The sequence below is a fragment of the Centruroides vittatus genome, unplaced genomic scaffold, assembly GCF_030686945.1.
Source record: "Centruroides vittatus isolate TY-2023 unplaced genomic scaffold, ASM3068694v2 contig_926, whole genome shotgun sequence".
Classification (NCBI taxonomy): domain Eukaryota; kingdom Metazoa; phylum Arthropoda; class Arachnida; order Scorpiones; family Buthidae; genus Centruroides; species Centruroides vittatus.
In genome coordinates this window covers 843,387-987,565 of record NW_027122612.1, presented here as the reverse complement: position 1 = coordinate 987,565, position 144,179 = coordinate 843,387, and the positions used below count along the sequence as shown (strand labels likewise).

Below are 144,179 nucleotides of genomic sequence, written 5' to 3'. Positions count from 1 at the left end.
TTGTATTTAAAATATATCTCAAACATAAATTAAAACAATATTAAATCATCATAGCAAACAAAATAAAAAAAGACGAGCTCATATGTACGCGAATCTCAAAAATTAATAAGAACACAGAATCCGAATCAATATGAACTCTTTCCTAAACAAATTATTCTTTAGCAATGATAAATTTTCTAAATTTTAAAACTATTACAGAGCGTTAGTGAAAATACAAATAAACAGGAAAGCAAGGTAAACAATATATAGGCTATATATATTGTATAAGCCTAATATTATGTGTTTATGATTAATAAGTGAATGTTCTTAAAACGCCCTTCAGAAATATTCGTTGAAGCGAGGACTCCTGTCTTAACTCTAGGATGAAACTTACCCGAGACCTGTCATAGGCTACGAAAGTTTAGGATCCGAGGATCAATTCCTTGACTCCAGATTTCTAGTCGCGATGTAACCACTTCCCTTTTCATTCGTTTTTCAAGTTGGATGTTCTGACTAACCAAAAGTTCGGAACCCCACCACATGTTTCGTGTAGAATACTCTATAAAGGTGACAGAACCAGTTTATTTCTATAAATAAATTGTTTTATATTATTGTTTACATATGCTTAGGCTCTCTAACAAATAACTCAAAGCTATTCTTTGTCTAAGTTAGATTTAGATCCTTATCAATTAAAACATTCGCTTCTGGCAGATTCACGAATAAAGGACATGATTAGCCGTCTCTGAAAAACTTGCGACTAAGATAAACGGAGTTAAATTTAAATTATATTTAGTGTATGATGCCAACTTTTAAATTGAAAAATTGCAATCACAATTAAACCTTCAAACAGAATTTAATTATCAAATAATAAGAAATATAAATTCAATTTTAATTTAAACAATGTAATAAACCAAAGTATATGTTCTCATGTTAAATTTCAACTTGCAACATTACAAAATTGTAGTTTTATATATGAAAATGCTTAATATAGAAAATTTAAATTATAGATACATCAGAATTATAAACAGCTGGAAGTTACGTCTCATTAAAGTTGAAAATATAGATACTATTTTTAAAGTGTTAATACAGTTTTATTCCCACGACATTAATTTAAATAATATTCACCAATTTCAATGCTACATTCAATTATACGAAATGTAGAGAAAGACTAGAAAATGCTAACATTTATGAGTTATCATTACATCCTAAATTATGCAAAATACTATATAATTGAATTAAACCTGGCTTCCTAATTTTTTTATGAAGTATATCTTCTATGGTTTAATGCAAATCGTATCTTTGAAAGCCAAGACTATAAGTGGAAAATGAAAGATATAAGTAAAAATATCGAGTTATTTTACAATAATACAGAAATAATACAGGTTGATTTACTTGATATGTAGAAAATTCCCGTATAAAATGAAAAGATGAGCATGAAACACGATCGGGATGATTCTTTATTTGATGACAAAGCAGTCGATCAAGTTATGTTTTAGAGTACATTATATGGTTTTCAAATGTTACTGTGCAATCATGAGTTATTGAATTATCGGATAAGTGGAAATTTTCCGACTTCTCAATGATCTAAATTTTTATCATAAACGTACAATTAACTTACAACGTACATTTATAACTACAGAGCTAAGCCAGCGAAAAATTCTTGGAGGTTTATCTCGGATTGCCTCTTTATCTAGCGTACTTACTACTAATATAAATGTTATTAATATATACAAATACGATATGTCTCGACGTGGCCTGCGAACGAATCTTTAAAAAATTAAAACATATAAAGAATAAATTAAAAACAACACTAATTAAATCTCCGGAAGCATTCATGGCAATAAAATACGAGAAGATAATTTTAAGCAAGATTGAAAACAAAGAAATTACCACGAATCTTGCCAAATTGAATCCCTCAATTATCAAATAAATTATTTTTGATGAATGAACGTATAGATATTATTTTTTATATTCATTTTATACAGAAAAATCAGAAAACACTTGTTTACTCGTCTTTTAGCATCACTTTTGTGATATTCTGTTGAGTTCTTTTATGAAAAATAAATAGAGCAATTATAACTGAAGATTTAAACGTAGGTATCGAAAAGAGTTATTTAATAATTCAGCTTATTTAACAGGTAAAATTTCGAATATAAGAAATTTCAAGGTTAAGATTACAGAAGATTTAATTAACTGTGTTGTTATTAATGGTTTTACTTAGGTTAAAAAGAAATAAAATAGAAAAAAGTATATTAAAAATAACAATAGATAATTCTTTCAATGACAAAATAACAGTGTGTCGAAACACATGCAAGATATTCCAAAATTTATGAAATGTATTAACAAGAAAATAATATTTCATATACGTTAACCTGAATTTTCTCAACAATTGAAATCCCTCACTTCTTCAGATAACAATTAACAGAATTAAAAATCCAGTAACGAGTTGCTTAACTTTCCCGGCAACATTTAATGGCGCCATTTTTTTATGATATTTTGTTTTAAAAACTTTTTATATTTTTAACTATTATAAAATGACAAAAAGCTTACTTAAGGTAGGGATGGGTTTTATATTTAAAAAAAAATATTGTAAATACTAATAACGAGTAAAATCGCATTAAGTCTGATCATACTCGAGATATGACACACCACCCCTCTTTATCACCCCATCCCTCGACATTTAACCACCAAAATTTAATAGCATAAATCCCCCAATCTGTGAAAAATTGCAGAAATTTTCGGCAAAAAGCACAGGAGTTATTGAGCTTCAAACAGGGTGAACTAAATTACGCACACATACACATTCATACATACAGAAATTGCAGTTTGTATTTCTCGACGTTTTAAGGTTCCCTGAGTCTAAAAATGTAAAAATCTTGAGGGGGGTTAGTCTTTGACCGATCGCCATACTTTCTCTCTGTTATATGTAACAGCTTGAAAAGTAAAAATAGAGGAATATCGTATTTCTACTCGTGTTAAACGAATGTATTTTACGAGTCTTTATAATGAAATATCTCTCAAATATAAGAAAATATTATTAAATTTAGGATCAAAATTCTAAAATAATTCAAAGTTAGTGTTAAAACTTCAAAATTTATCATTTCCTAAAGAAAAAAACACTAAAAACACTATGAAATTTTTGAATTGAATTTATTTATTAACAGCATATAATTTGCCTTTGACAAATATTCTGGAATAATAATGTTATCCTGTAGTTAAATATATCTGAAAATTGGTTTAAAAATTTTTTTAAGTCTTTCTGTATTAGTTATCGTCAATTTCTACATTCCATTTCTAACTACACCGTTCAATTTCAATTTCAATTTCAAAAACCGTAAATTTTATTTCAGAAAAGGTGAGTTTGATTTTAGCAAAAGTAAATTTATTTTCAGATAAAGTTAAATGAATATCAATTGTAAAAAATATTGTAAGAAATTATAAGTTTTTGAATGGTAATTAGTTATAGTTAGGATTTCAATTGAATTAATGCTACATTTCTTCTTACAATTATCAGATAAAAAAATTAACACAACATTTTCTTATATTTAATTATAACAAAATTTAATTCTCGGGAATAACATTATTATAATTAAATATAATTAAAATTTTATGCAATGTTAATTTGTTTCTTTCATAACAATTTAACGTAGCATCAATTCAGTCGAAACCCGAATTATAAGCTAAATAATTACCGTTCAGAAATTTATTATTGCTTAAAATTGATGTTAATTTATCTGAAAGTAAATGTACTTTTTCTGAAAATTAATTTACATTTTCTGAAACTAAACTTTTATCTTCTTCGAAATTAAATTTATCTTTTCTAAAATGAAAGTTACCTTTTCTGAAAATCACTTTTTAAAATACAATTTACTTCTACTGAAATTGAAATTGGAAAAGTGTAGACTGTACTTTGAGAATGATTTTCAGTCTCTATATTCGAGCATAGAAACTATGCACTATTCGGTATTGTATGCTATTATTTTAAATACTTTCAAACAAGAGTATCAAAGTTAATATGCTTATTTTCAAATGCATAATCAATGAAAACGTTCTTAAGATGTTTCAACATATTATAGTAACAAGTACGAGGTGTTATACTAAAATGTCTTTAACGTTTCTTTTATATAAAACATGTCGGAATCCGGGTACTTATTTATTTTTACAAAGTGTAAATCATGAAAAGTTTGATTGCTTTGAATAAATCCAAGTCTAAATCAAAAGAGGGACAATTTTAGGAAGGAAGTCAAACCATAAAACGAAGTCAAATCAAGAAAAAGCAGCGACCCTGTGGAAAATTATATTAATAATAACAAAGAAGAAAGAGGAGAAGCAGGTGATGTCATTTATTATATATTGTTACTTCAAATAACCATTAGCAGATTAATTTTATAGGCCTACAGTAGTTTGACAGTCTTCGAGTGCAGAGACAAAAAAGGAAAAATTTCATCAAGATATCGCTCTTCATCTCAGAATGACACACCATCTACTGAACACTTCTTTAAATAATTTTCTAGAAACAAAGACACTAGAGTAATCAATATAAATGCTTCTAATTATAAAATAAGATACTTAATATAATTATTTTTATTATGAATTAGATACTATAAATTATTTTCTGGTAAATCGATGGTCATTTTGAAATTAATGTATAGTTGATTATATAATGGATGAATATCTATATCAATACTACGAGTAGTTTTAATATTAATTTCTGTGAGTATCTTTAACAAGAAAAATGATAAAAATAAAGCAGCTAATTATCGTTCACTAGCTGTCAGCTTTACCTTTATGAAAATTCTTAATACAATTAGAAATTATCTGGAAGCAAATTATGATTCCATTCATTCTAGATCACTGGGATGGAATCATAAGATTTCTTTGGATAAACATTACGAAATTAGGCATGTTTTAGTAGCTCATAAATATGATAATCTTTATAGAAAATAATTTTCGTAAATTCCTCTTAAAGATTTTTATTAGTAAATTCTTATCTTTTGCTAATTCTTTTGCTTTAGATAAGAAGATTACTGAGTCCCTTCTTCTTTGCACTTTTCCTTATTGATTTAAAGTAAATTTTTTAAAAAAATATTTAGTTAACTATTCCTCTTCATTCCTATGTAGATATTTTGATAATACTTTCAGATTTTTAAATAAGACTTTATTTTAAATAAAAAGACTTAATCACCTATAGCGAGAGAAACTGTCCACTCGTTGATAGTTTAAAATCCAAAAAAACATTTTCCACTGTAATGATAAATTTCAAAACCAGATAAACATTTTATTCACAGAGATAAATCAGAAATTGTTTCTAACACCAGACATTTGGAAATGGAAATTGGGACTTTATTATTTTCATTTTCAATTATTTTTTACTATGAAATTTTTAATTAAAAATATTTTTTATCTTAACATTGATTTGAAATCATTACACAAAGTTAATTATTCAGTTCGATCTAGCTGTTTCTTTGACAATAACACATGCCCTTTACTTACTCAGAAGATTTTTTGGTTCGATGAAACCGAAAATGTATCTTTGATTCGTTAAGTTTTCCTTTATGTGTTCGAAACATTTACATTCTTTATTCATGTCTTACGTATAAGTTATGTATAAAAGTCTTTAAAATACGAGTTATTATTAAAAATTATTACGAGAAGAAACATGGCACCGAAATCACCCCTTAATCTGATATACATCTGATTTACATTGAAAAATATTTCATTAAAATGTATATTAATTAATTAAACAATCAATTATTCCGGTTTAAGAAAAATTTTAGTGACTTTGAAAAAACAATTAAAATATCTCTAAAGTCATTTTTGATTCTATAATAATTATTAACAGGAAATATTAAATACAACTTTCATTAATTTTGATGATTTTTATTAATCAATAACGATGAAAAATGCGAATAAATTAATAAAATTTTATCACACTGTTTCAAAATTTATTTTAGACATGTAATTTTTTAAAAATTATGTTTAATTGATTAATTAATTGATAAATCAATCAATTAATTAACGTGAGACAGCAGTGCATTGGGGCTATATGCTGGCCATAATTACACTGATCAAGGAAAAGCTAGGTCAAAAAAAAAAAAAAAATGAGTGAGGGGTGAGAACAATGCCCTAAATCATACTATTCATGTTAAAAATAAATTATGGTACAGTTTAGACTATTCGAAGAAATATTCTTCAACATGGTAGGCAGATATCTGACTGACTAAAACTATACTTTAGAAAACAATATTTTTCTTCCATAATTCAAATCAAATAACATAAAGATTTACATATTTATCGTCTAAATTTATTACTATTACTTATACATTTCTTCTAATTATATTCTTATTATTATTCCTCTCTTCTTAATACACACATAAATCCAATTATTAAATGTAAATAATTTCTAATTAAATAAATTTCTTTAACTTTTTAATTTATAACTTGTTGGAGCTAGTCGAAAAATAGTGCAAACTAAATTTATTTACCGTTAATAAACAATTTTAGTTATTCTAAATAAATTAAAAGCAATACAAATAATTAGATAAATATTATAAAAAATGAAAAAATAAAGTTTTTGAAATTAAATCTTTTGCTGTAAAAATTTCTTATAAACAGAATTTGAATGCAGTTATTTAAATATACTTTAAAGAAAACGTATTAAAAGCATAATAATAAAATATAAAAAATAATTTTATGTAAATAAAATTTAACTGAAGTAAGGAGGAGAGAAAAACAAATAAAAGAAACGTGCAATTTTACTATTGAGAGAATATCAAATGTATACTGAAGTGTTCTAAAATTTATTCTTCACTTATTGGATTTATATCCTATACACTTTCAAAGCTAGTAAAAATGATATTTAAATTATATTTAATATAGAAATCCTTTTATATAACTTACATTTTAATACTCGAGATATAAACAATTGTAATAAAAGGAAAAATTTACTATAAATTTCAGGATTTTTAATGTAAAAATTTTCATATTTATTTTCTACACTTTCCTTCTGATTTGATGAAGTAAGTCCAACTGTTTCCTGCTACTTAAAAGTCTTTTTGTCAATTGAATTACTCAATATCGTATATCACGACGGAAAAATAAAAACTAAGTTACAAAAAAAAACGAGGAGAAAGAAAAAAAAAAATAAATTTCTTCAAACGAGAATAGCTTAAAATAGCATATTTAAAAGAATTAAATATGTTAAAGAAAGGTCGCATTTTCGTCGAATAAATGCATTTTCTAAAAGCACACTTAAATATTTGTACTTCTACTTTAATAATTTATTATAGGTTTTAAACAGAGAAAGAAAAATAGGAATACAAATTGGAAATTTCCATCAGATAAACTTCTTTCAACCAGTAAAATATGATCTCTTAAGTTTTCTTTCTTAAACATTTTGTCTCGGGTTGACGTCGGTCCTAGCATTGGCTTGACTTTTAGCAAGCAAAAGAGAAAGGATCCTCCCCAATGGCTGTATTTCCATTTGGATTGTCCTTCCTTTCCCTTTTTGCTCATTTCTCACGCTTCGGAGCAAGTTTCTATCTTTTTAGGATCGCCTTGTTTTCCTCTGGTTCAATTTATGGAACGTTTGGTAACTTCCAAGCTATCTCGTAAAAACTGGAACCTTTCAAAATATCCTTTCTTTCTTACTCCGACGTCAGATTTTCTTATCATATCTTCTTAACTTGAAGACGTAACTCTATTCATATGCTGAATATTTCTTCTTCTCTTAACAGACAAATTCTATCTTCTCGACATTTTATATATAAATTCATTAACTTGCATCTCGTTGATTTTCTACTATCATAAGGTTTATATAGCCAACAGAGTCATTTTTATTCATAAATTCACTTTTCATTAAATAAACCTATTACGTTGATTAAATTTTTAATGCTTAATAAAATCTGCGAATTTTTATGCTAAATTTTAATGCTCCTGTTTTATTTATAGACCTATTCTCAGGTAATTTTATAATGTAATTTTACACAGCATTAACATAACTCCTATTGAGTTGATCTTTATTTTTTACGTTTTTTAAAACTAAAGTAGATGTTTTAAATATTTAAAAATGTATTTGAAAGTATCATCGAATTAATTATTAAAATTATATTTTATTAAATCTCAAAAGGTAAGTTTATATTTGATTAAAACAATATAAACTTTTTTATTTAAAGATTATATATTTATTTCAAATGTTTTCTTATAAACGTATATAATATTTATATATTTATTTACAATATATTATTAAAATTATTGAAGTTATAATAATTTTTGTGGATTATTACTTAAAATAAGTTTTAAACTTTCGAACATTAAAAAGAAAATCTTATTTATGTTTACTTTTTTCATACGATTGAACTGCATAGAAATGGAAACATTAAAGTTAGTTGAATTTATTTTCTATAAATTCGTATTTGCTTGAAGTCAAACAGAAATTATTTTATTCCATATATTAAAGAGTAAAATCACATATATATTAGAAAAGTAAGAATGTTTTTGCATTTTGTAATAAACCAAAGAAGCGAAAATGCTTGAAGTAAAGCCAGAAGGTGAAATTTTTATGCTTTTTTTCTGAAAAAACTCTATAAAATTAGCTATTTTGCCAAAAGCTTTCAAACAAAAACTCTTTTCTTTCAGGTGTTGCTTTAGGGGTGATTTCGACAAGAAGCTTTTTCTTTTCTTACAGAACGTACTGCAAACAAATGAATGCACCTTGAAGCAAAAGTGAACATTAAAGGATATACAACTTTGACGGTTTTTGACACTCCCCTAACGAATTTATTACTTAAAAGAATTGCAAAGTTTATAAGAGGACCGCAAAAAACTGTGAAATTTTATTAACTCGGTTTTTTAAAATAAACTTTTTACATTTTTATCGTAAATAATATAATTAAAAATTCATTTATTTACATTATTCTTTGTCATTATCATTATCCAATTGTATTTACTCAAAAACTTTGTAGAGAATTGTTTTATACTTTTATTCGATTTTATTTTAGAAATTTTTTTATTTATATTTAAGTATTAAGATTGATCCATAGACTACGTATATTTACAGATGAATAGACGTTTAAAATTATTATAGCAAAGTTTCTTGATTAAATCTATAATATATGTGAGAAATATAAACATCAATTATGTTTCTTATATTTTTAATATTTTATAAACAAAACAGCTTCAAAATATCATCTATATATAATTACAATATTCAAAATGGCCTCCTTCTGCAGCCAACTAGAACACTCATCACGTTTGTATGCAATTCCTACTATCTATTGCATCTGTAATGTGAGTAATTCTAGCTTTGATGTTAGCCTTAAGTTCTTCAAGAGTGTTTGGGTTCGTCTTGTATAGTACTCCTTTGAGATGGACTAGAGAAAAAATCGGTGGATTAACTGACACTTAAAGGTGCTTGAGTTTTGGGTAACGTGACATTTTTGCACCAATCTCATTACTAAAGAATCCTATATTTTATCAAGGCTACAAAATTGTTTATAAACATAGCAATTTGCCAATATTATTAAGGTTTGATTAAATGTTTTAAAAGTTTATTTCGTGTTGTTTAAATGTTGAATTTCAATACAAAATTTTTATTTAACCAAATAAATAAATAAATAAAAAGATAATATATCATTGAATTTCATAACCATGTAATAGTTTTCTTGTGATTTCCATGTTAGTAACTATTATAGTTTAAGTTAGTATTTTAAAATTTAAGTGCATTACGAAGATGCTAATTGGCATGTCATATATATCCACATTACATGTATTAAGCAGAAGCGTTACCGGATCGGGGAGCAGGAACCGGGTCTCCCCTTACCTTTACAAATAAATAAATCAAGATTTTAATGTGACAAACGCGCTTATACACATGTATATATAATATTTAAGAGTTTACACTTTATCCACAGTGGTACAGAGGTTTGTACGTTCTAATTCGGACCATCTAATATCAGTTTTAGTTACGCTACTGTTATTGAACATACAAACTTTTTATACAATATAGTTTAGAAAGTAACTAAATAAGAATTAAATTAAATTTCAACACAATTTATAAATTAAAAAATTATGATTTTATATGGAATTTTACGTTGACAACAATTTAGTATTCATCTTCACGATGCCAGTACCGAATCGAATATCGCAAATTATCTAATACCGAATTCATCAGTATTGAATATTTATAAAATAAATTATTTGTGTGAATGATTTATATTAACTAAGTGAAAAGCGAAATAATGAACAGTTTTGTTAAAATGAACAAATCAATACAACACCAATTAATCCGCTACTAATGGCTACAGATTTAAATTCAAAGAACAATAGACTAAAGAAAACAATAGACTAAATACGATTAAGTTTATCAAATATACATTTTGTTTAAGTACAAAATTAATTTATTTCTATAATTTTGATTACTAAAAAAATTGTTTTTTTATTACTTAAAATATCTGCATTTTAAATTCGCTCCAAGATATTGATAACTTTTATTAAATCATTAATCTGTACAAAATTTCTGTCATTTCTAAGTAACTCATTATTATGAAAAATTAATATCACTGATAAATTGCTTAGTATCACAAAAAATCGATCGAAAGAGGTGCTTTTTTTGGACGTTTAAAAGATCGAAATTTGTACTTAACAAAAATAAACACGTAAGAATATTTTTTATAAAGCTATTTATAAAAATTAACAGCATTATATATGCGAAATTTTTCGATTTTTAGGAGCATATATGCCAGATTTTTTATAGTCGTTATTAATACAATGAAACCTGTATAAACCGGACGGTACCGAATATTTTTCCCTGTTTGACAGGTATTCCAGGTTTATTTTTTTAAACACAGAAAAACGTTAAGAATTTTTCTCGTGTACGCATATTTCCATTTTACAAAGGTTCCGTTTTGGACAAGTTTTTCTATATTTGCATCATTATTAATAATATTTATTAGGTATTAATGAATACACTAATATTTTTAAACGTTATTAATCAGATAATTACGATAAAAAATATTAGTATTATTATAATACGTGTTTTACAATTAACAAGAATTTAATGTAACGTAAACATAATTTTAATCTGAACGGTCGAACAATCGAATCTGACGATCAGTAAATCCCAAAAAATCCAGAAAACCTCAGAAATTTTTCGGGGGTGATCTGTCCCGAATATATCGGACCACTCTCTTCTTAATATTGACCTGATAGGACCCACAATAGGCACGAAAAAGGGTCCTATTAGTGCCTGTAGGGCAGAAAAAGTGAATAGAGAAAAATGTAATGTTTCGAAATGAATAAAATGTTCAGATGACCTTTGATTTTACTTTAAAAACTTTTGTTTGTTTTTCAAGATTTAAATTTACATTTTTTTGTGTGTGTTTGGTTCTCATGTGGATTCTACCTATGTGTTTCGAGAAAGAAAAGTTACTTCTTGCAGTTGGCTGCTTTATAAATTTTTGAATAAATAAATAACATTTAAACTTAATATCTCGTAAATTTGACATTCTATTTCTACGAATTTTATTTCTCAAAAAGAATTTTTATCAATATTTTGCATTAATAGTCATTATTTTCTGTTCTTAGCTTAATATTTCAGTTTTAAAATATTTTTTTTAAAAAGTGCAAACGTCAATACTGCTTGACATATCTGTTTTATTTACTGTTTTTCTACAGAAACAGTAAACGAAATTCAAAAATGGAGTTTATATATAAATTTTAAATACTGGACGATTTTGCTCATACTAATAAAGTGTTCACCATTAAAAATATCTGATACAATGTTGGTATATTATCGTAACTAGCAAACATTTTGTGACATCGTTATAATGCAGGGGCTGCGATTTTTAATTACATTTTTAATTATTTAATTTAAAATATATGCTCTCGATTTTAATACCTCTCCCCCTGTAAATCATACTTTTCCTGCTAGCAATGGAGTCATGCCGGTCATATATCTAACTTCTTTCAGGGGAAATGTTTGAATTGAAATCACGTGGCTTTCGGTCCACATTGGAATATCGTATATAGTTAATCGTGCTCCTAAGCTTTCCATATCTGGTCTTGTTGTTCATTTATCTAACTCTATTCTTGAGATTAAGGAAAGCCAGACAGAGAGACGAACAACAGTGGAAATTAATAGGATTGTAATTTGAAAATTGCAATCTAATTAAAAAAATGTAATTATTTTAAAGGAAAAACATACAATAAGCCTATCAATTAACAATAATATTGTCACTAAAATAGAGATCCTCGGAGCTATTTTTAATCGTTGATTATTAAATTTATTATTTAAAAATGTTAATAGAGTTTATTTTATAATAAAATAAGTTATTATTAATAATAATTCATTAGGAGTAAATTACATGTACTACACATGTAACGAATTATTTAAAATAGTTTAAGTTGTTGCTCTTTAAATATAAATGTTGTTATTGATGGCGTACACACAAAAATAGCTGACTAGTTTATTAATAAGTTTAATTTAGATGACAAAAGAAAGTGCAATGGTTTATAATTGAATAAAATTCCAATTATACCGTTAAATATCTTAGTGAGATTGGGACGAAAACATTTTATAAAAAATTCAACAACTTTTAATTTGTTAAGGCAAATTATTTAAGAGATTGATGTTCTTGACAGAAAATTTAATATTTAACGAGGGAAAATAAATATTTTTCTTCAATTAACAAGCTTTAATTAATAAATTAACAAGGGTTGAAAGATTTATTTATTTTACAATTTTTTTTGTCAGTTTTAATTACTTAAACTTGAACAGAAAAGGTAATAAGATATTTACGTTGTGTGTTTTTATTATAAGAGTAAATTTCAATATATAGAAAAAAATATTTAAATGAAAAGTTACGTTTAAAAAATTTATTATTAAATTTATATATGATTTATATTTATTTAACATTTTTAGAATTTAAATAAGTTAATTTTACTAAAATTATTATTCGCATTTCAAAAAATTCAAGAGTTCAAAATTGAAGATTTGATGTATTAATTTGGTCGAAGAGAACTAATTTGACTCTTTATAGATTATTTATTCTAATATTAAATTCATTAAAAATGGCGCCCGACTGGATAATACCACTGAATACTGGACATAGGTTCTTGCCTTATCAACGGGCTAGCCATGTGGAGCTTGTATGGTTTTCTTCACGTATCTATCACTTAAATATGGGTTATTTTTCCACAGAGAATCATCTCCTATGGCAGATCTCCTCGGTTGCCTAGCCGTATTCTGTCAAACTAAACGAAAAAAATGGTCCATATATCTGCTTTCTTTAATATAGTTTTAAATTATAAGTGTTTATAAAGTTTTATTGAAAATATCCTTGTAACGTATAAAAGTTATTTTAAATAAAGCGAAAGAAAATATTCTGAACGTAGTTTAATTAAGTTTTTAAGTTTTTATAAATACAAACTAATTTAACGAAAAAACTTTTAAAAGTTATCTGTAATTTCTATAGAATAGCAGAATTTAAGTGAATGTATTATATTACCATTATATATGATGTAAAGAATTATAATACGACTATCTAATAATATATTTAATATATTATATGTATATTTAGTTATAATAATTTTTATGATTTTAAGTATAACATTATAGAGTTCTATTATTATACGAAACAGAAGTGTAATATTTATGACAAAATAAAGATTTAAAGCCACTAAAACTTTTTCAGTGTTATACCCATTCTTTTTTTTTTTCATGCTTTGCTGCCTCAACGTAGGGAGTGACTCTTGTCCTGATAGGGTTATACATATGAAAGTTATCCCACTATACCCACTAAATGCTAACTAGGCATAGAGCTTAGTATTATTATGCCATTAAACTTTCATGGAAACTGGCCAATCCACGAGATATTCAACTTGTTCTTGATTTGGATAAATAGAAGAAGAGTCGTGTTTTAATTATGTATGTAATAATTGCTAATAAATCCTACAAATTTATTGCTTAATTATTCAAAAAAATCTTGGACAGTAAAAATATCTGAACATCAAGCAAAAAATAATGTCTTTTAGACGTGGAATACTACTGTGGATGATTCATAAAGTTTACACAAAGTGGAGTGTCGAGGAATCAAGCGGCACGTGAGTGATATTGATTATGGCGCCGCTTGACATCAAATTTACAGCGAAAAATGTCAGTGAGACGAAATATATACAAATATATTTGCATTTTTTCTTTACAAAATTCATGTATGTTGGCGGGCAACGTGTCTGAGAACTTTGATATAAGGTAAGAAGTGGAAAGAAGGACATCTCTGTTTTATCTAGAAAATTTATCATCAGTTAGCTACTTTTTTTTAAAGGACAGCAGTTAGGGAGGGTTAGATATATAAATTTTAAGTTTTGATAGTTTTGTACCCAAGAATAAATTTAAAATAAAAAATACAAATTATGTATTTCAATTAAAAGTATTGCAAGAATTATTTTATTTTTATTTTTTACATTACAATAAGAAATATAAATAGAAGTGGAAAACAATTATTTACATTTTACAGAGGCTTTCTTGACATCATTCATATTTATGGAAATTATGAATAGCGAATGGAATTAATTACGAATTTGCTAAGTTCTATAAAATTATAGGCTAAGCCATAAACAGTATTCTATGATAAAATTAAACAGACCATGTAGTTATCGTTCACATAAGGAAAATTTGTCATTTAAGCATTTATAATTTATACAGTGTTATATATATGCTTTTAAGGGCATTGTAATAACTTAATAAAATATTAAAAATTATTATTAAAGTTATTTGTTATTATCATTTACATATGTATATACACATACACATAATAAATACTTTATAAAAATTGTAAAGATAATTTTATTAATCCTATATTTTGAATAAAAAAACATTTATAAGTAAAATTGTTTATTAACATTAGATTAACAAATAATTATTTATTCATTCAAATAAAAATTTTTATTTAGATTTAAAAATAATAAATGAATAATATAATTATGGAGAAGTAAATATGAATTAAAATTAAATGTAAATAAATAAAAACATTTAAATTAATATTTATTTGAATAATAATATTATTGCTATTTAAATATTCGTATATAAATATATATATATATATATATATATATATATATATATATATATATATATATATATATATATATATATGTATATGTTGTAATTATAAAACATATTTAGTTATTATTAACACAAGATTAATTTCATTTTATAAAATTATAATAACAAACTTTATATAAAATTTTTATATTTCTCATTAAATCTATTGTATAAAATTTATTTAATATAAATTATTTAATAAACACCAACAGAATGATGAGATGAGGCGTGGGCCAGCACAAATGTGCAGCCTTCTTCCTCTTCAAACATATGTATACAGTGTTATATATACACATACATAAATACTTATAAATTATCTTAAATTATTAAAATATTTTAACGTGAGTGAGATGTCTAGACGGCTGAATGTCGAGACAGTAAAGGCACCAGTTTGTCGCTTTGAGGATCTAAATTCGAGTGCAGGTGTCAGCTCGGAATTTTCTTGGATGGTTTGATTTCAATGTCATGACTATCCTGCCCATTGTGGGTCTTGTCGAAATCGTGAGTACGAAAAAATCTTAATATCGGTTGAGAGATTAAATTTAAAAAAGAGATGGAAATGTTTCAACTGTTAGAAATACTTCTCTTAGTGCTGTAATTAGTTCAATTTTTACCCTTGAAATAACAAAATACTGTAAATTTAATAAATTAATTAATTAAAAATAAAATATTAAGCATTGTTCTACTAAATCTCATTTTTATGTATTTAACATTCAAAATACTATAAATAAAATTAGAATTTTTAACAATGATTTTATTAAAATAAAAATAAAAATTTTTGAATAAGATGTAATTAGTGTCCAATAATTGCATGTAGTGCTTCTGTGTTTGCAATAACTGGATAGAAGATAATTAAAATAATTTAATAAAAATAATTATACAACGTACAGAATAATAAAATTTTTATAATTATAAAAAAAATTATTCAAGATTTTTTCCCTATTTAAATTAAATATAAAACTTAAATATTTTATTCTATTCTGATGGACAGAAATTGTTTTATTTTATTAACATTTACGTGTACTTATTCAGTTTTATTTACACTTAAATTATTTTTCAATTAGTTTTTATGAGATATTAATATTAATTGGTGCCATTTATTTTTATTTTATACGCAAGAAAGAACGTAGTTTATTTTAAAGCGTACAATAAATATCAATTTTATTAACTGCAATAAGATTTATATGATAAAAATTAAAATTAATATCTAATTCGTATAAGCCGTTTCCTTATTATATTTGGAAATGTACAGTAATTATTTGTAAATGCTCTTTACTGGAAAGTGAAATGTTTAGTGAAAAATATTTTTAATTGTATAAAATACTTAAAAAGTAAAAGTTGCACCTTTTAATTATAGGAAAATTGTCCTATGATAAACAACAGTAAATAGTTTTATTAGAGATTTAAAAAAATACAATATAAATTTCTTAGAAATAACTAATTTTATTAAAACGAAGGGGGAAAAGTCAATATGAAAATCATTTTGTCTGTTACATACAACAGAATAATAATAATAAAAGGAATTTGTGGAATGTTATTTTTGAATCATACTCTTCACAACAATAAGCAAGTTGATTGCGCTAGAGGATGACGAAATGTATCCCGTGCACAATATTGTGTAATGACCGAGGTGGTGATGACTGTACACATGCCGGGGGTGATTTTCCAGACCGCTTTTGTTCCACATAATGACTGTTACCTGGATATGTGGTATCTGTGTAAAAGCCGAGAAAAGAGCAGCAGCAACTACTCCCACCAGAAATGCAATCACGTTACGATGAAAACCACCAGCCGTAAATGGAAGTGGCATTCTTTCTTTCTCCTTTGCCCTCTTCTTTTTTTTCGCCGCACGACTTTCCGAATGCTTTTCAAAGTTTTGCAAAAATAATTTCTTTACGCTTGATGAATCTGACTGTCGTACCATTATATGAAAGTAATGCTCAAAAATGATTTTGTTTTGCTTTCTCTCCTGCCATTGTCGGAACGGAAGTAATATTCCGCTTGTTTGATTTACAGCTGCTTATTATGAAATCATACTTGTAAATTGAATAAAAGCAAAAGTTTTTTCTTTATATCGGCTATTGTAAAAAAATGAAAACATATTTTATAGTCATACAAACGAAAATTAGAAAGTTTAGTGTGTTCACTTTTACTTATGTTGCGATTACCTGAAATTATAACTGCTCGGTTTTTCTTGGAGGCATTCAAAAAGAACATTTTAAGTAATTACTGCCGACAAAAGTATGGAAAGAATTTCGCATGAGCTGTAGACGAAGTAAAGTGCCAAAGGCCAAAGACATCTTGTCGACAATTTTAATCCTAATGCAAAAGAAGGTAAGTAGCTGTGTAATTAGTAGCTATTCTCAAAGTAATGAGTTTCTCGTTTTATTCTTTCTAGTTATTTCATATTTTTCTAAGACAATATTCTTTACATCTTTTATAATCTATTTCTCTTTTAATGTAGAAGTGAGTAGGTAACTTCTTTGTAGAGAAAAAGAATAATATGAGTTTATTCAACGAATGTATGCATAATTAATTACATTTTGCACAATCCTGACAAGTCGAGTTATTGATTTGAAATTAAACCTTGGGCAACAATTAGTATTTGCTGTAAGCTTCCTGAAAATACTTTTTCGTGTTCTTTCTGATAAACAAACATTCAAGATTATCAACAATTAATATTCTGATAACTGGAAATATTATAATAAAATCAAATTTATTTAGTATATTTCATGTTAAGCTATTATTTATAATAAGATAAATTTCAATTTTTTATAATAGCATTTTTATTATAAGGCAACCTTGAAAAGTTTTCAGGAATCTAAGCAGTGTTTCTTTCAAAATATAAATGTAAAACTAAGGGCAATATGACAAATAATTACAAGTAAAAGTGTTAGAAAAAAGAATTTAATTTTTCATATATTCTTCAATTTCATTGTTATTTTTTATAGATTTTAATTGTATGTTTTCTTGTAGTTATTCTGGAGGTGACTTCTTGTCCAATGGAGTGATTTGAGTAAAATTTCCATGCAAATAAAGTTTTCATTTGCTAATATTAAAATGAAATACCATCATTTACATAACGGACATGGACTAATAGAAATTTAAAATATCTAAACTTCTAATCCAAATTTCGTTTTATCGTTGAATCTTCTTCATATTTAATTATAAAAAAAGCTAAATTTCACAATTTATACCAAATTTCGATAATATACAGCATCATTTACCTAGTCAGATAACTTAATAAAGATAATTCAGATTCAATTTTTTTATTTTCCACCATTTTGGGACAGTTTAAGAGAATAAATTCAAGAATAGAAATCCATCTCTATTCCTTTAATCTACAATAATCTTACAGTTGTTTGTACTGAGAACATTGTCTTTGCTTATCAACTATAAGACCCCAAATGTCAAAGAAAACCTGAAGGATCAAACGGTCGAACGAACATCTTCGAATTCGATATATCCATCAGTTGATGTAATTCGAAAAGACAGATTGCCGCATTAATCTGAAAGTATTGATTCCACTTGCTAACTGTATTACTCTTCATCAATTGCTATAGATAGATCAGATTTTCATGAGTCAATAACTATAAAATTTCATTTATTTCTACAATAAAATGTATTAGTATTTTGATTTTAATCAATTATATAGTTGAAATTTTATGGAATCTTCATTGATTTAAAGATGTAATATGAAACATAATCTTTCGTTTTGATAGTGTACAAAGTCTTTTAAAAATTAATTCGGTTGTTTATTTTATTAAATATAAAGAGTTTTAAATTATATATTCAATAAAAATTATTACTTTAACAGTAAAAATAAGTGGATTTTTTTGCAATTAAATTGATTAACTGGGAACTTTAGTTTTTTTTAAATTAAATAATATTTTTTAAAATTCTTAAATATGTTAATTTTTATTCATTTTGATCAATTTTACTTTTATTTTTATATTATTTTAGGCTCTATTTCTAGTTTAAATACATTAATATAATTTTAAATTAGTAATATCATCAATAAAATTTTTTAAAATAATTTTTTTTTTAAATTTAAAAAGCCAGACACATTAATTTACATTTAGAAAACAAGAAACAGGAAATGTTTCTGGAAAACTTGACATATTAATGCATGAATGCAAAACACATTTTTTGGAATTCTCTTTTTACGATTGTTTCTTGTCGAAACTAAATATGAAAAGCAATAAGCCGTAAAAATAAATATACCTAAAAGAAGAAACAAAATAAGAGAGAAGTCAATCATCAAGCGGAGTTAGTCCGAATGATGATTACTAGCAAGATCGCTTTTACTACTACGGGATCACGTGATTACTATTTTTCTTCTACCCTGAAATGAAGTGGAGACCATTACAGAAGATTTGACTTTCAAAATATTATTCTCATATCCTAACGTCTAAAATTTGCGATATTAATCAAACTAATGTTCTTTTCCCCCCTTCTTTTTCCTCTCCTCCTTCTTTCTCCTCTTCTTTCTTTCTAACTGTAGACAAGAACTAGAATTCAACAAAAATCGCCATTACGAATATATCAAATTACCTGATCGAAGTGAAAAGGTAAAAAGAAAAGGACGAATGCGAATCACTAAAAAAGTACGCAATAAAATGTTTCAGGCGACAGTTATGTCGATGGAAAGAATAAGAAGAAAAAAAATAGAGGATAACTTAGTTTTCTAAACATATTACTAATGGAGGAACTTTCTAAATTCAATATGATAAACAAGTTTTTTTCGTCAAGAAGAATCTGTTGAAAGATGGATGAAATTTAAAATTGCCTGCTAACTTCGCTTTTATTTTATTAACGATAATATAGGTATTTTGAACTTTACTTTTATTATAATTACACAGAATAGTTATATATACAAAATTTTTTTCTGTAAAAATTTTTAATGCTTTTAAACGGAGGGAAGTATATTAATTCTTGCTTTTTTTTCTACAATTTTTTTCATATTGCGCTGGAAAGTATATACACGAAGTTAACTTTAATAGGTTTCGAATTTATATTAGACTAATAAGTGTTAAAGTGTGAACGAAGTGGGTATTAAATCAAAATTGATATTTACATACTTCTGTAGTAAATTAAATCGTTAACAAAATAAATAAATATTAGTTAAATATTTAGGAGACATTTTTTTTCTTTATTGTTATTATCTTATTTATTTATAAAAATAAATAAAATAATAACAATAAAGTATGAAAATATAATTAAAGGCAGAAAACAAACAATAATATAGTTAATTTTTTAATAAATACTTGATAGAATTTAGAAAAAAATAAATAGAATATACAGTAGATTTGAAAAAAAGTGAATTATTTTCATTAACTTTATCTTTAAAATTTAAAATATAAATGAAAATATAAAAAATATTTTATTCTATTAAAACTATTATCAAGGTAAATATAAAAACAAAAATATGGAACAGTAAAATTATTTTTCTTTTCTATTCACTCGCTGCCTTTTGAAGATAGAAAAGTAAATAAAAAAAAAGTGGAACAAAAAAATAATTTTTTGTTCAATTTTTTCTTTTTAAAAATAAGAACTTAAAAGAAACAAAAAGAAAATCATTTTTTATATCCACTTCAATTTTTTTATAATTCTCATTTTCAAAGAATTTAAACGAAAAAAAAATAATAAAAAGAGTAAATCCATTTTGTTCTATTCATTACCTTCTTAAAGTAGAAACTATAAATGAAAACCGTAACAAGTATATTATATTCTGTACATTTAATGTTAGGTATTTTAATACAGATATTTTGTTAACGATAAAGAGAATTTAGAAATTCGAAATTATACGAGGCATTGGACTGAACTATCTTTAAACAAGTTCTTAGTAAAATGGAGATAGTAAAGTAAAACGGGATGAATCCATCAAGTCTAACGACCAGCAGAGATGAGCATCTACATCATCCACATCAATAATCAAATAGATAAGTGAGTTTATTACTACCCATTAGAAGCACATATATTCTTTATCAAATTTAATAAATCTTATTTAGGATTAGTTTAAAACTTTCCACAATTTATTATTATTATTATTTTTTCAATTATCGAAGTGATTTATAATCTGCTTATTTACATACAGTAAGAAAATTCTGAAAAATTATACAATAAATTTTATTAAAATTATTATTATTTTTTAAAATCGAATTAAATTTATTACGTGATAAAAATTGAAATATATCATAATTTTATTCGAAATTTATTTATCATATAAAAAATTTATATATAAAATGATTTATGTTAAGTAATAATATCAAGAAGCAGTAAATATTCTAAAATTAAAATAACTAAATGTATGCTAAATAATATAATAATAATAATAATGTTAATATATCACTACTATTCAGATTTAAGTTTCCAATACTTTTACTGTATTTATTTATTTTTTTCAGAAATTAAAGTTTTCTTTACTTAATACAATTATTATTACTTCATTGCTTCAAATATAAGACCTTTAAAACTCACATTAAAAATAGATTTTCAGGAAAAAAATAAACATAATTAAAAGTAAATACAGTTTAAAATAATCTGTTAAAGAGTAAAAACGTTAATAATGTACTTGAAATAAAATTTAATGAAGAGAAAATACAAAATAAATAGGAAATACTATAACATTTTTACAAGGCTTTAGAATGATACAGAATGATATAAATTAAGAATCTTTCCAACTTTAAGTACAGTAACATAAAAAAGTGCAAAAATTATTGCTCAATGCCGGGCTGCAATTTTTAATTTTAATTTAAAATATATACTCTCGATTTTAGTAGTGTCTTGCACCTGTACATCATACTTTTCCTGATAACAGCAGAGTTTTGCCGGTCATCCATCTAACTCCTTTCTAGAGAAAATGTTTGAATTGAAATTACATGATTTCCTCTCCGGATTGGAGGTTTCTATATTCGGTAATTAATTGGGGTCTCTTTCTCCTAAGCATTCCATATCTGGTCTCGACTTTTATCTATCTAACTCCGTTCTCGTAATTTAGGAAAGACAGACAACGGACACCAGTGCGAATTTATAGGTGTTCAATTTCAAAATTTAAGCCCAAAAATCATAATTCCAAAATAATGCGATATATTTTTAGAATATTTATTTTTATTATATATTTAAAATAAAAAAATAATAATTAAAATCACACATTTTTACTTACTTTATCCACTTTTTAATATAATTATTATATTTAAAAAAATATAATTTAATGAAAAACATAATAATTTTGAAGACGAAATTATTATTCATTGCAAATGCTTCATCATACGAATCAATTTTTCTTTTCTTTTTTTCCTATTTTTTACACGAGACAATATTTATATCATTGATAAATTTTCAGATGGATGCTTCTGTCAGACATAATGACAATTTTTTAAATAATAATTAATCAGATACTCAAAGATAATGATGATTATCAGATAATTACTCATTAATTACAAGTAAATTCATCGTTTAGTCTCCTTTATTTTGAAAGATCATCATTAAATTCTTATTATTTATAGATTTCCAAACATTAATTTTGTATTATTTCGTAATAAATGTTTATTTTTTTCAAAAATAATTAAAATTTTCTTATCTTAAAACTTTTTAAATTCTTTATATTTTCTATTTAGTTCTGTACTTTTTATAAGAGAAAAAAAAGAGAGGTTGTTACGTTGAATCCCTGTTGTTATCATTATATATAAAAATTACAAAACAGAAAATTTACGATTCTCATTATTTATTATATTCCCAATTTTCTTATTATTTTAAAACCTCAATAATCATTAAGATCCTTTAAGACATAATTCCTGATAACGGGAGAATAGAAACAGAAAGATAACGAAAACTTATATTTCTCTTAACTATAAATTTGCTGTTATTTCTAAGCATTTATCCTTGTTATCTGCAATTTCATCCTCATATATCTTCTTTACCAACGAAAATTTCTATTATCAAAATTTTCTGTTATCTTTAAAATGTAAGTCTTCGATCTTCCCAATTGCAAATTTTATCATATATTCTTGCAAACTTTTATATAGTATCATTAAAAATATATGCATAAAAATTAAATCAAAATAAACAATTTGCGTGATATTAACTCAAGATGATTAAATAACAAGTGTCAGTTTTATAACAGGATTCAAAAATATTTGAAAACTTCTTATCTCTGACAAGAAAATACATCAATATGTCATGTCTAATGCAACTATCATACTGTAGCATATTTATAAATCGTCTTATAATCCATCAAGTAGGCACTCTTCAATATTCACATAATCACTAAAAGTAAAAGTAAATTCATTAACTGGATCTTTAAAAAAAGTTTTAATATATACGCGTATATATATATTTAAATTAATTTAAAATTTATTTTTATTATTTACGAAATTTTTAATTAAAGTTATTTATTTTTAATAATTTATGTCCTTAACTTTTAAATTAAAAAAAAATTAGCATTATGCAAGAGACTGGTGTCAAAAATATCTAAAACGAAATATCGATTAATATGAGAAGGAAATTTTAATCAAATGAAGAGCTAAAATTAGAAGAATTTATATCATTTTAAGAGCTGTAACTTGTTATATACGATGCTTGCTTTTTCGTATTATATTATTAAATTTAAAACTTACAAACAAATATATAACCTTAATTTAAGCTTATAATATTCATGTGAAATGTTTTAAACAGTAATTTTTTTATTTGTTTTTTATTTAGTTGTAACTTATAATACTATTTTGAAGATCCAGATAGAGAAGTTAGCAAATCATTTGGCTCAGTCTACATAAGGATTGTTTAAAATATATAATATATATATTGTATCTGTGGCCAAATGCACATAAAATATATAATTTTAATAGAAATTAAAATCTACGTCTACAAAAATAAAGCAGACATTGTACAGTTATACATTTATTGAACAGTAATTATTATAGAATTATTTAGAAAATTATTTCACGAGAGAAATGCCCAATATTTCAGCTATTGATGCAATATTTTAAGACAAAATGCTAATAGGCGTTTCACTATCACTGTGTTCTTCAGAATTTGGAACTGTATGCTGGGACATGGAGAATCTGTATGAAGCATGGTGTAAAGAGGGCATCTTTTTCCATTTGAAATACATAGAATGTTTCTTTATAAAAAGCAGTCTTAAAGATTTTATTTTCTATTACTAAAAATAACATTAATTTATATGGGTTAGCTACAACTACTATTTCCCTTATGTTAAAGGATGAATGATTAATTCTGAAAAATTTTCGATTAAAATACGTTTGGTCTCCTTGATAAAAAGTCTTCTTGATATTCTCTTATCAATATGTAATCCTTGTTTACTTATATTAAAATGCTAAGTATATTTCTAATCCATGTTTTTCAACAACAACAACAACAATAATAATAATAAAACGCACAGAGTAGAAGTTTTTTTTATCCTATAAAAATTTTCTATTTAGGTAAGAAATGAAAATATTCTCACATCCACTGAAATAAATAAATAAATATTTTATACGAGCTGAACAAACTGAAGTCATTTTTCCCAATGGGTATCACTTTCAGAGTTATCCTATCTCAAAGTAATACATTTATTCAAATATAGAAACGAAGATATTCATGTGCTGAAGATGCTAAAATCATACTTGGTAACTGAATTTTCATGCTAATATGATTTTATATTTAAATATTCAATTAATAATTCTTAAGTATAATTATAATTTAAAAGTTGTTTGGGCCGATTGGATGAAGTAACCGTAACAGAATTACGTATAAAGTATTAGCAAAGTTGAGCATTTTATCATTCTCGACAGCGAAAAAGTAAAAATTTAAAATTGCAGTAAAAAATCAACAAAACATTACTACCTTTAATTCTATTTAGTATATACGCTAGAGAGATAGTGAAAGATGGTGTTTCACTAACCAGTCATTCTTCAGATCAGCAGAACTTAGAAGCAAAGCATCAGTATCGATGGAGACCTGAGTCTCTATAAATCGTTGTCAGCAAAATTTAATTATCCATGAACGTGAAGGACAGGCTGCGCCACAAATTTAAAAGAGAAAAAGAAAAGAGAAGAAAGAAAGAAAAAAGAAAGAAAACTTACTCTAAAAGCTTTTTTTTTTTTCAAAGAACACATTTCTATCATTACCATGATTATCGGTTTGTTAAACACAATAATTTATAACAGTTGTTATTCTTTACCTGTTTTATCATTTTCTAATTGTTCATTGTCAAGGTAAATACCATATTTATGCGCTTATGGGGTATAATTTGCAGAAGAGTAATTGCTGGATGAAGCTTGTCTTATTTCTTGATTTGTCGGGGAAAAAAATTGTTTTATTTATCGAAAGGAATGTTATTAAAGTCGAGTATAGAGTAATTGCTAAATCGATTTTTTAAATTGGTATTTTGAGTGACGGATTCGAAAATTAATTCCAGTTAATACGCAGCGCTAGCAAACTGAAATTTGTTTCCCTGTTTTCTATTATTATTATTTTTATTTTTTTTATCCGAATTAAAAACATCAAATATTAAATATTTTTCATGATTGATAATATTTTACAGTTTAAAAAATTTATAAAATTCTATTCCTACTCGAATAAGATACAAAAACATAGTTTATAAAATTAGTTCCATCTTTAAATATTATCCGTTTTTCTTCGATTTCTGTCATTTACAACTGGAAATCGGCATTGAATTTTATAAGTTCGAAAACATGTTCAAAAATTTATCTTAAAAAATATCTAAAGTTGAATTATTTATAAATTATACAAGTCGATGTATTTCATTACTAAGTTCACTTTAGTTATATATGAGAAAAAAGTAAAAGTAAGCCCATTAGTTGATGTATGAAATTCAATTATACTTCCGAGTCAAAATAAAGGCAGATAAAAAAATATAGTTTTAAAATATTTTATATTATTAGATTTTGATTAAGAAATCTTTTGGGACTTTAAAAAAAATTATAAACAATTTATCTTAAGTATTGTCAAATTGTTACAAATGAGTCAATATTTTATACAACAATACAAAAGTGATTTAAACATTTATTCATTTGCAAATTATATTAAATTATTCTAAAGGTAATAGAATTTAAAAATTAATAATTGTAACTAGTTAGAAATTAATATAATTCTCCTAGAAATTAAGTATTTTAACCTTTAAAAATTTATTTTCACTTTACTAAGAATTCTCTTAAATTAGTCATGTAGTTAAATTTTTGAACTTTAGTATAATCTAATATTTTAAAAAGATAAGAGAAATGCACAATTATTAAAGGAGTAAATGAAGAAGTATCATTTCTACAAAACACGTTATTCTTTTCTTTATTTTCAAATATTTATTCAAATTGTAATCGTCGATGAGTTGCAGCTCTTTGTTGTATATCATCAGTTGTAAAGTAACTGGCGAAGTAAAAAAGTATATACATTACACTCGAAGATAGAAAGCAAAACGCTATCAAGTAAATTGTCCGATGTAAATGTATCTTTATCCAGAATCACATTTCCTGATAAACATCACGTCTTACGATTGTTAACCATTGCTCGAGTCAAAACTCTGATGTTTCTCTTTTAGAATGAAAAATCACTTTTGCTTGAAATAGCGAAACAAAAGATGATGAAAAGAATTTGTAAACCTCACAGGAAATGTCATTATCTAGATGACGGTCATCTAGGAGAACGACCTTTTGCTCCATCACTACTCACAAAGCAAATTTCTTTCGCTAGGTGGCGCTACCATCCAGACACTAGGTGGAGTAATGGACTGTGTCGCTGGTGCCGCTGATTGAACGAGCTCCATCTGTCGGAACTGATGATGAGATTCAATTCATGTTTACCTTTGTAAATGATCAATGCATACATATTATCTTTTTAAAAATAAGGTCCAAATCTAATCTGTGAATAAGATGTAAAAATCATTTCCTTTTTTATTAATAACATACATGCGTTTAAGTTAATTGTAAGCACGAAAGGAAATATCGAAATTTGAATCAGGTCATATACTACGTTTCATTAAAGTAACACCTGTATAAAAATAAACATTCGTGTATATTTATTAATTCTTAATTTAATTTAGTTCTGTTATAGTTTCATTTTAATGGGGGAAAAACATTTAAATGAACGAATTTTATAAGCGAATTTTCTTTTTATCGTATTATTATAATAATATGTTAAAAATTCTTGTCGAGTACGATTCAACATAGCGTCCATAAAACGACGGAAAATGTAGCGAAATTTTCACAATCTAAAGGTAGAAAAAGGGTCTGGTTGGAAGTTTTTCTGCGTTTCAAAAGTGCATCTTACCTTTTGGAACTTCGGCCTTTGGAATTAAATGGGCCTTGTTACGGCCTACCGAAATCAAAACGTCAAGTCACGATCCCGAAAGAGAAAATAAATAGAAGGAAAAAATTCTACATTCTTCACACATAGGATAAGGGGAATTGCTTATCTTCTGATATTCAAAGCGCGTCGTTTTGCTTCCTTTCCCTTATCTCGGTCTTATGTCAAAGAAGCAGGATTCCGAGGCGGAAGACAAGGTATAACAGCTTTAGACTAAGTTAACTTTTTATTTAGCATAACTCTCTGCAGCTGCCAAGTTAAAATCTTGGATAATTTCTTTTCTATAATATTCGATTCCACCGCAAGAATAAATCTTTTAATCGACATATAAAAAAGGTAATTTTTTGGTTTATTTCAAATTATTAAATTAAAATCGACAAGAAATTAATTTTTTAAAAATAATTATTCTGTTTTTACCAAGCTTTATTAGAGAAAAAAATACAATAAAATATTACTTATTTACTGACAAAACTAAACATTCTAACTCAATTATAATTATAATTTAACAGGGGGGAAAAACAAAATTTATATATTTTTTCCTAAATAAAATTTTAATTTTTATATAAAAAATTAATTCAACAATTTTAATTTTTAATTTATAAATTCAAATATTTATTTAAAGATTTTTAATAAGTAATCTAAATTTTATTTAATATTTCACGTCTTTTATCAATTTTAAATTATTTCTTCTTATTAATTAATATTTTAAAAGGTTTTCTACATATTTAACGATTTTTTTAACATTAATGAATTAATTAATCTTTACGATTTTCCTCAGCATAGAATCGAAAAGAATGGCCAAGTTACTTTTGATCTGAAACCAATTACAGCTATCTGAAGAAAGAACGATCCTTCAAATTGACTTCTAATCAGATCTTTATACTTCGACACTTACCTGATCCGAGAGAGTAATTAGTTGTCAAATCAATTTGTAAAATGGACGAACATTTGATTGTGTGCGGTTCAATCAAAATCGAGATAAGTTAAATTATGAAAACTCATTTGTATAGGAAATGTCACGTAAGGTAAAAATCAATATTAAAATATGTAAATGAATAATCGAAGTTTTACTTGCAAAATTCTCTTTGTTCATTTGTTTTCGATTAAATTAAAATTTATATATTTATTTACTTACTTTCTTTTTTAATATATAACAACGTATTTATAGTAATGCATTATTGGCTTGAGATTAACTCATGCTGTAAGGTGAGTTCATGCTTTCCTCTATAACAAATTCTGAAATTAAAAGAGAAAATATAAAAAAATAAATACTACACAAATATTATACATTAAAATATATTGATAGTTAAAATTGAAGAAGACGAGTACTTTTTTAAGTATTATTTATTAATAGGAGTGGGGTCATAGATTTTTAAGCCACATAAAAAATAAAATGTGATCTAAATAGAAAAAAGTGTATATATATATATAAAGGAAAGATCGTGAGCAGATCAGAAAATAGTAAAAAGCAAAGAAAAAAGTAAGATAAAGATCGTGAGTAGAACAGAAAACAATGAAAAAAACAAAGACAGAACTCGTGAACAAAACTGAAAATGACTAGAATAAAAATATAGCACAATAAATTTTATATATATAAATATAACTTTTAAAAGTAAATAAAATTAATTTTTGGTTAAAGACTTACTTCTAAATTTATAAATTAAAGTTTATTAAATCATTTGACCCTTTGAAGCAAAATTAATTTTAAAACTAAAATTTACATTTTAAAATTCATTAAAATATTCAACTGTCAGAGTAAAATATATTATAGCTCAATTCACTATTAGAATTAATTATGATTTTAAAATTCATTTGTTTAAAGTTTGAACTGTACAACGAAATTAATTTTAAAATAAATTAAAATGCTAAAGAGATTCAAAATTTTCAGTAGCAAAATTTTGTTTAGATGTCTACGAGTTAATTTAATAAAATTAAAACGAAAATAACTTTAGAATGTATTCTAAACAAAGTTTTTATTTTAATACGTATATAGTCTCTACTTTACTATTTTTAGAAAGGAAGGAAAGGAAAAAAAATAATTTAAAATTAATAGAAGTATGCACGAAGAGGCATGAAATGAATTTAATTTTAGTACGTCATTCTTAAAACGTTACTTATTAAATATTAAATATAATAACTTGAAATTCATGTAATAATTAGACGAATGTAATTAAAAATAAACTGTCTAAAAATCAAATAAAGTAACTCAGCCACTTAGTAAGTATAGACCGACGTAGGTCATTTATGAAAAAAGAAAATTGTTCTCCTCCCATTGTTTACCTTAGCAACGAAACATCAACAACCAATTGTTAAAATCAATGATATATAAGTTAAGTCTATTAACAAATACATTTATAAATCTTAATAAATTTTTCACATAACTTTAATTATCATTTTCCATGCAAAATCATTATATCTATATCAGTATTTACACAAGTTTGCACTATTCAGAAATAAAATATTAAATAATTTCTATACATACATCATAATAGAAAATTCACGTATACAGTACTTGCAAAAGTTATTTAACTTTATTAATTACTTATTCCTAAAAAAGTAATTAATTAAGCATATGTTTTAACTGAGAATATCTTACATAAAACTCATATTTTCACATATTAAACAGCTTAAAAATGATTAATTAAAACTCTATAATAAATTTTAGATGTTATTATGATCTAAAAATTTTTTATGTCTTTAATTACATTTAAAAATTAATAAACATAATTAATGTAATGGTTTAGATTTGATTAAAAAATTGTAAACAGTTGTAAAAATATAGAAAATTAAGATATTATATAACGATTTCTTAATTAAAAAATGCTTCAAAATTCGTTCGATTTGTGTACTAACATCATTAACAAAGCTAAAACTTTACTCGTTACCGATAACAAGCCATGATACATTTTACTCAGATCATTTAGAACATCATACAAATTAAACACGTAACACGTGTTTAAATTAGAAATGCCCTAATAAACTTCAAGATGGGAGAAAACTTAGATAAACACTTTTAGAATTAATATTAATTCTCCTTTACTGATCTGAAGTCAATTAAAAAATATAAAAGAAAGAGAAAAATTTGAAAAACGCGTTGGAAAGACGCTAAAAGTAAAGTCAAGTATAGAAGAAGGTGGGTAGAGGATGAAGGTGTTAAATCACAAACCAGCCAATAGGGGATGTGCAGCAATAGCATAGTGGAAACTTTCTTCTGTTCAACGTCCGATTTCTCGAATGGTACGGGGCAAGCGCAAATTCATTGATCGGTATCCGAGCTACTACTACAGCCCGTTCTCGAATCACTCCAGTGCTCCTACGGGCAGTAGAAGTGGTGGATCTGTCTTCAAAGTGGTCCCGTTAAAGTATGGGGACCAAAGCTACAGTAAATCACTGTGGATGTTATCGCGTCAAAGAGAATAAACTATGTGCCTGTGCGGGTCATATAAGATGTAGGAAACTTCCTTCGCAGGGTTGTTTGCTGGTGGATATTCTCATGTACTGGTTAGTGACTACAGTCTCGATCGCCTGCTATTTGAACTCCCTATCAGGCGATTTTGTCCATGATGACCTGGTTGCAGTGACTTCCAATCCCGATGTACTCGGGAAAACTACTCTATCCGAGTTATTTCTCAATGATTTTTGGGGGAAAGCAATGTCCGAACCTACGAGTCACAAATCATACCGGCCTCTAACAACGTTGACTTTCAGGTGAGTTGTTTAGAATAAAAGAAATTCGGCAATAGTATAAAATTACTTTCATTCTCTCACGCAAGTAAAGAGATTATAATGGAAATTCGATATATCGGAGAAATATCTAAATTCGCTTTATTTACTGCAAGTGGGATAAGTAGCAGCATCTTTTGATTATTATTGGAAGTGCATCGTTCAAATGTCGCATTCGCTATTCTGCCTCTCTGTTAAACTAAAGAAAAAGAATAACAAACTACACTTTCTTTATGTTCAAGTGCACAATTAATATATTCGATACGCTAAATATACATAAAATCGCTTTAAATACTGGCGATAAAGTGTCAACACAGTTTTCGTTTATTTTAATACTTATTTTCTACCAAAATATTAAGCGATTTACACAAATAGTTAATAAAATTTATAGTTTACATTAGAAACGTATACATTACTAAAACCGTGTTTAATAAGTAAATATATTAAATTGTTTTTCCAGTAGATAAAATTGATTCTGTAATCGTCACGTCCTTCATTGGTTGTATCTAATTCTGTTTTACTTACACAGCGTGAGATATTTTTATATTTCTTGCTTCAGAGAGGCGTAAGGAAGAGAAAATAAAGTTTGTTCTTTATTCTCGTGCAATTACTCGGGGTAAAGCGCACTTTTGTCGAATTTACAACCAAGGAATTCGACTGGAGTATTACGCTCGATTGAAGATTCAGAACGCGTTTTTAGTCGTTTTCTTCATTAAAGACGTTGATTAAACTGGGAGGAGAACAAATATTGAAGTTGACTTCGACTGTTTAGATAGAACATTATAAAATGGCTTTAATGAATTACTCTCGTTTTTATTAAGTAGTTTCGTTGAAATATAGCGTTAAAAAGTAAATTGTGACTTACACTTGATTCAAATTAAGAGTTCCTTTTCGTAAATTAAAGGGCTTTCAGCTTGTATAAGAAACAATCTCGGGAAATGTTTGTTTTCATGACAGAACAACATATGTTACTGTGCAGTTTTTTTCGTCGAACTACCAATTTTACACACGAGAACGATTTTCTTTTCAAGTATCTGACGTCATTTCTCACACAGCCAATTAACGTAAAGGATTGAAGTAGAAGTAAAGATTTTGGAAAAATGCCAAATCTAGCCGAGTTCATTAAGTAATGGACGTCAGGAATACATTTTACATAGTTCGAAAGATTGAAAATTGCGTTGAAAATTGTGAATTTAAAAGCGAGAAAAGCGTTGAACCGATTCTCTTTTCTGTTTCAAATGCTTCACGCAGTTATTTTTTTATGGACATTATTCTTTTTGTTTTTGTTTTTGTAATACTTTTCACCTTTTTGTAGTGACTTAGATACAACAATTTCTGTCAGGAAACAATTTAGGATATTGTTGTATGATATAGAGTAATACAACGCACCTTCTAGTATTTGAAGCGTGTCGAAGGGGGGATGTTCAAGGATGTGGATGTCTGTAGTTAATTTTTTTATTGTTTTTGACACAATGTTTTAATATAATTCCATTAATAGCATTCCATAAACTTTATTTTTTCCCACCTTTCTTAAACTCTTATACAATAAATAAGCATCCTTGCAACGTTAACAAACATTTATACATTTTTTGTATAAAAAATTCTCCTCTGATCAATAAATTTCTGTTGCTCTTACAATTCTATAAAAAAATATTTATTTTTTTTAATATTTGAAATAATTTTATTTCGAAATTTGATATAATCACGTTTAAGAAATAAAAATATTCTAGCATTTGTGCAGATTTCACTACACTTATAAATAATTCGATCTCACTCCACGTGCTTTCTTTCTTGTGATTTTTGCTTTCAAAGTTAATTATAGAAGAAAAAAATTTAATATTATTTTAACCTTAAAACTGTTTATTTATACATAAATAAAAAAAAATTTATCCATAAAAAACTAAAGAAAATTTCGAACTGTATAACTTATTCATAGAATGGTTTTTTTTTTGCTGTGAAGAAAAATATTTAAAATATTTGTTCGAATCGTTTCAAAGTATTTTTATATTTAGAAGCGAGTAAATAATTTCAATTATCTTATTTAAATATTACGTTACTCTCCTTTATCATATAATTCATATAATTACCATTTTCTTGGGCATTAAATCAGTTATTTTGCAGATAAATTTGGATATTTAAAGCTTTTTTTTATTAATTTATACTTGTAAAAAATATTATTATATATTTATAAATGTATAGAATTTGTAATAAATACACTGCTAAATAGATTACTTGAAGATGATTGTTTTGGTATGTAAATTATAAAGCATTAATTATGTATGATAATTTTAATACCTATAGGCATTTCTATTGTTTATCTACTTATATGAAGATGTCTACATCTACATTTATCAGCTTTTTTTCTTTGTGATTTATTCTACTTCTTACGACTGTTATCTAATTTATTTACGTCTGTATCTTATAATTTACATGCCTTTTCGTAAATTAAAATTATAATATTTATTATTTATAAATTTCTAAAAATTTCCAAGACATATTACAGTTTTTTTTATCTTTAACAATAAGATTTGGAAGATGAAAGATCTATCACATTTTTCTTTACCATATCTTATATAATCCATGTTTTTTTCTCTTCATCTGACACTATTATAATTATGAGTTATAACGTTTTTATTTTATTTGTAATAAATAAAATTATTTTTCTTTACGTAAAGAAATTTAATATAGTAATTTAACAGAATATAATAAAGTAATTATTGCTGATAAAGCAGTTGCCATGTAAAAATTTCTTTCTTAATATTGCTTACTTTTTAAAAAAAGGAATTAAGATTTTCAATTTTAGAATTTTTATTTGGAGCCGTTAGTCAAGAGACATCCATTCACGTTTGAAATACTTTAAAAATCAAGCGGGAATGCAGTAGATTAAGAAAGTTCAGAACGTCATACTTACATTTGTAAGTGATTACAAACGAATAAGCTTCACTCGAAAGATAGAAACAGAAATTTTTTCAAATACAGAACAGATAAAAATCTAATAATACATAAATACACGTAAAAAAACCACAAAATTAAATAATGGTAAAATGTATCTTTTTATAATCAAATTAAAAATGGAATACAAAAACGACAAAATAACAATTTTAAATTAGGAAATATTTTAAAAATTATTTAATATTAAAATAATTTTAATTAGGAGTTAATTATTACACTAAACAAATAATCCAAAATATAAATCTTAACGTATGAATAACACATGACGTAAAAGAAACCGTGTTATAATAGGAAAATTATGTGAGATTTAAAATGGAGTCCTAAACTATTTTCGAAAATATTTTAAATATAAATTGTCATGTTATCGAAGAAGGTAGGTTTGAATTTTATTGTGCACAAAACACATTTACTTCTTATCTAAATCAGCTGGTTAGGTTTATCAGGATGTAAATCCATAGTTGGATTTACATCCTGATGTATGGAAAAGAACCAACTAAAATTATCATTAAAACTCTTTCTTAATCTTTCTATTAATTTTGATTATTCCATTTTATTATATATGATTTATGAACATTATTATACTCATTCAAAAGCGTGGTTAATAGCTAGCTTCAGTTTAATTTATTGATAATTTTTATTATAATCGAGTGTAATTATCATTTCGATAAAGGTTTATTGTATTTTCGAATAATTCAAACTAAGTATTTAATATTAAGTGGAATTATACTTTTAGTATTTTATATTAATGTAATAATATAATTTATTTAGACCTATACAATTTATTTTGTAAAAATAGCATAATTAAATCATTTTAAACTGATTTTATATAATTTTTTTTTTAATTTTTCATAAGATTTTCTGATAAATTTATTAAAAAATAGTTTTAATATTACGCATTGTATTCTTAATAATAATATTAAGATTGTATAATGTCTTTTTATTATTATTATTATTATTATTACACATTATCTATCTGAATGTTTGTTTCGATTGAGAAAAAAATTTAATTCTCTAATTTGTTTTTATATTTTTACTATTTTCTTCTAATATTTTATTAATTTTTATTGATATATTAAATATTAAATTTTGTTTTATAAAAATAAGACATTTTAAATTGACATTTTAATTATTTTAAAAATATTTAATGTAATAAAATAAAATTTTTAATAAATTTTTCTTACAAAAATAAATTAAATTTTACATTTTTTCTGTAACATTTAAACTAATAAAGTATTGATTTAAAAGTTTTTAGAAAATTAAACAAAATTTATTTTTAATAATCCACACTTTTATGAATTTACAGGAGACAAATTTCGCAGTAAACTATTTTTATTTCGTAGAATTTTTCTATATACATATAAATAGAAATCGTGAAACAAATTTAACAAGATTAATACATATAGAAGAATGTATTTCATCATAGTAACTAGTATAATATATATTGGAGCAGTTTAGGAGGGAGGAAAAATATATTTCCTTACGTTACTGGATTGCGTTTTGAAATTTTTTAAACTTAACGCGTGAATTTATCTTTTATTACATCGATGCAATATAAGACAAGAACACAATAAAAGGATTTTTTTTATATCTAAGAGTAATAGAAACAAAAAAGTAAAACAAGTATGTTTGTTTTCTATCTTGGAAACGAATTCCAGTTCATTTTTATTGTTGAAGATGAAACTTTCCTTATCTATCAGATTTCTTCTTAAATCTTTTCTGTAAATCTTTCTTCTTAATTTCTTCTAAACCTTTATTAAATTATTTTAATCCATTATATTAAATGAATAAAGAAAACTGATGAATCGTTCACCAAATGTCTATATATTATGGATTCTTTTTTTGCTTTTTTGTGCCTCACATTTTTATTTAATAAAAATGAATTATTTATTATATGGATGTGTAATACTTTGGTAATAATATTTTAATCAGTTCTAGTAATAAATATTTATAAATATATATATATATATATATAAGAGAATTTTGTTTTTTTATTGAATGTATAGGCCTATATAAAAAAAGTTATAAATTTTATATTAATAATAAATAGTTAAATAAATTTTCTGCATCTAGCAATTACATGCAAATTCTTAAAAATAGTAACTGATTTACATTACTTTTTTATTATAAAATATTCAGGAAATTCGGTTTTTTATGCTAATTTAAAATTAGTTTTTTAATTTTTATTTATTTTTATTATACTTTATGTTATAAGATCGTTTTCATTAGTGTTTTTAAAAAATTTAATATGTATTTGTATACTTTAACATGAAAATTGGACACTTTTCTATTTTTTAAGACGAAAATAATTGGATAGTTTCGATCAGATAATAGTTTACTGATATATTTAAAGAATTGCCTAAAAGCATTTAAATACTTGCTAACAAAGTCGAATTTATGAAATTGTAAATGAAAAATGTATCTAAAGGGAATCGAAACCACAACCGATTAGTTATAATAATACAAAAATAGCATTTATTGTCATCAGTTTTTCATCGATTTATGAAGAAAATATAAATCTAGCTTAATTAAAAATTTAAAAATAATTCTAATAATAAATTTTCATGAATAAACTAAGCTCAATTATGAAGAAAAGAGGCTAAAAATTCTTCTTATTAAAATACAGACTTAAGAAGTAAGTCTGTATTTTAATTCCTGATAAAATAAATGCATTTTTGAAAGATATGAAATTTAGAATTTAATTATTTAGTTGAAAATCATTATTTTCGACTTACAAAACGATATTGATATCTATCCAAACAAAAGGGAATTACTCTTATTTCCATTATCCGAAATGTTTGTGGATATATCTCTACAGAGTCTCATTTAGAATATAAAAAAACAAAGATACTGCAACCATAACTAGCAAAATAATGATGCCAAAGCAGAATTTTTCCTCTTCTTCTAATACTTTTCTAAATTCCTTACAAATGTGTCATCTGGTTTGAGTTTACTTTCTGTTATTGCTGCGTTTTTCTCTTTAAGATGATTCCCCTAAGGACTTAGTTCAGTTCTAGAATTGCTAAGGCTTTTTTGCTGAAAAAGTATTTTCTATGGGAAAGTATAATTTTAGATAGTTGCCTTATCCAAGAGTATTGGACTTAGTAAAAATAGAAAATATGATATTCCACTGTGTTCTCGAAGAAGTTCGATTATCTAAACATATAAACAGATTCATACTTTTACTCTTTCGATTCAGCTTTAATAAATGATAATGTTATCATAAAGTTTTCATATAGAGCAGGTTTATGTTTTAAAGAATAGACGGAGATTTCAATAGTTGTGCATAGAAATAGCTAGAATGATAAAATATACATGTATATACCAGAAAAACTTTTTGAAATTCCAAAGAATTTGATCATATTTATGAAAATAAAATATGTTTTCTAGCAGTTTATTAGGGGAAGATGTTTTGTAATCTTGTTTCAGTTTGACAAATTCGAAGAAAAAAGATGGAAGTAAGAAAAGAACGTAAAGAAAACGAACAGTTAAATGAAGGGAAATGGCTACGAGATAATAAGAGTTCTAATAGGAAAAGAGATAAGGAGAATGTAACAGGAAAAAAAGAGGAGGTTACACTGAATATAGAAAAGAAAAAATAAATAGAAATGCAAGATGAGGAGAATAAGAAATGAAAAAATATATGGCAAATGATTCAGTAGAAAATAAGAATCTTAAAAAAAAACTAGAGAAAATAAAATTTTAAAATTAAATTTTTAAGAAATTAATATTTTATCATTTAAAAACTAAATTAATTATCATTTTATCTAAAAAGTAATACAATGTTACAATGTAAACAAGGAATAAACCATATCTCCTTTTTTAAAACATAAAATAAACATCATCATCATTAAGAAATAATGATGAAAAATATCGATATTTTAATCATTAAAACGTTGGATTTTAAATATTTCGATAATAGTTTTCATTAATAACAGGAATAATTATTATTTTGGTTTACTGTTTATTTCCGATAACAGATGCTACAAATTCGTATTTAATTGAATAATAGATCAAGTAATGACTCGTTTAATGATTTATTTGACTAATTTTTCCTTTCACGCTACTCGTTATATTATCTTCACCATTTATAAAAATCTTTTTATAACACTAACTATTTGAAAAATTTTAACATAACTCATTATTTACTTTATAAAACGTCGCTACCTCATTCTTGCTCCGCATCATTTAACGTAACTTATTCAAAACGTTCTTTAAATTCAGCAGTAAATTACCAAGATTTAAAATATTAATAAATATCTAATCTGCGGGAGATTTTTTTGAATTTTTTTTCTTCCTGAATATATAATGTAATATATCTATATTAAAAAGTTATAAGTGGAAAATAGAGTAGAGAACACAGATGTTCTCTTTCTTCAATTTCGATCAAGATTTCTTATGAAATTTTTGGAATATTTTTGTAATTTGTTAAAATACTGTTATCAAATTTTATAGAAGATATTCTATTCTATAATTTATCAAATATATTTTATAAAATTTCCTTTAAAATAAGCTTTTAAGTTATGCTTTTTTTGTAAGATATTTAAGGATCTTTAGATGAAAAATCGCTGCGATTTTATCTGTTTTATTTATCTATTTTACATTTCTGTCCATTGTTCTTTTTCATTTCTTCCATACTCATTCATTCTTTATTCTTTCTGCACTTTTCTTTATTTCTTCTATATATATAGATACAAGTCTACATTTGTATCTATATACACGAATACAGGAAAAATATAGAACAATGGACAAAAATGTAAAATAGATAAAACATTTACATAAATAAATGTATAATTTATCATTGAATAATTTAAAATTTTTATAAGTAATTCAGTAAATTACTCACTTTTTATATAATTTAAATATAGATAGATGTTCTATGAATCAGCTCATTAGAGTCATGTCAATGAACTTAAAATTTAAAGAAAATTTTATTAAAATATAGCTAATTTTTGTAAATTTCTGATGCTTTAGTTCCTTTAAAACGAATTATGTAGTTGATTTGCTAATTTTTAACAGTTTAATTGGTACAATGCGAAATAAAGCTAATGATAACGCTTGAATTTAATATTAAAGTTCTTTAACTTAGTTTTGAATGCATTTAAAGTAAATTTAATCAATCATTACTTTTTTGTACGCATCAGGGTTCATATTCAGAGCTCTGTCATAAGTCAAACGTCCGACAGAATTGTAACAGTTAAGTCGAATTTTTGATTTATGGTAAGTTGACTTAACTATGAATCTCAACTGAAATATTTTATTTACATCTTGTGAAGTAAAATTTTAGAATTTACTGAAGATGGGTTAGTTATATAAAAATTTTATTGAACTATTTTATTCTTTTTTCTCTGCATCTAATTGTTTTTTTTCTCGATTTAAATCAATCTAATTTTACAAACAAAAATATTCCTGAATGCAACCCTAAAAAATCAAATGGTTTGATCGCCATTAAAAATAACAAGAAAATAAAGAAATCCTCATTATTGTTATTGCATTTATTTAAGTAAAGTCATAGCGTACGACGTTTACAATTACACGAAGAAAATCTTTTTCGATTTTACTTTATTCCTTCTTTTTTTAAAATAAACTTTCATGACAAAGAGACGTGCATTTATCTAAAAAGATGAATATTTTTTAAATTTTAATTTAAATATCTTTATTTGTTAACTTGAGTTTGATCAGCTGGAGTCGTTAAGAAAGAATTTATAAATTATTTGTAAATAGTAAAGAAGTACAGGCTAAGAAAATATAATCATTATGGGTTAGTTTCTTGAAAGAACACCAAACTGCAACTAAACTGGAGAAGATGAGAGTCCTTCTCCAGTTTGGTTGCAGTTTCAATTCTGCTTTCTTAAACAAAGGCTGGCTTATAAGTACAAACATGTTATATTATCCTTAGAGCATGTAGTGGATAAAGGAAAGAATATTAAAGCATTTTGTATTGAATTAATAAATAAGAATACAGTGTTATAAATACGAATTCTATTATATATGATATTCGATTATCCGGGCAGAAATATTTCTATATTTTTTTATAAATTAATTAATATTTAAATAATTTACGTCTTAATATTATTTTAAATTATTTCGATTTAGTATTTATTATTAAATCGATTTAATTGGAATTAATGTCTCGAACCATTCATATTTTGTAATGTAACGATTAGATCTTCCTTTATTTATCTATATAAAAAATTATAATATATTTTACTATAATCGAAATAAAGTGACAAAATTTTAGAAACCCATCTGAAAATTTCAATCTACTGTATTTATCGATAAAAGTAATAATGTACAGAGTTCGAAAGGTTGATGAAAAATGTTCTTATTGTTGATTTAGAGAAAATGACTTTCAATGAACAACGTTTACTCTTGTGAAGCACTTACAAAATTACCATATACTGTACACATATTGATCGTCAAAGGATTTTGCTCGAATCATTATTGTAATCCTCAAACCTTCTCTTGCCAATCATCGCAACTGTTTATTTTACGATAAAATGAAATGAATTATGATTGGAGTCAAGGGGAAGTAATCTGTTCTAGAGATGATCAAATAAGCTCCTTATCTAATGTTATCTTTGAAAACAGGTAGATGTATGAGTTTTCATCGATTTGTCTTGCCCTTTTAAAGAAATATACTGAGTAAAAAGATCTAAAAATTCTTTAAACATCTTCTTTAAATTTTCCTGAAAATATTAGATTAAGCGTTAATTAAATAATGATTAATTAATTCTCTTGTTCGATATTTTTTCTGTTTCTTACTGGAGGAGAGCAACAGAATTACTGCTTTCCTTTCTCTTTTGGTCTATTTTAGAATTTATTCTGAATTTATCGATAACTTTTCTGTGTTCATCCTCTCAGAATGGTTTATAATAGCGTATAGATTTTGGATGAATCAATTTGAGAAGGTTCCTTAAAATAAAGGAAGAAGAATAACATTCTAAAACCTATATACCTGTTTGTTGGCTTAACATTTTTATAGATTTAAATGTTGTATTAATGATAAGACTCCATTTCGTTTGGATTAGAGATAAGATATCAATTTATCTCATTACACTATTTGCATACATACAAATTCCCGATTTAGCATTACCATTTGTTCATTTTGTATATTGATACTAGATCGAGCTAAATCGAATATGGCGTTGAACCCCAATCAGTGAGAATTATTTAAGACTATTCAAAAAGAATTTTACAACTTTAAAAGCATATAAACGTATAAGCATATTGAGGTGTTAATTTATAAGAAAATGCACCAAGTCATTGTTGTTTGTTGTGAGCGCCATTGGTGATACAGTAAACATCCCAGGGGATGTTTACTGTATCACCAATGGCGCTCAATTTCTTGCCAAACTCGAGCAGAGTATTTATTGTCACTTTTAAAATGGCGTCAGCGATTTGAGTTTTTATCTCAGCGAGGTTTGCAGGCAAGAGTGAAATAAACACTAGATCTGTAATGAAACTTCAGAGGAAAAAGTCGAGAGGTAACAAATCCGGGCAACGAGGTGACCATGTTTATCGGCGGTACTCGACCAATCCACCGATCTGAGACAACGCTTATTTAGGAAATCCCGGACATCGGTAGGTGGTGGAATGGTGTGCTGTCTTGCTGCACGAGTCCTTGAGTGTCATCGTCATTTAATTGTGAAATGAGAAACTTTTCAAGCATATCCAGATACACTATATCGTCAATGGTTCTCTCATGAAAAAGAAGGGGACGTACAGGACACTTTATCTTTATTAAGAACTCATTCTTAATAAAGTAAGTTAACAGAAGTAAATGAAAAAAATTCATTTACTTTTGAACTGTCACGAACATGTTTCACAGTTGCTTGCGAATTTATAAAGCCCAAATCTCGCAGTTGTTCAGTTTACCACTAAGAAGAAATGTCGACTCTCATCGCTGAAGATTATATTGTCCAGGAATGTCTCGTCTCCTGAATCCCGTTTAACATTTCTACACTACGTGAGACAAACATGGTGTATTCTCTTATAAGTTAACATCTCAATCGATTCTGTGTCTTCTTATTAGAATTCTATAAACTTTCAAAGTTGTAAATTTCTTTTTTGAATCATCCTGTATGTAGTAATGAGGCATACACAACCGTTTAAGTTTGAGAACTTAAAAATCATGTAATTTAATGATAGCAATTTACAGATGCTGAAAAATTCTCCATTTAATATTTATGAAAAGATCCGTTCATAAGTACTCATTTACGCTTTACGACAGTGGGCCTATTTAGAGGGCTATATTGAAATTTATATATAAACAGACTTGTATATTTTTCTATTTTATAAACAAAGTAATGCTATAAAATCGGTTTAAAATGGTATTAAATATGCAATATTTTAAAAAAAAAATTCATAATTTCTAAAAATAAATCACTCCCTTATTCTAAAATATTAATTATTAAAATTTAATATATGCTTTACTGTAAAAAATCTGCATATTATATATGCAGATTTTTTACAGTAAAGCATATATAAAAATATATTCTCCTGTTAATTCAAGTTCTTTTGAGAATTACAAAGTATACAATCATTGTACGAATAAAAGCACTAAATAAATATTTACTACGGTTTGCTTTAAAGAAAAAAAAATAAATGAAAATATCATAAATAAAAAATTAAATTAAATAAATATTTATTTTATCATATTTTTTTTTTTTAAATTAAGTTTTAAAACTTCTAAAATAAGAAAATATTTCATTAGCAATTTGTAAACAATAAAAATCTCCATTTTATCCGGATAATAAATGGTTTTATAATTAATGGTTTTTAATGTATAAAAAAATCTAAAGTTATCGTTTCAACAACCTTACTGTTAAAGGATAAGATAATAATTCTTTTATACTTAAGGAGATTTATTGAAGCATTATCGCATTGTAGTATTTAAGGTATTTTGCGACATTGGTTATTCTACAAAAAATAAAAAAGTAAATAAAAAAACCTTACTCATTTAATGTAGCATTATTATAAGAAAATATTTATTTTGGTAAACAGTTTCTTACATTTTTTTTCTTTCTATACATGATCGAAAATGGTTTCAAAATTTATCTGTTAAGCATTTCACCATTTATACCAAGAAATCCATTTATAAAATTGTATTAACTTTTCATGTTTTTCAACAAAAATATTTTGTACCTCACACAAGATGTAGGATTTTAGAGACTTTTTAAAATATATACTAAAATAATACTTTATTTTAATATAAATACTAACGTAAGATTACAATAACTAAGTATTTTTAATGATTAAAAAGTAATAATAATTGTTTATATTTAGAAAAATTTTTTTTTAAAAAATTGATCGCCGATAATGGAAAATTTGCAGCAATTTATATAAGAAGACATTTTAAAGAATTGCCATCAGAAAGGGATTTTTTGGAATATTTCCATCTTTTAGTCATTTTAAAGGATTTTTCTCTTATATCATTTTAGAGGATTATCATTTAGGAGCACTTTTAAAACTGCAAAAAAAAAACATTTTAAACTTTTTTAAAGCATTATCAATTTGGAATTTTGCCATTAATAGAATTCAGTAAAATTTTCATCAAATAGATTTTTTTAAGAATTTTTTTCCTTCGTTATTTTTACTTACAAATATTGCTATTTAGATTTTGGAACGTAATGCTGAATTTCAAAATTAAAAAATATATATTTTTAGAAAATTATAAAGAAATATTTTGTGTATCAATGCGGTTGATTTGGCTAAATATTCTACATTAAAATAAGAATATGCTTAAAAGAAATTCAGGATACTTGCAAAGTCTACAATAGAAAATTCAAATGATGGTAAGTGACTTTAAACTTCGGGATGTTGGCAGCGATCTTATTATCGGATCTAACTTAAAACTAGAAGAATTACAGAAAATTTCTAATGATTGAGTGCCAAAAGATCGTTCAGTTAATGATGATGAGAAGGAATTTAACTTATTTAAATATGTAAATAAGTTTTAAAACATTTATATCTGAATAATTTGAGTTGAAAATATGATACCATTAACGGTTTAAAAATAGATATAAAGTTTAAATTTAAATAAATTATACTTAATTATATACAAAGATGATTTGAAGCATGAAATTTCGTTAATTTTCTTTACAATTTATTACTTTTGTATTTTGAATCCATACTTTCTAAGGTGGAAAGAATGAAAGCATTTCTGCATTCAAATTAATATTAATAATGGATTCAAAAGTTTAAGTTACAAAATCTCTTTACAGCTTAAAAGTTTTGTAGAAGTTGTTGTTGTTATTATTTTTTTTAATCAGAAACCAACGGAAAAAACAACTTTTGTTTAACACATCGAAAACGATTTCACCGAAATCAAAGGAATGCGCAAAAAAAGAATCACAATTTGAATCGAGAGTAGTAAAGAAATACTAAACATAAGAAAAACAGCTTGGATACTGGTCGAATGATTCTCTACCTGATTCTTTATTCAGAATGTTTGGATAAAGAACTTTTGTGTTGCGTGATATAACGTACAACACATTGTTCTTAGTTGAACCATTCCAGTTTTTTCCATCTTCAAAAATTCTGTTAAAGAAAATATCTACTTTAATCTAAGTATTTGCCTTTCGTTTCGAAGCCTTCGTGTAGTTTATTTAAATAAAAAAAGAAAATCTGATTTATTTTCAAGTTTTCCTTCGAAGACTTTTTTTTTCTTGGCTGATTAAAATGGAATAGTAATAGAAAGTTTTTCATTTGATACATAAATAATGAGGAGAAATAATGAAATAAGGATGCTTCTAACACTAATGAATTTTTAATTTTATACAGTTTTATACAATTATACTTGTGTAAAATAAGAAATTACTATGGAATTTTGACTTCATTGAGCTATAATTTGAAAAAATTGTAGACCTATAAATTACACTATCGTCCGCCTGTCTGTCCTTACCCTGTCAGCTGCGCACTCGATAATCCGAAACAACACCGCTGTTGCGTACAGGTTTTGTGGTTTTTAAAGTGGTTTTTCAATTTGCGATATCTCGCTTAAAAATTGTAGTAGATATAATCTGTTTTCAGTTTTCTATCACGTACATATTACACTTTACGATTGTTAACTTCAAAATATTATGTACATTTAAAAAAATTAATAAAATTTAAGAATTTAAAATATTTAAAAAATCGTTTTATTTTATAAATTTTCCATTAATTTGTTACATACGTTACTTAGACATGTATATTTTCTGTCAAATAAAAGAAACTGCAGCTTTCTAAATCAACGTAGAGAAATAATACGGCCTATAGATTATAACGTCGATCGGCGTGGGGGGGTGGTGGCCTTTCTAAATCTAGGTCAATACACTTTTATTACTGATGATGTGTATTTGATTCTATTTATACGTTATTTAATTTATAGTACTAATAGTAGACTATAATAAGCGATTATTACTTTATTATATTAACGACTATACATGTATATCTTATATATTACGGAAGTACCACCATTACCGAAAGTACTTTGTTTTTTGAAAGATTTATGGCTGAATGGCTTAAAAAACAAGCTTATTTGCTAAATAGGATAAATATACATAAAAATTTATTAAATTCATGCTAAAAATAGATAAGAATAACGATTTATAATTGTTTGTTTATGTTTGTAGCTGACAATGTAGCTTGAAGTTGGTATAACTTTTTCGAAGAAAGTTCCCACCCCACAAACCCAAGTCAATGCTTATTGGTCAAAGGATAGTCATTTAGCAATAATACACCAATTAGAACTTAACAGTCATGCTAACTAGAATTTTATTGTCAAATGAACAAAAGAAAGGTCTCCCATAGACTTAACATGGAATGGAGGAGTTTTGTGCCTAAATTTAAAAATACGGGGTGGTAACAAATATCTTATTCGTTGAAACAGACTTAATCTATGTAGATAAAAGCCAATCAGTGCTTAAATCGCCACCAACTAGTTAATTACGAAAGAAAATTGACAGTTACTCCAACTGGAGTACTCCGCAACAGTTTAACGAAAACCGGTTACTCCAATAGCAGTACTCCGCAAACAACTGGTTACTTAATTTCAAGAATGGTATTAGATAGATGAAAGATGAGACTAGATATGGAAAGATTAGGAGCAATGGACCTTAATTAACTATATACGAACTTCGGGTCTAGAATTTAAGTCACAAGATTTTAATTGAAAATTTCCCCAGAACAGAATTACATAGATGACTAGAATGAGTTTGCTGCTATCAGGAAAAGTATGATGTATAAGGGCAAGACACTAGTAATTTGAGATCAAGAGCATATATTTTAAATTAAATAAATTTAAAATATGATTAAAATTTGCAGCCCGGTATTGTGACGATGTCAGAATAATTTTTGCTCGTTATATACTCTAATTTAAATTAATTATATATTAAAATACATTTTAAAAACTCTTGCTATATAACTTAAGAGAATTTATAGTGGTTATATTTGGCACACACTTCCTTCTGTTGTGGAATCATTGTAATCAGTTATGTGATAGCGTGGTATTTTCTGCAGCTTACCACCTGAAGAGACTAGAATCGATTCTCAGTTGGTTTCCTGGTCTTATTCATGGAAAATCTGACCAGCAGGTGAATGCTACTTCAAAACTCTTGAAATTTATTAGGGATATTATTAATATACTAAATTGTAAAATGATTAATTTAAAATAAGTATATTCATAATCTTTATAATGATAATTTAATCTGTTTGTTTAAACTCTTTATTCGCTATAATTGAGTTAAATTCGCTGTATTTGGCGATTTTAAGTTAATTTCACGGTATCCATAATTAAAATAGGTCGAGATAATTCCAAGACTAAAAAAATGCGTTATAAAGAAAAAATAATATTAACAAACAAGCGATCTTAAGCTTGCTTATTTATTTACAAAATATAAATAAAGAAGAGCAGGAAAATGTGAAAAAGCTTATATTTTATTCTAAATTAAAATCTAATTAAGTAGCATTAAAATTGTTTTCAATATTAATATTTTTTACATGGAATTGAGTATATAAAATCTATAATAAAGTAAATTTTATTACTTATTTCTACTTCAAGAAGGAAGAAAAAAAATCAATTTCAAATATTTATTTTCAAATATTATATGATTTTAAAAGAATTTCGAAGAGCTATTACCTAAAAGTTTTTTCGGATAAAACTATGAAATTTTTATACAGTTGACTTTTATGAAGAATTTACTTTAGAACAAATCATACCTGTAAACAGTTTAGTAATGTAGTAAGTCAAGTTTGGTCTAAATTCTTGTATTGAGAAAGGAGAAAGGCGTATCTTAGAGTTTTTCTTTCTTTGATCAACACGCAATCTCAACATCTATTTTCCAGTACTTTTATTGGAAATCTATAAATTGTAGAAAACAGAACAACCTATGATTGTTTAACATTTTATCTTTTTGATGAACAAACTGGATTATTTATTTATATTTCATCAATTTAATTCGTATTTGGAGTTATGGATTTCGATTTTTTTTTATTTTTAATATTTAATTCATTAAAACTGATAAGTTAAATTATATAATCAATACCGCGGTAAGGTTTAACGCGTTATTTTTTAAGTTATAAAATAAAAATAAATAAATAAATAGTTTAAAAAATTGTAGATAAATTTTGATAAAAATCTTGGAAAGTTGGCTTGATTTTTATCTAAAGAAGATCGAGTGTAGAAAGATGCCTTTTTGATTAATGCCCTATAACTTTGGTAAAGTTTAACGATAATGTAGAGATTTAAAATAGTAAAAACAATGTATATATATATATATATATATATATATATATATATGTATAAGGTTTTTATTTAAACATTTTGTTGGCATTATCAATATTTTTGAAACACGAAACAAAATAAAACTTTTATAAAATTGAAGATATATTTATCTAGGGCAAATCTATATTACAAATTTACTTTAGATAAATATATTTTCGATACTATAAAAGTTTTACAATTATAGAATTTTGTTTTTAAGTAAAGACATTTTTATAATTCAATATTTCATATAATCAGACTGTATTTCATATAATTCATAATATATTTTATTTTATAAATAAAATACCTTAGTGTTTTAGTTAGGCACAATGCCACAAACTCTGTGATGTATAAACAGTAATGCTTACTAAAGTCTTTTAAACATAAATGTCCGTATTGAAAATAGCAATGAAATCTCTTATGTAATAAAAAATACTATATCATTTTAAGAAAAATGATTTATATATATAAAAAAATTGTATATATTTTGTTTAAAGTAATGTAAACGTAAAGAACTTAACTGTATAGGGTGGTACAAAAGTCAATTAAGATATACTTTTAAAAATTATTTCAAAAATGTTTAGAACCTTTTTGGATTAGACACATGTCACTGTTCTGGTTTGGTCTGAATAAATATATCGCGGTTAAATGGCTTTTGGTTCATTTCATATTTTTAAAATTGTAAAATAGAAATTTTGAAATTAAATAATTTTTGTATTTTTTTTTAAATTAAATAATTAAAAATCATAATTTTTATTCGGAATTATAATACCTCAATCAAATAATTACATTATTTTTTAAAAGAAGTTAGAAAAAGCATAGAAAATTATTTAAACATAAGTGGTCCTCTGTGATATTTGTTAGAAGTCGTACGAAATAAATTTAAACGACGATGAAGAAAGTGAAATGTATCGATTTCTGCTATTTATATGAATTTCTTTCCTATTTTACTTTTATATTCGCCAATAATTTGAAAATGTCATATTTCCTTGCCATAATTCTGTCTATTTTACAATTATTTAAATTTATTATTAATTATGAATATTATAATTTTATGTAAAAATGCCATTAAATTGATAATATACAAATAGTAAAAAGATATATGAAACACAAGCCAAAGTAAGTCTAAATAAAAGATAGATTATTTCAATTTTAGTTTCCATGGGACCGAACCCACGTATTATTATATGTATATATGTTCGTAGTGGTAGTGGCTTCTGATATAAACCCACGTCTTTCTGTATATACATATAGCACCTACGTGTTTCCATCTCAGATAGAAAGACATGATTTCAGATCTGTCAACAGCATATTCTTACCTTTGTTCTTACCCAGAGAAACATACTTATTGTTTTCTTTATCTTGGTTTATTTATATGAAATAATATGTATTAATAGTTTATATATTAAGAATTATATTGTTAACACGTTATTTTGTTTACCAACTTAATCAGAAACTTGCTTATATATATAAAGTTAAATTGAATTTTTATGAGAATTTATGATTTATTATTAGATTATATATTTCTTCAATCGATAAAAGGACAGCGAATTTAAAATGATTAATTTCTTTATTAAAATATATTGAGATATTTTAAACTTCAGTTAAGAAATGATTTATAATGTCATTTTTTAAGATAGAAAACTTTTATTATTGCATTTTCGTTCGTAGCAAAATAAAATCATATAAAATGAAATGTATCATTTAGTTAAGTAATGTTTCACATTTTAAGCATTTTTAAAAATATTACATTAAATTAAATTTTTGTACTGTTTAATACAGTAGAATACTTGGTTTGTGAAGATTTATGATTGATTATTAGTTCAGGAAGTATTAATGAAAATTAAAGCTATTTTCGAGTAAAAACGTTGCATTAAACTTTAACTTGAAATGCGATAATTATGCTTTTAACATTAAAAGTATTTTAAACTGCTTGAAACATTTGTGAAAATCGATATAAAGTGAAGTCATGACTCATTGTTGAACAGTATTGAGTGGAAGAAGATAGCAACTATCTCTCGAGACTATTAGTTACTTAAGTTATCTTTAATATAGGAAAGGGTGAATTATTAATTTTAACCGTTTAACTAAGCTCGATTTTGCTCGATTGATCTAAGATGAGGCAATTGTCAAGTGGTAAGTAATTATTGATGTGTTTGCCAGTAGTTTGGTATGTGTAATTGCATTTGCTACAGTAATTGGCTAAATTGAGACATATCAGATCGATCTTATTACAAGTTCTATATATTGTTGAATTTTTAATAAAACTCCAATTATTATTTTAATCAGGAAAAGAAAAATATACATAATAAAAATGCAACTGGAAGAAGAAGGAGAAATTTTTAATTATTTTTATAATTAAATATATATTTTACTTCCGTTTTAATTTATAAAGTTAACATTTTTATTTATAATTATCCATAAATGTTACGTATAAATGATAAATCTTAAGGATAATAAAATAAATGAAATGTTTACGTAGTTGTTATTTAAGAAAATTTGAGAATCTTCATTTAATGTTGTTAAAATTAATTTAAGAAAGTTGTTAGTCAGCTGAAACCAGAAATTCTAAATAAGTATAGAATATGAGTTTATTTAAAAGTTGTTGGTCTTAAAAGTTTCATTGTTACGAAAACGAAAACATCTGCAAAAGAAAAAGTAAAAACGAAGTACATCATTAAAGATGCTTTCTTTAGAAGTAACAAGTACTGTGACGTTTACAAGTAGCATGCAGTTAGTAAAAAGGAAGAGAAAGAATGGCTTACCATGTCACCAGCTGTATTGGATTACCATTGTTCCAGTGACATTGATGGTGCTCCTTCACTATTGGATGGTACACATGGTGTCAAATGATGGTGAAGACGGCAATTCCATCCGTCTTTTCTTTTCTTTTAATTGATTGGATAATATCATTAACCAATCGGCTCTTTCTTCAAACTGATAGCTTCTCTTAAAGTACAACCATGCCACAGTTAATGGTAAAATGGAATCGAAGTTTTTAAAGATATTGCATTCGATATCGATTCTTAAAACTTTTCCTTTTTTTAAACTTCTTTGTTCACTGATGGGATATAAAATTATATCGATTATTAGTAGAAATTGTAACATTAAATTTAGAATTTTATCTACTAATTTTATGTTAATTTTTACTACAAATATTTACAATCCACTATAAATTAAGCGAAATATAAAATATAAATTATTTAAAATTTTTCATAATTTACCTGCTTTTCTTTAAGAAATAATTTTTTTTTCACTTTTAAACAAGTGAAAAACAAAATTTATTTCTTAAAGAAAAGCAGGTAAAATATATAAATTATTTAAAGTTTTTCATATTATATTTCGCTTAATTTATAGTGGATTGTAAATATTTGTAGTAAAAATGTATTTATGTAATGTATTATTTAAATTTTTAAACTGATAAAATTTATTTTAAAATAAAGTAAAATATTTTATATAAGAAAATTGGTAAAAATAAGTTATAAACAAGCGTGCTTTCAAGTTTTGTAACACATTTTATATATTTTTATGACAAATAGTAATGTTTTTATTTTAATGAATAATTCTATAAACGTGACAAGCGATTAAACTAATATAACAGAAGTGAAAGTTAGATAAAGTGTTTTATATATGTATAACATAATAAACTCACAGTAAAACGTACAACATAATAAATGTATAATACAATGAACGTGAAATAATAAATAAGGAAAAGCTAACGAAAATAACGATCTATAAATAAAATAAGATAAACAGAATTTAAAGTAAAGTGTAAACTTGTTCAATTACTTAATTGAAAAATATAGAAATGGCTTGTTTTTAAAGGAGATTTACAATCTCATTTGACATATTCATATCTCAAAATGCATTTAAAAGAATTTTATGTAGGTATATACATAAGTTGTGTAAACTTTACAAAACTGGGCATTCAATCTTTCTATAAAACTGAATAAGATTATATATTTACTTTAGGCATTCAGTTATATCTGAAGTATCTGCGTTACGTGGTTCCTTATATTGACGCATGGCATACTGAAGGGGGTTGATACTTCAGAACTGACAACAAACCAATCGATCAGAAAGGAGAAGAGGAAGAGAAAGAGAGCCAAGAAGGAAAAGAGAAAAAGAAGGTGCATTCTGTGACCCATTCGATGGCCATTCACTGGATGACAGGTTCTGCACAGAGCTGCCAGCATCAATGGTTGAAATGTTGCCAAAGAGGTCGACACCCAGTTACGTGGGTGTGAGACGTCGAAGGTGATTGTGCAATCGACAACTCGAAACACCGCCCAAGAAAATTACGATTATGATGCAAACCTCTTACTTCTCTAGTTACAATTTTTCGCAACTTTACCACAAATTATTATGAAAATACAAAAATTTTTCTCGAGTCTTTGACCTCCTTTTTCAAAGGACTTTTCTTTTCGCGTGATTTCGTGGATGTCACGCATTTGGTTTTTATTTCAGACTGGGAGTGAAACACGAAATTCACTTGAGAAAAATTTACTTTTGTTGACTCGAACAGACGTGGAAAATATGCAGCAGATGGCCGTAACAACTCTTTCAAGTCACACTTCTTTTTGTCGAATTCTTTGGCCTGAATAAATATAACTCGACGGGTCAAATAAAATATTTTGCATTAAATATAACTTATCCTATAATATATATAATTATAGCAAATTATATTTAAAAATTCCATTGCGTGAAATGATATTTAATTAATTTATTATCAACCTTTTATTCTTTATAATGCAATTGTACATTATTCAATTATTCAATTCTTTATCTATTGAATAAAACAGAAATTAACTGTAAATGTTTTTGAAATGTTCCATCTGAAAGAATTTTCTTTATGAAAAGAAACTGTTACAGATGTTTGAGAAAAATTATTTCACATGTGCATTGTTGCAGAAAGCAATTCTCTACTTTCTCACAAAAAATTTCATGGGTGTAGTTTCGTGAAAATTCTTTTTCTTTGATATTTCTAAAGTTATATAAATTATAAAAAAAAGGAACCGCGCTGGAGAATATCTTCAGAATTAATGAAAAATTTACGGTTTCTTATCTATAAAATAATAATGTTTTTATTTATTTAAAATATTTTATGATTTTTTTTATAAATCTAAATTAATATTTATTTTTAAATAAAATTCCAATTATAAATATAAAAGTTTATTTTTAATTATATAAAACGTCTTAATAAATAATTGTATTTCGCATTAATTAAGAGTGCTTATGTTAAATTAAAATAGTTTTATTTATTATTATTTTACAATATATTTTATAAAATATTTTAAAAATTCGACATTTATTCTTATATTTTCTTCTCAAAAATATATTTTCACGAAATATTTATACAATGATATTTAAAAATTATTCCATTGAGAGAAATCGAAAAATTAATTTTCTTGAAGAAAATATGTAGAAACATTTATTTTATATTAAATTCTACAGAAAAAAAATAAATTTTATAAATATCAAATTTAATTTATTTTTTATATAATTTATATTAACTTTTTATATAATTTTTATATAAAAAATTATGTATCGTTAATGTAGATCCCTGAAGAGGAACCAGAAAAGCCCCAAGTACTAAAGATATTGACAATATATTTTTATGATAATACTCCAATAAAACAGGATATAGTTAATTTAATTTTTCACGTGTAAGCCTATATAGAGTCATAAACAAGCGCAACTTTAATTAATTAATTAATTAAAAACAAATTTTTAAAAAAATTCCCGATAAATTCTTCTACTTTTAAGGAAAATATATAGACTTTACTTTCCTTAATTTAATAAATTATAGTTTCTTTTTGTTGTATAAATTTATTTTTATGTTTTTGAAAGTATTACTAAAGGTGAGGCCCATTTTCTTATTTATTTTTCAAATGGGATATAAGTTATCTGCATAGAAACGCTTTACACTTGAAATGTGAAATTTTATTTGCATTCAGAGAACATAATGTGCGATTTACATTTCAAATCGGATTTAAATTCTATCTTTACTTGTGTGTTTTATGGTTATGGACACTGATTATATCATGACAGATATTGTCAGCGGTGCTATATCATGACCATATTCATGCTTCATATCCATCCTCTCTTCTTCCTTATTTTTTCTATGTCCACTAGATATATGGGCGATTAAATATTTTGGACGTTCCATAAAAAAATTGGCCTGAATACATAAATATATGTCTTTATTGCTGATAAGAAAGAAGCAAAAGAACTGAATCAATCTGGATTATATAAAAAAAAATTTGAGTGTTATACTTTTAAAAAATTATTTACGATGTGATATTAAATTTTATATAAAATGTTAAAGAAAAATTATTTTTTATAAGTCTTGTTTCATGGTTGTATGAATAAAAATATAAGAAAACGTCGTGGAAAAAATTTCATATAAAATAATTTTAATTATATTAAATAATTTCTTATTTCTTGCTTTATTAAAAACTTATTCTTAATTAAAAATAACATTATGTAAAAAATAATTAAAAAAACCAATATTTTATAAAATTTTATTTTTAAAAAATAACTAAAATAATTATTAATTTATTTAAATATGAAGAGGGAAAAGATATAAAATAATTAAATATGTTTCCTAACTCAATATTTTTTAATGTATGTAAAGTTTAATTATGTTTCCTGTTTATAATTTATTCTTTTTATAATTTCTTACACAAACTTTTATTCTTTACTTTTTATTTTCATAAATATTTGGAAATTTAATTATACTTTCAAGTAAAAAAATGAATAAAAATTGATACATTTATATATTTTTTTTATACAATTTAAAAGTAATATATAATTTTAGTTATAATTTATGGAAAATATTAAATGTAAATAATCATATGAGACTAATAAAAAGTGAATATAAGCAAATATTTAGAAATATTCTTTACCAGACATAACGAACTGAAGGTGAAGTATCATTTACAGGCGCAGATTATTGTTAGCTATCTTAACTTCATTTTTAAAAGGCAGGAAGAAAAAATAATGTTGTTTAGCATTAGAGATAAGCTAACCTAACGAAAAGTTTTTAGTCTTATTGTAATTTTCATTATCTTTATACTGTCAAGAGATAATTATAACATTCTTCTCTAAAGATTTGTTGGTTAGATATAGTTATTGTTCAATTTATCGTCATAAAAATTATCGATTTTAATTTTTCTTTTCCATTTTCTTTACGTACTCTTTTAATACTTACTCAACACATTTAAAAACATTTGTTGTCGCTTGTCATACAATTTTTTTTTATTAGTTTAAGGTTTTATAACTCAATGTTTTAAATTTCTTCTGTATCATTTTGTATTGTTTTAATTTCATATAGAAAACAAATATTTTTGTACTTTTCCATATTTACTCTTGCATTATAAGAATATCTTTTTATTACTTTTTTTAATTTAAAAGTTTATTTTAAAGTAAATATTTAGTTTCTCTATTTTTGAGTATTTGGAAATACAGGTGTATATATGTAAATTTTTTATAAAAGTATTATAAAATGCAGCTATATTCGTTTTAAGATTTATAATTTTTTCCTTTAAAACTTAGATTTAACCATTATTTATTCAAAAGAAACTACTTCAAATTATGAATTGCAAAGCTTTTCTCAATTTATTTCTTCCTGTTTGTTTCATAATTTCAAATGTTTTCGTAGATAATTTATAACGTCTACAAGAAAAACAGTTTGTTTTCCTTTTATTTTAAAGTTATATATATACATTTTTTTATTGTAAATAAAATTACTTTTACTTTCTTATATACTCTATAAATTTTGCGTCATCCCTATGAAAGGAAATGAGTATAATTTAAGAAAAAAAATTAATTATAATAAATATAAAACTACGCTATAAATTAGAATAAAGCTGATAATTTTAATTAAAACTTTATCTTTTAAAAAGAATTAATTTATAAAAATTTAATGCTTAATTTTTGAAAGGATATAAATTCTTCCAACCGCGTATTATTATTAATTCAGCATAGACTGTCTCGTTTATTGTGCATAAATTATCCGCTTTGTTGAACACTAAAGAGGAAACCCTATATCTTTACTCCTTTTAGCATCTGATAATAAGGGAATATTAACCTTATGGATAAGTTTCATTTGACAGAACATATGCAAGGTCGGCCACCACACCATTTTCAACTCATTTCTACTAATGCACTATAAACACATGGTTCCTGTTTCTCATAAAGTAAAACGTTTTCGGTGGAAGTGGTGCGTGGCCTGAATACTTAACCTGCTCTTTTGCGGAGACCTCGGATTCACTTTATTTTCTACAGTTGTTGGGTCACGAATCATTGGGATCGTTAACTAACATAGCACGAAAACGAATCATTTCTTCTTGCCCATCTTTTTTTTTCTTTCGGAGGTTTTGTTGATTGTTTGCCTGAATTGAATTTCGTTTCTGGTCAGAAAAGAATTGAACATAGATATCAAGAAATGGAATTTGACGTATTTCTGTGTGTTATTTTCCCTCTTCTTCTTCTTTTGCTTAGATATATGTTAGATATTGCATAGGTTATGGATGATGATGGGAAGTTAGCTAAATTTATTCTTCTTTGATGATTTGTTGGGGTAATTTAATAAAACTATGTTTAGCCGAATGATTAGAAAGCACCATGCGAATACGACGTTACGCACGCTACATAATATATTATAAAATCAACTAAACACTCGTTAAAATTAAATGTTTAACAAATACTAAGAATCTTCATTAAATGTGTTTAATTTATGGATTCGTATAAACAGACAAATTTTAATTAATGTCGGTTAAACGATTCAAATCTCTATAGTACTAGAAATTAGTGTTTCTATGTGATATTCTATGTTAATTTTTGAGTAAAATGGTAAAATGCTTAAAAACCTGCTTAAATTTGTTTTTAAATGTTTTATTATTAAGAATAATATCTATTTTAGGTGATTTTAATACGAAATAATAGTATAAAATGCTTTTAATTTACTTAATATTATGTTAAATCTTGTAAGATTTTCGAAATAATTGATAAAATTGTAACAAACCCCCCAGAAAATAAAACAAATTTGACGTTGAACAACGTTTAAAAAAAATTTAAAAATTAATATTTTATTTTTCTTTTCGTTAATCTTTAAATGAATTATCGTTACAGAATTACGAAAAAATAATAACCGTTTATTCTATCGTTTTTTTTATTATTTTTTAAATTTTTTTTCCTCGTGGAGATGGCAAAGAATGTTATAACGAGTAACTGCTTCGGTTTAGTGATTAACTTGTCGCAAAAGATTTTGAAGGAACATGAATCAAATCTTGAATTCAAATGTAAGTTAGCATGATAATAATGGTGGATAAACTTAATTAATGATCAAGAATGGCCATAAATTTTAAAAGTATGGATAAACCGAAAATTAGCATGACCAAAATTATAAATTATTACGCCACTTCAAAATATTCTATCATTTTGTGAAACTTAATGAGTTAATTCTTTATCAGATTTTTCTTTTCATTATTATTCTTAGTTAATCGGTGAATATTTCTGCAAACTTGCATCTGCGGCTTTACCAGAAAAGTAAAGTTAGATGAGTGATGTAAGTTAAATCGATAGTGAACTAAGAACTTTTACTTGCAATGATTCATATATAAATGGCTGGCATTTGGTGGGACGTTTATAAAGTTTCTATCTATCTATTAAAATATTGAACGATATTGTAAGAGAGAAAAAAATGTTTTAAATGAGTTGCATGAAGGGATGAATGCAAAGAAATCGAGGACATTCGTGCAAGACGAATGTAACTTGTAGAAGATAAGAGCAGATGAATACGGTCTATTATAAAACGACTCTCTATATATCTGCTATGCCAGTTTATAGGCTTATACTGGTGCTATTTTTATCAAATGTACCAAGATTTTTTTTAAGATTATCGTTCTTAAAGTTACAATATTAAAATAGGAGAAGGATATAAAGAACAAAATCTTTAATAAATAATTTAAAGTAGGCCTACATACGTGATACGAAACTTTAGTAAGACAATGGAATAAAATTTCGATCATTCTGAAAATATATTTTTATATATTATTTTCGGTTTATTATTCGTTTTATATGATAATTAAACAACACTGATTTACTTCTCATTGATTTGAGATTGATGAAAGCATGTTTAATGTTGTTTCTGATATTTCTTTTCTGATTTTATTTATTTTATACGAGGAAAAAAATTAATTTTATTATATTTTTCATTTTATATGAAATTTTAAAATTATATTTTTAAATTTTAAGTTAAGTTTGTCTTCTTTTATTACTCTTCTACGTAATGAAGTATGTTTTACTTTATATGTTTATGCTTATTAAACTTTATTTTAAATATGTTATTAACGTTTTTTATTCTTTAATAAAACTTTTAAACTATATTTTCTTTTAATTTTTATTCACTATTTTTTAATAAAAATCTTTTCTTTTTAAAATCAAGATGCAAATTTAATTCGACACTTGAAAAAATACTAAAAAAGTTATTAAAATTGTTTAAATAAATATTATTCATTCAGGTAAAGTTGCATGAAAAATTATTTAGCCAATTCGCTGTATTCTTTTAAATTTAAACAGGTTCTAACGTATCTTTTTATTCATCTTTCAAATTTATCTTTTAAATTCTAGAATAAGTTTTATTAAATCAAACAAATCCAAGAAAAAGCTATATTTAACTTATTATTCACCATCTAAAAATCTTCTTTAGTGATAAAGATATCACAGGAAACGTATTTTGCAGATAACGGATTTTTTCCGTCAATATTGACGTCACTCGTCTTATTCACCGGAATTTTATTTTCAAAATTTTTTCTCTACATTTTAAAATTTATTATTCCACTTTAAATAAATATTTATTTATTTATTTTAAAAATTCTTAATTAATTTGTAAATTTATAATGTATAAGATTGATGCTCCTAAAATAAATAAAATTGTAATAAAAATTTCTTTAATGGGAAATTGTTAATATTATTTTAAATAAATAATGCTTTAAGCTAGTTGATTTCATTATTTTATTGTAATAAAGAGAAATCCTGTTATAGCAGCAATGGAAGAACTTGGAGCGATCTCGGGGGTACTGTTTTTAATTTGTGTAATAAAATAAACAACATTAATTATATTTTATAATTGTTGCAGGAGCTTCACCACTATCATGCTTCGTTTCTTTAAGCCATGCTCATTTTATAAGGAAAATTAATTCAAAAACTATAAACACACTTCATAATGAAAGATCGTGTTAGCAATAGAAAAATCCCAGGAAGAGTCGATCGCCTTTATCGCCACCCTCCGGATTTACTCTGTTTAGGAAACAGTAGAACAAATATCCAAAATATAAATGATGAAACAACATTAAAAACTTAATGAAATAATAAATGAAAACTCAATAATAATTCATTAAAGATTGCTTGGATGCTTGATATATTTTGAAAATTAATTACATTAAACTCAGATTTATTATTTAAAATTCTGTAGAGGTGACATTCCGATTTAATAGATGATATAATTAAAATTTACAACAATTTCTTGTATTCTGCAGAGCTGGCACAGAAATTGTAAAAGCGAAACATAGTTTCAAAACGAAATTTTCAAGCGGAATTTTGTATGTAGTCATACTTCAATACGGTATCTTTCTTAGTAGTGTCACCCTAGTAGAGTTCCAATGAACACTCGGAAACAGATCTACATAAATATTAAACAGAGAGCATTGCAGTTCTTGTGAATTACAAAATGCCCGATTTTCAATTGTTAACGACATTTTTATCGACAAATCACATGACTTTCAAACTCACGAATTCAAAACTGCATGCAAACATCATTACATCATTAATGCGTACAATTCTCGTCGTTTGAGATATTTCTTTTTAGCGCCGATTTCAGAAGTAAAAACTTAGTGCAGTTAAATCGAAGTTTGTAAATGCAATTTAATTGTGAAGTATACATTCCCTGTTAAAAAGCATTTTTAATTGGGTTTCAATTTTCAAATTTACAAACCTATAAATTCCCACTGGTGTTTGGCTGTCTGTTTGATCTTTCTTAATCTCGAGAACGATGAAATTCGAGACCAGATGTAGAAACCTTAAGGGCAAGAGATCCCGATTAACTATATACAAACTTCTAGTCTAAACTGGTAATCGCGTGATTTAAATTCAAAACATTTTTCCCCGAAAGGAGTTAGATAGATGACTGGCACTACTCTGTTATTATCAGGAAAAGTATGATATGCAGGGGTAAGACACGACTAATTTCAGATCGAGAGCATATATTTTAAATTAAGCAAATTAAAAATATGATTAAAAATTGCAGCCCGGTTACAATAAATGATTGCTCGTTTAATTATAAAGTAATTTATGGATTTATATTGCTTAAATGAAGATTACATAAAAAAATATATGAAGATTTTCGATATATTCATCTTGTTTTCACTTACGAAGTGAACTGTAAACAATGCTATTTCGCATTGTCCTTCCAAAATTTCGCATTGTTCTTTATATTCTGTGTGTAGTTATTTGGAGGAATGTTTTACATACACATTCTACAAACAATTTATCGAATGTTTCTCAACACCAGAGTTTAATGTTTTCTCTCAATTGTTTCTTTTCCCCTCTTGTTTTTTTTTCTTGTTGGCAGGAGTTTCTCATGAGTTTCTTAAAAGTCGAATCTTTTGTCGAAAGCAGAAGTTAAATAGTGGAAAGCATACTTTATAAAATGTCTTGGCATTAAATTAATGATGTGATTTTCTGACTCAAACACTTCGTTTAAAAGACATTATTCTGAAATTAAGCGAGAAAGTAGCTGACCGCGCAACAATGTTCGCCTTATTGAACTGAATAAATTCAATTCTCTTTCTGATACGACTTTCTTACAATATAAAAGTTTCTCTCTTTTTTTTTGGAAAATATTAAGATGAAAAATACATTATAGAAAATACCGAAATTCTTCTTGTTTATGAATTATTTACGATATAAAATTCCTATAGAAAAATGTATTCTTTCTATAAGCAATTTTTCTATATTTGGATTTTCTAATCTGAATTTAATTTTATTTATAAATATTTTTATTGACATTTTTAAAATTATTACGTAACTGGATGATATAAATTTATTTTTTTGATTTAATTTTTTTTAAATTTTAAAATATATTTAAATTAATTAAATATAAAATGTTTATAAAAGACTTCTATTTTTAAAGAAAAATATTAATTTATCTGAAGAAAAAGTAAAAATATATAAGAGAATATAATACCATTTTATAAAGTAAATGCTTTATTTTTAATTGGCTATTCTAACAAAATATTAAAATTAATTTATAAATTATGTATTATAGTCTCTATTAATGTTTCATTTTATTCAAATCTGGCATAAATTTGTGTCCTAACTAGTGTTGCAACTTTCTGACGTAAAAATCCCTAAACAGACCTGAAATTTTCCCTAAAATTAACAGAGTTCTCTCTAAAAACTGAATGCTCCTATTCGTCGCTCTTCACTGACCAATATATATAGACTTCACATTTTCCCCTAAATTATCCTCATCCTGCTGATTTTTCCCTTAAATTTAGGGGATAAACCCTAATTTGGCATCACTGGTCCTAACTTCATCAAATTTTTTTAGAGAATTAAATCACTAATAATATAATTCAAATTCTAGGTTTTACTTCTTAAAATTAAAAAAAAAATTGAATTATTTTGTAGACTATTAAATTAATCTAAAAAGTATTTTAATAAAATTTACAGTTAGATGTGTAATATATACTATAAAAATTAATGAAATAAAGCATTAATAGAATTTAATACATTTATAATTATGAATAAAAGTAATATTAAAATATTATTATCGATTAATTTTTCATAATAAGGTTTGAATAAAATTATAAAAGAATTCATTTTAATTACAGAAAACTAAATGCATTTACTATTTATACTTTATTTGAATTTCGTCCTTTATTTTATTTTTATTTCTTGTTTATATTTTATTTTATAAGATTAATTAAAAGTAGAGCAACATCGTTTTGCTATAAATGTAAATAAATAATAAAATATGAAATATTTTAATTAACTATTTTAATTAATAACATTAAACTAAAAAGAAAATTAAAAATTAAAGGTAATATCGAAGATAATTTTCATAGTTTCATAAATTTCGAATATAAAAGGATATTTAAAATTGAGATAACTGTTGATGCTATTAAAATTCATTTCTATAATATAATATAATATAATTAATATCTAAGCATATAAATATACGAAATGAAAAAAATTATATTTGTGAAATAAATTTATTTCTGTAAAAATTTCAATAATATTCTTATTAATGGATGTTTTTTCATTGTTAAAATGGGGAGGTGGATTATTTTGCTCATTGGGTATTTCATGTATCTTCTGTAAAATGAGTAAAGAAAGTTTATGAGCTGTGTAAAATATTTTTTTAAAACTATAATACTTCGTTGACTCGTTAAATAATTATTCGTGAGGATTTAACATTCAGAAAAACTTCCGAATAATACTAATTATCCGTTGCATATACATTATTTAAGGAAATATTCAGTATTTTGATAAAATTTACATAATATAAATCAAGTGTGATATTTACAACTCATTTAAAATCAATATTTTCGTGAGTGAGTTGGAGTAGTTGACGAAAATACTATTTTATATTTATATATATGCAATTATTTAGCTCAGTGATTAAGCAATTTAAAAATTCAATGACACAATAAATTCATTCTTCAGATATCCGTGGCTAATTTAAACATATTCAGGCATGTAGAAATGATGGCTATCTGGTCCAATTTTTCGATGAGATAAAGTAAAATAAAAATTTTAACGAGCAAAAGTTATTGTGATATCGTTACAATGCCGGGCTGCAATTTTTAATCATATTTTTAATTTACTTAACTTTAAAATATATGCTCTCCATCTCAAATTAGTAACGCTTTGCCCCTGTACATCATACTTGTCATGATTACAACAGTCATTCCGATCATCTAAGTAACTCTGTTCAGGGTAAATTTTTTTAATTGAAATTACGTGACTTCCAATCTAGACCGGAAGTTCGTATATAATTAATAAGGGGTCTTTACATATTTGGTCCCGACTTTAATCAATCTAACACAGTTCTCGAGATTAAGGAAAGTCAGACAGACAGTGGGATTTTATAGGTCTACAACTTTTCAAATTGCAGTCCAACTAAATGTGGATATCAGGAATCAAGTAGAATTTGTTTGTTGCAGATATATTATACAAGGAAACAAATATATTATCTTAAGACAATTGTGATACTAAGATTCTTTTTAATTACCATTCTGCACGACGCAAGAATGATTCTATATAACGAACACATTCGGCAAATCGATAACATTTAACACGATAACGGGTTTGCTAGAAAGGATATGACGAACGTTCAAATCGATAAGGCAAAAGCTATCCAATAACACGTTATGGCTTTCTGAGTATTAGGTTCACTGACTGTGTCTATGTATTACAAGAATACCCAAGACGACCCTGTAGAAAGGAAAAAGTAGATGTGAATTAATTTACTTCTTGTGTTTGTATGATTCGTTCCACTTGGTTGACGTATTCATTTGTAGACAGTGGAGAAAGTAACGGCGTTATTGAAATTTGTACAAGCTCGTGTTCCTTTGGGAGGAGTATGTTACCTGATCTATAACAGATAGTTTTCTTTTTCCTCGCAACTTTGTTGGTTTAACGAGTTATTCTGGTTAAGTTGCGACTGACCAGAACTTTTATGAATGTTTAAAGAAGTGAATATAGTTTTTCCTTAATTATTTAAACTAATGTGTTGGTTTGAATAATACATTATAGCTTTATTACTATCTCTATGAGCAGAATTTTTCGTTAAAACTTTAATATAAAATATATGACACACTAGAGAGAAAAAGTATAGCTGTCATAAATAGTAGCTTATGTAATTGTGGACTCTATATTATAAAGTAATTTATAAGAATCTATAAATATAACGTTTTAATATAACGTTTTAATATAACGTTTAACTGTCAGAATTTTGGGCTGCAATTTGAAAAAATTGTAGACCTGAATTCCCACTGTTATCCATCTGTCTGTCAGTCTTTCCTTAGTCTCGAGAATGGGGTTAGATAAATGAATGACGAGACAAGATTTGGAAACGATGGGGACAGGAGGCCATAATTAACTATATAAGAGCCTCTTATGCAAACCAGAAGTCACGTTATTTCAATTCAAAACTTCCCCTGAAAGGAGTTAGATGACCGGCACGACGCTATTGTTAAAGGACCCTGTACATTATACTTTTCATTTTATAAAGTATAGTATACAGAGGCAAACTACTGCTAATTTGAGGTGGAGAGCATATTTTAAATTAAATAAATTAAAAAATTATGATTAAAAACTGCAGCCCGACATCGTGACGGTGTCAGAATAATTTTTGCTCGTTCGTATATAACAATACGAAATTTATGCAGTTTAAGATAATCGATGAAAATTTCTCATGGAAAATATTCAGGAAAATAATGAAAGAAAAATAAATAAAAATTATTCGCTTTTTAATATTAAATTAAATGTTAGGCAGTGAATATAAATATATAGAAATTTTTGCAATTCACTCTTTCTAAAAATCTTTTTTATCCTCCTCATATTCGAATTAAATGTTAATTTCTAACAGCTAAATAGATTTTTAATCTAAAATATTCCTGTAATAGATTTTAAAATATTTAAATATTTGTAATAAAATATCAGAAATATTTAAATACTAACAAGAATCATAATATTAATGCAACATTTTATGTGTAGACTGCAGCTTAAAATTTTCATGATAATATTAGAGATAAAAACTGCATTATAATAGCATTAGATAAGAAAGAAGCCAAAAATTTTCCTTATCGTATTATGATCTAGACTTGATTATTATCTTATATTTGCATATTGTTAAGATCGTGTCCGATTAGTTCTATTTATATTTTATTCTGTGCATTTCCATAGTATTATTTCTTATAGAGTTTATATATATATATAAGCTTAAAAATGAAAAATTTATTACTTTCTCCAGTATTATTTTATATTTATATTTTAATTTTAACAATAACATTTCCACGAATATATATTTATATTTTTAATATAAGAAAACTTTTCTGGAAAAAGATTTTAAATTACCAATTTCATGTCAATGTAATGTACTATACAAATAACTTTTTTGCTTTCTACACACATGTAACTTTAAACTAAGCTGTTTCCTTAGAAACCGAATTCACATATAAAATTTAAGGTAAAAAATCTATATCGGTATATAGAAATACAAAGTTTAAATCTTATTTTCTGTTGAATAAACATGTTAGATATTTACTGTACATGTTCTGCATCAATTTCTTTTTGCCAAACAAGAATTTCCTTCATTTGTTCCTCATGAGTTTTACAACTCTCACGTATGTTGTAATATAGAAAGACACTACCATCACTAAGAACTCATAAAAGATAAATCTTTCCCCTCAGTTCAACTTTGCCAATCACCTAAGTAAGGAAGATTCTTTCCATTCCATTAGATTCCAGGATGTTTCGTATAGAATTCCCATTTATGACGATCCAAGCTTTGTGTGGTCTTACAGTTGGTTAAAATTTCTTCTATAGGAGAACAAAATCACGAGTTCTTCTAGACTCTGCCACTCCTTTCTTTATACGAAACAAAGATTTTTGTCTATTTAGGGATTTGCGAATAACATAAAAGCTTTCCTTTAATTTTTTTGGAGAACATAGGAAACATAACCCAAAATTACATAGTTTATCTTCTGTGCCAACTAAACTCTAGCTAATGTAGCGTTTTTATAGATAACATTATCACTAGATCTTACACATGTTATTATCCATGTCAATGCAATGACATTTCTCATTTTTTTCGGTTGCTAAAAATAAGTAGGGAGATTCGAATAATCCCTAAGCAACACCATTAAATTGATTACGAGTTAGTCATCTCTAATAATTACAAAAAAAATCCTATTAAATATATGAACGTCTAGTATATTGATCTAGAAACGGAGTAATCTCGTATCTGACGTAACAGACCCCGAAGAAACGAATACGTAGTTTAATACCAATAATTTTTACGATCGTGTCGTTCAGGTAGAGGTAATGCGATGACATTAGGTGGTACGAATCGTACAGGAGGGATGCAGTCATCCAACCTGATATTTTGCTGACATTGGCGCTTTGAAGAGAGCCGATAAATCGACCACATCGAATCTAACCTCGTTCTACAACATTCTTCCATTTTTTTAAACTCTATTTTATATTTGCAACTTGTAGACAGGTTTCTTAAAGTAAAAATATATATATAGTTTATTTCTATATACAATTATTTAATATTGTTATTTTTAGATTCAGATAATGTTTCGTAAGGAATATGAAGAAAAAAAAAGATAATGTTTTGCATCTTATTTTATGAATTGATGATGCAACAGGGCACTCACTCACAGAAAATATTTACATTGTAGAAGAAGGTTTCGGTATATTTTTATTATAAAAAATTGGGGGAAAATGACATCGTTTAATGATAAATCTCCTTGTCTTCGCGGAGTATCAAGAGGTAGAATATTCGGAATTTTTTAAATATATTTAAGTATATTATTCTCGGGTTTATTAGCTTGTAATAATTACAAATCTGACTTAAAATATTAAATTTTTTTAGTTAAAATGTTTTTGTGGTTAAATTATTAAGAAAGGGATACGTTAATATTTATTTAAACATACTGGGAAGAACAAATGATGCGGGGAATACATACAACAAAATCATTACATATACATTGCAAACTAATGTAATATTACAATTCAGAAATTATTACAGAGAAAAAAATAAAATATACATAAATGAAACAAACAAATTATACAAAGTGATACTAAGAAATATTTAAACAAAATATCCATATATAAAATAAAAAATTGTGGGGAGAACTATCCAAACAATAAAAAAATAATATTACATAAAGAAATTAATTACACCCACCTGTAAGACAAAAAAATATTAAGTTATCACGTCAAAACAACGGATAATCTCCCGAAGATTCTTAGCCACGAACACACTTTTAAAGGAAGAAAGCAAATGCCACCTTTGGGCAAAATCGAATACTCCAATATGCAAAACCAAAACAAAACAAAAAATGTACACCACTCTCCGTACAAAGAAACACCAAAACAAAATAAATTAACATAAGATTACCTAAATAATAATTTAACCTTTTGAACAAAATTAATTAAATAAAAATTGCGTGAATTACCGATAAGGTCCATAAAATTCTCAAACGAAATAATAGGGATACCAAAAGTACTTTCCCGAATTTTTTCTAAATTAGCACACCTAGCTGTCACGTGAAAATCATCCAATAGCTGATCACCTTGAACATATGAAAATTTCTCTGTGATGATTCTGCAAAAACTTGAGAGAGAGACATCTTATTTGCATTACTGTAGAGCTAATATTGAAAGAGAAATTGTTATTATAAAGCGAAAAGTCAAAAAAACATTCGTTTAAATGCTTATACCAAACATTATACGAACTTACATTAATACGTCGATTCAAATAAAGAATAAAATTATCAAAATAATTTAATTTCAATGTAAGACAACAGTAATAATTATTTAGTAATCCATCAAAATGAATATCATTATTAACACAAATTTTCCTTAAACTTTTAGACCACAGAAAGTCCCTCTTATTTAACACATAACATAAACACATTCTACTCCATCGCGTTACATCCAATTCAATTGTCCTAAAGATCCAATTCAAACACTCATTTAATATTGTAAAAGACAAAGGTAATAGCGAACACTCCATAAAAATCAGGTATCTTGGGGTACAGCTAGACAAACCAAATAACTTTTTAATAAAATTAGCCAATACCGGATCTAACACGTCAGATTGATATCCCCAAACCTCAGAAGTATATAACAGAAAATGTAACAATTGAATTAAAAATCCTTAAACAATCATTCGAATTACGTAATTTAGCCAATCTACACATCTGAATAACTCTATCATTTTTAGTAAAAGCATTCCTTTTAGCAGTCTGGATATGGGATTTATATTTTCCATTATACTTAAATATGACTCCCAGATATAGATACATTAATATATATTCTAATTATAATTAATACTAAAATTGTTATTGTAATTTAATAAAATTATATTAAGATATATGAAAACTTAAAAAAGTAATTATGTCATTATGTCAGTTTATTATGTCATTTTAAACTTTATTTTTTATATTTATGTAAAGTTGACTTTATAAATTAAAAATAAAATAATTAATAAATAATTTTAATAAATAAAATGCTTAATTAATACGAAAAGTTATTGCTTGGAGTAAAGACGATGGGATATAAATTATGTTGAACCTAGATTTTGAAAATCTTTCAACAATAATTCAATTAATTCTTTATTGTTATTGCAGTAAATATTTAACTATCATTAAATTAAATAATTTTAATGTTGAAAAATGAATACAAAAAGACATTTTAAACAAATAGAATACTGTTTGCTTAAGTTACGATTTTCTCTCTTTGTTACGTGTTCGTGCGCTCAGGGATTTGAAGGGGCACAAAATCGTTGCTATTTAGACAGACTCATGGGATTATCCTAATTTTAAAATGGCATTTAATTCTCAAATTATTAGGCTTGTGGGATGTTCTTGTTTAACATTAGCTTTCTCTTTGTTACCGGATACAAGAATTGTGACTTACAACTAGAATGGTGCATTGTGTTGGATGTAAACAGATAAATTATAAAGATAACATTGTCTTTGTAAAGATTTAATGCAAAACCGTGTTAGCTATTCTTGGGAGATTTTAAAATTTTTATTCTTCATTCCTACAAATAAAAATTATTATTGATATCATTTAAATATATATATATATTTTAATAACTGGAATCTACAAGTTAATTTTAAAGATATACAAGAAAAACACAGGAAGACGAAATCAGTTTATAATTCGAGTATCTTCTAAGTACTTTAGAGAAAAAAGCAGAGAAAATTTGAATAAAATGAAATAAACATACACTCAATAAGGATTTGAAGCATATTTTCCTTTAAATAAGACACAACTCAAAGCTAATGATGCAAAGCAAATTCTGCATCGTTCGTAATCTCCATCTAGCAGTCTCTGGTGTATATATCTTCTAACAAAAAAGCAAAGAAAAGAAAATGAGACTGATAGGACGCAATCAATAGAACCAGAGTCAGCCAGTGGGCGTCCTCGACATGGGAGGTGACTATGATGTATAAGTTTGCTGCGGGCTTCCCATTATTCAGTAGCATGTCAAACATCTATCACAGACTAAAACCCCCTTTTTCTTCCACCCTCTAATTCTTTAACACAAGTTTTAACGGAAAAGCAAAGAAAAACTTGGAGACTTTACCTTTTCTCCTTCTTCTTTTTCTTAAAAAAAATGTAAGAGCATCATTTTGACACTTTTGTAGCACGTAAAATACAAAGTTTGCACTGGTAGGCATGATCCTATGCCAAAATTGTATATACCTAATAGTTCCATGTCTCGAAAAATATCAAAAAAGTATGAAGTTCACTCGATACTTAGTGGATTCGAATAAAGCCACGCAATATCAGAGCTGAATAATGGCAAAGTAGGATGATATAGTGTTAAAAATAGGATAGAATAATGCGGAAGAATATATCAGAATATGAATCAAGGATGTAAGACGTGAAAAATAAAATAGAAAATGGAGAACAGGTTGACGATGGAAGGAAAAAGCATTAAATATAAATATACAGAATATTTCTGAATATAAAACATGAAAAAAATCTCCTTATTTTATATATTTTAATCTCAAATAAATAAATTTTAAATAAATATGTATATATATTCATTTATATTTAATATATTAAAGACTATACGCACTCATATTAAAAGTAAATTTATAATTTTCATTTTAATTTAGAGTTTATTAAATTTAAAAAAATGACATAAAATATCTAGGATAATAATAAATTATTCATTTTAATTTTAAAAAAGATGGAGGATCGGATTATGAAGATGCGAGAATGATGAATAAAATTTAAAAATATATATATATATAATTGAAACGTAAAGAGAAAAATATATTAAAATCTCTGAAATACATAGAAAATAACTATAAAACAAAGCAAAAAAATTATATTTTTATATATAATTTAATTATACAGATTTACTTTTATGCTAGTGAATTCAGTAAGTAATATTCAAATAATTTTGCTGTTTAATAAGAAGATGAAGCTCATAAATAATGTTTTGCTTATCATAGTTTATAGTCTATGGGAAATAAAATATTAACTCATCTATTCTAAATATATACAAGAAAACAGTTATTTGCCAAGCGTAATATTTTTTCTATTCAAAAAACCGAAATATATGTACGTAAAGTCACGTAATATGTAGTTTTTTGTATCTCTTCATCATGTTTACGTGGACACGAATTCAATCAAATAATGAAATTTGCGAAAGGAAATATTTAAATACTTTTGATATATTATATTTAATTAATAAATAAATGTGTTAAGCGAAGAGAATGATTAAAATGAAGGAGAAGAAACGAATTTCGAAGTCAAAAAAAGCGGAAAAAGAAACAAAAACTCTAGTTATTTATGTAATATTCATGGAATGTGTAAGTGCTATAGAGAAGAAATAATGATAAAAATTAAGCTGTATAAAAGTGACATGGAATTCTGCTAGAAAATTGAGATGTAAGGGAATGACGTTGAAACTTGACAAAAGTTGATCCATCCGAAAATAACGAGTAGTACTTTATGCTTTAAATAAATGATAAAGATTTAAGTTAGAAAAATAATCAGAAGAAACTGATAAAAATATAATGTAATAACTTAATAATATATGATTAAATTACTTTAAAAATGATAAGCAAAACCGTTAAATTAATATAACTAATGTAGAAAAATGGTGTAACATTAAGTTAAAATGCAAATCACAAAAATTATCTTCACATTATACACCGCAAAATATCAAAATATTCATTTTTGTAAAATAAAGTTTTAACCATAAATCGTCAAAGATGGTGGCAGAGAATGTCATGCCTTTCTGTTTGCCTCCGGCTTAATTAAGTGGCAAGGTTGTCCGTATTAATACTTCCTTCACTCTTACTCCATCGATTCTGCCCATCCGTTCACTACTGTTAAATTTTGACGTCTTGGCTACAGGCAGAGAAATTACTACACCGATTTTCAAATGGAAAAATAAAATTTAAAACGATTTACTTGTCGTAGTATCGTTATATTAAAATTCTCTTAAATTATTATTATTTTTAATACTTTGCACTGTTTATTTATTTTAATAAATTCATGTTTATAGAAGTTATCAACTCATTAATCTATAACGCTTCGTATTATCAATATTGTTTTTAGATACTTTCAATTAGGAGAAATAAAAGAAAAATGTTTTAAAAAAATAAAGTATTTATTAGAGATTTACTTGCAAATATTTATATTTTAATAACTAATGTATTATTCTATATTTTAAATACATTAATATACTTTTTAAAACTAATTTTACTCCTTAATTATCCTTTAAATTGTACTCAAAATTTCTTCATAAATGTATAAATACGTCTGAAATACGAATTGATACAAAAACTTAATTTTTAAAATTTAATATTTTACGATTTTAATTAATATATGTTTTACCATTGTAATGGTTTAAAACACAATTTTTTTAAAAATATTTCTACTTTCTTATTAATATTTATTCGAGAAATAAGAATAAAACAACAAAATGAAATAGTTATTTATTCATTTTATTTATTAAAAATTTACTAAAAATTCTGATTAAAAGTCAAAATTTTTATATTTTTCATAAAATTATTTTTAAATTAAAGCAATTAATACAAAATAAAAATAATTAAAATTAAAGATAAAACGGAGAAGGAAATTATATCTTAAAAAAACTATTTTTACTGTAAATTTTTTGAATTAAAACGTTCAAATTAATATATATATATAAAATATTAAAATTTAATATATGAAAAGAAATAAGTAAATTTTTTCCATATTTTAAAATCTCATTTATAAATTTTAAACTTCAAATTCATTTATTTATTTATTTTCCTTACATTATATATATATTGTCGTTAATCAGGAAACAGTGGAGAGACACACAGACGAATATTTATTATATTATATTTTATATTTATTACATTGTAGTAGTTAAAGTATCTTCGTTTAATCAAGGAATTAATGTACAAATAAGTTTTTACATAACTGTGGGGCGTACGTGTCGACAGATCGCAGTCAGAACAAAGAATAAGTTGAAGACAAAGGGTCATAAAATATTTTATGGTTATTGGGAAGGTCCCTCTAGTAGGTCAAATTGGTTTGCATCGGGAGTACTGCTATATACATAATAAAGATATATTTAAAAAAAAACAACATTCCTATCATTAATTATCAACATTAATATTCATTTAAAAAGTGGCTTTGTGTTAAAAATAATAGAAAGCAATTTAAAATTTAAAATAAATTGAAAATAAATAAATGAGAAAATTTTATTTAAATAAGATTAAATAATTTATGAAATTTATATTTAATTTTCTTTTTTCTTTTTGCGAGTAAATCTCTCATATATTTTATCATTTATTACAAACAAATTATAATTCTTTATTAATTTAATTCGTTTTTAATTTATTAAAATTTCATGTTAAATTTGTTTAACATTTTATTAATAATATTTTACAATTTAAATTATTTTATCGTCATTTTATATTATTTAATTAATTTTTCATACTTCTATTATAATTATTCTACTTCAATTTATTATAATCTTTTTTTAAATTTTTATACGTGAAACAAAATTTATAATAAATTTATATTAAAAAGTTAAAAGAATAAATATTTAACTTTTATATAAATTTATTTATTTACAAGTATAAACGTATGCATATATATATATATATATATATATATATATATAAACGATATGCATTTTTAATATATACAATTGTATACATGTATACAATAAAAATGTGTACGTATATTTTATTTTTTATGTAATTTTATTTTAAAATAGTTTTAAAAAATTTCAATTTATATTTTGTTTTACTTGGCATCAACTTAATGATTTTAAGCGTAATTTTTGCAATTATTTTTTAAAAATTTTAAAAAAAATTATTTTCTGAATTTTTATTTTATGTTTAAGTAAAATAATAAAAAAAAATAAACATTTCATGCAAAATATCTTTTTTGTTGACTTTTTTTCATTTTACACAATTTATACAATTTTTATTGCCCTCAATCATGATTTAATTATTAGTTTTGAGTTGTGATAATCCCAAAATTCTTTCCCATTTTGTCTACTTGACATGAGGAAAAGCAAATTTTTGGCAATAAAACTACGAAATATTCGAGAAATAACGTCGTCGTCCGCAAATATATTTGCCCTTTATGGAAGAAAAATTAATAAAATTCAAAACGGGTGAGAATATATTCACTCGGTAATTGTTACTTTGCTCGAGAAAATACGGTAATAAAATTTTCCAAAATATTATTTGAATGACGTGACTTCAATCATTGATTAGATAGCATTGTGTGCTTTTTCTTTTACTCGATTTCTCACTGCATACCAGTCGAATGCGCAATATTGTTTACTAAGGAATGACACCCTCCAAAAAAAAAGAAGGAAAGGATAATACATTTGATAGAAACGTGGATCGGATAGAAAACAAACAAAAGAAGATAAAACAAAGCTACTTAAATCGAAGGCAAGAGATAATTTGGAAGTTGGTAGTGCTCCTTCGACTCACTCTAATTTCCTGCCAGATGCTGTGACGAGAAGAAGGGAAGCAATTTATCAGTTCCTGACGTCATTTACCTGAACATGTTCATGGAAATGCCTTTTCAACGCCTCTGCTAGCATTTTTAATGCGCTTTTTTTTACATATATTATCTAATCGAAATTATTAAAAATTTATGATATATTCTTAAAATATTTTATAGTTTTGTTAAATTGTAGAATTATTATCTTTTCCTTTTTTTTAATAAAGTGGTTAGAGTGTTGAAAAGGTTAAAAAATTCAGTGATAAATTATTAAATTTTCTCTTACAATGTATAAAAATTTAAAAGAAAAATACTTTATAAAAATAAATTTTTAAAGATAAGAGGATAATCATTTATTTATAATATATAAAATATGTTTCTTGTAGAAATGTCCCGCTTAAATAATTGAAGATTATCAATATAAGCTTATATGATTAGCTGAAAGTAAAACAACAACAAAAAAATTGCTTAAATTTAAAAATTTAAATTCTAGTCTGTCGGAGTAAATTAGAAAATGCGTTAAAATTTCTTATAAAGTGAACACCCCGTTTCTCTTATAAACAGTGTTAAAGCTACGTAGGATCTGTCTATAGATTGAAAAAAGGAAGAAAAAAAGTTTAAGAAGCGAAAGAAAGGATCAAAAAACATCCAAATGTCAACCTGGGATTAAAAAATAGTTTCGGAGCTGTTTTATTTGACATTTGATGACAGAAACAGATGATGTGATTACGAGTTGTTTTGGTAAGAAAAACGAGATCAGTCACAAACAGATGATGGACGATGAATGACGACTTGGTGGATGTTTATCGTGCTCAGTTAGTGACCACTGTTACTAGGTACAGTAGCTTTTCCAAAATTATATATTCTCCACTCGATTCTCCTATCTCTGTCTGCTTCTACAGATTCCAGATCGTATTTCATCCTGCATCATGGAAAAATCGCAGCAAGAATACACAATTTCGTTTATAAAATGACATCAGATATACAGTATACACCGTTACAAATTAAAGAAAATTTTGTACTGTTTTAATTTTATTATGTAAAAAATTATTCTAATTAACTTATACATTTGACAGAAAATTAAAGAAGTATATATATATTAACATATTTCTTTATTTAAAACACTTTGAAAATTTATTTATTTTTAAAAAATTATATATATATATATATATAAATATGTGCATTGTAATGAGTAAGAAATATACCTTCTTTGAAAGTAAACAAATTCTTCATTTTATTAAATATAAAATCGAAAAAGTTTTATTGTTTTGCAAGTAAATAAAAATATAGATATAACTTTTATCATATTGTTTATGCAAAGTAGTAAAAATTTCTTGTTATAAATAAGGAAAAAATTATATTTATATTTAGAATTTTATGAAAATGTTTTAATCAAAATAAAATTTTCAGATTTGTTGAAATAAAAAATAGAAAAATCTTTATCTCTAGAAAAAATAATTTTCTTTATAAAGTAATAAAGCATATCTTTTTTTATAATATTAATATAAGTGTATATAAAGTATATATTTTTAAAGCAGAGATCCAATTTTCTGAATTTTATCTATCAATAAAAATATCTAGATATAAATATCCGTTAAAATTAACATAAGTTGCCAATTCTTATATCAATAATTTAATTTTAATAGGAGATAAAAGCATTTATTAATTTTTAAGTTATAAATAAAAACGTGACGTTACAAACACGAACATAAATCATTAAATAAGAACAAATTGTAAATGTGTTGGAATAAATCAGAAGGAAAAAAATGAAGTAAAATGCATGTTTCATTGTATACGATATCAAGAAGAATTTAAAAGATTTAACAAATATTAAATATATAATGAACTCGTTTAGTCCTGTAAATGTTATTCGTCTATTAGCAGAGAGGGTCATCATATTTAAATAAGAAAAAAGAATCCGCCATTGCAGCTGGAGAGCATCTTATCGCGTGGCCATCCGTTCTAGATTGATTGGTGATATGATCGTTTGAACAACGATCGTTGGAGAAATAAAAATAGGAAGAGGTACCTCTACGTCCGTCTATTTCTATTTCCTCGACCAATCTTTGTTAAGATTGATTGAAGATAATGATTGTCTTAACGACGATTGGTTAAAAATCAGAAATGGAAATGGGAATCTTTTTATCTATAAATTAATGTTATTATGAAAATTTTATGCTCAATAAAAAATATGATCATAAAGTCATTATACTTATTGCATTAATATTAATGAATTAGGTACTGTATATACGATTTATAACATTCAAATTTATTAACTAAGGGTAATCCCCTTACCTAGGAGGACATATAAAACATTTTAGTAATTACATATAATACAAGAAAAAACAAAGAAACATAATCAGATCAAATATTTCAAATTGATATATACGGTTTTCCAAGTCATAAAAAAATACAAATGATAAAAAGTTACTTAATACCATAAACTGCCAGTATATTTCTGAAAGTATACATCAAGTTATCCTGTCGAAAATCGCTTTAACAAAATTTATGTAGCTAAGTAGGTTTTTATAAGTCATTATCATTAGAGTCAATCCAAAGTATTTTTCCTTAAGCTCATGAATTTCTTCACATTTCAATAATAAGTGAAAAGGTGAACGAGTAATTATTTATTGTGTCATCGTCACAATGCTGGAATGCAATTTTTAATCATAATTTTTTAATTTATTTAATTTAAAATATATGCTCTCCACTTCAAATTAGCAGTTTTGCCCCTGTACATCATACTTTTCCTTTAACAATAGAGTCATGCCGATCATCTATTAACTGCTTTCAGGGGTAACGTTCTGAATTGAAATAACGTGACTTCTGGTTTGTATCGGAAACTGATATATAGTTCCATATCTAGTCTTGACTTTCACCGTTCCCGAGTTTAAGGAAAGACGGACGGACGGACGACAGTGTGAATTTATAGGTCTACAGTTTTTTTCAAATTGCAGCCCAATTATTTTTTTTACAGAGAAAACAAACATCAGGGTAAAGTAATATTAATTTACCTTTATAAAAAAAAACTCTGATTAATCTAATTAGTATGTAGGGTCGATATTATTTCATAATGAAGATTATAATGGAAAAAATAACTCGCATTTGGTAAGCTGAAAAAGTACCGCAAATGAAATTCAGAGATTAATTCTATCCAGATCAAGAGCCAAAAGACTTCTGGACCATCAGGAGGACATCATCGACCAGTGAATTTCAAAATATTCTTGTATCAGTAAACATTAGAGTTGGATTGCAGAAATGCGTTAGCCACTCGGCTTTCTTCTTACATTGGGTGTATTTTTTCGTCATTAATTGTAAAAAGATATTTTTCGCGCAAATTTGGAAAACTAAGTATATTGTTTACAAACTTTCTAAATGATTTTATTAACTTTTAGAGGAAATCTTTCAATTTTAATTTGGATGGCAGATTCCGGGACTGATCGATCTAATTTGAAGTAATATCTAACAAACTGTAATTGGATTGATTCTAAATTCGTCCAAGAAATATATCGCCATGTCGGTGCTGAGTAAAGACATTTTTCCAAGCAAAAAACACCAAAAAAATCGAAAAAATGTTTTTAAATTACTTAATTTTACTTTTGTAAACAAAAAAATAAGTTTTTGTTTACTTAGGTCGCTTTCGAAAACATGAGAGAGGAATGCCAGATGACAATCAAAGATTACTGTTATGTATTTTGTATTCATTTACAACATCGAATTGATAATTTCCAAGGAACCGCTTATCTTACTTGCGCAGTCTTCTACTCAGACAAAAACTATAATCTTAGATTTAGAAGGATTTATTCTGAAACTTTCCTCTTTACAATAGTTACAGAATAAATTTATCATTCTTTTAAGATATATTTGCATTTTAGCCATAACCATAATGTCGTCTGCATATATTTATGTTGCATATATGTAAGTGAGAAATTTCATAGGGAGGAGGTGTATATTATCTGATGATCTACTGGAGAAGGGAGCTTGAAGATGTCTCATGTATAAAATAAATAAATATGGGCTCAGTGGATCACTCTGTGGGAGATTTCCCAATCCATTCACCACATAGGTCCATTCACTTTAATAAAGAACAGCAACTATGAACTTATTAAGACAGCTCCCTGGATAATCCTAATGAATTTTGAAGATAGATTCATTCGATAAATAAGTATCAGTAATTAATTCTAGTATGGTTAATTCTATCATACTAGAAAAAAGAAAAATTAAATTAGAGGTGCCTCGTCCTTTAATACAGGCAAACTGTTAAAATCCAGAAAAAAACTATTTTCTTTCATTAGTTTGATCAATCTGTTCTCTAATAAGTAGCAGAAAACTTTTCTAAAATTTGTCAACAAGGCGATAGGTTTATAGTTCTGAAGGTCACTACGGTCACCTCTCTTTCATACCATAATATATAATACAGTATTTCAATTGTCAGGAATGAGTTCCGAAAAAAAATAGAATTCTACCATTCCAACTAAAGTTGTTTCGATTTAGTAGAAGAGTATTTCAAAAATTCGGAAGTTATTTTATCACGATCTATGAAAGAATTGTCACGAATCTGTTTCAAAGATATCTGAAGTACACTTAAAGTAAAAAAAAACTATCCAAATAGTCATTTCTCCCATTAGTATTTAAATCTGAAAAAGGAAAGAAATATTTCCGAAACCCAAAACATGGAAGAATTTGTGGAAGCCAAGTTGTTTATGAAGGATTGGTAGGATTTTTATACATTTTTGTTATATACCAAGTATTTCTTCAATAATAAAGGAACTTCAAGATACGCCACTAACCAAGGATAGAGCGGACAGTTAATTGCAGAGTTTTACATTCTTTATCAAACCAGAAATTGTTAAGACCATTACTTTGTCAATAGCAAACTCCAGAGTATTTAAATCCCTTTTTTCAAAGAAATTTAAATGTTCAAAGGGAAAAAATAGTGACAGTTCTAGTATATGGTAGAATTGATGAAAGGAAATTTGAAACTTGAAAATTGTTCATTATTTATTTGATTAAGTTCAAATTCAAGAATACCTCTATCTTTAGCATAACAATTCGCCGTCTTCTCCAGCTTGTCAATACGTTTAGTAAGCTGTGACAGTTCGTCTCGAAACTGTCGATTATCTTCTTCAATGATTTTGCGACCTCCCGAATTGATTTGAGTTGATCATTTAAAAACAAAAAACAAAAACTTTTTGTATGTGAAATTATGAAGCAACTTTACAGAACAATCGGAAGATGAAATTTATTCTATCTCCATTTCACTTACTGGTCAAAATAGTTCAAAAGATTTGTTGCAGGTTTTGATTTTTCCGGAGAAGATATATGGTTAAAAGATTCGTCTTCTTTATTATCTATCTTCTCAGAATTAAAAACATCATATATTAAAGAATCCGAAAATACTATCTCGTCGAGGTCTTCTACACTCCATCTTAAATAGCTAATACATTGCATTTTGCTTTACAATGGAAAACGTTCTAAGACACCTGAGTTTGGCCCAATTCCGGAACGAAAAAGTAAATTGTTTATTAATTTTAAATTAGTATGTAGATAAAAAATATGAATATTGGCCAAAATTTCATTATCAGAGTTCATGCCTCAAAAAGAATTCATCAAGAGCGATGAAATCTGGTGCCCTACACTATAAAATTATTCAAAGCTTAAAAATATTCATCAACAATGAAGAGGTCTAGTAGCCCTTCGATATTATCTTAAAATAATTGACAGTATAAAATTATAGTGTAAGATAAATGCTTTAATTATGTAAATTTTGACATAGTTGCGGTGATAAGAATGGAATCCCAAACGGAATGTTTTTTCATTGTATCAACATGTAATACAAAGAAATCTATCACACGTGTCATCATTCTTACCCTCCAGTTATTTATATATATAAAACCTTAGCCATTCTTGTTACCAAAATTGTTTTGTGTAGAAAAATACGTAAAACATTAAATAAAATGTAAAATATTATTTAAAAATTTCTTACAGTTGAAAATAGTATTTTAAAAAATTACAATTTAATGATAAAAAGGTGATTATTTGTCGAGTGCTATATACATATATTACATGATCAATCATCATCATTCACGAGTTTCATAGTAAACAGAATTCAACAATAGAGGACAGACAAACAAATTCAATTATTATGTTACAAAATCAATTTATTTCCGTACAGGAAAATATAAATTAAAGTACAACTTAACGTAATATTTGTATAAAATTATTATTATAGTAATTCTTTTCATTAACACAAAACAAATTTGAACTATAATTGTAAGAATAACTGTAACAGTTATTCTTACAATTATAGTTCAAATTTGTTTTGTTGCTTATAATGAAATTACACTTTTGAAGTATATTTAATTATAAATTACTTTTAATTTAATTGTAAAATATATAAATTTAATTCTTTATCAGGTTAAACATGTCTGCTGGAGGTCAATCTGTGTTAGGGTATCATCTACTCAACGTAGTTCTACATGCTACTGCAGTAACGTTGTTCATGCAGTTATGTAAAGAAGTTTTAGCTTGGAGAAGGGAAGCAACTATCACTGCTGCACTCTTTTTCGCATCTCATCCCATCCATACAGAAGCTGTAAGTATAATCATATTTATCGTGTAATTTTTTCTTTAAAAAAGACTCGATTTTTTTTGAATTCATTTAAGACGACTGCAAGTTCTATTTCCACATTTTGCAACATGTAAATACTTAGAAAGAAGCGCTTTAGAATTTTTTTAAGAGGAAAAAAGCGTTTTCTACATTCGTTTGTTATCGTTTTTTTAAACGAAACTCTGAGAATATGTTTTCACTTACGAAATATTAAAAAAACTTAGCAATTTTATGATTTAATAAATGTTGGAAAGAATTTTTTGTATGGAAGGAAAGCTTATGTATAAATATATATATAAGCAAATATAATAATGCATTTTTGAATGTTTACTTTCATTGTTTGTAATTGCTTAGAGACAAAAGTACTTTCCTTTAATGGAAAAGAATTAGTCGAAAAAAATTTTGTTTCATGCAGTCGAAGGTAAAAAAAAAAGTATTATATATTTATTTTGTATTATATTAATGGCTACTTTCTAAAGAATATTTTAGAAATATCGATAAAAAAGAAGAGATTTTTCAATCGATATTTTCATTCGTAATAAATATAATTTGCATTCATACCATAATTTGGCTGGATGACATAACAGTAAAGGCTTTATCTACAGCTGATAGTAATTTTAGAAATTTTTACCTGATTTAATTTACCTTCATTATGGGCATGGTAGAAAACATAAACAATGCCATGTGCGAGGAAAGGTTTTTAAAAAAAATCCTGCGATAATCATTAACTAAATCAATAAAACAAGATTATAAAGAACAAAAATTACATTATAAATTATTAAATCAGTTACTTCATATATGTGTTTTTTAAAGCGAAAATACATTAAAATATTCCTTAGAAGTTATCTTATTTATAAGAATATAAAAAATGTAACTTAATTTTGGATTTATTTACTTATATCTGATGTTTTTTACGTACGAAGTTAGATAATTATAATAAGCTTCACTCAAAAAATTAACTTTTATTAATTGGATAAAAACAACATTTTTTTATAAGTTTTATTTTTTTCCATTTTTAATTTTGAAAACGGAAAAACTGCCCGAAGCAAATCGGTCGACAAAGATTAAATATTTACTATTTTAATTCTTTGTTTCGATTGTAGAAAACTCGATTGTAATTTAAGCACAAACAAATCTTCTTTATTATATTTATTTATTTTTTTATTATTTTATTTTAAATTCTCTTTCGAGTGAAATAAGAAAATAAAACTCTTCTATGTGTTTATTTTAAATTTCTTATTTTTTTTTATCTACATCGAAAAGATAATAAGAATTTAATAATCAATTTTTCAAACTATTTATTAAATTTAGATAACTGATGAATTTATTTTGGATTTCCTGTTTTACTTTTATTATTATTATTAGTATTATTTTATAATGGAAGAGATCGTTTGTTGTTGCCATGCTCAGTTTTTCTGCCTTTAGCATGAAAGTGTTAAGAAGAAAAGGAAGATAGCCTGCATGGTTTCGAATACCAGTTAAAAGAAACACGCAATAATCCGATTATAGAAAATCGATTGATTTCAAGCAAAGTGTCTTTGTCGATGAGGCAGGTCATTGCGAAAAGGGTCTACAAATAATGATCCAGATAGTTTAGCTTTCCTTTTGTAGAGAATATAACACAGCGATATCGTTTAAGTTTCGAAGTTTTTACTTCACTTTTTACGGTCTATAAAATCCATAACTCCTACAAAAAGTAATAGAAAATATCCGTTTTTTTATATTCTTATTTTTAAAAAAAGAAAATGTAGATTTCAGCATTTTTTCCAAAGATTTATTTGTAGTTTTACATTCTTTCTGAATAACCGACAGCAGCCAACTCGTTTAATTAATATTGGAAGTATATCACTGAGCATTGTGTTGCATAGAATGATAGACACACAGAACTGCACTTTGCTCAATTAGCAGAGTAAGCACATTCTGCACTACAATGTGTTGGTTAATTATTGAGTTAGATGTAACATGTAATGTTATACTGGATAAACTACAAGCAAATGAAATAATCATGAACGATAATAGAAGAAAAGATAAAATGAAATAAAAAAAATCTCTTCTGTAGATTTCTATAATATAACTTATTTAAAACATTAAATCTTGAAGGTTCTTTAAAAATGTTATTATCTTTAAAATAATTACTTTAAAGCTAATTAAACTTTACTTATTTTATCTTCTTCAGTTCGTTGTGGGTAAAATAATTGTATTTATTGCAAATTTAATTTAAAATATTCTTGATTAATGTCTTAGTTATATCAAAAATGAAAACTTTTATTTATTTTAAAAAAAATTTAATTTAATTTCTATAAATATAACCTACGAGGAATAGATTTTCTCAATTGTTTATTCTACATAAAGCAATTTAGTTAACAACCCCCACTGCATTTTTATCAAATAAACGTTTTAAAATTATATAAATTTAACTTTTATCTTATATGATAAATCGTATAATTAATTAATTATATAATCAAACATATAATTAATATATATTAAGCTATGAGATGATAATTATGGTATATTATCTTTATGATAAGCCATAATTATGATGCTGTTTGATGTATAGACTCGTGTTTCATTTGTCAAGTGAAAATGAATGTTATAAAGAATTTTTAAAGTGTAAAAAAATACTTCAATTTTTAGTTAATTCTATTTTAAAGTTCTGTTTGAAAATGTCTCACGAATCGTCTTATAAAATACAGTTAAAAACGTCAAAGCTTAATGAACTTAATAATTAAATTAGACAAGTGTAAGAAAGAAACCTTTAAAAGGAAAGATTATAAGTATCGTATTTTAGAAAAAAAATAACTGATCGGCTTAAAAGATTATCTATCTAAAAATTGGATAAATTACATTAAAGTCGGTTACGATCAAAGAGAAATTTTAACAATTTACAACTTATTAATCAGTCTTAAATATAATTTTCTTCAACGTGTTTAAAAGCATGATAACGAACTATACATTTTAAAAATCTTTTCTATCTAATCAAAAACAGTAGAGTAGATAGATCAGTAAAAGAAGAGGGGGAGGAGAAAAAATGTCAAAAACCATTCAAGTCTCCCACCTTTTGAGGAGGAGGGAGGAAGATAATTTAATTCCCTCCACCGGTGGTTACCTGGCAACGGAACCAGAGGGATTTTCCGGAAGAATGGGATGCTACAGAATAGTTCTCGTTTGTTGTATCGACAGAAACGAAGATGTTGTCTTGTTCGTGACGTCATTGATGAGTATAAAAAAAAGGAAAGTAAACGATTATGGAGAATTAATTGGATGATAAATTATGCAAATGATCTCCAACTTATTACATGTAATTTAAAACTGATTTGCAGATTTTTACATAAGTTAAAATCAATTTAAAAGAATAATAACTTAGTTAATGCAATATTTAGGTGATTTTTTTTATAAAACTAAAATTTTATTAAACTTGCGCAAAATAGTAAAAGTTTTCATTTTATTAAATATCATTTTATGTAAATTTTTAATTATTTTTCCATCTTATTCAAACTAATTATCATAAAACACAACTTTATGGTCTTCTAAATATAGTAAATGTAAAGGTTTTTTTAAAAAAATAATATTCTTACATTCATTAAAAAGCAGAAAAATAAAATAAAATTGAATAATAATAAAAAAATGAAAACAGCTTTTACCGTTGGGAGATAAGTAATAATTTTTCAAAATTATATTTTAATATGTAAATCTTATTTTTGCCTTAAACTAAATCGATGGCAATTAAATCTAAGTGGCACATAAGTTTTATATTCACTCGTTAAAAAAGATATTTGCTCCACCCACTTCTAACCAAATATCATTTATAATATTTATGTTTGAGATAGTTATAAAGATAAGTTGTAATAGATGACATCTTTAAGTTAAATTACAATATTTATTCATTTGTACAGGTTTCAAGTATTGTTGGAAGAGCTGACGTATTATGCTGTGTTCTTTATTTGACGTCTCTAATAGCTTACGTTCGGTAAGATCAAATACTTTTTATTAATCATTAAAAAAAATTAAAATTTTAAGTGAATAACATTTAATTAAATGTCTTCTTGTTTAAACAAATTTAAAAAATTTTCTTTTCAATTAAATAAATTTTTCTTTTTAAATTAAAAGCTTTTACAATATTTCTAATTACTCGAAATAAATCTTTTTCTGATTTATTTTTATTAAATTTAAATTAAAAGTTTGATTTTTTTTACAGAAATATTATAATAAAGTTAATTATAATTGTGAAATATCCAATATATGTTTCCTCTTTAAACAAAAGGCTCTTAAACTGTAGTGTATTGTACAATGTGTATTTGGGTGACATTTCTATGAACCCCTTTTCAATTATATTATATTATATTATCATAAACAATATATACAATGATATATATTACATATCGTTTGTGATGGATACAAGTGAAGAGTATGTCGTCCAAGTTCAATATCGTTCGATACATAATATATTACAAAAATGCTATTCTAGTAATAAAGAAACTGTCGAACTTAAATTGTTTAAAAATAGAAATTTAAATCGATTATTTTAAAAAATTTTGAATTTATAATGGCAAAAAAGGCAAGCGATAACTTCCATAATAAAATGCTTGAGGAATGTATAATCTTATAAGGAAAAAAACAGCCAAATGTTATAGTAATTTTACAGTTTACATATACAAAATAATATTTTATATTATAATTATGTATATAAAATGAATACAATCTAAAATTTGTTAATTTATTTATAAGTTAGAGGCAGATTTAAAAGAGAAATAGTAACAATAATTATTATTTTTCTCAACTCAGACTAACCTTTCATAAGATTCGAAAGAGTAAACGTTGATTTTAATTTAAAAACATATTCTATATTTAATATTCTATATATCTATGCTATATTTCATAATTTATAATGGAAAGTGATTATGGCAACTAATTCCATTGAATCTGTCCTGCAACCATTAAAATAGTATAAAGTATTAACATCGTCAATGAATTATTGCTTTTAGCTTAGTATATACACATTTATATCTTGTTTTTTGAATAAAATTTAACCATAAAATTTTAATTTAAAAATTTTTTAACGTACTACACATCTGTACTTTTAATACTTCTCATTAAAATATTTATAAACTACATTAAGATTGAATATAAAAATTAAAAATTATGATGTATAACTATTAAAATTTCCTCCATTTTTAACGAAACATTAACCTATCAAATTAGAAACGAAAAAATAAAATTTGATTCATTTATAGTAACGATTCGACATTGATGATCATCTTTAATTTTTTTTAAAACTTATTTAAATTTATTTTCACCGCATGTCAAATATCTTCAAACGAATTTACATCTGATGAATTTCTAAAAAGGTACTAGGAGTAAATATGTTGTGTGCACGACAAGTTTTGAATCTGTAGAATAATAAAAAAAGGGAATAAAAGATAATGTTTAATAATGAGTGAAGAAAATAAATTTCCGCTTACCGTTTTGATGTGTGGCACGATGCCAAACACTGTTGAAAATACTGAAAAATAGCCGAAAGACTTTAATATATATACATATATTCACAAGTCAGTTTATTTATTTTTTATTATTATTTTTTTAAATTTGCATTACTAAAATATACTCTTTCAACTTTACTATTATTACTTTTAAAAAAATCCAAAAATTCCAAGAATATTTCAAGTAGTAATCATCCATTTTCTTCGTCTCTTCCAAGATTTTAATGAATATATTTTACATCTTTTCATGTAATTGATTTTTCTTCGATAAATTTTAATAATGAGTAATGACTTCGTTTCGACTATTTTGTTTTAAAAACGAAAAAATTTCAAATATTTTTGATGATAATATATCGTTTCATTTTTTCCCATAAAATATTAACAAATATTTAAAAATATATATATTAAACTTTAATTTTTAAACAAAACTATGTTTCCAATTTGTTTCTAAGTAAATGTTGAAAAAAAGTCAGAATACTTTTCATTTATTCACTAATTATTTACAATTTTTATAAATTTTGTTCAGCTGACAGAAGTACATTTACTGTATTTATATTTCTGAAGAATTTCTGTGGCTTAAGCTTACTTATTCTCTACGAAAAGTTATAAATCTAGTTTACGTATATATTTTTCTTTTTAAATGCTTAGAAAGGAATGAGTATGTATTATTGTTTTCATTGAAATGTATAAAAAATTCCAGTAAAATAGTTAATAGCATTGTTTTATATGCGCCAAAGCTTGTTTCTAATTAACTCTTGGATATTAAATCAAATTACATGAATTTAGTCTAAAATTTCCTTTTTAAATTTTTTTCTAATTAAAAATTTGTAAAAAATAATTTGAAATTCTATGCATTTATATATATATATTAATTATTTGTTTATTTAAAGATTTTTAATGTAATCTAAACAACAAAATGTCAGCTAAATATAAAAAATCTCAACTTATATATATATATACATGAATAATTGTTAAATTACTGTCTTTTAGGTCTAAGTTTGAATACAATGCAGACTTCTACTTTAGTATAGACATCGTTTCCATCCCTCACTTGACCCCATTGAGGGTCAAGCTCTCCTGTAATAAGTATAATTATGATCAGTACAAATTCTATTCTGAAAGGTTGGTGCTTCGCATTAACTGAAAAATTCAACTTATAAAAAAATACAAAGTTAAAAAATTGCCTTAAAATGTAATTATTAGTCTACTTATAAAATACAATATATGTATTCCGCATATTCGTAATAAACATTACTGTATCGATAATTAATTTAAGCTAAAATAGAACTTACTTATTTACATTTTTTTTGTAATTTACATCAATTTTTATAGTTGTATTTATTTTAATTAATTACAATTATATTATTATTAACTCAGTATTCACGGCTTTGGCTAGTTATAAATTTAATTATATCCGTGTTTAATACGGCCGTGCATATGGAGTTGTGAGGGTTCAACTCCCACCACTTAGAAAAACTTAAATAAATAAAAAATTTGTACTCGTTCAGTTTCTTTTTAGTCTGCTGTATTGTGTTATTCTATATATATATATATATATTTTAAAATTAATAAAATAGGTTATTAAATTAATGTGTTTTTTTAAAATTCCATCCTTCTGAAAATCCTGCTCATGGGCTTCCAGCATCTAATTTCTTAAAACTTTTATATTGCATCTCATTATTCATGCAAACTTAATTTATTTTTTTAAATAAAGTTTATATATTTCTGAATATATAATTAGAAAAAATAATAAATGTGCAGCTTAAAATCGCACATGAAAATGGAAACTAACATTAAAACTGCAATTACATTTAAATAATTTACTTAGTTTTAAAAATAAATTTTGTACAACATTAAATTATACCTGATTAATTCAGTAAAGAAAAATTAATTCAATTGTTTTTAGTGTTACATTTATGCGGTTTAGTATGAATGATAGAGTTCAGAAAAGATGCTAATATATTTCATGTAGAGATTATGCAAACGAGATCATTTCTAGTACAGAGGAATTACGATGAAACATCCAAATGTTCCCACTGCAGAAAGTGAAGTATTAAAACTCTTGACATCCATCATTTCTACCAAATGTGTGCGGGACATTTTACTACCACCTTAATGTCTGGATAGAAAAACTAGGTGGAGTGAGATAGTTAACTTTACTGTCACTTTACGATTATCCAGCAATAGATGGAGAGAGTCCCCCTGGACCAGGGAGGATGAATGGGCGATAGATTTATAGAGGAAGAAGGTGACCGGCACAATTTGAAATTTATATTATACACGTATAAATCTCGGCTCCTGTCATATATGATTCAGTCATCGATCTTCAATAAAACTTTCTTCTCAATAGTTTGCAATTATCGTTTTTACTTTCGTTGAAAAATCCTTAGGTGAATAAAAATTGCATTAGAAGAAAAGATATAAGTATATTGATTCGATAATAAAAATATCAATGTAAATCATTGATAAAATTTTCTTAGAATTTGACGAGAAGCGTTGATCTATATCGAAGGAAGCTAACGTTGAATTACAAATAAAATCTAAAGTGTAGGCTCAATATAATAGTGAAATATGCTAATAAATGGAATATAAAAACAAAACTTTTTCTTTTTGAATTACTTCTTTTAATCTCAATTATTCTTCCTGTTTATTATTTTTTTGTATATCATCAGATTTTTTATTTCTTTTGTATAGGGTATAGTAAGAAAAGACAATAATCTTAGCAGATGGCAGAGGAGAAAAACGATAAAAAGTTTCTTCTGTAGAACGTCCTCTGAAAAATAAATAAGATAAAATATGTAAAAGAATTTAATTCGCATTACTTCGGGTTATGTTTGTCTTAACGACAATTGGTTAGTGAAATAGAATATAAAATGGTGTATTTTATTTCTAATTCTATTATTTCCCAAAATTAATGTATACATTTTATAATTCATAAAAAATAACTAATTTTGTATTACTTTTTCCTCTTTTTTATGTATCAAACATACAATATAAAGTCGACTGTTAATTAATTAAAAATTAAAATTTGTAGTAGAATTAAAATGGTGCATCTTTATATAACCGTAGGCTATAATAATTGAAAAATAATTCACATTATGAATAGATTTTACTTAATTATCGTAAATGAAATCGATGATTACAGTATATCAGTCATTCAGTGTACCGATAAGATAAGCTGAAGATTAAATTGTAAAAGCTGCATTTGCTTCTCGAGGGAATCCATACAAGTCCTGGGTTCAGGAAGTGTCTCTGCTGGCCAGTAAGGCACAAAAGTTTCACGTTTGACACCAGTGATGAATTGGTAGATGGTGCTTAATTACAGAAGGTGCTGTAAATAACAAGACTACACGGTTTAGCTCTTTGCCTATTTAACGGATATCCTTAAACTAAGAACAGAAGGAAGAAAAAAAATTACGACAGTTCATTTTGGTTATTTAACTTTATAACACTTAAAATGGAACAATCTGTAAAAATTAAAGAAATGAGGAAAGGTAATTTATCTTTTCTTCATAGATGTGTTTTAGATTAGCCATTAAAAGAGAATATATAAGAAAAAATTAATACAAATTGATTTTTTCATTTACAAATTGTTAATTTATTTTTTTAATTAGTTACATAAATCATCATTTAACTCATATCTTTCGATATAACCTATTGTTTATATTTTAATAATTATTATTCTTATGTATTTATCTTATTGTTGTTTTAAGTAAACGAATTGCTACGACATTAAGTGATATATATATATATAATTCAAACATATCTATTTATTTATTTATTCAGTTTAAAAATACTTGTGTGCATACAAGTATTTGGAAAAATTTAGTTTATTGAAAAATTCTGCTAGAAATTTTGAAATAAGTTTAAAGTTTTATACGCATAATATAAGGTAGTATAATTTTAATATAAATACGAATAAATTCACACATTAAACTAGTGGGCCAATAACTATTAATTTGTAATCAATATGTAAAGATCGAGTAACAGATTTGTGATGGAATATTCAATTTAGCATGATATACATGTCCTAAATATGGAATGGACATCTAATGTATAGTAAATGTTTAATATTGAATACTGTAATTCAAATTAGATGGAATTTTCATCTAGAATAAGTTTTCTAATTTCTAATCTATATTATTTTAAAGTTGTTCTTACATTTTTATGTAATTTATCCATGTAGACATTACCAGTATATAAAATTCAGTCCTATACACTTGAAATTATACATATTGGTAGCTTTTAGGGCAAAATTTTTTGAAAATTTCCGATATCTCCAAAAATTCAAGCGTTTTTCTATATGCAATAGGGGAGGGGGGGTATTGTTCTCATATACACCTTGTAATAATACATCCGCCATTCTTAAACCACGTGGACTGTTTACAGAATACAGCGCCGTCTGTTGTCGATTTAAAATAATAAAATATATTAATATATTACGACTTTATCGTTGTTTATTTATTTAAATCTCAAACTAAATTTCTCACAAATTTCAAACTGGAAAGCTGCGCATATGATCGTGCACACAGTTCGTTATTTTCCATCATGGCGGAGTATTGGGAAGCACGTGGTAAAGAACGTAGGACTAAAACTAAAAAAAGAGGACCAACATAGAGATCGATTTTTGAAACTGAAGCGATGCGAAAACGAATTCCAAGATCGCAGGCTTACTTCTTAACATCAATTTTCCTGTAGTATTTTTGTATAAATATATTATTGTAAGTTTATTTTTTAAAATATTCCTGAGAAGAACGAATACACTCGCTAGTATACTCGTGTGTAATATAAAGCATGAATATGTTGTACTTTGTAGACAACCATTACATATATGGAAGTACGATAACTTATATTAGATTAAATCAGTTATTAACTTCGATTATTCAAATTTTAAAATATTTAAACGATAAACAACTTCGTATAACTAAGGTTAAATACGATGACTTTTATCTTTCAAATTGTTTATGACTTGTACTGTACGTACATCTTATTGCCTTGACTCCTCTCTAATTGCTAACGTTTAAACTGTTTAGTCTCACTTTTTAATTTTATGGAGTAATTTGATAGTCAATGCAACTAAATCAAATGATCTCGAGTTTATTTGAAATCTTAAATATATAGGGGAGAGTCGTTCACTATCGACCATTACTAGTTCTTCGCATTCTACAGGCATGCACAGAAGAATATCATTGTCATAGGTATTTTGGGGATTATTTTGTTTGTTTAGGGTTGTGGGAACCATCAGCCAGAAAAAATTGTTGTATTTAGTGCGTCAAAAGTTATTTTCGGCTTTAATCCGGGGATGATTAGTTAATTTCATTTTAAGATGTATTTTTTGTCTGTAGTAAAATTAGGTTAGGACAAATCGTATGAGTTTCACAATATAAAATTATATTCAACGGACAATTTCCAAAATTTTATCCACGTGACAGCATCCAGTACCGACCATCGTGCAGTACTGATCAAAAAATAATAATTATTAAGGAAAAGGTCTCGGTTTTCTTTTTTCAATTTAGTGAGAAATGACAGAAAGTGAGAAAGAAAAGTAAAATGAATCAAAGCTGGCATGAAAATCGTAATAGATGAAGTTCTTGTGAACAATATGACTCAACAACAGGCAGGTTCGACATTTTCTGTTCCAAAAACAACATTAATAGATCGAATGAGAGCAATCCAAGTTGGCAAAAATATGAGTATAGTATGAGATTGCATAGGATTTTCGATAAAGGAATTGGAAAAACAACAAGGTTAAGATTAAAAATTCATTCATGAAGATTTGGTGCAGTGTATTGCATGTAAGGATTGGGCATATATCAAAAGTGCCGATCAAGAAAATATTTTGTAATTTATTTGTGACAAGTGTAAGCAGTGAAGTTCATTGTAAACTTTCGAAGATTTGTTCCTGTTTTCCAAGTACAGTATTCACTTTTTTGAATATATCATGTTGTTATTGGTTATAGTACAATAGTACACTATTCTACTATTATCAAAGAATTTTGTACTTTTATTTGCTTGAATAAAAATCACTAAAACAATTTATATTTTAATTAAGATCTTAATATTCTTTAGAATAGTAATTGGTCGGTCGGTACTGAACAACAATATTTGCACTGCCGGAATTTATGACCTATTATAGAAATAATTAGTACTTTAGGCAAAATTTTAGAGAAATCTCACCATGTACTTTATGAAGCATTCTTTGAGGTGTATTACTGTTGAAAAATCAGTTTTTCCCTAGTCATATATTAGTTACGGCCAAAAATATTAAGGTGGTCAGTACCGCACGACTCTCTCCTATTAATTGTTATATTTGTGTGAAATAGTACAATTTAAAAACTTAAAAATATATACACATTCTCAAGATTTACAGACCTAATTACTGTATCAAAATATCTAAACCCAATAAGCTATATGAAAGTTTGTCTGATATTTATTTTTATTTAGTTTATTCTCAAGTTTAATATTTAATTTCTCTATATTTTATTATAAAAAAATTTTAATTCAATTAACCAAACATATTTTTTGTATATACCACATTTTCTTCAATAATTATCACTTATTCTAGAATTAGAATAAATATAAATTTCATTTATAAAATTTTAAAATGTTAATAAATTATAAAATATTCAAAATTCAAATTTATAAAATTCTAAATTTTCTAATCAAACGAATTTAATACAGGCTTTATTATAAATTTACATTATAATATCAAAATTTTATTAATATTTTGAAACTTTACTTACATAATTTGAGCTTAAAATTAAAAATTCGTTTTATTTTATTAAACTTTAATTTAAAAAAGCTTCATTTCCAGAAAACTTTCCCGTTATCATCATTAAGAATACAAATTTCTTCACTGTTTTAATCAAATAAATAATAATAATAGTGTTTAATTCTTTTCTAGGTTCAGAAGTTTATATTTTTAAAAATAAAGCTATAAATAAAACTGATAAATTAGAGAAAGGAGTATGTTGTAATCGATTTTCTTTTATCCTCATAGGTGTTCCAAAGACACGAACGGTATCACAAGAAAATCAATCACGTGGTTTACTATAAGTCTTATATCTGCATCCCTGTCACTTCTGGCCAAAGAACACGGAGTCACCGTTGTAGCTGTTTCACTTTCTTACCAAGTTCTGCTATCGTGGGAACAAACCATCAAGTAAGTAGTACACGCGAAGAATGCATCACACACGAAGGAAATTCTGGCCACTAAATCAGAAACGTAAAGATGAAAAATAGCAAACCATTCTTGCCTTTATGACCTATACTGGACATGAAGTAGGCAGGACGAGGTGATGGCCCACTGTTTTTCGTGTGCAGCAAGTAGTTTGCAGAATGAAATAGTGAAGAATCGATTCTAAACTTTCCTTTAATGACCCGGATGAATTTACGAAATAGCAGATTGAAACAAGATAGAATGTTCTCGATTACCGGATAAGATTTCTTTTATTGTTTTCTTTCCCATTTGGCTCTAATAAATTTATATGACATTTTCTCATTCTTGAATATCATAAATATTTTAATACTAGAATCTCCACTTATCATAACGTTCTTTTGTTTAAACGTAGAAATTTACCAAATACTAAGTTTTTCCATCCACTTTATTTGGTATAAATATATCATGATATTTCCATAAAAGTGCATTTGAGTGTTTTATAAGATACCTTATTTTAAACTCTGAAATCTACACATAATTTTATATTGTTACTTATAGATAATGTATTTTAAAAGGAATAAGAATTAATATACGAGATTTTCCTTCCTTGATTTCTGTTTCTCTCACTTTCTACCTCACACGAATGGTTATTCTTCCTAGCCACATTAATTCAATGGCGCGTTATATCTTCATGAAACCCAAGCAAATTTAAATTAGGGGGCCCATGTACAGTGTTGACTTTACAGTTTAGGGATTTGTTTATTTATATCAGAGACTGTAAAGTCTCAGATATAAATAAACAAATCCCATTTAGTAAATTAGAATTCATGAGTAATTCTTATCAATGACACAGAAGCAATGATTAAAATAATCTTGACTAATTTCATGTATTGCATGTATTAGCAAAGAATATAGATATTATTTTATATGAAATTCATATAAATTTTAAAAATATTCAATGCTCTTTATATAGTTGATTAATGTAATAAATTTATCTAAAAGTTGTAAGAAGATTAACAATTTCCAACTATCTGGATCAGATCTTATCAATCAATGTAGACATTAATATAAGCTTAACATCTTACAAGGAGAGATTAAGACAAGCATATTGTTGGACTGACAGATACGTAAACAACAATCTCTAATCCATTCACAAATAGTGAATACTTGTCTATCGATAACTTCGTTTTTCTCGTTCGTTTGGTACTCTCTTCGGGATGAGATTTCTCTCTTTGATTGGTTAATCGCTCAATTTAAAAAGGGTAAAACGAAGGAAATATGAGAGAGGAATGCAACACTACGTGAAAATGACAAACCCAATAGGAAATAAGAGAAATTCCGAAACTTGATAAAGGTAAAAGGAAAATAGCTTTTTCCTTCCCATGGAAAGGCAGTGTGCTGATAAAAAGTGATATCCTGGTTCAAGTTCGCTCTAATCAACGGAAAGATCACCGTTTTCTCCTTGATTAGAGCTCTCATTTTACAATCATTTTCAGATTTCCACTCCCTTTCTTGGCTGTCCTATAAAGGACAGCCAAGAAAGGGAGTGGAAACGTATTACCATAAAGGAAACGGTTTTTTCCGAAATTCTAACGTTTACCCTGAATATATTTTGTGATATATATCTGTATATCATGTAAAATAAATTTGTATTTAACTCAATATTCTTCCAAGTACGTGTTTGCGTGTGACAATTTTCTTGAAGTTCGCAGTTCACGAAGTGACGAATTCACTTCATAAACATTATTTTATGTAGGAAAATTATTTTTTTAATACCGTTCTTGACGATTTAATATGCTTTCCTTTTTAATAATATTTGAAATATGTTCAAAATCGTTTAAAAATAACTAAAGATGTTCTTTGTAGAAAGGTTTGAAGGCATTCTTTCTATTGATTGAACGAGCAAAGTTATTTCTTCCATAGTAGAAGTAAAGCTAGCAGAATATGATATGTAGTTTTAGCCGACGTCATCAAATCCTATCCCATCTACGAGTAGACAATTTGCTTGAATGACTTTACAACGTAATCCAGGAAAAAGTTTTTCACGTTCTTAGTGATAAAACAAAAATCAGGACTACCTCCTTTGAAAATGCCGTGTTACTCCTCGATCGTGCAGCCCCAACGACCTTTATTGTTTTATAGTTTAGCTACGTCTAGAAGATGATAATTTACCTTCTTTTAAATTTTTTGATTGGCTTTAATTTTATTTAAATGCAATTTTAGAAAATTACATTCATTGCACAGGAAAATTATTATTGGTCTATGAATGGTTATATTCTAATATTTCTTAAAGAGTAGCATAAGCAGTAGAGAATTAGCCCATAATATAAGTAAACACTTACTTAATTTCTGTAGCTTAAAAGAGATAATTGTTAATTAAATATTAAATGCAATATTTAAAATACCAGGAAATTAAAAATTTCAGGTATTTTAAGTATTAACTGGGTATATAAATATTGTGAATAATAATTTTTATCATATTTTTGTTATGGTAAATGATGAAGCTGTTCTGTGTATCATCTGAAGTCTGTATCACGAAATCTGAGGAAATGAATTGCAAGTATAATTATGAAAGTCTTGGTAATATAAGTTTTAAGATATAATAATTAACATATAATTTAAAAAATTAGCCTTTTTAATACATATTCTTTAAATAAAACTTAATATTTAAGAGTTATTCTACAAAGTTATGAAGAATTGTTTTAATTTTTGAAATTAATTATGAACATACCAGCTTCTAAATTACAAATTTATTTTTGTAAATATTTATTATATCATTCGCCTTTCACTATATAATTTAACTGGAATTAATTTAAATTGAAATATTTTAATTTTTCTATATCTAAAGTTATAAACAATGCCATTAAAAATAGAAAAAAACCCATCTCTTGTATAAATGGAAAAAATATATATATTAAAAATTTTTAATGTAATACTGAAATATTTTAAAATATAAAGAAAATTTAATATATAATAAATACTATGTAAATATTCTTAAAATATTATATATTAGAACAGGGTGGTCCAATGGGGCCTCTGTTCTCCATTCTCCATCATTGGTCTGAGACATGGATTTTATAGGAAGGGGATAAAAAATGCAATTGTTCTCTTTAACATTTACTTTAAAATAATTTATTATTCTTATTTTTTATCTTTTTATATATCTCTCTTCCAGAGACAAAAAATAAAATAAACAATAAGCAATAAACATATCTGAAATGTCCGCTACTACAAAGTCTAAAGCTCTAATCATATGAAAATAAAGAAATTTTAATATTTGCAGTTAATTATATTATTAGAGTTAATTTCTTATTTAAACAGTTTCAAATTATCAGTTTAAAAAACTATTGTAATTTTAACACAATGTGGGATTATGTGTTAAAAAATCCTCCTGACTTTAATGTTGTGTATAAGCTGAGACAATATTTCACAAGATGCCAAAGTGTATCACCAAAATCGTTTTGTCTAAGGACAGTAGAAAACGGAATTGGGTCAAACATTTGTCTCTTGTGAGGGTTGACCATACGTCTCGGTTTGTTCGGGACAGTCCCGGATTTCTCGTCCTTTTAACCTATAAAAATACAATAAAATTTTAAATAGAACGCTTTTATATGCATTCCAATGCAATAAAACCAATTTATAGGCCAATACATAAATAATATTTTTAAAAATCTAAGTTTATCCTTTTTTAGATCCATTTTTCATTGTCCTGTTTGCGATAAACAGTGTGGTAACTGTTTTTTCACGTCGACAGGATGTTCCAAACTTACAATTATTTAATTATTAAATAATAACAACGGTAGGGGGGAACAACAATATAATTTTTTATAAAAGTGCAGGCGAATTCACCCGCATTTCTATCCAAAAATTTTCCTGTTATCAAGATTTCCGTTAAGAAGTAGTTAAGAATTAGTCTAAAATGGCGTCAAACAGAAAAAGTAAATATCATTAGATTTTAATTACCGTATTATTATCTTATTTTTATTATATATAACCATAATTTTGATTTCATTTGAATGTTATTAACGTTTTTGTAAATGTGTATGTGTTAATAATTTTATAATTAATAATGAATAACGGATAAAATGCTTCGCTTTTAACTTTGTATTTTTTTACTATTTTAATTACTATAATTATTTTTAATTGTTAATTAATTTAAATAATTTAATTATTATTTTCAGTCCTCTTTTCACTAATGGGCGTATAATAGCACAACTTAAAGTAGCTTGTGGTCTGTAGTTATATTTTTTCTTTATTTTAAATATCTTGTTTAACAATTACTTCTTGTAACAAGGGAAATATGGTGGATTCTGAGAATAGGTTAATCATTTTTCCATCGTTTGTTAAATATTTTTTATAGAATTTCAAGAAAGCCTCAATGTCTAAGCCCTGTGATTTGAAGACGTGATTCAAATCATAAAGAAATATACAATACCATAAATGGAGAAGCCCCATAAACCACTTGTAAATCTAAAGTCAAAACTGAGGAAACAAAACTATATTCTTCAAAACTTCAAGTAAGCTTGTAAGTCTCGTATGAAGCGTGTTTATTTTTGGCAAAAAAGACTATTTATCCTTTAGAAATTCTGAAGTTATTATACAGTGTGTCATATATACGGCAGAAGTATTGCAGAGAGAGCACTAAAACCATGTCTTTAGTGTACATCAAGTAGTATCAAGAAGAATTGTAACATGAATAATCAACTAGAATTTCAGTTGAAAAATAAAATGGAAAAATCTAAAGTACAGATGTATCTGATACATGATATTGATGACGATTTCTCAATTACAAGAGAATTGCTTAATTTAATGTCACTTCACAATGCTACTGGTGTGGTATATTCCAAGCTCTCACCTCACTTGTAAACAATTCTGGAGGATTTACTAAGTGTTCTTGTTTAGTGACTGATGGTGGTAAGCGTGTGACAGGAAAAAAATACTGGCTTATTTGTATTACTTAAAAACGATATCAATATTCAAATGCTACATTGTATATTTCAAGAGGTGAAAATTTTCTGAAGCTTAATAAAGTTATGAAAGACACTGTTAAAATTATAAATCTTATTAATCGAGTGCTTCGAAAGCTAATTATATTCTAAGATGTTGAAGCTGAATATTGTGATATTTCTCTGTATTCTGAAGTACGTAAGATTAGCGCTGGAAATACTCTTAATCACTTCTTTAATTTTAAGGCCGAAATACACCAATTCTAGAAGAAACTATAAAAAACTACACTGCAGAATTTGTAAAGAATTTACAAAGTATTGAATGAATGAGTACGTTAGCTTTCCTGGCTGATCTTACAGAAAATCTAAACGTTGTCACTTAAAAACTGCAAGATAAAATATCAAACTAATGAGTCGTAATCTCATCCAAAAGAAAACTTGCAAATTTTCAAAACTAATACAAAATCATTATATTATTTCTTAATTAAACTTTAGTATGAAAATGCATATTTTGCTCAATTAGCCATTTATCTCAAAGACATTAAACAAGTATTTACTTTTAGATTTTGATAGTATGCAGCATCCTCTCAAATCAACTATTACAAGTCAGAATCGTGATTTACGAATAGAACTTCGTGTCTTACACTGACAATTTTCTTATTTCCAAAATAAAACCTTCAATCCTATGAATTTTGGAAGCTTTTTCTGAAAGGACAGTATTCAAATCTGAGAAATTTTGCGCTGGGAATATGTTTAACGTTCAGTAGTATATATATATATATATATATATATATGAATGCACGTTTTCAATTAAGAATTCAATAAAATATGTTAAGAAATATTTACCTTTTAAAAGTAACTTTTAGTAAATATAATCTTTTTATTTTATTTATTTATTCCAGTTTACTCTAGTAAATGTCTGAATAAGAAAGACCTTTTACTTGCGCTTTCATATTTAAAAATAATAAATAGCAGAAAATTTAGCATATATTTATATTGCTAATAAATAAAGCGAATTTACAAGTTCAGGTTATTCGCGTGTAAAATTCTAAGTAAGCAATTAAGATTATATCTTACTTTATATATATTAACCAATATTAGCATAATTCCTATACAGTAAATAGAGATAGTAATTTTTACTTTAATTTTAATAATTTTTCGTTAAATAATCTTCATTAAGAATGCCTGATACGTTATTAAATCTCTTAATCAATAAATTCCTAGACTTAATTGATTCAATTACCATATATTTGATTAAAGTAATTAAAGTTACATAACCTCTCTGTGAATATTAAAGATTTAATAAATTTTCCACAATATTTAGACGATATGCTGTTGTCGATAGAAAATATGCATAACTAATTAAAATTATTAATATATTATATGTTATGTTATTCGCAAATGAACTCGTTTCTTAGATCTGTTTAAGGAATGAATTTCTCACAGAATAAAACTATAAACAATGACTAATTGTTATTATATTACTGTATACGGATTTAAAATTTTAGCCACTCAACTACTTACTGCAGATAAACTATTTTAACTTTATAGTTTGGTATCGATTTGGCGCTTATTTAAGATACTCATTGTAAAAATGGTGATTTTTATGTTTTGTCCTTTTATATAATGTTAATATCCTACCATATAAAGCACTTTTAGTTAGGTATCATGCAACATAAAATAGTCTGCAACCTGCAACAATTTTTAATTAGATAGCGCGATTTCAAAGAACTTCTAAACTCATTAAATACCAGGCCTACACATCAACGTAACCATTATAAGTCTGTTAACATTTTCCAATTACAATGAAGCTCGTGGTTTAAGTATAAAACTGATTATTATTTACTAATTCTTCGCAAGTGGTGCGTTTATTTTACAATAAAATAATTTTTAAATACAAAATTGTATGTCGTTAGCAATCTAAATTTAAAGCAGCGACATTAAAATGCATCTACAGCATACACTGAATAATACTTACTCCTGTTAACTAACTATATTGTATATACTATTTTAAATAATTAAATAGCAGAAGTTATACATAAACGATAACAAATTTATTTCCTTGAATCAATAACATTAATACACAGGAAAGAAGTATACTAATCTATATTTGTAATACAACTCTCACCTACATAAGCTGTCTTTCGTGTAAAAGCTTTTGCTATATTTCTCAATACATGGATGCAGTTAATGTGACATTATGCTAGCTACAACCTCACTTGGTGTTCTTCGTGGATGAAATTAGCAACGTTACAATTAGCAAGGCTAGAAATTAGTTTTCGATGTTACATTCCCATTTTACTCGACATTCCTTTCAATACTGTTGACTATTGTACGTGTTATCTTTTTATAGCGTTGAATTAGGGCTGTATATCTTTTTTCAAGTATCTCAGTGTTCTTATATCCCAGTGTAACGAGCTGCATTGTAATTTAAAAGCAACTGTTGGCTAGAATTTTTAATATTTAGTCCATCTTTATCAATTAACTTGATCAAAAGACGTCGTTTCGCATTACTTATTTTATTGTACGTCATTTCCTACAGAGAATTATCCTATTCTTCGTCTTTCTAGTGCTAGCGAGATATGCAAATGAAATCTGTTGACACATGATTTACTTATCGCATTTACTCATAAAATATTTTATTACTTGTATGAAATATGTTGTTCTTTTTAAACCGATGGAATCCACAGCAAAATTATTAATACGACATTGCAAATTATTTATATCTAGATTTTAAAGACGAAGTATGTAAATCAGTTTTGTGTTTTCTCGTAGAAAATAAGCTGAAGGTGTTTAAATTCCATTGTTAAATCACGAAAATTCTTTGTTTGCTATCGTACAGAATGCTATATAAAGGCTTTCTTGTTGAACATGCTCCTACATCCTCGCTAATATTGGATACAAGATCAAACCCAAGTATCGACGAGCGTTTATTTGTGCATTATCTACGACATTAAAGTGGAAGACCTTATATTTCCTGTGCCTGTAGTCATTGCCTTCCTATGTAGTTATTGTCTATAAGTCTCTATAACAATATGATAATAATAAAGACCTATAATATCAGGGCCAGGTTTTTCAAAAGACTGATTAAACTGAACCGTCCGTCTCTGTATATTACGTATTATATTCTAATACAGAATAATATATTTCATAACTAAGTTATACTGCGATAATATTTAAAGTTTTTATTATACTTTCCTCAAAATTTAATCTACACTTTTCCCTTTTTAAATTACTATAAATAAATATTTAAAAAATCACATTAAAATGGCTAGTTTTCACTTAAGAATGATCTAAATTGAATTTTAAATTTAAAAAATAATACTAAACATAGATTTTTTTTTTAAATATACTTTAAAAAACGTAGTTTAAAAATGAAAATTCTTGAAGAGAATTCATTATAGCTAAATTTCTTCAATATTGTATAAGACTCGGTTGATAAATTTATTCTAGAAAAAGAAATGAAAATTTAATTTCTTCGTTTTTATTACTTTTCTAATTTAGTATGAAATTAATATTAATGAATAGTTACGAAATTTCCAACGAAGTTAAGTAGTAAATTGAATGATGTAAAGACAAAAATTAATGTGCTTGTACAACTTTATTACAAGGATCTTAGACTTTTATAGTTCTTCAGACCAAAATAAAAGTAAGGTGATAAAAATCGTGATTGCTTAAGTTTTTAGATCTTGGTTTTTTTTTCCAGATTCATACTTTTAATTTTATTCCTCTATATTATTAATGGACTATAAATAAAATTTGGATCTATAGAATAACGAAATAGAATGCAGTCTTCGAATTATTACGTAGTATTCACTGCTTATCATCTAAAATCTGTATTAAATCACAGATGTTACTAACAGCAAATATTTTATTTTTTTAGTTTAGAAAATTTTAGTTAATTAAATAATAAATTTGATATAAAATCTTAATTCAGTTGCATGCAATATTTTAAAAAAAAATCTCGAAGAGGAGTTAGTAAAAAATTCATTTTTAATATTGGTTACATACAGCCAGAATATTTTTCTCGAAATTTCATCCAATTTTAAAGGAAAAAGTACGTTTCATACGATATAGATAAAGAAAATTTATGTTTAATATCACTAGAAAATGGTCCGTATCCACAGAAAATGAATTAAAAATAGTTCAAAACTCTGATTTAGATCAAAGAAATGATTCATGACTCAAACCAGTTTCAACTATTTCTTTTCCAGAAAACTTTGAGATTAATCGAAGTATTTTTTCAAAAGTATTGATCATCGGTGATGCTTAATACAGCATTACTTTTAATAGACTAAATCGAATGATTAAACATTTTTTACTTATGTTTCCAAAGACGGATCTTTAGAAACTTGAAGATTATTTATAAAATAAAAGAGAAACCAAATAATTTTTATGTTATTTTAATTACTTAAATCAAAATTTACCCACGTTTCATTTACATTATATTATTATAACTCTGATACTACAGCATATTGCATATCAGGTGCGCTGTACTCTAATTACATAAACGTCAATTTAAGATTCAAGTTTTGCCTCAGTTGAGTTACAATCCACTTATCATACGTGTTACTTACCATCAGTTATATACTATTATTATTATTAAAGCATACGTAATTATTTATACACAAATTGCAAGGTTTCATCAACTGGCATCCATGTTATACAGCTTAATTACAATAGTTTATCTTCATTTCCTCGGTAATTTTATATAATATTTTTTGGTAAATTTACTCGGTTATGAGTCTTAATTATTAATATATATATATTTTTAAAATGCTGTTTATCATTTCTTATCGTGGAAGTGTAACACTCGTACTTGTAACGATATTCTAATTACCGATTATTGCAGCGTAATTGTAACTTTAGCTATTTCTGCTTAAATGCCAATGAAATGTAATAATCCACTTTTAATCAGTTTTTAATGAGAAAGCGGTCGTTAGAAAGATAGCTTTAATGTATTCCAAAAGGGAAGTATTCTAATTAAAAAAATCGATTAAACACGAAGGAGATTCTTATATTTAAAAGTAAAGAAGAAGGGGGAAAGAAATCATGAGAGTACTTTCTTAAATTTTTCGATTAAAGTAAAGAATTGGACAGAAACTCGATCTGTTTAGAAACAATTTTGAGACAATTTCTAATCCTGGTTTTTGGAATCTTCTCTCTTTTTTTTCTTCTTCTTCTTCTTCTTTCCCCTATTTTTTTACAAACGAGAATTGAATAATATGGTTCTTCTGATATTGCAAACTGTGTTTTCCTTTACGAAATAAGATAAAATATTTATTAGAATGAAAAACAATGTTGTTGTTTTTTTATTACGATTTTTCTTATTTAATAATAATTTAAATCAAATAAACATAACATTCTTAAGAGTTTTATAAAAGAGTAAGCTTCTGTTTCGGAAATGTAAAATTTCAATAATAGATGAAAACCTCGGATAATTTCGGATTACCGAAAGCAATGTTTTAAATTTTATAAAATAAAAGAGAGGAAAAAAGTTTAGTGTATTAATTAAAATTTTACTAAATAAATTGTTTTCAGTATAATTGAATTTTATTTTTCGTTCATTTATTTAATGTTATTTTCAGTTTATAAAAAAAAAAAAATCTGAAAAATTTCTATCATTCTGTTTCTTAATTTAAAAATTCAAATATCTTTGCAAATACCTTATATATTTTTAATTATAATATAAAACAATTAAGGAAAGTTATTAATTTTTTATTCTATAATTTATAATTATATATATATCCAGAGATTATATGTAGCTACTTTAACACTTACATTACGAAATAAATAATTTATAGATAAATTTTGCATATTTTTTCCTGTATACAGGCATACATACTTGCATATTTTTCCTGTACAGGAACTGTAACTGTAACTGTATACAGTAACTGTATACTTGTACTGTAACAGTAACTGTATACAGTTAGTCAATAACTGAGGTGTATTTTGTTTTAATTATGTTGTTAATGATAACAATTAAAACCAGTTTGCTTTTTCTTATTCGTAATTCACTTGCTTCGAATCACAGAATTTTAAATAAATGACACGTGGACCAACTTTTATTAATGTATACAACCGAATAACCGAGTTTTGGGTCACGTTATGTATTTGTAATTGCAATTAAATATGTATTAGCCAAATCTTCCTTTCGTTGTTAATGTTTCATTTCAAACGAAATTATTTAAATTTTGATTTTAAAAATTAAAATTTCAAAAAAAGACAGACAGTTTTAAAGCAAAATGTATGACTTATTTATGATTAGTAAACTAAATCATAAATAATTAATGATAATATGAAGTGAAATGTCTATAAAAGTAAAAAAAAAAATAAATAAAATATATTTATATATTTAAACAAAATATACGTATAATTCGTATAAAATTAGACATTTAATTATTTATAAAATTAAAAATGTTTATAAATAGTTAGAGTTTAAACATTAGAGTATGTAAAATTTATATATTGTAATGAATTTTTTATAAGTTAAAGAAAACTTATTGAAAAGATTTAACAAGGGGAGTAAGATCTTAGGTTTTTTGAATTAAGCATTCAGATAACGATGGTAAAAATACGTTGTAAATCCTAACTCACAGTATTGAAAGATATCTGATGCATTTCCAATTGATAGTAAAGGCTTGGTAAACTACCTTATTATTATTTTACTGCTCAATTTTCCAAACCAATCTCCGTTTCTTGTAATTTTCTTTGATATTCTTTCAATATATTAGTTGAATCTTACATAAATACTTTTATTGTATCGGAATTTCTCAAGAAACGGCGCATTTTACGACGTTCCTTCTTCCATTTTCCTTTAAACTATTCATAATTTCTCGCAATGTGCATATTTTATCAACAAAAATTAAATAAATGATAAGAAATTAATTACGTTATAACGTTTTATGATAATTATAGGATATTTTTTCGATAAAATTTGTGATAAAGAATTTAATTTTTTCTGTGGTTAGGTAATAAAACGAAAAAAATAAATTGATAATAAAATATAACGAGAATAAATGGGAAACACGTTGAAGTAAATAATAAATGATGATAAGATATTAAATAAAATATATCAAAATAGCTTAATGCTTTTTATTTATAGAGACGATATAGTTTTTATATTATTTAAAATATATGAAATATAAACATATTTTCTGGAGATATTTGAAATATGAAATTTCAGATGATGTCTTCGAGATCATATAATTGAATAACATTAATTTATAATATCATCTGTAAATATTTATATGATATATATCATATTGAAAATTGAATATTTAAATGTATATATTCAAGATTATTCCAATTTTGTTTTTTTCTTTTTTGTTTAGAATTTGGAATTTTCTGAATTCAAATAAATTTTTTTTTAGCAAATTTAAATATTTATAAAACATTTCCGAAAAATAATAAGTATGCAATTTTTACTTTGGAAATTTTATTATTGCACGCTTCAAAAATACCATCCAAATTTTGCATTATAAATGTATAAGCGAACAGATTTGGAAATTGGTCCAAAAAAAAAATTCTTATACATAAAAGAAAACTGCCTTGAAAAATTTGTTCGAGTATGAAATTATATAGAAAGAAATTTTCTCATTTAGAATTTAATAAATATAATCTAAAATACAAATTTTAATAGTGCTGCTTGGCATAAATTACATACATTTAATAAGTTAAAAAATTTGGTATTTTAATAATTTTAAAACCGAACAATAGGAGAATCACACGTGTTTAAGAATATCGCTATTTATTATATTTCCTTACAATCTTGTGGAAATTTTTCCTCGCGAACAGATATTACACGAAACATTACTCTTTGGCATAATATGCACATTTTTATCCTGTATTTCTTTATGTATCGATTTAACACATTGCTTTTTTTGTAGGAAGACGAAGAAAGCTCCTCAAGGATTAAGAACATCACCTTCGACGATTCGTTATTTGTTCATACAGAACTGTACCGATTCCAGATGTCTCATCGTTCTTGTTACGGTATGATAATCATTTTCTTTATTTGTGATATTCATATTAACATTAATTTTCGTAAATGGTACTCCTGTTACTTAACCCGACTTTGAAATATAAGGATTATGGACCCCAACGACTTATCTGTCAAATTAACTCTCCGTGGATCTCTCCAAGTGTTACTTGCTTCAGGCTTCTTAAAATGTCTAACGTTGAATTAACGTATGCATAAGCAACTTACTGAATTAATATTTGAAATTTTCTAGAATATATTTAATTTGCCGACTTAAAAATTAATTAAACCTATTATAATTTCAATGTTCTTTGCGTTAATAAATAATAATGTTTACTCGGATGTATTGTATTGAAAATAATTATATAGACTTTATAAATAATGTAATAACGTATTATGTAATTATTTTTATGGAATAATTAATCTTGAAGGCATTATATGGATGATAATAGAAGGATAAAAACAACGTTTCTTTTCGTGCTATTATTATTTATATATAGGAAATGTTATAAATAAAATTTCTTATATTAAATTATATAACTTTTATTTATATAATAGCTTCATTAAATTATTTCTCCTAAGTTAAGCTATTAGAATTAAAACGATTAAAAACAATAGTTTTCAGTGGAGTAGCAGTAAAACATAAGTCTAGACTTATGTTTTACTGCTGAGACTAAATTATAACTATTTTTTAAACTTACAGAAAGTGAAACAACTAGAAAATCACATCACTTACGTCCTAATACTTCGAATTATTATAAATCCTCTCGGTGTTAAACTATTGATTAATTCTGAAGATAATTTTTCTTTTCCATTTAGCTTAAAAATGTTAATTAAAACATTATATAAATACGTAGATATATGAAAAATTTAGAAAACAATTAGAATGTACACATAAACGTAATAAATTCAGTTTTAAAATATATAAAATAATTATAAGCAAAATCTCTGTTCTAATTAATATTTTTGAATTAATTTATTAATACCATCAATTAAATTTTCAACATTTATATTTCATACGTATAACACGAATATTAATGTTATATCATTAAAGAACGAATAGATACATTAATTTAATCCTACTATTCTGCGGGGCAATTCCTTTGAGGAAGATCTCATAGATACAGAAGTAAAAACAGGCGATCAATAGCATCTATATATTTAACTGATGTAGATCGACTACTGGTTACATATTAACATGATAATTCTATGTATCATTATTACAGTTTATAATATAGTTTATTAAAAACTTTATAAGAGAATTTATAAACTTCCCAGATTATTAAAAAAAAAATTGTTATTTCTGCAGCTGTTAATCCTACTTGGATTTAGAGGTTGGATGTTACACGGCACCCTGCCTCAGTTTTCCAATCAAGACAATCCTGCAGCATTTTCTTCTTCCCTTCTCACCAGGTAAGTCAAAAGATATTAATATTTTAGAAAATTTACCATATTCTTTCAATATATTGTATTTTATGCAAAATATATTTCCCTGGATAAATTTCAAAATATTTCTTAAAATAAACACTATCGTATCTTTAAAAAAATATATGATTGACAATCGATTCTCTTATGAGATCATCTTATCAACAAATGTTTCCTTTGAAAATTGGGCACGATTTAAATATTTTCTTTAAAAAATTACTCTCACAAAGAGAAATTTATTATATTTTTAATAAATGCTACATTCATAAGGTGGAAAATATAGCTAATTTTTTTTTCTTTCTTGTTTTTTGTTTCCAATGGTCCAAGAATGAAGGGTTGTGGTTGATAGAATAGCGCATGTTACTGTCAGGAACGTCAATCTTGCTTGAGTAGTCTGCTCTGCTAGAAAAATATTTGTCGGTCCTCTATGACTGCCTAGAAAAATACTTCTTCACTATATCTTTCACCCTTCTCCGTCTGTTCTAGAAAGGCAATATACAAAAAAGAAAAATAAATAAAATTAAAAATACATTTAAAATATTTAGTTATAAAATTATTCATTTGTACTTCAACTAATTACAATAATTAATTCTTATAAATAAAATTTAATTAAAATGTCAAGAATTATTAGCTAAATTAGAATACTCTGTATTGATTTTGAAATATTCTTTAAATTACATTTGTTATTAATAATTTCATACATTATAAAGCGAATTTCTCCGTATGAGAAAATATTTGTCGTCGTAAATGGATGCGAAAAACTAATGAAGTTAAAATTTGATATGCTTATTAAGAAAACAAAGCTATTATATAAAAAATTTCAATGAAAATGAATAATTAAAATAAAGATTAATTTTTAAAATAAATTTAAAATATTTAAATGTGTATTAAATTAGATTATGTTTACTTATAAATGATTGGTATTTAATATATTCAGCTTTATGTTTAACATGCTTTCCATTATAACTTTATAATGTAATACTTTAAATAGAAAGTATTAATAATTGTTTAATGAAAAGATTTTCCATGATAATTTCTATATACTAATTAATTAATTTTTTAAATTTTACGAAAATTTCAAACTAAATTATTATTTATTATTTAATTAATTCTGTTTTATTTATTTGTATAATAATTTTTTCCAATATTCTCGAATTGTTTTTTTTATATTGGGTTATAAAAGCATAAAATTTTTTACTCTCGTTTATCAAAGTATCTATTTAATCGATGTATATTAATATAATAGGTATAGACTTTATATTAGTTTTAAAAATATTACTAACAAGCTTAAATATTTATGATAATAAGCAAAACAATAATGTCAAACTAATAGCTGTATTCTCCTTTTATTTTATTAAATCCCTGCTATTTTAAGCTAATGAGGATCGTAATTACTAATAGTTTGAGAATTTTAAGTAGTAATCATATGCTAATATTACATTATGATACAAATATTTATTCTACTCTTAAACATAAAATTAAGATCAGGCGTCCATGATAGAAGCAGTAAGAATAAGATATTCTCTTGTGAGGAGAGTTGCATTCATTGCGGATTCTATCCTCCTTCTCTGAGAAGTCCTTTTTAGTTGATGAGAAAAAGGTTATAATATCAAAAAATTAAGTATGTATTTACATATCTTGAGATTGAAACTTAATTTCAATTATAATTTGTTCTTTCCTGCTCCACAGAATGATAATTTTAGCACTAAATTTAACAGTTGGCTGTGACATTAAAAGTGTCAACCCTAAAAATTTGAGAAATCCCAGTTCGTATTCGGGTCAAATCCTCAAAATTTTCATGACTAACTTGATTCGGATATATTGGGGACACTCCTTCACCACTAGACTCATTGTGAGCTCGATCGAACCTATAATGATTATGAAAAAAGACACTTAATGCCTTTCAGGATAGTTATTGAAAAAAATCCTTAATTTAAAGAGTTATAAAAAATCCTTAAAATAGTTATTTATAATATTGAATATATATAATTTTTTGTCATTCCTATCCTTATTACAATAGTCTACGCTTATTTACTGAATCGAAAGATGTAACATTTTAGTCGATTAATAAATAACTGAAAATTCAACTTTCCAATCGTCGTAAGTTGGTTTTATAGTGAAATAAATTTTCAGTTCCAAAGAAAATTTGTACTTTAAAATTGAATCAATTTTTGCATAGACTTATAAACTATAAAATTTTGATATTGAAAGCCTAATCTTATCTCATAATAATAAATGAAAAGAAATCTTGTAAATTATCTAGAAAATAAAACAACGCTTATTCCATTGTCCTATTCAATGCTCTTCTCGCTTTATTTATTAAATTTTATCTTCGAAGCAAAATAAATATTTTTTTCTTATACTGAATTCACCTTCCAGAACAATCACTACAATAACCTTTTACTTTGCCCTTTTGTTTTCTCAAATCAGCTCCCGTTTTGAAGAATCGTGTTCGATAATTTTTTTCCTCTATAAAAATTGATACATTTACATTATTCAATACTCTCTTTATACATATATATATATAAATTTTCTTATCATTTTTAAAATATTTAATAAAAATGTTTAATTATTAATTAAAAATTAATTGTATATATTATGTATTACAGTATACAGTAAATAATTATAATATTCTTCACATGAAAAGTGAAAAAATATTTTTCAGTTTTGATGAAGATAAGTCGTCCTCTGCGATCGAAGTAAGATAGTAATTAAAACTGATTTTAAACGACAATTGGTTAAAACTGTAGATACTCAATGCTAATTGGTTGTTTCGATTTTGCTAAAATATCCATGCATCTAAGTGGAAAGCAGTTAAGTAAACGGACCAATAACATAGTTCGTTTCATATTGGATTGGATTTTTTGGTTTTATTGGCTTCTTGGACTATACGGAGCGAAGCAAGCAGCAGAATACGAACCGTTCATAAGAAACGGACTGTTATTAGTCAGCTGCTTGTCATCTAGACATAACCTATCCGAACACAGGGCAATTATAAAGTTGTTATACAAGCTTAGACTTTAATAGTTTTGGAAAGAAATGTATTATATAAAAAGATAATTCTTAAAGTTTATTGCATCCCACAGCTATCACGGACTTCAATTCTATAAGCTACACCATACAGTTAATCTTTTCTCTCATTGTCGCCATTTTCAATCGGATAAAGGATTTGTTTAAGTTGTTTGAAAAGTTTAAAATTGCACGAAGACTTTATAATCACCCTACATATATATATATATATATATATATATATATATATATATATGAACACAGAGTGGTTATAAATATATATACAGTTTTCAAGCAATTATTATAAGAAGTATAATGCTGTCATCATTAAAACATATTTCGACTAAATCTTATTTAGATTAAGAAATTATTCATTCAATTATTCATTCAAATTATCAAATGAATTAAATATTTTAATAAAATATTTCTTAATTCATTTGATATTTTAATATTTTCCTTGAAACACACGTAAATTCATTAATTATTTATTTACATTTTTCCAAAAATATTCTTCAAATAATGTTATTGAACAATACACATCAAAATAAACAAGATGAAATTTTAAAATTCTTTAATTATTTATAAAAGTTATCTTTCTCGTCACATTTAATATAAATTATAAACGATTAATGACATGGATTGGAAGCTTAATTTTATACTGGTACCTGTAATTTCACACTGGTAAATACGAAAAGATTAAAAATAATTTAATCGAATTTCTTTAATTATAATTATTTTACTTCAGGTTTCTATTTCAAAATTTTAATTACAAACTTTGAACATTATACAAATCGAATTTATGACAGTTTGCTTAATTGCCACGTCTTCTCTTTAATTATTCTCTGTTCGAAACTTGTTCAGAAGTTAAGCAGAAAATAAAAATTTCTTGACAATACAAAGTTTTCTTTCAATGATACTAAGTAACAAGAGATTTTCTTTAAATTAATCAAGAAATTCTTATTATAATTCTTTAATGACTCGAAAATTTTTATCAGATTTTAAAGATTGATCGGTGAAATTAAACAATCTTTTTCGATCGAATATTCTGAAAATAGAATTTTTCATTCGTGTCGAAAGTATATTTAATATATTTTCTTTCTTTAATTTATGAAAGAAACAAATAATATCAGCGTTTGTGCTAGGTAAAGTTCTAAACTAAACAAATGTTAATGTAATATTACGTAGCAAACAATGGAAATGACAAAGTTAATTTATTTTTCCTTTAAGTATTCATATTCGTATGAAAGGAGTTAATACTCCGGGGAATAGATCAATATAGTTATTTAGTCTTTACTTAAAAATTGCTAAAAGATATTTGAGATTATATTCAAATTTAAATTTGAGTAGTTTATCTCCTTGTTTTCCAATGCTTATATTATAATATTTATTATTATGGCTCTTAGAAATTTTAAGAATTGACAATAATGAAGCCAGAAACTTGACTAAGAATGTCGTAGTTGTTAAGAATTAATGACGACTTATTATAATTCAGAGGGTGTATTTGAAATATACTTACAGATAATTCTGTATTCAAGAAAGTTTGAAATTTCAAATAATGAAATAACTCTTATGACGTTTCCTTAGAGTATATTAAACACAGGTTCATTGCCTACGAAGTTAATAATAGGTACTAATTTTGTAGAGACATTTAAAATTTTGTAATTGTTTTAAATTCTTCTGCAGAATTATTGATTGTGTTTATAATGTTTTCTATAAAATTATTAAAATAAAACGGAAATATTATCTTTCTGTATAAAAAAAGAAAGCAAATGTTTGAATAAAAAGTAAATATTTAAGTTTTTAACAGAAACTGAATCAATTTCTTTAAGCAAATATGTGAATAATACACTACTATATACTGTGTTGTATACAGTATAATACGCTTCTGTACTATACTATACTTTATTACGGACTGTACTGCATTGCATTGTATTATACTGCAGGTGTGAATCCCGTTTACTGTATGTGAATCTATATATGGTAAGCCACAAATGCTATCTAGCTTCGTTTGAGAGAACGTCTGAGGATGCAAACATGGTTCAAATATCAAATTAAAGCTCTTACCCTGTATAATGATGCCGCTGAAGAGAGATTTGAAAAAAGCGCAATAGTTCAGGCATAGCGGAGTGACAAGTATACAAGGTTAAGTCTACGGAGACAAACATGACGAGCACTCATGCTTTGTCTCGCAATTTATTATTAGAATCTGTAATAAAAAATATATATATTAGTATAATAAACTCATAAGCTCATTGATTGTATTTAATTCCATGAATAAAACCGTCGATTTCGATGGGTTTCTGCTCATAATAATTATTCACAATACAGTAGATGAATTGATAAATGTTGAAGCTCCACATATAAAAAAAAAATAATTCATCCTCAAATGCATATACAGTACATGTACACATTTGAGAAAGAGTTAGATTTATGTATAAGTAACCCATTTCCATTGCAAAATTAAATTAATATTGTATTATTTCGAATTTAAGACGAATCTTCACTCTGAAAAGAACCTCTTAAGAACGTACTAAAATATTAAATTATAATTAGAATTATAATGAAAGGAATTTATTGAAGAGAAAAATAGTTTTAACGTGTTTAAAATAAATTATAATTAATAGAGGGCATTAAGTAATCAGGTAATAATATAAAATTTTCATTACATACAGGCTTTTGAAAAGTGACAAAGAATATCTCGAAGAAGCACCTTAAATTTAAGCTCGGAAATGTGGAAAAATCACGTCTTATATTCAAAGTAATATGATATAAATGAAGCTGAGTGCTTTTACTTATGTCTAAATACGTCCTTCTAAACCTCTGAGTAGGCTCTTCTCTATTTAAAGATGACTAAAATTAAGTTCCTCGACTTGTTTAAGCTGTTTAGAGATGAATAAAGTTGAAATGAATAATTTCTTGCCTTTATTATTATAAGTTTTTTTGGTCTTAAAAGACTTTAAGTTTGAATAAAGTTTATTAGTTAAATCTTTAGTTTGGAAATTGGGGCTTAATGTGTAGTGCAATGATATAAACATTTTTATTGCGAACAAATTGCCTTTAAAATTGTCAGTTTTTATTAAATATTGAGCAAATAACGTCATTATTTCATTATTATTAAAAAGTAACAAAAATTATTGTGGCATTGTCAAAATGCCGGACTACATTTATTAATTATATTTTTAATTTAAAATATATTCTCTCGATCTCAAATTAGTAGTGTCGTGCCCCTGTACATCATTCTTTTCCTGATAACAACAGAGTCATGCCGGTCATCTATGTAACTCTGTTTTGGGAGAAATTTTAGAATTTAAATCACGTGACTTCTTGTCTAGCCAGGAAGTTCGTATGTAGTTAGTAGGGGCCTCCTGCCACTAAGCTTTCCATGTATTGTCTCCACCGTTCTCGAGAACGGTGTTAGATAAATAAACGTGCAAACGGAATAATTTCTAATGAAATAATATTATTATTTCATGTAAAATCTTTCTTTCTAAATTATTATTATTATTAAATTCTACTTATAATTTTTAAATTACGTATTTTTGAAAGCTGAGAATATTAGAAACGAGAAAAGAAATAAAACTTTTTAAAAATAATTTTAGAAAAATAATGACATAATGTTTAAAGATTCAATTATAGAATGAAGAAGCTCGATTAACATTAGCAAATATTTAATGATATTTAACGAGACACATTCGTTGCGATGAAACATAAGCATTAAAAAAATATTATATAGAAATTTTTGGTTATTTTAAAAATTATTGTTCGACTTAATCAAACTCTTTTGCATTAAAATACGATTTAGCGAGAGAGATTTTCATTATCTCATTACATTTCAAATTGTGGAGAATTTGTAATTAGAACCAGAGAATTACAAACCATTTCATACGAATCAACGACATTGGTCACGCGATTGACCCTCGTTTCGGAAGGAATTACTATATCGAAGCTTATAAACGTGACCAAAGCAGCGTAGATAGATTTCGGTTCGAAACTAAACAATGGTACCAATCGAGAGTTCGGGTGCAACTTATTAAATAATCTCGGCGATTCTCTCTCTCTCTCTCTCTCTCTAGATTAAACGGTGATGGGAATATAGTGTTTGGTAGAGCGTGACGGATCGTGACACGTGATCGTTCGTGCGTGACAACCAATCGCCGTTCCGTTAATTTGGTGGAGGGAGTTGAAAGTCTTTTAACTATACGTTTTCGGCTATTTCTGCACCAATGGATTCGATGTGTCTATCGCACCATATAAAGTGTATATAACTGGATAGATTTTGGGAGAATAGGGTCTTGATGTGCAATCGCTGTTGCGGAAAGAACAGTTCGCTCCTCTTCTCATTGATTCATTTCTGTTTCGTCTAATTCCTATAAGGATTTAATGGAACGTCATAACAACTGTCACACTTTCCCAATTATGTGATTTTATTTAATTTAAAAGAAAAAAATGAAAGGTATCATTCCGATCGTCCATACTTTACTGGTGAATACTGTAAGCTTTCTTGTTATCATTTATTTAGATTTAAAAAGGGTTTTCCTCCATTCGAAGTTATCGTGAAAATACAGAAGATTACCAATGTAATGTGCATTTGAAAGACTTTATATCATTTTTATCTGAATGAAAGTTCTACATGTTTCCACTATTCTGCTTTTATCCTGCGTATTTATAAAATATTGATTATATATCAAAGGTAGCGTTATTTTATTTATGGAAAAAATGGTAAAACTCTGTATTATAATACATGTACAAACTGAGAAAGCAGGTGCTTGATAAGATGGAATTCATATTTAAAAATTGTGGATGACACGCGAGATGTTATCACATAAATCGGCATCATGCTCTTCCAATCGCTTTTTCTCTTCTCTAAATTCGAACACGTATCTTATATATAAATCATAATACGAATATTTTATAAAATTAGAATTATTAAAGATAAAAATGCAACCCAAATAAATTCAGCAAATCATTTTAATGCATTGATTTTTTGAGTTAAAATATAAGAACTTTTTTTTTCCTTAAATATGATAAGAAGAAAATTATTATGGAGTAACCATATATTTGAAACTTTATCCTTAAAAAACCTTAGATTTAATATATATATTTTTAAAATAATTGGAAAATATAATATGCAAAGTTTATTGTTTACTATAAAAAATATATATTTTGTAAACAAATCACTGTTTGCAAAACAAATTCAAAAAAATAAATTCGAATTTATTCAATTAGTAAATGTATATGCTATTATATTTGATTAGCTTTATATATATATATAGAAAATGCAGGATATTCGTAAAGGGAAAAAATTGAATCGACGGTGAGAAGATTGATGAAGCTACTTTAGCCACAAGTCGTAGCACACTAGATTACATCTGTAATTAATAACAACGGGGTCACGTTCTCTAGTTAACGTCACGATTTCTGACGTGACACTAGCATCACGTTTTGATCCTAATTACAAGCTAGAATTTCGGAGAGAGAAGAACTGCTGAAAACACTTATCTACGATTAGAATATTCGCTCGACTAAAAGAACATCACTCTTACACTTTGTGGCAGATTAACCAATGAAACATAAAATATCGTAAGCAGAAGCAAGAAAATTGCTTGTTCGATAAGTTGTTATCGCTTGCTGATTATTGATAACTTATCAGAAATGAGAAAATTTCAAAGATTATTTTTTACTTTCGAACTTTTTAACATTAGACAATTGCATTTTTACAATATATATATATATATATACAGTATGTTAAGAATATAACTTATAGTTTAATTTTCAAAATGTGGTTTAACTCAAGTTCTTTTTTTGTAGATTCCTGACGTATTCTTACCTCTCCGCCTTCAATGCCTGGCTTCTTCTAGCACCAATCACTCTTTCCTATGACTGGCAGATGGGTAGCATACCTTTAGTGGAATCGTTGTGGGATTGTCGTAACATAGCTACTATAAGTCTGGCTGTTATCATGGCTACCATCACCTGGCACATGGTTTATGGTTCCCAGGTAAGAAGAGGTAGGTCATTCTCCATCTAAATTCAAAAAAAGAAGCATCCAGAAAAAAAAGACACTTAATACGAAGAAGGAAAAATCTGTGTGTTAATATTTGAATTTTTGAATATTTGAATCTTTTCTGAAAACAGAATTTCAGAAAAGTAAAAAAAAAAAAAAAAAATTAATATCTTTTCAACTAAAAGTTTAAAAAAATAAAAATAATTTTGATTATTGAGAAGGTCTCATATTCTTGTTTTATTTATTTTTTTAATGCCCGAGCTTACTCCAATGATAGAAAAGCAACCTTAAGACATTTAGAACTACCGATAATCCTCAATTTCTTTCCTGTCATCAGGGCACAGAAAGGAGGAGGGTGTTTCTGTCATTGTCTTTACTTGTTTTTCCATTTCTTCCTGCTTCCAACTTATTTGTGACCGTGGGATTTGTTGTCGCCGAAAGAGTTCTCTATATACCGAGGTAGGAGATTATGTGGATTTTGATCACATTTTTTTGACCTGAATTATTCTCGATTAAAAAATAAATATTTCCTTTGTGCCTAACATGTGTACAGTACTTCGGAATTTATACTTTATATTATCGGAAGTAAAAATGACGAGCTAAAAAATAAAATATATATAAAATAAATAAAGAATATAAAAATAAAAAAACCTTTTCATAGTTTTCGATGTTTTTTAAATATATTTAGCTAAATAAATTAAATATAGACGTAAATAATTATTATTTTATGCATTTGTTATCTATAAATATAAGGTGGGAGTCCTTTTTGTGATGTAATATAAATATGCACATTAACCTTAAATAATAACAATATTACTGTTTTTATTAACTTAATTTTAAGTTTTTAAAACGAAAAAAAAATGTATTAAGATGGTTTATATAATTTTTAATCGTTATCTTTCTCTTCGTTTCGACAAGATATTAACTAATAAATGTACATTTCTACACGGATAATTGAGAGTAAATTCGAAATTCTACAAAATTTAAACACGAATAATATAAATTTTTTATTTTAGAATGGAAAAATATACATAAACGCCTTTACCAAACAATGAATTGTATGTCCATATTCACGTACAGAATGTATATACATTTTCAAATAACCTCTCTGATATCGTTTTCCGATAGTGAAATATACAATGCGATAAATTCGCACAATAACAAATAAATTCATTCTTATAATTCTCTTGCAAACAGAGTAAACATGGACTACGTTCGCGTTAAAAGTATTTCCTTCTGATGCATATTTTCAACGAGATTTAGTAGTAAATAGTTAGCATTACAAATGCGGTGGCAATTGTATGTAATGATTGCAGTGTATGTATCTCATACTCGATTTACTCCGAAACAAATAAATAATTAAATAAATTCTACGAAATAGGATTAAATTAAGATTTTTAATTAATAAAAAAATGATTAAATATTTATGAATTTTCGATTAAATTAAATTTGTATATAATTACAGTATAGGTTTTTGTATCTTGGTAACACATGGTCTTCATAGATTAATGGAAAGAGGTCCTTTGATTGCTTGGATCTGCCGTTTATGTACGTGTCTCTTATTATCGCTTTTTGTCATGAAAACGGTTACAAGAAATTCCGTTTGGCTTTCTAGAGAAGCGCTATTTAAGTAAGAATTTCTTATTTTTATAAACTAAAATTCATAATTAATTTTTACAAAATATATCGCATTTTAATGAGAAAAATGTACATTATTCAGTAAATAAATATGTTAAAATTTAATTATTCATAACGTCAATATATATATATATATTTAATTAATTAATTACAAATTTGATTTGTGACATTTTTCTAATTAAAATGCGAAATTTCTATCCTCCACTCATTATTAAATAAAGTTTAATTTAAAATTTAGAATTGTTTTAATATGTTTAGAAATGAATTAAAATATTAATTTTTTAATAAATATATATATATATATATTTTTTTTCGTCACGAATTAATGTTTCTCTAACTGAAATAATCCCTTAACAAACTTCAAACATGCATCTTAAAGTTATTAAATATAATAATTTTGTAACGAAATAAAATACCACAAAGTTTTGATCAGATTTACATTAACTAGATTATAAAAAATTCATTTAGAGAAATTAAATATAGGAAAGAAAGGGAAAAAACATTAAAATAGTCTGCTTATCTTTTCTATATGAAGAAATTGCCAGAGTTAATTTTTTTTCGATTTAAATAAAGTAATCACTTAAGACAATAAAAAAAGTTAATTATTTCCTTGTAAGATTTCCAATTTACTAGAAAACTAAGTAAATGACTGATTGAAAAACATTCTCATCATCGAATTTAATTTAATTTTACATGTTTTGTATCAATTGTTATCAAAAGACAGAATCCCCGAAAATGTAACAGAGCATTACTTTCGGAAAATTAGCGAGAAAATTTCTCTCCAATATTAAGATAAAGTGTTATCATTTATTGTCCAAAGAGATTGTATGAAATGATAAAGATATGATGACCATTACTGTCTGCCTGATTGATAATACTGTGTTCGATGTACAGAGACATTCTGACTGTAGGAATGAAAAAAAGAATTGATCTAAACAAGCATAAAAGTATTATTTTGCTAGATAAGACTAAAATTATTAAGACGAACTGCCTATTAATGTATAGATATCAATATATATATCTAGTTGCAGTATTTTTAGAAATGTTCTATAAATAAATATCTGAGAGCTTTAACTGTATTTCATAATGATGTAGAATGTAGCTCAGCTTTTATAGAATGTCGTACATTTTATAATGCGTTATTTATTATTTATTTTCTATATTTACAACATAAAAATAATTAAATAATAGCATTTCTAATGTTTTCTTTGTAAATCAGATGGTTTTGGAAAGGGGGGAAAATGTTTTTATTATTAATTGCTTCAGTAATAGAAACTTGAGTAATGCTTCAAAATATACTAAAAAAAGAATTTGGCCTTTTAATGCTGTAAAATTAGTTAATTAAACAGTATAAATTAATGTAAACTAGATGCAATGTTATGTATAGAGAGAGCTGCTCAAAACTGTTCATGAATTTAAAAATTTGGAAGTAAATAACTTCAGAAATGGTTTGGTTTGATAGGATAAGGAAAAACAACATATGGGCAATCTACCAACGGGGGGTGCCTTCCGGGAGGACTTTCTATGGGAAATTGACTCTTATTTAGGTGTTAGACACGTCAAGAAAACCCGGAAAATTCCACTTGGCCAGGCTGTTGGTGAGGCGTGAACCCGCGACCAACTCCCGTCTTCAGTGGTTTCATCCACTTAGCCACTGGTGAGCAGGTAATAGATAGGAAATTACGACAAAATTTAAATTGTGAGATATTTTGACATAATTCCGCACATTTGCATACAAAAAAAACAAAGAATTAGACAAATTGTTATATCTAAATTCTGAAAATGGACTGAAATCAATGATGATGACTGTCGTGAATTTAAAAAAGTATCATAGTAAAGTAAATTATTTAAAAATGAGAAAATAAGGACAGAAAATGTTTCTAATAAGTGTTTTTTTCATTCAAAATTTTAATATATAATACAGTATACTGTCGCAATTAAAAAAATAATAATAATTTTGAGGTTTCATTCGGTGAGATACGGCAAAACATGGGTGATCTGTTAAGGGGAAATTCCTCCCGGGAGGATTGGCTCCTATTTAGGTGCTAGACACGTGAAGAGAGCCAGAAAAACTCTAAGTGGCCAGCCTGTTGGTAAGATGCGAACCCACGACCAACCCCAATGGTCGGTGGTTTTATCCACTCGGACACTGATGGGCATTAATTTTCAGACAATGTGATTTTATAGTTAATTCTTTATACAATTAAATATAAAATTTTCATTTAATTTGAAAAATATTTTATTAATTTATATCTACAGAAATTTTAGACTTGTTTAATTTTAACTAATCTTGTCAAATTTTCTAGATATCGATGCGTAATCAAACATAATATTTAAGAAATATGATCTTTTCATAACGCTTTAATAACTGTCTATCATATTTAATAACTCATTAAGAACATTTACATTAATTTTAACCTTATCAAAGAGTTCAGACAAAATTATAATCTTCAAGAACATATCAGACATATAGTTTAATGCTGTTTATTTATGTATAATTAAGGTAATGAAGGAACTAAACAATTTAGCTTCTCATTAGACATTCTTACACTTTTAAAAATTCTAAAATTTATAATATATTTGTTTAATAAAGCTGTGTTTATATATTTATATATATATATATAACTAAAATGTCATTCAAATCTTTTCTTATTCTGATTATAAGTTTATAGTATCGTTAAATGCAATTTACATATAAAAGTCGTATTTTTATGGATTTGTTCTTCCATTAGAGTTGCATTATCCCAAAAACAGAAAATATCTGTTCGCTCGAGTAGAAATGTCCCGATTATACAAGACATTCTGCTTGAACAGAATTCGATGCTATTTCCGACAGAGCGTAATTCACAAAACGTTCTGTAGGCATTTTTTTGATAAAAAAAACGTGTCTCTGTCAATCTCTTTGCAAATTTAAAATATTTTTAGGATGACATTTTTTCTTTTTTTTCTTGCTTTTTTCCCCCCTTTTTCATTCTAGATCCGGATTGGAAAGTGTACCCAACAATGCCAAAGTTCACTACAATTATGCTAATCTTAGGAAAGATAATGGCGATGTCGAAACTGCAATTATCCACTACAGAACGGCATTAAGGTAATAGTTTTAGCCTTATACATATTGAAAATTTAAATGAAAGACTCTATTTAATCACTAACTAGAGACAGGGCGACCTTTTCAGACCTTTATTTGATTCACAAAATCGAAACATATCTTATATATTTATTTATTTTAACTTGCATATTTAATTTTTATTCTAAGTGATAATAATTCTCGGAATTATATTAAAGTAATTTGTTAATAATAGAATAATTTTTCTATGAAATAAACTATGCAGAAAATTTTTAAAATTTAAAGAATTTTTGAATATATATAAGGAGGTAACTACGTTATACGGTTCTTTGTAAATGTTAAGAAGGAATTTATGTAAAATTAATGCAGATTTTAGTATAAACGTACCATTTAAAGTGTGATAATGGTTTAGTTTGCGAAAATAAAATGCAAAAGCGTGAAAACTTAATTAAAATTTCGTTTCCCTTCCTTTAGGAGGATCATAGAAAATTCGATTTTATATAATTATATAAACATAAACCTGTTCTATCGTTTATAAATGGCCAATCAAATTTAACACGAAAATTCTTAACGATAAATATTTTAATAATAATGTAAAATAAATAATCTAATGGATCGTAAGAGGAATAAGAAAATGTTTCATTTTCGATCCAGATTATGGCCCGATCATGCAAGTGCTCATAACAATTTGGGAACTCTGCTCAATGATACTGACAAAGCAGAACAACACTTCAAAATCGCTCTACAAATCGATCCCTGGCATCCCAGAGCCCATTTTAATCTAGCAAACCTGTATAGGTAAGTAAAATTTTAACTTTATTTTATAATTATATTATGGCATTAATATATAAACTAATTAGTTTTTATTTAAACGAGATTATGTAGATATGGGATAAATTTAATTTACGTTTTTAAAAATTTAAATGAGTTAAAAATAAGATTTAAACTTATTTAATCTCAAGTAGATTAAACGTATACTTCTCGTTTATACCATTATTTTGGAAAGACTAATCTCCTTCCTCATTTTAATGTTATCTAATGGCACATTATACGGAAGGTGTGTCTAGCAATCACTACGGCACGCTAAGTCTAAAGTATGAGCTATACAACTTTGTGAGATCGATGTGCACGAACCGGCATCGAGACAAAGCTAACTGGAACTGCATACAATACCCACGAGGCCTTATTTTTATACAGAAAAGTCATCTTTCACAAAAGGTCATCTAATTCTTTCAAGGGCAAGAGTTTTTCCTTCATTAAAATCTCTGGAAAACTTTCCAATGAAGTTGATTTTCTAATAGAAAAATAATTAGATTTGGTATTAATTACTTTATTTTATAGATTTGAAATTAAATTATTTGATGAATGAAAATATATAATTATAATTATTATTATTCACTTTCTTATTTTCTCTATAATAAATGGCGTATGAGAGAATAACATTTTTATAGAAAATCAATATCGATTGAAACACGTTTCGTGTAGGATACGGTTTAGCTAGTTTCTACATACCTGTGTGCTTTAGTTATACGTGTTTGTCTAAATATACGCTATATATTTGTGTATATTTACAGTAATTAAATGTAGCCAACTTTAAAACCGTTCACATGCACATATAACATGAAATATATGGAAGAACATTCATGAATCGAAAGCTAAAGATTCAATTGAAGATTGTAGGTTTTAGAATTCGACCTAAGACAAGTATTGCATACATAGTGTATACATATCCTGAATTGTAACACATTTTTTTCATAAACTCGTACATTCTTACAGTATATTAATTATCATACATATTTCCACAATATATAATGGATATTTCTGACATAAACAAACTAGACAATTGTTCAGAGCATCAATTTTTAAGACCTTGCTGTTAAACAAAACGATCTTAGCAATAGACAAAAGTTATTTTTAGATTTTTTAATACAAAATTTTTATTTTTCTGGTTTAGTTCGCTAAAAACACTCATGAAGACGATGTTTGGGCTGCAGTTTTCAAATTGCAAACCTATACATTTACACAGTCGTCCGTCTGTTGCCTGTCTGTCCTTCGTTAATCTCGAAAACGAAGTTAGATAGATGAAAATCGAGACCGAATATGGAAACCTAGACTGGAAGTCACATGATTTCAATTCAAAATTTTCTCCAGAACGGATTTAAGATAACTGGCATGACTCGATTGTTATCAGGAGAAGTATAATGTACAGGGGTAAGACCACTAAAATCCAGACAACGTATGGAAGGCTTATGGGCCGAATACCCCGATTACCTATATAAGATCTTCCTTTTTAAAATTAAAATATTATTAAAAATTGCAGCCCAGCATTGTGACGATGTCACAATAAATAATTGTTCGTATCAAATGAATTATTTTTATTTATGTTAATTATTATGTTTTTTTGTTTTGTAAAATTATATTGTTATTATCATAAAATTTTTTGGCCTTAAATTTGTTATTTTTATATTCAAAATTAATTTTTTTTAATCCTGATTAAACGACAGTTTATTATAATTTGACAACACTAAAAATATTCTTAAGCAAAATTGATTATCGATATTTTCAAAAGATTGAGTTTCTAAAAATATCATTAAATTTTCTATTTTATAGCTTGTTTCATTATTATAATCTTGAATGTCCATTGTTAAATACTTATCGCGAATAATATAATCATTATACCGTTATACCGTACATTAATAGGTATATGAGAAAGTCGATTTTGCAATTTCTCTAATTAGCCAAGTATTAAAAAAGAATTTGTGAAAATAATCAGTTTTATTCATTTATTTTTCTACATTTGTTTAGTTCGAATAGACTAAGCAGAACTATGTTTAGACTTGATAACCCTTAAATTACAATATAATTAAAAACATGGGGCATTAAACTACGAAGCTTTAAGTCGTAGTTTAATTTATATGTTACCTGAACGTAGGCAAAACATTAAAAGTTCTCTCTAAATTTATAGCCTCACGTATGTAAAAACCATTACTATTGATAACATTTATCGTCTCCCTATTGGTAGGAAGCGTTTTATTGTTCTATTCTTTGTTTACAAAAACTGCGAGAAGAAAGATTAAACTTATGAAATTTAGGAGCTTTTGTAAATGCCAATAATATGAAATTCTGGAGCTTTTAGCACTTTTTAAACGATTCAAAATTTTAAAAAAGACGTTATACAATTTAAAATTTATGTATATATTCAAAGCTGTGCTATACACGCTGTACATGAACTGTTCACATTACGGCATAATGGGGAAAGTCATAAGAAATATCCTTAAATATCAATAGAAATATTTACATGATGGCCAATTTATATACAAGATATTGAATCGTATACAATTAAACTGATCGAATTTATTGAAAATTTGAAGTTACAACTGAATTTTAGTGTATTTGCTTTTTTTATTAATACAATATGCTAAAAAGTAAGAATGGAAGAATAATGCAGATGAACGATGTCAAAATTTTAAAATAAACCAATTAAAGTTGAAATTTTGGGATCTATAACTGAAAATTACTTAAACCTTTCTAAACGAGAAGAGGAAACTAAATCATTGATCCATCATATCCTGTAAGTAAATTAATTTCGTCATATCTTTCTGTATTAAATCCACACTGAAACAAAAGTCTATGTTAAGATTTAAAATAGTGTGAATGTCGTTATAATCATGGATTTAGCAACTGAAATTAAACCAATCATTGCAAGATAAATCAGAGATTTAAAATTTGAACTCGAATTTATATTGATAAAGTAGCATTTTCAATAGTTGATGATACAGAAGTTGTAAAATTAAGTAGAAAGTCGTGATAAGAAAATGAATAAAAATAATTACAACGGTCTTGATATATTACGTTGCGGTAATTATAAAGAAGTGAAAATCATGCAGATGAATCATTTCGCTAAAATGTTAAATGTAGTGTATAAATGATGCAGCAAGAGAATAGTAGAAAATATCTATATTGACGTGACTAAGGGACGTTAGGGTGTAATACAAAGTACGGAAACATCCGAGCAGGACAGAAACAGTGAGTGCTGAAGTAGAAAACTTCTCCCCTCCCACAAAGAGATTCACTGTCCTGTGGCAATGTTCCCGAGACACAAATGGAATTTTGATTGCGGTGACATCCGTGTGGGTGGAGATGACATTTGGACGTAGCCAGAGGGAAATGTGTTGGCTTCTACAAAAAAAAAGAAAAGAATTTTCGCCTTTCCTACTCGAAAGAGGGTTTGAATTTAGTGTCTTGACGTGACACCATTCTCTTTCTTTTTTTATACATCGTATATATGTTTATATATAAAATAGATCAAATATTTATTGATGATAATATAATATATTTGTATTCTATAGAATATTTACTGGTTCTTTCTTGTTTGTAATTATAAAATTCGCATAAAAGTAATATTTGTGTCAACTTAAAGTAACTCTGTTAATTTTGATCTAGTTTATTTTGCTGTCTAGACACTCTTCTCTGGCGCTTACAAATAAAAGACTTAATTAAATCGGGTGATTGATTAGGTTTTAAACTTTTTAAAGCTTTCTAATAAAATGTTTCAAACTCTAAGCTGATGATTAATCACGTAAGAACTAAATTATACATATTTATAACTTATTAGATGCCAGATTCTTACTTACCTTCACTTATCTTTCAATTATTGCTTTATTTTCCCAAAAAAATAAAATAATTTTTCTAATAATTAACGATAAGAAAATAAATATTTAAAAGATTATTTTTGAAAATATCAACTTTTATTTTTTTATAAGAGATTATTTAAAATTTTAAGCATAAAATTTCCTATATATATATATCTAGATATAATGTGTTCTAATTACGAAATTATCAGAGAAAAAATATAGAATAAAGAAGCCCTAATAAAAAATTGAACGGGCTTTAGTAGGAATGTATATAATATATTATGTAAAAGGTAATTCTTTATGAGAATGCGCACTAAAATATTATGTCTTTCGATTGAACTTATTAGTGAAAGGCAGTATTTATAATTAAATTTCAGCAAAAGAGGTCAACAGGATATTGCGGTGAAACTTCTGTGTCGAGCAATCGAATTAGATTCCAATTTTGTTGGTGCTTATTCAGCTTTGGCATCTCTTTATGCTGAACAAGGAAAGAAAGACGAAGCTGAAAAACTTCATCTCTTGGCATTAAGTCTTGATCCCGAAAACGCTGATTGTTTCAATAATTATGGAGCTTTCCTCCAAAAAACAGGTAAGATTTCATTATCCATTTCCCTCTGTCAGTTAATGCTAATTGAATACAATTCTATCTTTAATCATGGCATAATAAGTAGCAAATCCTCGATTATTAGATTAAGAAACAGACTTAAGAATTTGAAACAGAGTAACGGAAATAATCAATAAAAATATCTTTTACCGAGGAAATTCTATAAATATACATTTAGAAGAGTTTACAAAATATATTTTTCTCCTATATTAAATTATTTTCGACGTTAATAAAAACTAAGGTTGATCCTTTCGATTGAATCTATTGAATTATATTATCTAACTTTATTAGATCATTCTACATTTATTTAAAATATGATGTGTATGTATTTTTAGAATATATCATTCTGCGGATAAATTAAATTTTGGTGAAGTACCAAACCTAGGTTAAAAAGAATATTCATCAGTTTAATATTTTATAAAGTTCTGTTAACGTACGTCCTCTTTTTCCCGGACATGTCCTCTTTTTCGACATAAAATTCTTACTCCTGCAGATTTTTATAAATACATTTAAAAAGATTAATTAAAAAAGCAAGATACAAAATGTATATATTTTTCTACTTTAATAAAATGATTATGATTATAAAATAAAATTTGTAAAGATTGATAAAAAGTTATATAAAATAAATATTCAAACTTTTTAAAATGTCCTCTCTTTTTTACGATTTGTTTACTGTAATTTTACATTCATTAATGGTCTAGAATCAATTGAGTTTATTCTATATTAATATTTATTTAAAAAGTTATATAACATAAATAAATGAATCTCCATGGAAATTGAAAAATTTTTGAATTATTAACGAAAATACGAAAAAAAAAAAATAGATGAAATGTTTAGCCGTCAGATGGCGTTTTGTTGATTATCCAATGAAAGACAATGAATGTTTAGACGTCATTTTAGAGAACGTAATTTAAATCTGGCTGATGAATACTGAATATAAATTTTTCTCTGTTGGAATTAAAATTAAAGTTTGTCCTACAGTAGCATTGGCGCAAAGGATTATAGGGGCTAAACAGTCCTGGTGTAACTTAACAAAATATTACATTAATGATTTGTATTTTTTAATATAAGTAATGAACTAATATTGAAACGAAATTTAAAAATTCTCTCATAAAAAACATGCTTTGTAAGTGAGGCTCTACAACAAAACTGAAGAAATGAAAAAAAAACTGCTGAATCAGTTAATTAGTTTTTGAAGTTCCATAAAAAAAAATCAATAGTCTTATCATGATATCATCTTCGACACGCAACGCTACAATAAACGTAAATACCATAAATACGATTTTATTTATTACTGTACATGTGTCACAATATAAAGTAACGATAATATATGGCCGAATACTTTTCGATCGCGTCATAACAACGACAATCGTTAGCTCGTCGTTCACTAATAGTTCATCCCGATGTCACTTCCGGGACGTCAGGATGTGCAGAACATTCATCTTATTTCCTAAATAAACCTACAAATCGAAAATATTACTAGGTTTCTAGTTTATTTTCCTTGTATTTTTGTTTCCTATTCCGCGATATTATATAATTTTTCAGCATGCCTTAGATTTACTTTCGGTTCGATTTGACCGGTACGTACAGTACGAACGGATATTTGTTAAATGAATTGAGAACACCAAACGAGTGCCGCACTCTATTATGTTAACATATCAAACATTTGAACGAAGCGTAATATATCCAATAGACGCCAAGAACAGTGGTTGCTGCTATATAATTTTAGAATAGTGAGGGTCGAAAAATAATATTAAAATCGTTAATAATTTATGTAATGGTATAGCATTTATCTACACATAATCTTTATTTCCAACATAGTTTATAAATTTTTTTTTTTTTACATTTTAATGCTTATAAATTTGAAAAATATTTCTTTACATACTACTCATAGAGGGCAATTTTTAAAGGTGCCTCTTAGAGGTTTAGATAAGCTCGGACCACTTAGTTTCTTTAACCCCATTATATTAAAAAACAAAACAAGATTAAAAACTGTAGACTTATTATATTTTTAATAATAAAATCCGACAAAAAGTATGCAAATGAATAGATTTTGTAACAAAGATTTTGAGGCCCTGTAAATGAAATGAGACCATGCTGACTCCCTGTGTAGGGCGTACTATTCTACAATGAATATAAAATAAAACTTCTAATTATATTCAAAATATGCATGATTTATGTTATATTCTTTCGGTTATAAAGAATTTTAATGCATTGATATTCACAGCACCATCCAGTTTAAAAATATTCAGTTGATTCATAAAATGAACTAGATTATTATGCATCAATTTCAAACTGATCGAAGTATAATAAATCAAACGTTAAGATCTTTAGCCTAAAATTTTTGTTTGAAAAATGGGCAAGAAAAGTTATGAACGATTTTCCGTTAAATACTTCCAACAATTTCTGGATAGGTCACATAAAAGTTTTGGCTTTCCGCCAGATAAACCGGGATCGAATCCCACAATTCTATTCCTTAATTTTTCAGAGGAGTCCGAGTTCGGCCCATTGAACTCCTTTTTTACAATTTAACGATAATCTGCAATTCTGAGAAGAATATAGCGAGCTTCATTATCTATTATCCATTTTGCGACTATCCATATCTTTTATGCATTAAAGATCATTATTTTCTGTTCGATTAACTAATGTATGCTCTTGAAAGGAATTATTATGAAAAGGTAACAAGTTAAACGTGAAGTATTCTCCAATTTTTGTATTTTTTTAAAATAAATTTACCCTCAAATTTTTAAAAATTAATACAATTAAATTATAACGCAACATGCGAAAACTGGTGAAACCTATGCTGAATAAAATGATCTTAAATTACTTTTCGCTCAAGATTAAAAATATTACTGCTTTGTTTTCTCAAAAATGCAATAAGAAGACTTCAATTATCATTTTTGTAGCTTGTAATCATAACTTTTTATGAGATTTCTTTTATAAAATGCATTACATTCATTTCATTTTACTCTGTTATCGAATTTTGATGGCAATAACCCACGAAGGAATTATAACTTTGTTATGAATATATGTATATTGTTATTATCATTTCAAAATAGTAATAATAATACATAAAAATTTAAAATTAACTATTAAATTTAGAGATAATTAACATTTAATGTTTCGCATTGGAACAATGAAATCACGTCGTGGTTATCACGAATGGATGACAGATTAAACTGTTTATAAAATGACAAACTGATTGACATTGCGTGAAATTATATTATTGCGTGACATCATGATAACTCGAAGGAAATAGAAACGAATACGTTCTTCCTCATCGTGTCCAAATACAAGAGGACAACCTTGTAAAAATATCAATAATTTAATGATTGAGTGCTTAGACTCTTAAATACGTCTTTTCTTTCATCGGATGATAATTAGTGTAGGTGTCGAATATTCAATAAAGATATCAAGAGATGTCACATGAAAAATAAGTGATAAGAACAATCTAAGTAAATAAAAAATAACAATGGATATCTTACGAGATCCTCATTAAAATCGTGCTCTAAATTTGCCTGTTGAAGATCGAGTTACCTCGGAATTCTTAATTCTTACCGTCTTGTTAAAGGAATTGATGTTATTTACTGTTTCTTGAACTAAAATAAATTATTTTTAAAATATTTTAATTTTTAAATATGGACATATTTTAAAGAAAAAGTTGACATGCCATTTTGGTTCTTCTTTTCATTGATTTATGTATTATCGCAATGTTTTACGACTTTGGGTGTGCCACTTGTGGTACGCACGATAGGATTAGATATTCTAATATAAAAATGGCTAGAAAATTTTTTTATTTTTTTTCAGGAAGAATAGACGAAGCGGTGAAGCAATACCAAAAAGCCATTGCCATCGATCCTAATCATACTGTAGCACTCGTTAACGCAGCTAAAACCTTAAAATCGATGAAGCATAACGTAGAAGCGGAGGATTTATATAATCGGTAAGATATAGATACACTTTACTTTCCTAAGAAAATTATTTAAAATATAAAAATAAATTTAAAAAAATATATATTTATTATTAAATTCACGTGGTTTTATTTTATTAATGCATTTGTTGGGCGTGAAAACATCGAAAGAACAACATGTTATATTACTTAGGTTAAAAAATATTAATCATATGACTACTCAAAGGGGCGAAACTTTAACAACATGGTTTTGCAATTAAATATCATTTCTGTAGTCACGTAAATGGCGAGAGGCTTTTTTGATTTTTTTAAATTTTATTATAGATTTTACTTAAATAAATATTATATTCTCGTCCCGCTACATAATTACCTCCCAGTAAGTTTTCGTTTAATAATGTCGAAAAGTGACACGACAAAGTAAATTAAAATCGCAAAGACATTTAAAAATTTTTTTATTAATAATTATAATGATAAGAAATCGATAAAGTTTTGATTTGATTATTTGTACAAGGTGAAATTTTGGTAAAGTTTTGGAAGTATTTGGATAGAAAATTACCTTGGAAGATGCAGACAGTGTCGAATAATGTTTCCGTTTTCACAAAATGAGATTACAGATAAAGTACGACAATTTTGTGTTTCTCTAGTTCAATGACATGTATCCAGAAAAAGGAATATATGGTATTCCAAAGATAATTACGTCTCGTTCTTATGGACCAAATTCGATGTAAGACGATCCTTCCGGAAGTTAGACATGATTTTGATATAGCTTCTTCCGTTTTCTCTCCCGGATAATTATTCTGTAGACTATCCTCCGGAACTATAATTGGATCGCTACCGGAATCTAGTTTGAATTTTTTGTTGTTGTTTTTCGGAGACAGAAAATCGTTTTATAGTCACAGAAACTCTTTTTTTTCTCTCTTTTTCTTCTTATTCTTCTACTTTGTTTTCATTATTTTAATTGTTTCTTGAGCGAAAAAAATAGCCATTGGTGGCAATTCGAAACTTCTGTTTTTCATGATTAACAAAGTGCAATTGTACGAGCTTTTGTCTAAATATACATAAAGATTATAATGAAAAAATCATATAATTATTTTTTTGAATAATTTTTATTAATAATCATAAAATAATAATGATAGATGCGATAAAAAGTACGTTAAAAATTATATGAACATAGGCGGTCCTCTGTAATATACATAAGATAACACTGAAATATATTATAACGATTACGCTTTAGTTACGTGATTATTTAAGCTTAACGATAATTGGTTGTAAAAATAAAAATAGTTGGAATAGCCCTCTCTATCCAATTTTATTTCGTTCAGACAGCTTAACTTCAATTAATTGTCATTAAAATACGTTTTACTTATTTTCACAGAAAATTATATACTATTTGTACTTTAAGTTATTACTTTTTCCTAGTTTAACACGAATAAAAAAGTAAATATATCACGAGTTAATAATCCGAAATATTATGTAGTAATGTCTTTCAAAACAAAATCAGTTAAAAACAAGGGAAATATCTTTTTATTTTGGTATAAATCGGTTAGAGTTGGATCACTTCCATTTTAAAATCATCATTGAGAATACTTCAAAAAATCGCTTAAACAATAAATCAGTGGCGTCGTGTACATATCATTACATACAGACACAAAAGAATAATCGTCAGAGAATCTGGAACAGATGTAATGAAGGGGACGGATTCGGTACGGAAGCGATTTGACATGGGCGCTCTGTAATCTTGATGGGTGTGGTTGATAACGTGATGAATCGCGTACATTTTGTTACAGCATCTCTTTTTTTTACAAGAATTGAAAAATCACTAAATTTGCTGCCAGCTTTTCTTTTAAACACTATTATTAAAAAATGAAATCTTTGATGAATTTTTTATTATGTTTCGAAATGGGCGAACTTGTAATTTTTTCTTTTTCTTTTTCTAGTGCATTGACGATACAAGAAGATCCTGACATCATGGATAATTTGGGATTACTTTATACCAATACCGGAAGAAGTAAAGATGCCAGAAGGGTTTACGACGATCTGAGGGAGAAGTATCCTGAACACGTGAATGGTAAAGTACATTATGTAAGTTATTAGAATTATTTTTTTTTAAAAGAATTATTTTAGTTTATACGTTATAAAATATTTATAATGTTATAATGTTTAGATATTTACTTTCTTTTTTTTTATAAAAATTATTATTATTATTTTTTCAGTCACAGCTTCTTATTCAAGATCGAAGTTATCAGCAGGCCGAACACATCTTGCTTTCTGTGGTGGAAGATAATAGTTCGCATCGAGAAGCACTTCACCTCTTGGCCACTCTTTACAACCAAAGCAATAAAACAACAGAGGTAAAAGCGTAAACTTAAATATTGAGTAGAGTATAAAGTAAAATTGTTTAGAAGCCGTTAATTCCGACACAATAGCGAATTCTGTAAGCGATAACTGTTACAAGAAAGCATTTAGTGTTTTCACCAACTAAACTTAATTACTGAAGCTGTAAATGTATTAATAAAGCAGAGCTGTAAAGTTTAAGCAATAACTCATACTTCTTCCTCTTCTTAATAAGTAGAATATGGCAAGCTGGATAATTTACCTAATAAGAGACTTGTTAGGGTTATTATAGTAAATAAACGTTTACATTTAAGCTATATATATATATAATAATTTAAAGAAACGTTTCGTGTTTTAACACCATAATCAAGCTGCTACTAAGATTAAACATGATAATGGGAAGAGCAGAGCCAAGCACTTTATCTTAGAATAGATTTTAATATATTAATTTTATTTTATAGAATAGTTTTAATATTACAACAACATTTTATAAGTTTTATTTAAAGTAGAATGTAAATTTATTACCTGTCTGCTTCTATTTATAAGTTTATCTTGTTTCAAAGTATGCTGATAGAGCGAAAATATAGATACTTTCTCTTTAATTAGCTATTAAGTTTTAAAATGATCTTATGTTTAATTTGAAATTTATAATTGAAAGTAAATAAAAGCGGTTCAAATATTATAAATGAGAAATGTTGTCTTAAGAAATTATGGGAATTTTTATATTTACTCAAGATTTTATCGAGTCCATTGCAGTAGATAAGTATAACAAAGTTATAAAATAATTTACGAGTTTCGAATTATCCAAAAACCAAGCATCCAAAACAGAATTTTGTTTCTATAAAATCGTTTGGAAATATAAAAATCACCTTATAAACTGTTTTACAGATAAAAAGTAACTCAGACGGTTATAAGAACTTTTGTAGAAATTTTTCATTCCTAAATAACAAGAAATAGCTAGACTGACGTCGTTATAAAATGCCTTTACTTGCTATTTTATTACGAGTTCTTTTCGTAGCACACGCTTGTTTTTATAACCCTTCTATCCGTCAACCTTGGTGTAGTTTATGAGGCTATCTGGCTGTTTGTATCCAAACTGGCCAAGCTTGGGGTTCGCCACCTGCTCTGTGTTTCTAACGCCCTGTTCCTGCGGTTTATCTATCTTCGGAATGATTTACGTCTTGGAAAACAACCCAAATGTCACATCTTGTAACAGAAGAGGAGAAACTGCTCTTCGATAGAACTATAGCGACTAGCTTATACTTATCCAGTTATGATTGTATAACTCTTTCTATTTTTCTAAATGTAGCATTTATTAAATCATTTATTTAATTTTAAATTAATTATGTAGTCAAGTTCTCATTAAACAATATAATTAATAAGTTTTAAATTTTATTTTTCAGGCTCTAGATTATATTCTTCGGGCCTTGGCAGTTTGTAATTTTCAAGAGAAGATTTGTGCTAGAATGCACGCTGAACATGGAGACATTCTGAAGGATCTGAATGACTTCGATTCGGCTGAACATGTAAGTAAACATTAATTTCTAATAATATAATTGCATTAATCTTTTGAAGAAACAATTCAAAGATGAGTAAACATTCTGTGAGAATCGATATATACAATTACATACGATATAATTTCAAATATACCTTTTGTATTTAAAGTGCAGAAACTAACTTAAATTTAGTATTATTGCATAACAAATTCATCGTGTACAATGCAAATAAATGATACATCTGACTTTAGAGAATATAATTTTAATAAAATATTAACTCGAGAAACCCTTAACAAAATTATTGTGTAAGTTATGAGAATGTAATCAATAAGAACTGTAACTTTAATAGATTATTAAAGATCAAATTTCTATGAAAATCAAAACATATCTCACTTATGGGACATATAAATCTATTAAATATAAATATTTAATTTTTATTATCTTTAAAGTTTACTTTACTTCAAAATATAAATTATGCCTTTATCAATCATTATTCAATTTTTACTTCCTATTTATCATTTTAACATACAAGTTATATAATCAGATGTAGGGCCTTAAGTGTAGGATAAAGAACACAAGAAAATTATATTATTCAGAATAAAAGAACATAGGAGTATTATGCAGGATAAAAATTTAATAGCTTTAAGAGATGGTAAAGAAAAGAGAAACTTAAAACTCCAATAAATGTATACAGTAAAAATCCTATATACAGAAGAAATAGCACGTAAAAGCTTTTACAAAGATTGGCTGGCAAAATGGTTATCTTTGTGACGAAATAGACAAAAATTGTCGTAACTCCGCCTATTTTCTTTCTGTTACTAACAGATTTTTAAATTGTTTAACGCTGTATGTTTCGCATAACGCCGAGAACGTCACATGTTCGTTTTATTTCATTTTATTTTATCTACTTTATTATATTTGAAATTATTGCATTTACGATTAAGAAAACTACAGAGAAAATCCCACTTTTATCACAAAATTATAGAATAAACGAATGTAATATAAAAACTTAGATAAAATATACATTATCGATTTATAAAATCATGCGCATAAAAACACTTCCTCTTTCAGTTTGGAATTTTAAAATTTCTGCTGCCTCATAGAAAAATTTCCATTTTACAATTTTGAATAAAGACAAAAGAAAATATTATATATTACTATTTAATATAAGACTTATACATTTTTCATAACTTATAACACATATATATTTGTAGTTAAAAATTTTTGACAAGATTGAATATAATTAGAGTAAACACTTAGTAGAAAAGTTAGATACTGCGTGTCGTTAGTATTCAAATTAGATCTTTGATCACGCGATGTGTCACCTGGTCCGTGTCACATCCGGCGATAAATATAGTGCCGCACATGACTTAATTATATAGCAGTCATGATCCCATTTCGTCAAAGAGAACTCTTTTGTTCTGCTTGACAACTTAACCAAAGATTAAATAAATTGTCATTTCTCTCGATTAACATAACTTTCCCCCAGTTGTAATACATAATTAATATTCTTTCTAGAGTTATCATCTTGCCTTAATGTTAGATCCTAACCTGGCTCATGCGCACCTAAATTTGGCGGTTATTCACCATCTAAGAGTGAGTAGAATATATTTTCATAATTTTTTAAAAATATAAAATAACTAAAATTATATATTTGATGTGTGTAATTTATTTACTCTTAATGTAAAAAAAAATAATGAAGTTTTATGTAGTGCTATTATTCTTAATTATTTTTCTACATCATAAATGTTAATTCGCGTGTAGTAAAATACTTTTTCCATTTTACTTTAACTATATCCAGTTAAAGAAATGGGTAAAATTAACTTTCACTTTTCTTTATTAGTCTATTAAAATCCAAAAAACGACGTTGTAATAAAAGGTAACTTTAAATATCTAGTATATTTGTTTTGCCTTGTAATTAGATTTTAGAAAGAAACGAAGATTGAAAAATTGGTAGCTACTCATGCATAAATAAGGTTATATATTTGTAGTTTTTCTTAATCTATGTCGACAGGAAGAGAAACTACATTGGTAGAGTCGGAAGCGTAGCGATCTGTCAAATAAATGTAGCATAAGTAACGCAATCTCTACTTTGGCATGTTACTCTTACTAAACTTTTAGAAAAGCTTTAATTTAAAACTCAGAATTAACCTTTCTTATCGATAGTTCGTGCAAAGAACATGACAAAATCAATGATTATTGGTTGCTTTAGTGTTTTGACTAGACAGGCATGAAGATGATTCATGGTTTAGATAAATGCGACTTACTGTTGCAATCGAACTTGTAAATTGAGTTAAAACTTACATCCATTAAGAAAAATGGTTTAAATTTGAAATAATTTTAATTTTTTTTAACTATTAAAATGCATTATTTTGATTCGTTTTCCCCCCTTCTACTTTTTAGGGAAATTATACGGCAGCTCATAGACATTATCAAGCAGCTTACTATTTGGATTCGAATCATAAACTTTTGTTAGAGAATATGGAGAAATTACGGAAAACTTTATATAAAACGACAAATGATAATTGCTGGAGAGGTGGAGCTGCTTGTCATTTGGAATAGGACAGAAGAAATGGCGCCGAACCAGGGACCAGAGTCGCGAAGCTTCAGTGAAAACTATGCAAGTTATATTGAGTGATGCCAAGTGAGACAATAACTAAATAAACGTGACACTTTTTTTAAAAAAATGACTATTGTTTCCATTTACTTTTACGTATTTTTAAAAGGAGAAGGTTTGACGTTACGTCATCATTGAATCGAGGGGATCGAGCAGCGATTAATGGGGTTACGGATTAAGGGTAGATTCCCTTGAAAAATTGAGGAATAAGTTCAATGAGATTCGATTCTTCAAGCGGAAAGACAAAGACGATTAAAATGACAAAAATAATAAAAAAAATTGTCGTGCAATTATCAATAATGGAAAACAAAGTAAAATTCTCTTTATCAGTTTTATTGTTAAAAATTTATGGCTTCATGATATTGAATGGTTTCAAAGAATATGAACATAAACAAAAATTTAATACAGTGAATGAGTAATTAATATTATTAAATACACTTCAATGAAACTTATTTATTGCATTTTAATTGTAAATATTATAATTTTAAAAGTATTTAACAACATTTACTTTCTAAATTCTCTAACATCAAACAACGATTTAAGAGAAACGAGCAATTATTTATTATGACATCGTCACAATGCCGGGTTGCAATTTTTAATCATATTTTTAATTTATTTAATCTAAAATATAGACTCTCCATCTCAAATTAGCAGTGGCTTGCCCCTGTACATCATACTTTTCCGTTAGCAATGGAGTCGTGCCGGTCATCTATCTAACACCGTTCTCGATTTTAAGGAAAGACGGACGGACGGACGGACGGATGATAGTAGGAATTTATAGGCCCAATCATTAATAAATAAAAAAATTAAATTAACGAATTATTTAAAAATTTACAAAACAGTAGATTTAAATTCAACAAGTTTTCATTTTTTAATATCAAGTGTAATATCATATTTATAATTAGAAGTATTAGAATTAATGATAAGATTCGTAAATACAAAACCGAAACAATTTTTGATTAATTAATGAAATTACTTGAAACAGTTTCCGATCCCTTAACAGAATTATCTGAAACAGTTTTTGATCATTAATAGAATTACCCGAGAGTTCCTAATCACCCAACCGAATTACTTGAAACAGTTTCTGATCACATAATCGAATTATCTGAAACAGTTTATTCGTTATCTTAATAATACATCAGCTAATTAGTCTCAATATCTGTCTTTTAACTTGAGAAAAGCAATAGAAAATACACAGTCTTGCAACTAAAATAATCGATTTAAGTTTATAAAATAAAAGGCACCACCTTAAAGTCACCTCAATTAAGATTTGATATTTAAAAATAATTATTCATCTGGTAAATAAATAAATAAATATATTTATATATAATTTGATAAATAGCGTATATATATTTTTAAAACTGGAAGCAATTATTTTCTTCTTAATGTTATTAGTAAATTTATGGATTTTAATTTATTCTATCGCAGGAAATTCTCCGTAATATATGATGGGTAACTAATCTTCAATCAGTTAAAAGCGTGACTTAAAGAAAGTTAAAAATTAAAAAAAATAAATAAAAGTACGAAAGCGTGACATTTTAAATATTTAATTTTTAAAATTTTTGTATAGGAAAAATATGCAAATTATTTTAAAAATTTAATAAAATTAAAAGCTTAACTATCGAGATAAACTTTCGTCGAAACGACTCGACCGTACTTAATTTACATAACTGGAATTAAAATTGCATTTAAACATTAGTGAAACTCACTGGAGTATTTAAATTAAGTATTAAAAAAATTCTCTCGGTTTTATTTTATTAGTTATTTGATTAACAATGAAATGTTTTTAAACTTGTCACTTTATCCTATTTATCCTGGAAGAAAATGGGAGGATAAAATATATTTCTGAAGTGTTCTTAAGCACGTGATGAAGATATGAAACGTTTGACATTTTAGAATAACAAATAAGCAATTTATATAAGTTAAGAGATGAAAGAATATAAAAATTTTGTTAGGAATTTTCAAATATAAAATCAAACAAAGTATTGTTGTCACAAGATGAATTTAAATTAAATGTTAATACTATGGAAGAAAATAATAAGATGCATCAGAGAAGTGTAAAATTTGGTTTCTGCAGAAAAATGGCAAAGCATTTTTATTTTTTAATGATTAAAATTAGAAATTTGTAATATTCTTTTATCCAACTTACATTCCTTTATCGATAAACGTGATTGGAAGAGAATAGATTAAGATTCCAATTAACAATATTTATAATTGAAAGCTTATATTGATCAGTATCGATAGATTCTGTAACAAATTTGAATTCAAGTATCGACTTGGTGATGCATAAGAGATTTAGAGACGTGTTCAATTGTCCATGGCAAGGTTGAATCGAGGTGACCGGTAGCACGTTAGAAGCTGTTCTTTGCACCGAGAAAGAGGAGATCGAAGTTTATCGACCGAAGAAAGAGAAACTAACTCTGAACTTAATTCCCAATAGGCAAGACTATGCGGTCAGGAATTCGTTAGTTTCTCCTATAAAACACAACGGGAACAACCAAGAGAATTGTCCTACAAAATAAATGTTAATAGAGATTTTCTTCTTTTGAGCTATCTCATATATAGGTAAATTCCTTTATTTTCGGGGTTATATCTATTGTCTAACTGTTCTTCCTAACGCTCGAAATATAAGAGAAATGAATTTACACCAGTCTAAATTAAAGCTGCATTCTCCAGTTTAGAACTTAATTATATTAATTCTGTAATTAAGAACAATCATTTGAGAATTAAAGCAATTTCTACACTTCTACAAAACAACTATCTCCTGTTAAATCGTTAAAGTTTCTGAATAATTTGGCTAAAATCATCAGAAATAGAAAATATATTAATTTAAAATAACAAAATGCTTTTATTTTTCAATTTTTTCTGAATTTTTTAGCAAAAAATTATGCGATTATAAACAAAAACAATCATTTTTTTGTATATATATATATATTTCAATTTGTTCTCATTAAGTTGACAACGAAAACAAATTTTTTTAACATTTAAAAACAAGAAAATCTTTAATATAAACATCTTGATATATTAGTTTATTATATTCATGCATTAAAACTTAAAAATATTTTAAACTTCGTTTGTTTGCCTTTGCAATTGGCACTAAATCGAGTATAGTACTAAAGCACTTCAAACTCAACAACTGAATATAGTAATGAATGCAAACAAATTTTAAAATTGAGAATAGCAATTTCGTTTCCACTACAAAATTATACATTTAGTTATTCACAGAAAATTAAATGTTTTCGATTTAATATTCATGGAGAAAATCTGCTTATAAGTATTAATTGGAGCTTTACAAGGGTGACATCAATTAGAAGGGCACTATATCGAAGTTTAAATTATTATTTTAAAAATTTAAAATAAAATTTTAAAAAATTGTATGTTTTTTTTTACATCCGATCATTTTATTAAAGTTTCTTAAATGAAATTTTAATTTTCTGTCTTAATTAATTCTATATGCTATCAGTTTATATGGAGCGTCATATGTTTACTTTTCGGAAATACAAAGATAAAACGTTGTTGTGCATTTTTAACTTTTGAGTATAACATTAAAGTAAATTAGCTTAACGTAATTTTATAAATGACTTTAATGGAAATAACCAGATGTTTATAATTTTCTCTTTTTAATCATTCCTAATTTGTAAAAAGAAAAATGAACAGAATTAAGCAGATGTCGAAAATATGGCCTACTAAATGGGTTTATATGGTAAATATTTCATTAATTTTTTTTTTCTTAAATTTCGAAGAAATTTAAAATATTAAACATTGTTTTACAAAATCGAATAATTTCTATGAGATTTGTAACAAAATTTCTACAAAAATTTTCCTTACAAATGTTTCATGTTTACAGAGAAAATTTAAGTTTTTGTTTTTTTACAGAATGTTTTTTTATGTTATGTTAATTATAAATCTTTATGACTTTTATGAATAAAAAAATAAAGAATATAAAAAATAAATTAAAATAAAATATAATTTTTCGTGATTTTTTTAATCTTTAAAGAAAGATCAGACATATTTAAAAATGATAAATATAATTATTTTTTTTTAATTTTTAAAGTTATAATTCTGATTACCAAGAGCGTTAAATTATGTTTTTTTTATATAATTTATATTTCAAGTTTTTTTTCTAAAACCGAATTCATTTAAATCAGAGCCTTTTACACGTCAAAAAAAGGCCTGGGTCGTTTAACAGGATGCCTTCGGTATATTAAAAAAGAAAAAACAAATTAGCGTTAAAATTGTATTATATATTATTATAAACAACAAAATTCGACAAAAATAAAGGGTTTTTTTAATACACAACAGAATTAATAATTTTTATCTTCTTGAGGCCCTTCCAAATGGCCGCTGGCACACGCCCTCATAGGAAGGAGTATATTTAGTCTTATTATAGCCCTTAACTATAACGTATAAGAGGATCTTCCTTCATGAAATAATAAAATAAATTTAAAACACGAGTCCTTAGATATAAATTTGACGGTAGTTATAATGTCTGGCATACTGAAACGTTGTGTAAGCTTGTATAATTGACAAAATATATTTTTATTCCCGATATTTAAAATAATAATAATAATAATAATTAGACGTATGCAAGTATGCAATATTTAATCATATTTTAATTTAAAAAACGCGTGACTTCCGCTCTAGACCGGATAAAAGCTTTCCATATCCGGTCTCGATTTTCATCTATCTAACTCCTTTCTTGAGATTAAGGAAGAACGGGAGGAATCTATACGTCTGCAATTTGAAAATTGTAGCTTAATAATAACATTATTTCTTAAAAGCACACATTTTTTTAATGTTTAAATATTTAATTTTTAAATTATAGTGCTTTTACAATAAATAAATCAGATAAATTAGTAAATAAAAGAATACGCGTGGCCTATAAAGAATGTCTTAGTTTCTAGATTAAAAATAGAAGCGAAAAGCAGATCCATCTTATTCACTTGAGCATTCAAAACTTTTAGAAAATTACTTACTTTGCAAGAAATAGAATATATTTTATAGAAAACTCACTTTTAAAAAGACTTCTACGTTTCACTTATTCCGTAAAAATTCAAAAAAGTTTGTTTTTATATCCATTGATAAACGTAAAAAAATAATAAAAAAATAAATAAAGAAAAAGCCCCATAAGAGTTAACAATCGTTTAAATTCATTTAACTTTCAAAAACCTTCAGGAGCATTTTTTAAGGATATAAAAGAGTAGTTCTTCTTTTATGTCTTTGAAATATAAATAAATTAAAATAGAAGTTACTTTATCGTATCACTATACTTATAGGCAAAGTAGGAAAGGAGATAGTAATCGATGGAGTTGTCAGTATGTCGTCCCAGAGGTGGTGTATAGATAGTGTAGAAGAGCACCTGAGGAACAGTTTTCAACCAGACCAGTAATTACACAGTATTGAAATAAGAACAGATAGGCAAAGGAATTTAATTAAACGCGATCGAATGAACCATTTGTTTAAGAAACGATGCAAAAAGTACAGGAAACTTGTACTAATAAAGATTAACCAGAAGATAATTAGATATATTACGAGAAGAGATGCGTCTGCTGCGGTTTTAGAGATTTATATATACTTGCTTTTCTATTAATAATAAACTCGACTTAATTCTATTGAATTTCTCTTTCACTTTTCTAATTAAAAAGTGCTCTGAATAATTTAATGTAGATAGATATTAAGTTTTTTTATTCAACATTTTCCAAGCTAGACCCCAAACATAAAAACTAATCTTCAGCCGTATTGAAGAGAAAAAAGATTTTAAAAAAATTAAAAGAGGGAGAAATATTTTTTAAACTTGTCAGAATTTAATTGTGATTTATATTTTTTATAATAATAATAATAATAATAATATTCACTTAACTTATAATCATATTTTATTCACGTGTAATAATTTAACACGTTTAATTTTTGCTCAAATAAACTAATAATAAAGATTTAATTCTTATCAATTTAATATATAGACATTATTAGATTTGAATTCAATTGCTTAAATGAGGTTAATGCTGATGTTAAATTACAATAAAAAAAATTCGTAATATATTTAGAAATGACGAAAGTTTTTCTATCGATAATCGATAAATTTCGCAAATTTTATCCACGAAAAAAAGGCAGGAAAAAAAAATTTAAATCGATAAAATGGAAGTTAGATTCTACAAATATCTCGCCTATTGTTTTTCCACAATCGAACTAATAAGTTTCTTCTTTTTTTTTTTTTTTTTTTTTAGTAAAAACATTGAAAAAATTTATAAGAATTTCTGCAGTTAATACAGTCAAACCTCTGAAAAACAGCCACTGAAGGAAATATAAAAAAATGGCCGTTGTTCAAAGGTGTCCGTCGTATAGAGGTTATTTCGTATGCATTTTTGTTCAGGAAGAAATTCCTGAAAAAGTGGCCTCTGTTTAGAGATGGTTCGACTATATCAACAATTTTATAATCCGTATCAATCACAGGATGAAGACATAAAAGCAAAATTAAGTTAATAATTATAGCCGTGTATATTTTAAAAGATTATATTCTATATATTTAATCTCTTATGATTTTGAATGACTCAAAATTTGCATAATAAGGTGAATTATCGCGACGAAACGTCTGCATTTACTAGTCTCAGCGAACACGTCACCATGAACTCTAACATTTGAACGGATGAGAAATGGGCTATTAAACTGAGAAAATAATTTAGATAAAATTTTTAGAAATAAAAAACTATACATACATATAAAAAATTTTTGTTTAAAGTTATATATAAATTAAAATTTTTAATTTTAAAAATTAATTTACATATTGAACATGTTACTTATATAATATTTCTGAAATTTGTGGCTTATTTTAATGAAAATTTAGTTAATAATCTTCTACTGAGAATTGGTATTATAGCTCTCTTTTATTTATAATGAATAAATTAGCTTATATATTATTTATTATAACTTGAAAGCGCATGCGAAATAATCGCATCGCGCTTGAATATAAGTATTGAACATAAGTACACAAATTATAGTATAAACAGCATATTTTACTTCTATATTCCTTTTAAAATATCTAAAAACTTAAAATTCATTATAAAGAAATTAATAATTATAATACATAACAGTTAAAATTGAAAAATATATTATCTAAGCGCTTTGTGACGTTATCTCCGCGTGCGATAAAACATGTCGGTGGGTACACGATTAATTTACTTTACTTATTTAACAATTTAAATTAAAAAATATTATTATTTATATTAAATTTTTGATGTAAAATTAAATTTTATGATTTTATACAAAATATAGTAAAGCCATAATTATAAATATGAATAAATTATTCGCTTTTTAGAGTCATAACTTAAATTTAAAACTAGATAAAAATCATCCTAACCCAAATTTATAAATTTGAAAATATGAAAGAACTATCCAACCTTTTTTCTTTTTTTCCAAAAACAAACTTGTCTAACATCAGACGTCTTTACTCCCAATAAAAGTCAAGTTTGAACTATTATAAGTATTTATTTCTTCTATCTTAACTACAAAGACTGGTTACAGATTGAGATCAGGTCATAAATATTTTCTCTAGAGTTTTATATAGTAAACAACAATTTCGGATCAAACTAAAACTTAAAGAAAATGTTTTAAAAAATTAAAAAAACAAGAAAAAAGTTTAAGAACATAAATAAAAACTTTTA

The 144,179-nt window shown here is 25.8% G+C and overlaps 1 protein-coding gene across 3 annotated transcripts; it reads left to right on the top strand.

Annotated features, from left to right (window-relative positions):
• The first annotated feature begins 30,723 nt into the window (after window positions 1-30,723).
• LOC136984619 (protein O-mannosyl-transferase TMTC1-like) lies at window positions 30,724-136,591 on the top strand. Of its 3 annotated transcripts, none has more exons than XM_067281683.1 (18): window positions 30,724-31,105; window positions 80,028-80,205; window positions 84,114-84,187; window positions 92,698-92,859; window positions 105,692-105,797; window positions 107,093-107,196; window positions 116,026-116,215; window positions 116,559-116,680; window positions 117,726-117,851; window positions 120,837-120,950; window positions 121,581-121,724; window positions 125,938-126,149; window positions 129,972-130,107; window positions 132,012-132,156; window positions 132,288-132,425; window positions 133,812-133,934; window positions 135,423-135,500; window positions 136,308-136,591. In XM_067281683.1, the coding sequence occupies exons 1-18, from the start codon at window positions 30,762-30,764 to the stop codon at window positions 136,464-136,466; spliced, it is 2,655 nt and encodes an 884-aa protein (XP_067137784.1). In that variant the 5' UTR covers window positions 30,724-30,761; the 3' UTR covers window positions 136,467-136,591. The 3 variants fall into 3 exon arrangements, 2 of the variants coding, with proteins under 2 accessions (XP_067137784.1, XP_067137783.1); XM_067281682.1 differs by having other exon boundaries at window positions 117,687-117,851; XR_010882214.1 differs by lacking the exons at window positions 135,423-135,500; window positions 136,308-136,591 and having other exon boundaries at window positions 117,687-117,851; window positions 132,012-132,142.
• The last annotated feature ends 7,588 nt before the right edge of the window (window positions 136,592-144,179 follow it).

Coding starts and splice junctions, on each gene's coding strand:
- LOC136984619 (XM_067281682.1), top strand. CDS start 30,762: ATGGGGACCAAAGCTACAGTAAATCACTGTGGATGTTATCGCGTCAAA. Junction 121,725..125,937: donor AATCTAGCAAACCTGTATAG/GTAAGTAAAATT, acceptor ATTAAATTTCAG/CAAAAGAGGTCAACAGGATA. Junction 126,150..129,971: donor AGCTTTCCTCCAAAAAACAG/GTAAGATTTCAT, acceptor ATTTTTTTTCAG/GAAGAATAGACGAAGCGGTG.